At 40.3% G+C, this 144,179-nt stretch overlaps 1 protein-coding gene across 1 annotated transcript; it reads right to left on the bottom strand.

The window, feature by feature from the left end:
* Positions 1–56,115: 56,115 nt before the first annotated feature.
* FGF13 (fibroblast growth factor 13) lies at positions 56,116–131,545 on the bottom strand. Its single transcript, NM_001098892.2, is given in 10 exon segments — positions 56,116–57,419; positions 57,421–57,429; positions 57,432–57,517; positions 58,823–58,860; positions 58,862–58,867; positions 58,870–58,908; positions 58,910–59,022; positions 123,540–123,643; positions 129,015–129,125; positions 131,009–131,545. Coding segments are annotated over 10 exon segments (732 nt in total). The 5' UTR covers positions 131,196–131,545; the 3' UTR covers positions 56,116–57,380.
* Between the last annotated feature and the right edge of the window lie 12,634 nt (positions 131,546–144,179).

Raw genomic sequence — 144,179 nt, 5'->3', positions numbered from 1 at the left:
GAGGAAGTAAGGGTTTGAGACCAGAAAGTTGGCTGGGGGCATTCTGGGCATGTTGACTTCCCAGAGTGATGGTGGTAGCTGAGGTGGAGCTGAACATGATGACTGGGGAGGGGTACAGAAAGTGTTGGTTGCTCATTCATGTGTGACTTTGGAACCCCATAGACTGTAGCCCTCCAGGTTCCTCTGTCCATGGAATTCTCCAGGCAAGAATACTGGAGTGGGTAGCCATATTCTTCTCCAGGGGATCTTCCTGACCCAGGGATGGAACCCAGGTCTCCCGCCTTGCAGGCAGATTCTTTGCCATCTGAGCCACCAGGGAAGCTTCATTCAAAAAGGGGAAGTCTACAGGTCAGAAGGAGATTTCAGTGGGGATGGGAAGGAGAGGGCTGAACAGCAATTGGCATGAACTTAATGGAGCAGAGACTTTTACAGGAAGAGTGAGGTGGGATGGAAGAAAGATTAAACAGGTATACAGAGGAAATTATGGTCATATTGATTTCATTTATTATCTATACCCGACTTCATTCCCAAAAATAGACTTGAAGCAGCAATTATTAGTTACATAGTGGCATGATGCTTCCTACAGAATGTATCCTTTTATCCTCTCTTACAAAAACATAAATAGGAATATTACATATAAGCCACTCTCTGGCCTTAAGGCAGGCAATTCAAGCAGCTCCTAATGATTATTAAATATTAATGAAACGATTTATTTCTTTTTTCAAACTTTTTGTGTGCTGCACGACTTATGGGATCTTAGTTCCCAACCATAGATTGAACTCAAGCCCTGGCAGTGAAAGTGCTGCGTCCTAACCACTGGATCACCAGGGAATTCCCCATGAATTGATTTGTTAATGTGTTTCATTTTAAATACGATTATCAATCTCATTTTCGATGAAACACCAATGAATCTAATGATCATATATTTTATAGGACACCATAAAGTTTTAAGTAGCTGAATAAAGTTTTTAAAAGTATAAATATATTCCATGCATAAATTCTGTTCCAAGTAATGAGCTAAAAAAAAAAATGCATAGGGAGATGGAGAGGGGAAGGATTGGGAGTTTGGGGTAAGCAGATACAAATTATTAAATAGTGAATGGATAAGCAACAAGGTCCTATTCTATAGCACAGGGAACTGTGTTCAATATCCTGTGATAAACCATAATGGGATGCTCAGGGCTGGTGCACTGGGATGACCCAGAGGGATGGTACAGGGAGGGAGGTGGGAGGGGGGTTCAGGATGGGGAACATGTGTACACCCGTGGTGGATGCATGTTGATGTATGGCAAAACCAATACAATATTGTAAAGTAAAAAAAAAAAAAAAAGAATAACAAAAAAAATATTTATTTGAGCACACAATAAAGAATATAAAAAAAAAAAAAGAATATATACATATGTATATGATCCAAGTCATGCTTATGGAGAAATTTTGCAACCACTTCTGCACCAAATGTGAAGAACACTCCTCTGTCATTTTCACCCCAGCCTAAGACAACTTTATCGGGGTCAGACCACAAAAGATCACAAAGAAAACCTTGATCTGGTATATCAGTTGTTCACATAATTTGCTGAATCCGCTCCGTAGATTGACAATCTGGTGATAAACCTCCATGACAGCAGAATATTTTCTCATCCACGATGGCTGCTATCAGTAAACAGTTAAAACAGTCTGTGAAAGTTTTCCATAGTTTAATGTTATATCTTTTTTTACATTCATCATAAAATTCATAAATTCTATTGATGCTGGCACATTCATGGTTTCCTCTAAGAAGAAACAATTCCTGGGATATTTGATTTTGTAAGCCAACAAGAGGCAGATAGTCTCCAGTGATTGCTTTCATATATATATACACACACACACACACACACACACACAACTGAATCGCTTTGTTGTGCAGCAGAAATTAACACATTATAAATCAGCTATATTGAAATTTAAAAAGGAAAAGAAAATACAGTTCTTATAGACACATTCATGCACTGTATTAAGTTCAAAACAGTTGTCATGGTGTCATAGTGGAAATCTGAGATTAATTTTTATGAATTATAATTATTCACCCTCCTTTGTGAGTGTCAACATTTGAGGTTTTTGCTTGTCCTTTGGATGCTCAAAGACCACCCTTTGCTCTTTTCATAGAGGGGTGGTAAGAGGCCATCCAGATAACCAGAACAACAGAAAGATGGACTGAGTTCAAGACAGCAGTTCACCACTGACAGGCCGTGTGATCTCAGACATTCATTTATTTCCTCTGAACATCAGTTTCTCATCTGTAAAATGGGAATAATGAGTTCTTCCATCTGTGGGTTTTCACAAGAATTAAGACAATTTTTGCCTGTAAACTGCAGTTTAGCACAGTGCCCAGCACAGAGTACCTTTCATGAGTACATTCAACTTCTTCCATAAATACCACGTGTTTAGGCCTGCTTCCCTAAGACGCAGCTAGATCTGGTCCTTACATGATACCTGGCTGGATGCTGCGGCCACTGGCTCTGAAAACCATACCCTGCTAAACCTTGTAGAGAGATGAAAGAGTGCCTTGAAGATGTCAGAGTTAGAACAGAGAACTAGACAGTCCAGACACAGATTTCCTCTTGGTTACCCACTGCCTGGTGACCTACTTTCTCTCTGCTTTCCACCATTTGTACAGCAGAAGGCCCCACCTTGGCCTTTGCCTGTTACATAGTAGTACCCTGAGAATAAGAGTATTGGGGCTGACTTCACAGCTCTTTGCAGTATGTGCTTGTTATAGATCCAAGAAATCTTTCTTGCCACATGATTTCATTGTCCAAATGTTCATGCTACAAACTTGTGATTTGTTACAGAGACCCATGAAGCTCTCCTAGCATCAGCCAAAGCCAACTCTTCCTCTGCTCTTCGTTGCAATTGACAAACAGCCCTGTCCCCAATAACTGCCTATGGAGATTCACCTTTAAGATTACTACCACCACCCCACCCCAAAATGAAGTATCTGTTTGTCTAGGGCATTGGTTTCTCATATTACATTGTCCTTCAGCCTACAGAGAGTGCCTCTATGGTGGGTTATGCCAGGGAATTAATTACTATACTAAGATCATAGCATGTTGGCTAGATAGCTGTTCTGTGCTGTGCTGTGCTGTGCTTAGTCGCTCAGTCGTGTCCAAAGTTTTAGAAACTGCTTTTTGAACCTATAGTTGTTGCTTGTAGCACAAAACATAATCTCCTGGATGCTTCACTGAGCAGCACAACAAAGGATATTAATAGTCTCAAGAAGCCATAGTAGGTGGGTAAACCATGCCAGGGTTAGCAACTCCCTGTGGCCGGGTCATCAGGCCTTCCAGTCCATGCAATGGCCCAGAAGTAGGGGTTGGTTATGACTCTTGGAAGGAGGCAGGCTTCTGAGGTCTTTCGAACACGCTTTGATTTCTGCAGTAAAGTTTGGAGGCTGAGCATGTAGGAGCTCAGGTTAGAAAGCCCTTTGGGGAGTCACATAGGTGAGAGAGAATCAGAGAAATACTCCAATGCCTTTAAGGAATTATTCTTCAGCTATGCTTGCAGTTTTTACAGGAAACCTGGGGACTATGACAGACATAGTACCCAGCTTATCTTTTGCCTCTTCATTTCCTTAATGGTATCTTGTGAAGAGGAGACATTTTTAATTTTTATGAAATATAATTTTTCAACATTTAATCTTATTTTCTGTTATTACATGTAAATTACATGGACTATTTTTACCTTCTAGGCTAGGATAATCACACTCAGTCAAAATGTATTTTCTATTTTACGTATTAGATACAATTGCTAGTATTTGATACAAATTTTTGGATTTGTCCTCCTGGTGGAATACCTTTAACAAGTTTTGGTATCAGGGTTATTCTATTTTCTGAAAGACTTTGTATAAAATTGTTCTTATTTCTTTTTGATATGTTCAATAGAATTTACCAGTGAGATAATCTGAGATGGGTTTTGTTTGTGTAGATGTTTCTAATAAGTTCAATTGCTTTGACAGGTATAAGGCATTCAGATTTTCTATTTCATCTTGTATCAGTTTTGATTGTCTTATTTTTCAAGTGCATTTTTTTCTCACTTGTCTAATGTACTGGCATAACATTTCCCTTTTGACATCTGTAGAACCGATGGGGATATCTGCTCCTTCATTCCTAGTACTAATTATTTGCTTTAATTCTGTTTTTTTTTTTAAGTCAGTCTTCCTAGGGTTTCATCAATTTTATTAACCTCTTCAAAAACTAACATTTGACTTAGTAAGCTTTTTGTGTTGTTTTTACATTTTTTATTTCATTGATGTCTGCTCTTTATAATTTTTTTTCATTCTACTAACTGGATTCAGTTTGGTATTATTTTTCTAGGATCATAAGATAGAAATGTAACAATTATTTTACTCATTCTTTCTCTGTTATATAAACATTTATTATAAATTTCCTTCCAAGCATGCTTTAGCTGCCAATCACAAACTTTGTTGTTTTGTATTTTCATTTTCTTTCCATTTGAACTACCTTTATCTACCTTTTGATTTCTTATTTGTACTGTGAACTACCTTATCTACCTTTTGATTTCTTATTTGTACTGTGAACTACCTTATCTATTTTCTTATTTGTACTGTGAACTACCTTATCTACCTTTTGATTTCTTATTTGTACTGTGAACTACCTTATCTACCTTTTGATTTCTTATTTGTACTGTGAATTATTTAGAAATATGTTGCTTTATTTCCAAATAATTAGGGCTCTTCTAGTTTTATTATTGCAACGGATACCTAATTTCACTGTAATCAGAAAAATAAACTTACAAAAAAAACTTCTGAAATTTATTGAAACTTGATTGATATCCTTGTATATGTGTATCTTAGTACACATTTCATGTTATTTAAAAAGGATGCATACTCTGCAGTTGTTTGATGTTACATTTTATAAATGCCAATTAGGTTGAAGTGGTTGATAGCATTCTACAAATCTTCTATATGTTTAGTTATTTTTCATTTAGCTCTATCAATTATTGAGACAGGGTATTTATCTCTGATTATGTTTTGGGGTTTATCTTCTTCTCTAATATAGTCAAATTTGTTTTAATGACATTTTGGCTGTATTTTAGGCATATACAGAGTTAGAATTCTTATTTTCTCCTAAGATATTGTCTATTATCATTAAGAAATGCCCATCTTTCTCACTAATAAAACTGTCTTGAATTTTATTGGTATAATCAATCCCGATTTCTTATAGTATTATTTATATATTGTTTTCCATCTTTTAACTTTCAGCCTATTTGTGAATATTCATTTAAAATTCATCTTTTGTAGACAGCATATGTTGTTTTGTTTGTCTGTTTAAACTATATTTTTTACATTCCCCCCCACAGCTTTATTGAGATATTATTGACACATAACATATGTGAGTTCAAGGTTTACAATGTGATGACTTGATACACATATATATTGCAAGATATCACAATAAGGTTAACACTTCCATCCCCTCATATAATTACACACTTATTTTCTGTGGGGAGAATATTTACAATCTAGTCTCAGCAATTCTCAAGTATATAATACAGTATTGCTAATTATAGTCACCATTCTGTATATCAGATCACCAGAGCTATTCATATTTTATTTAGTTGAGAGTTTGTACCCTTCGACCAACATCTTCCCATTTCCCCTACCCTCTAGCTCCTGCAACCACCACTCTATTCTCTATAAGTTCAGCGTTTTAGATTCTGCATATTAGTAAGACTACACAGTATTTGTCCTTCTTTGTCTTATTTCTCTTGGCAAAATGCCCTCAAGGTCCATCATGTTGTCACAAATAGCAGGATTTCCTTCTGTTTCATGGTTGAATAATATTCTTGTGTGTATGTGTGTGTCTCACATTTTGTATATCTCACATTCTACTTATCCATTCATCCATCAGGGGACATTTAGGTTGTTTGTAAGTTTTGGCCATTGTGAATAATGCTGCAATGAACATGGGGGTATGGATATCTCTTTCAGATAGTGGTTTCATATCCTTAAGATGTACACCTGGAATTGGGATTGCTGGATCATATGGTATATTTATTTTTAGTTTTTTTGAGGAATCTCCATACTGTTTCCCATAGTGGCTGTGCAAATTTACATTTCCACCAACAGTGTTGAAGGGTTCCCTTTTCTTCACATCCACAGCTTCATCAGCACTTACATTTTGCCTTTTGACAATAGCCACTCAAATGGGTATAAGGTCATACCTCATTGTGTTGATTTGCATTTCCCTGAATATTAGTGATGTTGAACAACTTTTCACATACTCGTCAGCCATTTGTACATCTTCTTTAGAAAAACATTTATTTGAGTCCTTTGCCCATTTAAAATCAGATTCATTGGGGTTTTTTTGTTTTTGTTGTTGAGTTGTATGAGTTCCTTCCATATTTTGGATATTAACCCCTTATCAAATAGATGGTTTGCAAATATTTTTCTCCCATTCCATAGGTTGCCTTTTCATTTTGCTGATTGTTTCTTTTTTTTTTTCCAGAAGCTCTTTAGTTTTATGTCATCCCACTTGTTCATTTTTGCATTTGTTGCTTGCACTTTTGCTGTCATATAAAAAAAAATAATTGCCAAGACCAATGTCAAGGAGCCTTTAAGCCTTCTTGGAGTGTCCCTGACTCAAGAGCTAATATATCTCCTCTACCATGGTACTATCTTCCTGACAACTCTAACCTATGTCCTTTGTGTGATAAAGTTTTTCACTCTGGCTGGTGAGAGCACAGAATATTCCCATCCCTACGGGAGCTTTGGAAATTGTTCAGCCTAGTGCTTTACGTGATTCTATTTCCTGTGCCTGGTAGTTTCCTCTCATGCATGCACAGGAATAATAAGCTGAGAACTCAAGGGAACACCTTTACAGATCTCTGGAGTTTTCTTTCTGCAGCTTTCTCCTCTCTGCTACTCTATCCCATGATTACCAGCTGCACTGGCCTCCCTGAATCTTGTTCTTTAGCGTTTCAATTCAGCAACACCACAAGGCTGTGTTTGGCTCCCACTTCCCTCTGCATTGTAGCTTAGAAAAACCTCCCAGCCATACGTTGGAGCAATTTGAGGGATCGCCTCATTTATTTCTTTTCTCCTTGTGATAATAGTCCTATGCTTCCTGTTGTCCAGCCTGAAAAGCTGATTCGTTTATTTTATCCAGTTTTCTAGTTGCTTAAGCCAGAAGAGTAAATCCCATCTTGATCACTCTACCATGGATGACTGTAGAACTCTGTGACAAATTTCATGGCTTCATGTTTCGTGCTGATCTTTTAAAGCTTTTCTTTTATTTCTTTAAATACAGCAAGCATAGCTCTTTTATAGTTGATTACAGATTGTTCCAATTTCTCAGGTCTTTCTTGATTATGATTTTCCTATTGTTGCATAACAAATTACTGCAAATTTAGTCACTTAAATCCACAACCAATTACTAGCCCACAGTTCTGCCTGTCAGAAATTCAGGCAGAATTCTTTGCTTGGTGTTTCACAAAGCTAAAATCAAGGATCTGGGCAGGCTGCATTCTCATCTGCAGCTGAGAGTCTCTTCCAAGTTGACGTTGTTGCGGCAGAATTACATTTCTTGCTGTTGTATAGGATTGAGTTGGCTCTTTTAGTGTTTACTGTCAGCTGGGGGGCACACTTGTTCCCAGATACTGTGCATTCCTGGCCATGTGGCTTTCTTCACCTTCAAAGCCAGCAACAGAGATTTTCCCTGTGCCAAATCCCGCTCATGCATGCTTCAAATCCCTTCAACAGAAAGAGTCCTATAAATTGTCCTCTGTGGGTCTGATTAATTCAGGCCCACAGAGGATAATCTCCCTATCTTAAAGTCAACTGATTTAAGACCTTAATTATATCTGCAAAATCCCTCTACAGCAGCACCTAGATTAATGTTTGATTGAATAGCTGGGGACAGAATTTGGGGGACCTCTAAGGGGCTGTGTTCATAGAATTTTGCCTATCACATGTGATATGTTTCTATTGCTTGTGGTTTCTGTTGATTCCTGTTCTTAGTGTCCTGTTTCCTTATGTATCTAGTTACAGTTGCCTGTTTTCTCAATATTTGATAAGAAATGTTGTTAGCAGGAATTACATGAAGCCTAGAATGATAGCTTTCTCCTATGGAAGACTTTTTGTTTGCTTACAGCAGGAGCCTGTGGGCACTGCTTTTCCAGGAATACCTTAATAGATATTTAAGGTTTGTGCAGACCACCCAGGACCATTTATGGTCCAATTTACTTCTAATTCACCTTTAACCCAAGAATTAGAGTGGGTGGTAATTTATTCAATCTTTCCCCCTAGGAGGATCCTGGGATTTGATCATCCTCCTCCTCATCCCATAGGCCTTGGGTGGCTCAGATGGTAAAGAATCTGCCTGCAATGCAGGAGACCCAAGTTCAATCCCTGGGTCAGGAAGATCCCTTGGAGAAGGAAATGGCAGCCTGCTCCAGCACTCTTGCCTGAAGAATCACATGTATAGAGGAACCTGGTGGACTACTGTCCACGGGGTTGCAAAGAGTCTGACATGACTCTTTCACTTTCTTTCTCTTCATCCCAGGGTATTACCCAAAATGCAGATCAATTTTATGGCTGTTTCTTTCAGAGTAGAAAATACGCTCAGAACCAAAGTCACTCTGAATGTTGGGATTCCCTCTTCATTCTCCTCTTCTCCTAGAATATGGATTTTTCTCTAGTTCTTTTGTGCTTCATTAATATGACTTTTATATTGCATCCGACTTTTTAGATGTACTCTATAGATTATTCTGATTGTCTAGCTGCCAATTTTAAAAGTGGATGCCATCTCCATTGTTTCCTAGTTCTACTGTTATTTTTAAGGAGCTCAATGCCATTTTGATTCCTGTTCTCTTATATGTGACCAATTTTTTTTCTCCGTGGAACATTTAGCATTCAATCTTTAGCTCTGGTTTTGTATACTTTCATGATGATGTACCTAGTATGGATAATTTTTCCAATTTATTGTGCTGAACACTTAGTGGGTTCTTTGATCTAGAAACTCATATCCTTCAGTTCCAGGAAGTTGTGTCATACACTTTATAATTTCCTTGTCTATGACTTCACTGTTCTTTATTTCTAAAACTTTAGTTAGTAGGATGTTTGGCTTCTTGTAATGATTGTCTAATTTTTTTGTCTTTATTCCCTTGTATTCCCTTTATTCCCTTTTCCCCTTTTTCTTCTATTTCACTGAGATTTGCTCAAATTTATCTTCCAATCTTTCATTAAATTTTCACATCAGCAATTACATATTTAATTTCCAAGAGCTCTACCTTGTTTTCAGAATATTCCTTTAAAATAGCATCCTGTTCATGTTCAGTGATGGGATTTTCTCTGATTCTCAGAGGATATAAATTACAGTGTCATTTAAAGTTTCATTTTTATTCCTTGCATCATCTCTATTTCCTCCAAGTTCTTTACTTTTGTTCATTTTGAACTCTATTGTTAATATTAGTGCTTAGTCATTCAGTTGTGTCCGACTCTTTGCAACCCCATGGACTGTAGCTCGCAAGGCTCCTCTGTCTATGGGGATTCTCCAGGCAAGAATACTGGAAAGGTTTGCCATGCCCTCCTCCAGGGGATCTTCCCAATGACCCAGGGATCAAACCCAGTTCTCCCACACTGCAGGTGGATTCTTTACCATCTGAGCCACCAAGTGGCCCAAGAATACTGAAATGGGTAGCCTATTCCTTCTCCAGGGGAACTTCCCAACCCAGGAATCACTTAATATTGCAGTCTTTGCTTAAATATGTGTGATTATTTGCTATCCATTCATATTTATTATTGAGTTACTAAAAATCTCACTGGAATTTCTATGTTTGGGAAATAAGATTTTCTGTATGTGAAATACATCATAAATCAGGAACTTCTTTCAGTGGGAGACACCTAAATGTACGTGCTTGCATGTGTGTGTGTGTGTGTGTGTGTGCAGCATTTTGTTTAGGGCCAGTTTTCACAGAGAAGATTTCTCTCATCTCTAATCTTTAGGGCCCCTGTTTTGGGAGCCAACAGAGAAAATAGGGTTGTGGGCTCTCAGTGTTCAATATGAAAACTTGCAACCAATTCCTTTATTTTCAGTATAGAACCTTACTTCAGACCTCAGTTCAGTCTGAGGTCTGGTATCCTCCAGTCCAAAATCGCTCCTGTCATTTCACTCTTTTGTCTTTTCTCTATACATATGTTTCATTCTTATAGTGACAAAGTGGCCTTCTCTGAAATCCTTTAGATTTCCCTCTTCCATATCAGTTACTTTCGTGAGGCTGTGGAAATATCATGGTGGCAACTCCATGCCAGCATTCTATTCTAAGTGCCTTCTTCAATCATGTAAGTGACCCAGTGTCTCAGTGTTTCAAAGTCAAGTTCTTGGGGGAAAAAGTCAAATTAACCCAACTTAGATCAAGGATTCCATTTTGGTCATATCAGGTTCAAGGGAGGAAAGCAAGTCATACACAGCTTATAGGAACATTTTAAAACTTCTAAATAGCAGAAAAACATCATAAACAAAATTAAAAGGTGAATTATAAACTGGAAAAAAATTTGCAATCCATATAACAGACAAAAGATTAATAGACACACAGATGAAGAGACAATACATACTAAGAGAACTAAAATAAACACCTGGTAGCAGAAAAATGGGCAAAAGGTATGCAAATACTGTTCACACTAATGACTAATAAATGTATGTCAAACAGTCAACACCAAACAGTAATGAAACGAACAAAATTTAAACAGAAAAGTTTTCACCTAGGAGATAAAAAGAGATAATGATATTCAGGATTAGTGGTAACCCATGAACCCAGGCACTCTCAGACACTGCTAATAAATGGTATCATCTTTCTTGTGGCTGTTTGGCATTATACCTCAAAGGGATTAAAAATAAGCATTCCTGGGGGAATGAAGAACTTGGTGTCCTGGGCTCTTAGGCAGAGCCTGGGGTTTGGCCACGGGGTGCTGGGGGGCGTGGGATGCTAACAATACGCAGCTGAGGCCCAGTGTGGGATGAGGTCCCCAGTCAACCAAAATGGAGCACCATCTCAGTGGGCCTTAGATCACCTTTTCTTTGGCTAAGAGTACTCCTGGGGAGTCTGAGGACCCCACAACCAAGGACCCCACAATTCTTGCCCTTAGGATCTGCAAAGCCAAAGGTCCCTTTGACTGCATTGATCATCAAGATGGGCACTTCACCTGGATTATTACATTTAATCTTCACAGATTCATGGAGTGAGTGCTACTAGTTCACTGGACCTTACAAAAGATGTCACTATTACTTTTGAAGATCAACAAGAGATAATACATTTGCGCAGACTGACTAAAGCCCAGAACTAAAGGAAGAAAAAGAAGGGGTAAAGAAACAATTCCAAAATGTAGAAGATGCTTGTGATGACATCAGGCTGGTGGATGACGGCCTAATGACACCTTATCCCATTGGTGATGCTTTCACCATTTTCAAGAAGAAACATCATAAATGTTAGAAGAAGCAAAGAAAAATTTGCAAGAGGAAAATGACATCTTAGAGTTCATAGTGGAATCAATTCAGCAAGTGTGAGCAGATTGGAAAGTTCAATTACATGCCAAAATCAGGAGCAACATAAACCTTAAAGCTGAAGAAGATTAAACGTTCTATACATTTTTTTTTTGGCCATACCCATGGCTTGCAGGATCTTAATTCCCCAACCAGGGATGGAACCCCAGCCCTTTGTAGTGGAAGCATGGAGTCCTAACCACTGAATTGCCAGGGAAGTCCCAGTATACTTTTAAAAATTTGTTTAATACATCTGAATATTGTTTAAAATGAAAAACTAAACATTTCTTTTGACCCAGAAATTCCACTTCTAAAAACCGCATCCTAAGAAAATATACATGGATATATATTAAAACCTACACGTGTTCAACAGAATATTATTAACAATAGAGAAAAACAGTAAACATCCTTAATGTCCAACAGTGGAAGACTGGTTAAAAATATGTGGGGCGCATGCATTGAAGGGAATAATGGAATATAATGTATACAATATTACATATAATAATGGGGTATATTTATTCAGTATGTATATACATATTTATTAACATTCAGGTTCTAAACATATTTAACTACATGAATTATGTCATTTTAAATTTAAAAACAAGTTACAAAATCTTATTTATCTACCATCTTCTTATTTTTGTAAAAATAAAGTAATACATAAAAATGAAAGGCTATCCATGGTTGGATGGCATCACTGACTCAATGGACATGAGTTTGAACAAGCTCCATGAGCTGGTGATGGACAGGGAAGCCTGGCGTGCTGTAGTCCATGGGATTGCAAAGAGTCGGACACAACTGAGTGACTAAACTGAACTGTTCCATTCTCAGTGGAGAAGGAAATGTCAACCCACTCCAGTATTCTTGCCTGGAAAATCCCATGGGCAGAGGAGCCTGGCAGGCTACAGTCCATGGGGTAACAAAGAGTCAGACATGACTTAGGCACTGAACCATCCAGTCTCAAGCAAATAATAGTTATCTCTGGACAGTGACATTCAGTTCAGTTCAGTCGCTCAGTCGTGTCTGACTCTTTGCGACCCCATGAACCGCAGCATTCCAGGCCTCCCTGTCCATCACCAACTTCTGGAGTTTACCCAAATTCATGTCCATTGAGTCGGTGATGCCATCCAACCATATTATCCTGTTGTCCCCTTCTCTTCCTGCCTTCAATCTTTCCCAGCATCAGGGTCTTTTCAAATGACTCAGCTCTCCACATCAAGTGGCCAAAATATTAGAGTTTCAGCTTCAACATCAGTCCTTCCAATGAACACTCAGGACTGATCTCCTTTAGGATGGACTGGTTGGATCTCCTTGCAATCCAAGGGACTCTCAAGAGTCTTCTCCAACACCATTGTTTAAAAACTTCAATTCTTTGGCACTCAGCTTTCTTTATAGTCCAACTCTCACATCCGTACATGACTACTGGAAAAACCATAGCCTTGACTAGACGAACCTTTGTTGACAAAGTAATGTTTCTGCTTTTTAATATGCTGGATAGCGACATTAGGAATCACTTTACTCTTTTTTTAAAAAATTCCACTGAGAACACATATCTCTTTTGTAAATATAAATCCAAGTAAATATTATTTTATTTATTAAGTAAAGAGGTCTGGTATTGTGGAATAGTTTATTGGTCACTTCAAAGCACAGGGGTCTTACAATAGACAAACACTTGCTTGTCCCAATTTTCAGGTCTGTACAGACCTGGAATTTCTGTGCTGAGCGCCAAGTAGTAAATGAGAGACCAGGCTGCTCTGCTACATGGGGAGACAGGGAGAAGTGGGCACTAATGGGGAAGTGATCTTATTTTCTGAGCTCAATCAGTCTTTTTGTTTGTTTGTTTGTTTGTTTGGCTATGCCATTTGAAGGACTTAGTCCCCCAACCAGGGATGGAACCCAGACCCCCTGCCTTGAGAGTGTCGAGTCTTAACCACTGGACCACCAGGGAAGTCACTCAGTCAGTCTTATAATCATAAAAATTCTTCCCAGAGTCTGTCAGTCAGTTGTCTCTCAATCTGACTTTTCACTGCTGCCGAGCTTTCATTTTTATGTGCCTTCATCGGCATTTTAGAGGGAAACTATGCGGCTGCAACAGACATGCTCTCCTGAAACCCTTTTAAAACTGAATGTATCAGAAAAATTCTCTATTTTGAGCTACCATTCTCTTATCATGTATGGTATGATGGTATCTCACCTGGGCCTTTTTTTTCTTTTATGTTATTGCTTCATAGAGATCAGTAATTCCTCCCACTTCATTGTCACTCTAGGGAGGTGGGCATGGATTCCTGACATACAAGGGAAAATGGTCTCATTTTTGTGTGTTTATCCCAGATCTCTGAAACAGAGGATCGGCAGCTTGCCCCAGAAGCAGAAGGAAGGAGTGTGACAGGCAGGGAATTGGCTCTGTGTTGAGTCCTGCCTCCAAGGCCACAGGTGCAAGCCTTGCGCCAAGACCACAGAAGTGGAGCCCAAAACCAAGGTCACCTCAAAAGCTGACTGACCCGCTTTGTACCCATTGCCAAAAGCCCCCTGATAATTACTAACAAGCTTCCTGATTCCCAATTAGGCAAAAACGTGCACTCCAGTAAACACCTTATAGCGCCCCAACCAGTCACCTAACGCAAACTTTCCAGCAGGAATTGTCCCTGTCTTGAGGTTATAAAGATTGGTTACTGACCCATGAACGCTTTCAGCTTTCCCTGCTCTGTCAGGAGGTTGGCCCACTGCCTTCTCAGAGCCCATTTTATCTCTGCTATTTGTTCTTAATAAACTCACACCTTTCTGAAATGCCCTTGTCTGGAAATTCTTTTCCAACCTGTGCTCAACCTTTTCCAACCTGCCTCAACATTCTGGGAGCAACAGAGTCTGGTCATTTCCGAAGATCGTCTCTGGAGGCTAAGGTTGCTTTGGCTCTGGATTTCTGAATCGTGACTCTGAGGTCTTTTCTGAAATATTGTTAGGAGCCCAAATGTTATAGAATATATAAGGCCGTAGAATCAGTTCTGGGGCTTCCCAGGTGGCTCACTGGTAAGAATCCACCTGCCAATGCAGGATACACAGGAGACATGGGTTCAATCCCTGGGTCAGGAAGATCTCCTGGAGAAGGGAATGGCAACCCACTCCTGGATTCTTGCCTGGAGAATCCCATGGACAGAGGAGCCTGGCGGGCTACAGTCCATGGGGTCACACAGACTGAAGTGACTGAAGTGACTTAGCAAGCACACACAGAATCAGTTCTGCCCTCTTGGTCTATGGGAATCACCTTGTAGTTGTTACTATATTTTGGGTAAAATCACCCTGAAAGTTAGATTACACCTATAGGGAAATTAAGGCAACTGCATGAAAAAAATAACTGTACAGAGATCCCACGTTTGACATAGCATGTGTTAATAAAATCACTCTGACCATTGTTCCTTCATAATGAAACTACAAAGTCTTTTCACTTTGCAATGAAAATATTTGCTTTCAAGCTTTATAATGTATGGAAAAGTGTATCCCCACTGTAGATTTTATATTGTGTTTATCTTTATGCTGCTGCTGCTGCTGCTGCTAAGTCACTTCAGTCGTGTCCAACTCTGTGCGACCCCATAGACGGCAGCCCACCAGGCTCCCCCGTCCTTGGGATTCTCCAGGCAAGAACACTGGGGTGGGTTGCCATCTCTTGATGCTAGTGTGTTTTATTTCTTGTTTTTAAAATTATATGAAGATTTCTTTTTGCAGGGTTGTATAAAGACTGGCAATGGCACCCCACTTCAGTACTCTTGCCTGGAAAATCCCATGGATGCAGGAGCCTGGTAGGCTGCAATCCATGGGGTCGCTAAGAGTCGGACACGACTGAGCGACTTCACTTTCACTTTTCACTTTCATGCATTGGAGAAGGAAATGGCAACTCACTCCAGTGTTCTTGCCTGGAGAATCCCAGGGATGGGGGAGCCTGGTGGGCTGCCATCTATGGGGTCGCACAGAGTCGGACACGACTGAAGCGACTTAGCAGCAGCAGCAGCATAAAGACTGAAGATTCAAATAAATGTAAAATAAAATTTGAAAATTTTTTTCACAGAATATGATTTTTAAAATCCTGAATGAGTGTTAAAATGTTTTGGCTATTTAAAATTACTTATAATAAATTAAAACACCACTCCTTGTAAAGAACAAACATATGGACACCAAGGGGGGAAGGAGGGCGTGGGATGAATTGGGAGATTGAGATTGACATATGTACACTATCAGTACTGTGTATAAAATAGATAACTAATGAGAACCTATTGTATAGCACAAGGAACTCTACTCAGTACTCTGTGGTGACCTAAATGGAAAGGAAATCCGAAAAACAGGGGATATATGTATATATACAGCTGATTCACTTTGCTGTACAGAAGAAATCAACACAACATTGTAAAGCAACTACACTCCAGTAAAATTAATTTAAAAATAAAATTTAAGAAAACACCACTCTAAAATGTTTGGCTAAAGTGGTAGTAAAATGGATGGATAGGATGTCTGGTTACATGTGGCTCTTATAGAGATTGGGAAGTGAATCATTCTTAGAAGGTCACTGAAAGTTTCTCTTAATATAATTTTCTTGAACATGTCAAAATTTGGGGTTCACCAAAAAGTTAGCTCGGGTTTTTCCAAAAGATGCTATGGGAAAACCTGAATCATTTTTGGGGCCAACCCAAATAAACTTCTTTTGATTTACATATTTGCTTTTAATTCCAATACCTTATGTGTGTTATGTATGTATCGTTCAAATGTATCGTTAAGTTATGCGGTTTTATGTTTGAAATGGAGCAAATGGAAAAATGTAAAAACTATCATTCAAAAATAATGATGTCACTCTAGAGAGGAGTTGTGATTCAGTTTTCTGTGTGTCTCTGAATTATTCTTACCCAACTTCACAAACCTGAACAATCCTGAAAGCCAGTATCACATTCTTTTTTTTAGCTTGGAGAATGTCTGGATATTATCTAAACCTAATTCCAAATTTTACAGAAGAGAAAACTAAGATTTTCTAAGACTAAATATGTAACCTAGGATCATACACCAGAGTCTTAAAATCACTCTTTCCAGCATTTTTATAAGACAATGAAATGTACAATACCCAGCCTACAGAGGACACCATTGCAAAATCCCATGATGGTAAAATCCTGTGCTCATTTGTGGAGCAACTATTTTCTCTCTGTGAAGAAAGAAGAATCAGAGCATCTACTGCTTCTACTATCCCTTAGCTCTAAATTGGGCTCAGAAATTTTCTCAAATGCCTATTTGGTAATTGCATAAAATCACAACCATTAGGAGTGAGTCACTCTACAGTTAAGCAAATTTTTATTGAGATTCCTTTATGCTAATCAAGGCTAATGGGCTGACCATGAGCAAAGGTATCAGCTAATGTAAATACATGGTCAAGTTATAAGAGTGGTGGTGCTTTTACTAATAAGCCAGTTTTTAATGAAACAGACTCCCTGAACCCCTGCACTGCCGCTATAGACCTGTCAATCCTCCACACTCCCTAAGGCCTATTCTGCCTAAGCTTTGACGTTAGCTAGCAGAAACTAAAAACGATTTCGTAATTCTTTCACAAAAATCTTTCTGGCATTTAGTGTCTTGTTAGGCACCTAAGCAGCAGATAAATCTCAGCTTCATGGAATCCGACTGTCTCTGTCTCTAATGGAGATGAAACTAAAGAAAAAGATCATCTCTTTCTGACACCATCATGATTTTCTGCAAAATTATGTGAATACATTATTGTCATTCTGATACACACCCTTCTAGGGTTTCCTTGTGGGCTTTTAGAGAATAGTTACTAATAGACTTCCCCGGGAATGCACTAGTTGTCTAATGATGACTCATTTTTCCATATAGTCTCTCCTATTCAGAAGGTATTTATTGCCTCCAATTCTATAAGCACTGCCACCCCCATTTCCTTCCCCATCTCTCAGCCTAAAAATGCAGCTGAAAGAAAGCTAAAAGTGAAAGTTCACTGTAAAATTCTCAGGCCAGAATACTGGAGTGGGTAGCCTTTCCCTTCTCCAGGGGATCTTCCCAACTCAGGGATCGAACCCAGGTCTTCCGCACTGCAGGCCGATTCTTTACCAGCTTAGTCACAAGGGAAGCCCAGGAATACTGGAGTGGGTAGCCTATCTCTTCTTCCTGTATCTTCCTGATACAGGAATGGAACCAGGGTCTCCTGCATTGCAAGCAGGCAGATTCTTTACCAACTGAGCTATCAGTGAAGCCCCCTCCCCCCGCCAAAAAAAAATGCAGCTGTGACTTCAAAGCAATACACAGTTCCGTTCGATTTCATCTTGAATACACACATACCTGAAATATTTAAGAGGCCAGTTTGGATTAATGAAAATTTGATATTTCTGAATGTTTAGATGAATAGCAATAAAAAAATACTATGTATAGAATGCCTTTATGCTTTCAAAAGAATTTCAAATCTATGGCTTCTCATGATCTTAGAACAGTACCGAAAAGTTCATAATAGCACATGTATTAGCACCCTCATTTTCCATGTGAGGATCCAGAGGCTCAGAGAGGCTGTGTTATTTTTCCCAACTTATTCACTGAGTTAAGTTTGGTAGCAGAGACTAGTATGGCCTTCCCCCATATCCTCTGCTTTAGCTCCTATCTGAAATACCTATAATAGAATTTGATGCACCTTTCCTGAGTTGCTTTGAAGATGTAAAAACCTCCCCATCTCCAACAAATGGAAGATGTTTAACTACTTGATGGCAATGAGCACATAGCCCCAAGCCTCCTGGACCCTAAGGACTGATAATGTTAACCCCTGTGACCTCACCATCAGCCGTTCAGAGACTGGCGCACAAGCTGATAGCAGACCCTGCAACCCCACTCTCTCATGGGGCTTTTAACAGTGCTTTGCCAAAACCCTTCAGTGAGTTGGGGCTTTTTAGGGCATGAGTCACCTGTCTCCTTGCATGGCTCTGCAGTAAACCTTTCTCTGCTCCAAACTCTGAATTTTCAGTTTGGCCTCACTGTCCATCGGGCACATGAAAATGCATTAACCCTAGCACCTACACACCTTCACTCCTACCTACAACCTACCTAAATGGCTTTTCTTCTACATGCAAGTAAAATGTTTCACTTTCTAGGCAATATCATTGATATTGGTGTTAGGCAATTTGCACCAAGGAATTGAATGGTATTCTTTAAATGAACTTTACCATAACCCATAACTAAATGAGTATTTCTAAAATGTTCTGTTGTAGCTATGCGTTCCCGGAAACAAACTCACTCAGAAGGACAAAGCAGATAGTGGAGTGCAGTTTGTTACACCGGTGGGGCCAAGGCAGAGTCTCCTCTTAGCCAAGGACCCCAACCAGTTTTTGTGAAAACCTTATAAACCCTAAGTGTACTTGCTCAAACCCACCTCCCCAGATTCCTTGAAACTAGTCTGGACAAGGTAAAAGAGAGATACGATCAAAGTTAACCCATGATTCATGTGTCACGAGATGAGATAAACAGTGGATATTTATCAGTAGGCCTGTGGTCATATCCTGATAAACATAATGGAATTTACCACTTTGTTCTGTTACAGAGGTAATTAGCATATTCTTTTAGGCAACGGAGAGTCCAAGTACAAGTCCTGAGGCTCTTTTATCCTGGGGTCTGGTTTTCCATTGGTATGCCATTTCTATAGACACTGGGTACAAAGTTCAGCGTCCACTGGGAGGATGACCATGCATGTAGCCTAATGTTTACAGCCTGGCCTAAGATGGAGTCCAGCTCTGTTTCCTCCTTCAGTTCAAAAAGAGTTCGCAAAAAATTGTTATTGCAAAACTATTCCTGAAATATTTGGAATTCTAAATAGAAAAGGCAAGAAGTCAGAGGATTCTAGGGAGAAGGAGAAAAAACAGTCCATCATTTTCTCATCAAAAGTTGGCTTTTTAAATATGACAGAGTGAGAGGAACCAGGTTACTACTCCCATTTAGCACACTGAAACAACTGTTTCTAGTGATGAGTAGAAATCCATGAAAGTTGAAGAAAAAGGCATTTTCACTCTTTCATAAGACATTGTGTTTCCTTGTTATCAAGTCCAAGCTCACTCTGCTCACCGCACAATAGGCCAATGAATCCGAGAGACAAGGTGTTGAGGCAAGGAAGAGCCAGCAGACTGAGAAGATGGCAAGCTAGTGCCTCAAAATACCATCTTATTGGGGTCTGGATGCCAGGTTGTTATCTCTGATCTGAGAGAGAGAAGCAATGAGGAACTAAAGTCAAAAAGCAGAATAGAGAGGGAGATGCAGTGGGGAAGTAAAGTGAAAGAGTCTTCAGTTTTGCAAAACATCTCCAAGGGAATGGCCAGCCTTCAGAAGGTGTGTGTTAATCTCTTTTATTCACAGGTGGGCAGGGACAAACTATCTCTCCAGGAGCTGAACAAAGGCACTTTACAGTCAAGCAAGGGAGCAGGTCTGTCTAGTCATAGCAGGGACAAAAGTCCATCTAGTTAAAGCTATGGTTTTTCCAGTAGTCATGTATGAGTGTGAGAGTCGGACTATAAAGAAGCTGAGCACCGAAGAATTGATGCTTTTGAACAGTGGTGTTGGAGAAGACTCTTGAGAGTCCCTTGGACTGCAAGGAGATCCAACCAGTCCATCCTAAAGGAAATCAGTCCTGAATATTCATTGGAAGGACTGATGCTGAAACTCCAATACTTTGGTCACCTAATGTGCAGAGCTGACTCATTTGAAAAGACCCTGATGTTGGGAAAGATTGAAGGCAGGAGGAGAAGGGGACGACAGAAGACGAGATGGTTGGATGGCATCACTGACTCAATCAATGGACATGCGTTTGAGTAAACTCCGGGAGTTGGTGATGGACAGGGAGGCCTGGTGTGTTGCGATTCATGGGGTTGCAAAGAGTCAGACACGACTGAGCGACTGAACTGAACTGACTGAGGGGAGCAGGGTCCTCCAGACCAACCATTGAGTATGATTATAATAATAAAAGCAAGTCATAGAAACAGTTTCCAACATAGAGTCAGAGTTGGCTTCCTCCCTGCAACATCCTCTTTACTGCTCTCTCACTTAATTGCAAGTCTTGGACCTAGTGTGTTGGCTCTATTTAGAAGCTTTGCTTTTCTGATACTTGGAACTCCAGGGAAACCCATTTTAATCACTGCCACTGGTTCTACCAAGCTTAGAACATCCTCCTTGTCTCATATTTATTGATCATATCTCTCATTCCTTACCTTTATCATGCTACCTTTCAGTATGGGGGATAGTATGGTGTCCTTATTAGAAACAAGGGTTTAGGGATCAGATCCCATGAGGTTTGATTTTATCCCTTGCTGCCCTCACCAGTTTCTAGCCACACGGCCTTGGATTTCTTACTCAAGGTCAGTGATTCCTCCTCTTGTAACATAGTGTTCATGTATTGGGTTGGCTAAACTGTTCAGGTTTTTCTGTAATTACTATTGGCCAATGCAATTTTAACTCGCAGGTGATTGGATGAAGATCACACAGCAGGTTTATGGCTGAGACAATCAGGGATGAGTGCTAAAAATGACTCAAATTGATCATTAAGCCAGACTGTTTACACTGAGAAAGGCTGTTTCTCTTAACTTTGTTGCTATAGCTACCAAATTATAGATAGGTAGATAGATGATAGAAAAATAGATAAATAGACATAGATATTGACAGACAAAATCTACATTCCACTATGGCTAATTAATTATGCTACCATCCAAGTATAGAAGTTTCTCCCATATGTATATGTGTGTGTGTGTGTGTGTTTGTCACATAGTTTCTGCAGTTCATTCAACTTGAATTCTTCTGGGACCCTAACTAGGATATGTAGGTTGCAAGTAACCTGACTAAAAATGACTTAAAACAATAGGGATTTATTGTCTCACTTGATAGAGCTCCATAGTTAGCCTTCTGCTGGGGTCTATAATGCAGGAGTCTCCGTTGATTTCTCTGCAATTATTTTGGCTTCCCCCTCATGGTTGCAAGATAGCTATCACAGCTCAAAGGATCACATTGTCAGAGGACCTGTCAAAAAGTGGGAAGAAGATACTTTCTCTTTTTGCATCCTCTGTTCTTCTTCAGAGAGGAAACCTTTCACAGAAGCACAGAATTCTCCCCTTGGAAGAATTCCTCTTACTTTTTTTTAAGACAAAATTGGGTCACATGTTCAACTGGAAACCAATCACTGGCAAGAGAGCAATGGGGTTACCATGCTTGGTTTAGATTGGAGCAGCTTTGGCATGTTGCTACTATCCTGAACAAAGTCAGAGTTCTGTTAGCAAGGTGGCAGAGGAGCACGGCTGTTGGACAGGTAATAACCAGCAGTGCCATGGAGATGCAGAGACTGGTATCTGGCAACATATTTCTGCCTGATGTAAACTTACACAAAGATAAACCTTCCCTGTGACTTAATACTGAAAAGGAAAGCCCAACAGATTTACTAAAAAGTGATGTTGAACTATGGACCACTATTTTGTGTTTTTTTCTTTTTGATATAGAAGTGAAATTTAATATACAAAAACCACATAGGCTGAAGCTTAAGTTGGGAAGGAGGGTAATTTGGAGTATTAACAATTCATAGAACTTTTCAAGTTTGAAAGGAACATTAGAAAATATTTATATTTACATTTCAGAATCCTCTGTATAGTGTGTGTTTTCAATAGAACATCCATGTTGAATAATTGTTTCCTTCTTTTTGAAAGTGAAAGTGTTAGTCATTCAGTTGTCTCCGACTCTTTGTGACCTCATGGACAGCAGCCCACCAGGCTCCTCTGTCCATGGGATTTTCCAGGGAAGAATGCTGGAGTGAGTTGCCATTCCTTTCTCCAGGGCATTGTCATGATCCAGGGATCGAACCCGGGTCTCCAGCATTGCAGGCAGATTCTTTATGGTCTGAGCCACTGGGGCATCTTCAGCCCTCTTCTTGAACCCTTTCAATGATGGGTGTCTCACAGTTTCCTGAAGCAGTCCAGTGCTCTTTTAAACAAGCCTATTAAATAGTTCAAGTCTGTGCTGAGCCCCAAATCTATCTTCAACCATTCATCCTAGTATTTGAATGTAGGACCATATGGAACTAATCTAATCTCTAAGTTCCAGACATCCAGACATTGCTCAGTCTGTCTTCCATGTAACAACCCTGCAAGTATTTGAAGAAAGCTATTGGGTACTTTTTTATTGTGTACTTTTGTGTCTTTTCTTCTTGAAATCATTCATCCCCAGATCTTGCATAGTTTCATAGTCCATCACAATCCTGGCCCCTTGCTTGTAGCTTTTGCTCATCTTTTTTAAATTTTTAGTATTTATTTATTTATTTTACTTTTTGCTGCACTGGGTCTTAGTTGTGGGAGGCAGGACTCTCGAGTTGAGGTGCTCAGGCTCAGTAGTTGCAGTGCTCAGGCTTAGTTGCCCCACGGAATATGGGATCTTAATTCCCCAACCAGGGATTGAATCCGCCTGCGTTGGAAAGTGTATTCTTAACCACTGGACCACCAGGAAGTCCCAGCCTTTGGTCATCTAAAGAGGGCAGCCAAAGAAGAATGACAAGTGCAGATACCAAATATCTATTAAGGGAGTCCAAGCAGGCACTACTTCTACATTTAAACTGTGGACTTAAATAGGCTTTTAGTATGTGTACATGCTCAGTCATTTCAGAAATGTCTGATCTGACTCTTTGCGACCCTGTGGACTATAGCCAGCCAGGCTCCTCTGTCCATGGGATTCTCCAAGCAAGAATACTGGAGTGGGTTGCCATGCCCTCCTACAGGGGATATTCCCAATCCAGGGATTGGACACCTGTCTCTTATGTCTCTTGCATTGGCAGGCGGATTCTGTACCACTAAGCCACTGGGGAAGCTCAGGTTTTTAGTATACCTAAGTCTTTTTTTTTTTTTAATGTGCAAATATTCAGTCTATCACCTATATCCTGTAAAGTGAAAGTCACTCAGTCATGTCCAACTCTTTGTGACCCCATGGATTTTATAGTCCATGGAATTCTCCAGGCCAGAATACTGGAGTGGGTAGCTTTTCCCTCCTCCAGGGGATCTTCCCAACCCAGGGATCGAACCCAGGTCTCCTGCACTGTAGGCGAATTCTTTTACCAGCTGAGCCACAAAGGAAGCCCATATCCTGTAAAGGCACTGTTTTTATTATTTATGAGATTTTTAAGGGAGGAGTGTAATTTGAAGAAAGGATGTTAAATTGGTTCACTTAAATTCACATCAGATTGAGATTTTTCTTCTTAAAAATCTTATGCCTTTTGGGACTTCCCTGGTGGCACAGTGGATAAGAACCCACCTGCCAATGCAGGGGACATGAGTTCGATGCCTGGTCCAGGAAGATTCCACAGGCTGCTGAGCAAATAAAGCCCGTGTGTCACGACTACCGAGCCTGCACACTAAAACCTGTGAGCCGCAACTACTGAAGCCCACACGCCTAGATTCCGTACTCCACAAGAGAAGCCACTGCAATGAGGAGCCCTGCACTGTGACGAAGAGTAGCCCCCACTCTCTGTAACTAGAGAAGGTCCGGGAGCAGCAAGGAAGACCTAGCACAGCCAAACATAAACATTAATTAACTAATTAAAAGAAAAAATCTTATGCCTTTTTAAGTGCAGCTGAGATGTGGTAACTGTTGAAACTCTGTAAGAAAAGGGGCTTTCAGAATTTGAGACTGGGGATCTCGATCCCGGCTATATAGTATCATCTAGAAAGTGGAAAGCAAAACAAATATCACAAACAAAACCCTTGATATTTCAGGTCCACTCTAGACCAATTTAATCAGAACCTCTGGAGGTGGGCCTGGGCATCAGCATTTTTGGGAAAACTCCCCAGATCATTCTTATGAATAGCCAGGATTGAAAATAATTGCTCTGTAATGACACAAGCCCAGAAGTTCTGGATACATTAAGAAATGGTCCTCTAATTTTAAAATTATAGCCTAGTATCTTAGAAACAAGAAAGTCTTCTCAGATTCAGATGTGTTTCCAAATTTTGTATATATTTTGGACCAAGGTTAGAAACTCCTTACATTTATTCATGTACAGTTGTTCTCCCTTATCCATGAGGGATACATTCCAAGATCCCCAGGGGATGCCTGAAACTGGACATTGTGCTGAACTCTCTATATGTTAACACTATGATTTTCCTATACTAACAGGGTGGGGAGCATACACAGGCAGGTAAGCCACACAAAGGGATGAATCACCGGCCAGGAGTGAGTGGACCACAGGAAGTTTCATCACACTGCTAGATGGCACTCAATTTAAAAGTCATGAATTGCTTACTTCTGGGATTTTCCATTTAATCTTTTTGGACCATGGTTGACTGTGAGTAACTGAAACCATGAAAAGAGAAGCCAAAGATAGGGGGGAGGGTGGGATTTTGTAAATACATAATCTCCTTTCCCCTCTAATATAACTACTAACATTTTTGTATTTTTTCTTACAGTTTTCCATGAATCTCTTTTTTATAGCTTGAATCATATTGATTTTAAGCCAAAATATTTTCAAGTACTAGTATCTATCCTTTATACTTATCATTTTAATGAATGCATAATATCCTAATAGAAGGATGCATCATACTTTCTTTACCCATTTCCCTGTTGCCAGGCATTTAGGATGGCTGTTTTAGGTATTGCTATATGGAGTACTTTCATCCATATAACATTTACTATATTTCGAAAAATTTCCTAAGCATAACTCCCAGAAGTGGAATTAATTAGTCAAAAGGTATAAATATTTTATTGCATATTTTATAATTGCTTTCCAAGAGAGCTCTAAAATTTTCAGTTAAATTTTCTACATATGATAATACTGGTTCTGCCACACTGAAGCCAACATTAGGACTCACTGAATTTTTTACAACTTCTTTCTCAAATTGCCTTTCCTTGATCATTCTTATGATTAAATGTGTACTTATAAATATTTTCCCACTCTATTTTCTTTTTTATATTGGAGTAAAGGGATAGGACTGAGGGGGAAATAATAATAATAATGTTTTGAAAGTGAAAGTTGCTCAGTTGTGTCCGACTCTTTGTGACCCAATGGACTGTATAGTCCAGAATCCTCCAGGCCAGAATACTGGAGTGGGTAGCCTTTCCATTCTCCCAGGGGATCTTCCCAACCCAGGGATCAAGCCCAGGTCTCCCACATTGCAGGCAGATTCTTTACCAACTGAGCCACCAGGGAAGCTCAAGTATACTGGAATGGGTAACCATTCCCTTCTCCAGGGGATCTTCCCAACCTAGGAATCGAACCCAGGTCTCCTGTATTGCAAGCTGATTCTTTACCAGCTGAGCTACCATGGAAGCCCAAGTGCCCATGAATAGCCCAATAGTAATGATCTGAAGATTATTACCACTACAGTTCTGTGCTCCTAAGATTTATATTAGTATATGTGTGTGTCTGCATGTGTATGTTAGTTAGTCAGTTGTGTCTAACTCTGCAACTCCATGGACTATACCCCACCAGGTTCCTTTGTCCACGGAATTCTCCAGGCAAGAATACTGGAATGGGTTGCCATTCTCTTCTCCAGGGGATCTTCCCAACCCAGGAATCTAACTCGTGTCTCCTGCATAACAGGCAGATTCTTTACCGTCTGAGCCACCAGGGAAGCCCTTATATTAGTATACACAAAACTAACTAATTAAATGAAGACTTACCTGGGCCAAGGGAACCAGACTTGCAGGACCAAAAGCCCTCACTACCCTGGGGTAAGGGTGAGGAGGGGGAGGGAAGGGGAGTAGGGAATTACCTTTCATTCTCTGTTTTGAAAATATCAGCAAAATAAAAAAATATGACATGACAAATTTTGCAATCAGATTATATACACTATCCCACACAGAAAAAAAACCCCTGAATATTAAAAGAATATCATTAATAGGATTTTAATAGAATATTATTCTAATATTAATAGAATAATAATAAATTCTAGGAACATACTGTTTTCTATTTTATGTGGATCTTTTTGATCTATCTTGCAGACCTTTATGTACATAAGTATTCACAATATTTAAAAAATATATTTATTTATTTGGCCACACCGGGTCTTAGTGCGACACACAGGATCTTTAATCTTCGTTGCGGCAAGCAGGGACTTTTACTTAATGGCAGGCAAACTTTTAGCTGTGGTATGTGGGATCTAGTTACAGACCAGATGAACAGGTAATCAGGTACTCCTTTTACTTCTACTTTGGGGGACCAAAATCATGTTTTTGGGAATCATGTCCACTATTTAGATGTGGACTTCAGATACCTCATGCTATATATAAGTGCAAAGATTTCCCAATGCACCATGTAGAAAAGGGTAAAAATAAATGTCAGATGGAGTCAGAAGATCCTTCCGTCATTGGGCTTGATCTATGATTTAGCTTAGGAGAGAAAATAAATTTTTGGTTCATGTGTGAAAGTCAGCTCAAGTATGAAACTGCTGTTATTATGATTATCCACTTCAAACTTTCTTCCAAATATGCAGACATATCTGAAATGTTTCCCATCAGCACCTGCAAAGTTAAAGTGAATCTCATAGTCAACTTTTCAGGGATGGTAGTTAGACCTTGGACACTGAAACTGATTACACTTGGAAGCTTTCTATTTGCAGTACAGGTTCACTGTATTACTGCTCAATTATTTTAAATCATGCTCTGAGCACTTCTCAGTGGATTGGAATGGAGGCATGTTTTATTTATTCATTTAGCAATGATGGGACTATCAGAATGCCAATTCCAAGCCTCACTATATATGTACCTTCTTAGACGGTTTTGTTTTGGTATCTGTGGATTTCTAATTCTTTCATTATTTTGTAACCCCTGATAATTCTTAGCTGACTACCCAGCCAATTCCTGTTCTCTAGTTCTGATTGATGCCAGATTACTTAGCTCAAATTACCCTGACCAGACATAAGTGGACCTAAATTTCATAGCTCATGGGATCCTAGTCCCAGTCCCAGAGTTTGCCTCAATAGTGTGATCTCTGAATGACAAAGTTCCTCTCTGACATCCTCAAATGCGTCTTCTCCTTATTGTCTATGTATATAGTCCTCACTGATAGATGTTGCAAAGAAAACTTCCTGGGAATTTCTGTGGCCATTCTATTTGACTGTGGTAAAAGTTATATTTATTAGATCTTTATGCAGTTTAGGGAGAGGGATGCACAATCTAAAAGCTTGAAGGAAGGAGCATTTTGACAACAGCTGAAGGAAATCATAGTTACTCTGTACTGGCAATGGTTTTATTGTTCACAAATTCTATGAACTGCCTTTCCACCATAGGTTAATTGTTATGCTGCTGCTGCTGCTAAGTCGCTTCAGTCATGTCTGACTCTGTGAGACCCCATAGATGGCAGCCCAACAGGCTCCTCTGTCCCTGGGATTCTCCAGGCAAGAACACTGGAGTGGGTTGCTATTTCCTTCTCCAATGCGTGAAAGTGAAGTCCCTCAGTCTGCATATCACTAATTTAGTTTCACTGTCTCTCTTCATTCTGAGGTGGTGACCTTCCTTCTTTTACCGAGAAAAGAGAAGCAATCAGAAGAGAATTTACACATCCTCCCACTGCCAAACCCACTAACCCCACTACATTATACACAAACACAGTGCCTCATCCTTTTTTTCCTATGTAACAGCAACCTTTCTGCCTTAGTCCAGGATCCCTACCCAAGGATTTTAATTAGCATCCCTCTCTACTGCATCACTGTATGCTGATGAGAATGATCTGTGACAAACAGAAAAAAGAAACATGCTATAAAAGGTCTCCGTTAAAAAGGAAACCCTTCTTACACTGGGAAACATACATTCATCCTCCCCAGTCCTCCACCCCCAAAGTTGTTATCTGTTGCCATGTAACAAAGTCCCCAAACGTGGCAGCTGAAAACAATAGGGATTATCTCACAGTTCCTGTGGATCAGGAAATTGGGAGCAAATAAGTTGGTGGCTTTAGATCAGGTTCTCTCAGGAGGCTGTCATCAAGCTGTCGGCCAAGGCTATAGTCCCAAGTCTCCTGGAGCTGAAAGGTTCTCCTTCATGCTTAGTCACTAAGTTGCTGGTCGGCTTCATTTTCTCGTGGGCGCTTGGACTGAGGTCCTCAGTTCCTGACCATACCACCTGGTCCTCTCCATCGAGTTGGAATGGCAGCTTGCCTCCCCAGGCACCAGTGTTCAGAGAGAAAGAGAGAGAAGCTACAGCCTTGATGTAAATTAATCTCCCAGAAGTGACACCCCATAAGTTCTGCCGCATTCTATTCTTAGAAGTGAGTCACTAAATTCAGCCAGAACTCCAGAGGAGTTCTGGTACTCACACAGGGAATCATGGGAAAGCAGTTTAGATCTGATTACCATACTCCCCTAGATATTCCCATAGTCCTCTGCTTCCCTTTCTAGCTCAACTCTTCAAAAGAGTAGCCTACACTTACTATCTTCATTTTCTCACCTCCCATACCAGTTCGGTTTTTACCCCCATCCACCCCATTGAAACAACTTTCACCTTGTCAAATTTAGTGATCCGTTTTCATTCCTTTTATTAAGGATTCATCAACAATATTTGGCCCAGTTCATCACTGTCTTCTTCTTGAAACAGTCTCTTCACTTAACTTTTAGGATTCTCTAGTCCCTTGGTTCTCCTGATACCCTACTGGCTTTTCCATGTCAACCTCCTTTGTTAGTTTTCCCTCATCTTTTATCCAATCTCTAAATCCTATCTCATCTTGGGAAGGAAATCCAAAAAAAGAGGGTATAAATGTATATGTATAGCTGATGCATTTTGCTATACAGTAAAAACTAACACAACATTGCAAAGCAACTATACTCCAATAAAAATTAATTTTAAAAATTCTCGTATCTTAGAGCTTCCCAAGTGGCGCTAATGATAAAGAACCCACGTGCCAATGCAGGAGACACAAAAGATGCAGGTTTGATCCCCGGGTCAGGAAGATCCCCTGGAGGAGGACATGTCAACCCACTCCAGTATTCTTGCCTAGAGAATTTCATGGACAGAGAAGCCTGGTGGGCTACAGCCCATAGGGTCACAAAGAGTTGGACACGACTTAAGCAACTTAGCACACACACATGCATCACATCTAGATTTCATCCAGATTTATATCTCATAAGCATCTAAATCTTAAAATGTCCCAAACAAGACCCTTGATTTCTACCCACAAAATTAATATCCCCAGTGTTTCCCATCTTATTGAAGAGCATGTCCATCAGCCAGATTGCATAAGTAAAGATCTTAAGTGCTTTCATGGCTTATCTCCTTCTCTTCAGACCCAGAATCAATGTTTCAGCAAGTTCAGTGTACTCCACCTTCAAATACATCCCAAACTCAACCCCTGCTCTTACTATTAGCATTTTGGTGCAACTCACCAAAACTCGAGATGAACCTAAAGAAGTATTTAAAGGGACGTTTACAGCTGTACATTTCGAATGCCTATCTCTTTATGGATGTTTTCTATCTGGTGATACATAGGTCTCCTGGTGTCCTTTGTTCTTTGTCCACACTTTCCTTTAGATCTTGAGCATACTGAAGACAGTTGATTTAAACTCTACCTAAGTGCAACAACTATGTTTCTTCAGGGACATTTTCTATTGACGACTTCTCTTGCCATTTGTGGGCTATACCTTTTGCTTCTTTGCATGGCTCACATTTCTTTTGTTCAAAATTGGGCATTTTACATAATATAACGTGTCAAAGCTGGAAATCAAAGCCCTCCTCCTTTTCCTTAGGGGTTGCTCTTTCTGCTACTGTTGTTTGCTGGTTTAGTCACCTTCTGAAACTAATTCTCTAAAGTCTGTGTGTACTGTAAGGAAATCATTTATTGTGTGTGATCACTCTGCTCAGTTAGAGAGTCTGATGGTTGGACTAATGGTTAGACAAAGATTTCCTAAATGCTTGGAACAAAAAGTTTCCCAGTGTTTGCTGAAGGGCTCTGTTCTCAAGCTTGGGCATGCCATCCACACTTCAATACATACTGGGTTGGCCCAAAAGTTCATTTGTGTTTTTCCTTAAAATGCGACAGAAAATCTGAACCAACTTTCTGGCCAACTTGATCGTTTCCAACTCTAGTCTTTATTTTCTTCTTGCAAAGACTTTAAGTTCAGCTCAAGGTGAGAGCTCAGGACCTTCTCAGATCTTCCTTGAACATTCACAAAGCCCTGGGGATGCACACACCCCTATACCTGTGCTTAGTCTTCCAGATTTCCAGAAATCAGAGCTTTCTGAAGCATTCTATGTACAACACATGTCCAAGACTTCCTTTTAAGCATTTTGGTTAGCCTCTGGTTTGCCCCAGCTATTTATCTACCCCCTCAAACAGCTGTAATTTTAAACAACTGCTGCAATTGTTTTTGTCAAAGACCTTCAAGAAAAAGGTAGTTAGCACTGGGTTCATTTTGAGTCAGGTTGGATAAAGATAAGCTTTGGGAATGTTATCTACTAAGGAGCCACCAGGTAAAGTACTGTGAATGACCTTTCACAGGGGTCCAATGCCATTCTGTCCCCTCCAATGGCTGCCAGGCTTGTCCAGCTTCTGTAGAGCAGGGAAAAGGAGCTTGGGAAAAGGGGAAATTAAAATGCTGTAAAGCTCCCTTTCCTTACCAAGACTCAACTATTTTTCTTGAATAGATGCTCCCAGATTGTTCTGAGCCTTTGGTTAATTTCAGAGTTCCAAAACAGTTGATTCTGTCAACGACAATCTTTTCATTGATTTTATGGAGGATAGGGTTTACGAAGTTTCTTATTCCATCATTCCCACTGATGTCACTTAATTGCTATTATTTTGACTAGAACGTTAGAACGTTCCTTCTCCGAAACTTTGCATTGTTGGCTACCTCAGTCTAGTCAGGTCTTATTCTAGATTGTGTTATTCGTGATGTCTATTTAAGGAAAGCTAAGAAAATGTGAAAGTACTTACTCATATGGAAAAGTAAGCAGCAAAACCTAGCCCATTATTCATTTATTTATGTTTGGTTATGCTTGGTCTTTGCTGCTGCCTGCAGGCTTTCTCTAGTTGCGGCGAGCAGGAGCTACTTTCTAATTGTGGTGTGCAGGCCTCTCTTGTTGAAGCACCCGCTCTAGGGGTGTGGGCTTCAGTAGTTGCAGCACACAGGCTTAGTTGCTCCATGGTATTATAGCCAAACGCTCTACGAAAAAAACTCACTCAGAAGGACAACGTGGATAGTGGAGTGCAGTTTATTTCACTGGCAGGTGCGAGGCAGAGTTTCCTCTTTAGCCAGGGACCCCGACCAACTTTTGTGGAAACCTTATATACTTTAAGTGTACTGCTCAAACCCACATCCTCAAATTCCTTAAACCTAGCCTGGAAAGTGTTAAAGGGAGATACAATCAGGTTACAGCCATGATTCATAATCAGAAGGGTCAGTTGGTTATATATTGTAGCCTACACCAATGGGTGCCATAAAGATTACAAATGTGATTGACTACATAGGGGATTATTACATTCTTTTTGGTGATGGGAAATCTTGGTATGGAATCTAGTGTTTATCAGTCCGGGAGGCCAGTTCGGCCGTAGGTATGTTATCCCCATGGTTACCGGGCACATGGTCCAAAGTTCACTGAAAGTGCAAGATGGAGTTTCCTTCTTCTTAAAGATGGAGTCAGCTCAGCCTGTTCCTTTCCTCCCTCAATGGAATCTTCCCAGATCGGGGATTGAACCTGTGTCCCCTGCATTGGCAGGTGGATTCTGAACTACTAGGCCACCAGGGAAGCCCCTAGCCCATTATTCATGGCTCAATTTCCTAGGAAAATTTTCAAGCTATAATACTTAGGGTGAAAACAAGCATGTGGTTAAAATGTAACACAGAGAGTATTTATCCACTGTCCATGTGCTTTCTGAAGATTGCAAGTTCTTCTTGCTCCAAAATTAAACAGAACCGACTGCAATAGCCCTGGATTGAATATACACACCTGTAAAGTCTGTAGCTCCCCAGCCACTGGCCAAAACAATAAAGCTCACATTCTTATCTTGCAAAAATACAATCACTATAGCCTCTCACTAATGATTTGCCCATTGCAGTTCCTCTCCTTTCTAATATTTTATTCCTATTCATTTTTCTGCCTCATTCCTCTCTATCTTTCATTAACTTTCATTTCTTTCAAGTCCTTCTTCATTTTCCTCTGTTACTCAAAACAGATCACCTTTTATTTTTTCTTAACAATTTATCAGTTTTTTTTCTCTCTTTTATTTCCATGTTAATTATAATGTCACTTGAAAATAATGATTTACTCATCCCTCCTTTCAACACATATTTATTCAGTACCTACTCTGGGCTAGACATTGTTCTTCACACTGGGGATATGTCTCCAGCTACAAAATAAGACAGACGATGACTCTACCCTCATAGCAGAAAAAAGATAATGATCGAACCAAACCTTCTATAATATATCAGGTGGTGATAAGTGTTATGAAGAAAAATCAGCAGGGAAAGAGGATATTGAATACTGACGGTAAAAAGAGAGGTTGCAATTTTAAGTAGGGTGGTTCAGAAAGGATGCTCTGATAAAGTGACTTTGAGAAGAGATTTGAAAGAAGGTAGAGAGTCAGCCATGCAGATCCTGATCTGGGTAAACAATGTTCCAGATAGGACAGCATGTGAAAAGTACAGCTCTAAATCAGAAATGAGTCTGAAAAGTAAGGAGGCCAGTGTACCTGGAGCAGAGTGAGCAAGAGGGAGAGAATTAGGAGATGAGGTCAGAGAAGTAAAAAGGATGGCAGAATGTATAGAACCTTGTAGACCTTTGGCTTTTACCAAAGTATTTAACGGATTTCAGAAGTCATACATTCCATTCTGGGGGCTATTCATTTACTTTTAAGTATTTATTTGTTTGGAAAATGCCCTGATGCTGGGAAAGATTCAGGGCAGGAGGAGAAAGGGGCGACAGAGGAAGAGATGGTTGGATGGCATCACTGACTCAATGGACATAAGTTTGACCAAGCTCCTGGAGATGGAGGAGGACAGAGAAGCCTGGAGTCCATGGGATCACAAAGTGTCAGACACGACTGAGCAACTGAACAACAGCAACAGTTTATTTATTTGACTGTGCTGTGCCACAGTTGTGGCACACAGGATCTTCTAGGTGCAGCACTAGGGCTTCCCTGGTGGCTCAGATGGTAAAGTGTCTGCCTGCAATACAGGAGACCTGGGTTTGATTCCTGGGTCGGAAAGATTCCCCTGGAGAAGAAAATGGCAACCCACTCCAGTATTCTTGCACGGAAAATCCCATGGACAGAGGAGCCTGATAAGGCTACAGTCCATGGGATCGCAAAGATCAGACACAACTGAGTGACTTCACTTTCTATCTTTCTTTTCTATGGGGTCTAGTTTCCTTACCAAGGATGGAACTCTGGCCCCTTACTTTGGGAGTCTGGAGTCTTAGCCACTGGACTACCAGGGATGCCCAGGGGCTATTGATTTTGATGTGTATTACTTTGGCTGATGAACAGAAAGGCTATTTTTGTTTTTTAAAATTTATGCCAAAGCTCAGAAATTTTATCTGTAATATGCTAAGTCACGTCCAACTCTTTGCAACACTATGGACCGTAGCCTGCCACGCTCTTCTGTCCATGAGCTTCTCCAGGCAAGAATACTGGAGTGGATTGCCATTCCCTTCTCCAGAGGATCTTCCCGGCCCAGAGATCAAACCCACATCTCCTGCTCTGCAGGCAGATTCTTTACCATTTGAACTACAGGGAAGATGACAATAATAACTTACCTGACTTGATAATATTTGACTTAAAACATTACCTTCAAAACAAGGTCTGAAATTTCCCCAAACCCATTCTATAAATGTGGAATATCATCATTATTACATGAAAAAGGGTCAAATAAATTTGAGGAGGTATGGAGTTAAAATTTTGTCACACAAATTCTCAAAATTTAAAAATATATCAAATGTGCTTTACTGAACCACCCAAGCAGACACATACCTGCAGCATTTTGTAAAATTCTTTGATTAAACAAACATAAACCCAAAACAAAACCTTTTCTTGGAACTTGGAGAATTTCTTGGAACTTGCTGAAGCAAAAAATATTTTGGAAAGTTTTCTTCCAACCATGCTCTGTTATCTTCCATTAACCTCAGATGTCTGAGGCCAATCTGATTTTCCTCCTCTGCAAATTTACTTTTTTTTTTTCCTACGTTTGTTTTCTCGATCATAAAAATGAAAAGTTTTGCCCAATTTTTCTCCATATCTGTATTAATTTTTCTTAGAAAATTTTCTTGGTGTGCAGATCCAGATCTTTACTTCTTCAGAAATATTTTCCTTCTTATATCTTGCTTATTTTGGTTTCTCATCTTGTTCTGGTTCCTTGTACAAGAGCATGAATGGTCTGCATTTGCCTGATCCCTCATACCCATCCTTCCTTTCCTTTTATAATCATCTTTTTAACTGGCAGAACCTTAATATCATTGTAGTGTTTCTGATCTTCGTCACTTCTTCTAAAGATTTTAATTTCTTTTGGTGAATTATAATTTTCCTTATATGTTACCATTATTCCAAATTCTTTGATTTTTTCATTCTCTTAGCCAAAGACTTTCTGTAACTTTCCTTTTTCATACTTTCAGATTTAATTTCTTATTTTATACTCTCCATTTCTAATAATACCCATTAAAATGTTACCTAAAATTTATTTTTCTTCCCTTCCATAAATTATTTTTAAAAGTATGTCCTTTCTCTTGAAAGAGGAGAAGTCGTCCATGATCACTATTTCCCCATTTCCAAAGTGTGACCAACACAGTGACATGACATTCCAAAAGAAATTTATAATACCCTTTACCTTGCCTTCCTTCCCAGACTTCCTTGCAGCTGAGTAAGGTCATGTGACACAATCCCCAGCCAATGGAAATACAAGCAAATGTGGGGAGGGAGAGGAATAAGGGCCTGCTGAAACTTTTTATATGGAGCCTACTAAGTTGGCATGACCCATTGACACTTGTATCTTCCTGCCTGAAATTTGGATGTGAGGCTTGGAGATCAAATAGCCACCTTGCAGCCAGAAGGGGGAAAGTCCCACACTAAGTCCCACACTAAGAAGATAGAAAAAGCTCAGATTTTGATGACATCCCTGAGTACATCACTGAAATATACTCATCTTTTTAGACACTGCTTGTCTGTTTTCTCATACACACAGACAAATGTGAGTAGATTTTCCTTTAGCACATTTACTTTTTACCAGTTTGCTATTCAAGAAGACAGACTGATATATGTTTAAAAAACTCTGTGGAAAAAACAAAAACAAAACAAAACAAAACTCTGTGGTGGAGGAGTGTGGAGAAGGAGTTGGTGGCTTTGGCAAGTCCCAGAAAGAGATTTCATCTCTCTGTGATATCTTCCTTCTCTTTGGTAAAGCCATTGCGCAGTGGGACAGCTTTATATACTTAGATATCTTTTAACCTAGCCTCCATTTCAGTTCTTTGATGGCTTTGTCTGGCCTTCTTCCCAGGGCTGTTGTCAGAAATGTAGCCATCTGTACAGCTGGCTATCTATCTGTTCCTGGTAGCTCTGTGCCTTCCCGGAGCTTTCCGCGGGTATTTGTCTGTTGATATTCTAGCTCTTTGTTGGCAAAGGGAGCTCAAGGAGGCTTGTTTCTCATCTGCCCTAAGTTTCTTTCTGCCTGCAGCCCTTGCCTTTCCAAATGAGGTGGTTGTTGTGATACAGAGGAGGATCCTGTGGGGCTCCTGGGCCCAAAAGCCTTTCTGTCCAACCCGTGCACCACTCCTCCCCTCCCATTTCTTGATTATAGGAAATAGGTTTTCATTCAGCTTCTACAGCTCTCCCTGAGAGTTCCCATAGGCAGTTCAAATAGTTGCTAATTAGGGAAAATCCACTCACATTTGTCTATGTGTATGAGAAAACAGGACTAACAGTGTCTAAAAAGACGAGTTTATTTCAGTGATGTACTCAGGGGTATCATCAAAATCTGAGCTTTTTCTATCTTCGTATTGTGACTTTCCCTCTCCTGGTTGCAAGGTGGCTATTTGACCTCCAACCCTCATATCCATATTTCAGGCAGAAAGATACAAAGTGTAAATGGGTCATGAAAAATGTGGTCCACTGGAGAAGGGAATGGCAAACCACTTCAGTATTCTTATAGCCTTGAGAACCCCATGAAACAGTATGAAAAGGCAAAAAGATAGGACACTGAAAGAGGAACTCCCCAGGTCGGTAGGTGCCCAATATGCTACTGAAGATCAGTGGAGAAATAACTCCAGAAAGAATGAAGAGACAGAGACAAAGCAAAAACAACACCCAGTTGTGGATGTGACTGGTGATGGAAGCAAGTTCCGATGCTGTAAAGAGCAATATTGCATAGGAACCTGGAATGTTAGGTCCATGAATCAAGGCAAACTGGAAGTGGTCAAACAAGAGATGGCAAGAGTGAACATTGACATTTTAGGAATCAGCAAATTAAAATGGACTGCAATGGGTAAATTTAACTCAGATGACTATTATATTTATTACTTTGGGCGAGAATCCCTTAGAAGAAATGGAGTAGCCATCATAGTAAACAAAAGAGTCCAAAATGCAGTACTTGGATGCAATCTCAAAAATGACAGAATGATCTCTGTTTGTTTCCAAGGCAAAACACTCAATATCACAGTAATCCAACTCTATGACCCAAACAGTGATGCTGAAGAAGCTGAAGTTGAATGGTGCTATGAAGACCTACAAGACCTTCCAGAATTAACACCCAAAAAAGATTTCCTTTTCATTATAGGGGACTGGACTGCAAAAGTAGGAAGCCAAGAAAACCCTGGAGTGACAGGCAAACTTGGCCTTGGAGTACAGAACAAAGCAGGTCAAAGGCTAGTGGAGTTTTGCCAAGACAATGCACTGGTCATAGCAAACAACCTCTTCCAACTACACAAGAGAAGACTCTACACATGGACATCACCAGATGGTCAACACCGAAATCAGATTGATTATATTCTTTGCAGCCAAAATTGGAGAAGCTCTATACAGTCAGTAAATACAAGACCAGGAGCTGACTGTGGCTCAGATCATGAAATCCTTATTGCCAAATTCAGACTTAAATTGAAGAAAGTAGGGAAAACCACTAGACCATTCAGGTATGACCTAAATCAAATCCCTTATGATTATACAGTGGAAGTGAGAAATAGATTTAAGGGACTAGATCTGATAGACAGAGTGCCTGATGAACTATGGACAGAGGTTTGTGACATTGTACAGGAGACAGGGATCAAGACCATCCCCATGGAAAGAAATGCAAAAAAGCAAAATGGCTGTCTGGGGAGGCCTTACAAATAGCTGTGAAAAGAAGAGAAGTGAAAAGCAAAGGAGAAAAGGAAAAGATATACCCATTTGAATGGAGAGTTCCAAAGAATAGCAAGGAGAGATAAGAAAGCCTTCCTCAGTGATCAATGCAAAGAAATAGAGGAAAACAATAGAATGGGAAAGACTAGAGATCTCTTCAAGAAAATTAGAGATACCAAGGGAACGTTTCATGCAAAGATGGGCTCAATAAAACAGAAATGGTATGGACCTAACAGAAGCAGAAGATATTTAGAAGAGGTGGCAAGAATACACAGAAGAACTATACAAAAAAGATCTTCATGACCCAGATAATCACGATGGTGTGATCACTGACCTAGAGCCAGACATCCTGGAATGTGAAGTCAAGTGGGCCTTAGGAAGCATCACTACAAACAAAGCTAGTGGAGGTGATGGAATTCCAGTTGAGCTATTTCAAATCCTAAAAGATGATGCTGTGAAAGTGCTGCACTCAATATGCCAACAAACTTGGAAAACTCAGCAGTGGCCACAGGGCTGGAAAAGGTCAGTTTTCATTCCACTCCCAAAGAAAGGCAATGCCAAAGAATGCTCAAACTACCGCACAATTGCACTCATCTCACACACTAGTGAAGTAATGCTCAAAATTCTCCAAGCCAGGCTTCAACCAATATGCAAACTGTGAACTTCCTGATGTTCAAGCTGGTTTTAGAAAAGGCAGAGGAACCAGAGATCAAATTGCCAACATCCACTGGATCATCAAAAAAGTAAAAGAGTTCCAGAAAAACATCTATTTCTGCTTTATTGACTATTCCAAAGCTTTGACTATGTGCATTACCACAAACTGGAAAATTCTTAAAGAGATGGGATAGCAGATGACCTGACCTGCCCCTTGAGAAATCTGTATGCAGGTCAGGAAGCAACAGTTAGAACTGGACAGGGAACAACAGACTGGTTCCAAATAGGAAAAGGAATATGTCAAGGCTGTATATTGTCATCCTGTTTATTTAACTTCTATGCAGAGTACATCATGAGAAACGCTGGACTGGATGCAGCACAGGCTGGAATCAAGATCGCTGGGAGAAATATCAATAACCCCAGATATGCAGATGACACCACCCTATGGCAGAAAGCAAAGAAGAACTAAAGAGCCTCTTGATGAAAGTGAAAGAGGAGAGTGAAAAAGTTGGCTTAAAACTCAACATTCAGAAAACTAAGATCATGGCATCTGGTCCCATCACCTCATGGCAAATAGATGGAAAAACAGTGGGAACAGTGTCAGACTTTATTTTTTTGGGCTCCAAAATCACTGCAGATGGTGAGTGCAGCCATGAAATTAAAAGATGGTTACTCCTTGGAAGAAAAGTTATGACCAAATTAGACAGCATATTAAAAAGCAGAGACATTACTTTGCCAGCAAAGGTCCATCTTGTCAAGGCTGTGGTTTTTCCAGTAGTCATGTATGGATGTGAGAGTTGGACTATAAAGAAAGCTGAGTGGCGAAGAATTGATGCTTTTGAACTGTGGTGTTGGAGAAGACTCTTGAGAGTCACTTGTAATACAAGGAGCCCAAACCAGTCAATCCTAAGGGAAATCGGCCCCGAAAATTCATTGGAAGGACTGATGTTGAAGTTGAAACTCCAATACTTTGGCCACCTGATGCATAGAGCTGACTCATTTGAAAAGACCATGATGCTGGGAAAGATTAAAGGTGGGAGGAGAAGGGGAACGACAGAGGATGAGATGACTGGATGTCATCATCGACTCAATGGACATGAGTTTGAGTAAACTCCGGGAGTTGTTGATGGACAGGGAAGCCTGGAGTGCTGCAGTCCATGGGTTGCAAAGAGTCTGACATGACTGGGCGACTGAAACCGAACTGAACTGAGGTAAGGGAGAGGATGCAGAGATAAGGGAGGAATAGTCAAGAAACAATAGTGCAGCCTCGGGGCAGTGTCCTGGTTCCCCTTCAAGCTGTTTTGCAGATACTGAAATCCTCACCACGTGGGAAAAGTTAATAATATGATGCCCAGGAGCATGTAGACCCCAGACTGGTTGGAACTAGAAGTTGATGATGCTAATGTTCACTTATCTCACCACCAACAAATCAGAATAATGTCCATGAGCGATCATGTGCTCTTTGAATGATTACTATAAAACTACCCCCTCCAGGTTGGGACACACAGTTTTGAGGGCATTAGCCTGCTGTGTTCCCTTTTGCCTTGCAAAGCAATAAAGCTATTCTTTCCTACTTCATCCAAAACTCTTGTCTCAGGGATTTAACTTGGTGCCGGGGTACAGAGGCCAGGTTAGCTTCAGTTGTTGCCTTTTTGATGCCCTCTCCATGTGACCATAATTCTCTGATGCTGTTTCCAAAAAGAGGTAAGACTGGCATTGGCACTTTTCTTCAATATTTAGAAGAAAATTTGTTCTTAATATTTAGAAAATATTTCTTAAAAGTTGACAGGTAAATAACACTCTTACCTGGTTTCCAAAGAGGAAATAGATCCCCTGCCATCCTTTCAATTCTTTTGCTTATTCCATAGGTGGATATTTGGATTTTAGTCAAGTCCCATGTTACACAGGGTTTCCCAGGTGGTGCCAGTGGTAAAGAACCCACCTGCCAATGCAGCAGATGCAAGAGACGTGGGTTTGATCCCTGGGTTGGGGGAAGATCCCCTGAAAAAGGAAACAACAACCCACTCCAGTATTCTCGCCTGGGAAATTCCATGGACAGAGGAGCCTGGCAAGCTACGCTTCACAGGGTCACAAAGAGTCAGACACAACTGAGCATGCGTACACAGATCTTACACAGAGTTCCTGAAGTTCACCTGGAACTTATGAACACACATAAACATTCAGAAAGGAAATTAAATTTCTCAGTTCCAAATACAGATGTACTGCAACATGACTTTTGCCACTGAATCTAATGTGCCCAAGTCCAATCAGTGAGGTACAGTCTGAAGTGCACTAGTCTGGGACCAGGAGGGTCACTTATGAAGTCTGTGACCAAGGTCGAGGGATTTAAATTTTCAATTTCTCCATTTCCTCATCTGTAAAAATAAATGTTTGGATTAGGGTGAAGTGCTCAACCAAATTATACATTAGAATAGTAAACTATCCAATATCTGTACTGTGAACCTCAGGAATAAGCACATAAGAGACAGGACAGAAGATGGCATGTTTTTAAAATATGAAACAGCAGATACTAAACTGAGGTTCCTGCTGTCTCTGACATTCTGCTACATCTGTTTTATATATGTATACATATACATATACACACACAAGTACATGTATTTTTACACACAGGTACATGTATTTTTACACACAGGTATATAGTGGTTATTTATTTTTAATTTGGTGATTTTTATAGTTTCAGAAAGTTTATGCCTTTCTATAGGTCTCAAATTTTCTACCATATATTACATATTTTATAATTAAAGAAAGAAAATGATCATTCTTTTCTCATAATGACATACTCATTTGTGTAGGAAGTTGTTCAACAGAGACCAATAGACAATATAATATGCCCCTCAGTGTCCAAAAGGGGTGATGTAGCAGCAGCAGCAATAATAATGACAAAAACATTAAGCTGTTATTTGAGCCCTACTTTTTGTTTTATACCTCTATTTTCATGTTACGTAATATAGTGAACATTTCTTATTTACCATGTACCAGGCCCTGTTCTACGCTCTTTAATTTAAATTTCGTAAGAAATCTATAAGAAAGGCACTATTATGATCCTTATTTAATATATAAAGAAATCCAGGGATAAGGAGTTCTACATCATCAGAATGACACCCCAGCACATGAAATAGCAGAGAGGAACCAAAGAACTCTGCAAAGGTGAAGTCCATTTTTCTGGCAGAGCCTTTAGGAAGTGCTGTCTTTCTGTGTTCTTTAGAGGTGTGGGTCTCAATTGCATTGACCTGACATATGCTTTGAAACATATGAAACATATTTTGTTACTAATACTAGTTCAATGACCAAAGTTTGCTAATTATGTTCTTTTTATTTTATTTTTATTTTTTGTCACTCCATGTGGCTTGTGGGATCTTAGTTCCCCAACCGTGGATTGAACCCGGGCCCTTGGCAGTGAAAGCACAGAGTCCTAGCAACTGGACCACCAGGAAATTCCCAATTATGTACTTTTTAAAGTTAAAAAAAGTGTACAATTTAGTGGTTTTCATTATATTCACAAATTATACGAACAGCTCCATGGATTCCAGAATATTTCAACACTTCAGAAGGAAACCCCATACTGATTATAATTCTTTCCTTAATCTTCCTTTTCCCCAGCAAATGGCAACTACTAATTGACTTTCTGTCTCTATCAATTTGCCTACTCTGGACATTTCATATAAATGAAGTCATACAAATATGTGTCCTTTTGTGTCTTCCTTCTTTCACTTAGCATAATGTTTCAAGGTTCATTCATGTTGTAGATATGTCTGTACTTAGCTCCTTTTATGGAGAAGGCAGTGGCATCCCACTCCAGTACTTTTGCCTGGAAAATCCCATGTCGGAGGAGCCTGGTGGGCTATAGTCCATGGGGTCGCTAGAGTCGGACAAGACTGAGCGACTTCACTTTCACTTTTCACTTTCATGCATTGGAGAAGGAAATGGCAACCCACTCCAGTGTTCTTGCCTGGAGAATCCCAGGGATGGGGGAGCCTGGTGGGCTGCCGTCTCTGGGGTCGCACAGAGTCGGACACGACTGAAGTGACTTAGCAGCAGCAGCAGCAGCTCCTTTTGTGGCTGGATAATATTCCATTGTATAGATATACCACATTTTGTTTATCCAATCATCAGTTGGTGGAACATTTGGGTTATTTCCATTTTTTAGTTATGTGAATAATGCTACTGTGAATACTCATGTATAAGTTTTTGTGAGCTACTATGTATAAAATAGATAACCAATAAGGACCTACTGTATAGCACAAGGAACTATATTCAATATCTTATAATAACCTATAATGGGAAAAAAATCTGAAAAAGAATATATATATATATATATATATATATATATGTATATGTATAAAACTGAATCACTCTACTGTACTCCTGAAACATAAATCCACTATACTTCAATAAAAAGTTCTTATATCTATACCTAGGAATGGAATTGCTGTGTCATATGGTAACTTTATGTTTAGTTTTCTGAGGAATTGTCAGACTTTTTTCCAAAGTGGCTGCACCACTTTACATTTCCACCACTGGTGTATGAAGATTCCAGTTTCATCATATTCTCACTAATGTGTTTTTTTTAAAAAATTCCCATTTTACTGGGTGTGTTTACAGCAATTTCACTGTGGTTGTGATTTGAATTATCTAAATGACTAACAATGTTGAGCATCATTTTATGTACTTATTGGCTATTTTTATGTAGTCTTCAGAGAAATGACTATTCAAATCATGAAACCATTTTCAAGTGGGTTATTGTCTTTTTATTGTCAAGTTGTGAGAGTTATTTATGTGGTCTGGTTAATTTCTAGGGTTCTCAAAAGGCTGATTTAAAATTTTTGCCAGTGTTCTCATGGCTTTTATGAAGGAAACTATTTTCATAGGTCCTGACTACCATTCCCAAAGGTCTTCCCTAATTATATACTTTTAATACTCAATCACTGGAAGATAATTTGGAAACTGTATTTCTGCCAAGGGATTCATACTTAGGGTACATAACAAACTCATAAAACTGTGTGGAAAATTTTTAAAAATTTAAAAGAAAATAGATAAAAGCTATGAACAGAAAATTTCACAAAAGAGGAAAATTAAAACATGAAAAAATGTTCAATATCATTAGCCACTTGGAAAATGCAATTAAAATCATGGTGATACATGACATGCATCTATCAGAATTGACTAAAATAAAACAGCAATGTTGACAATTGCTGGTGAAGTTGTAGAGAGCTTGGAATCACTATATGTTCATGGTGGAATCTATAATGATACAGCCATGTGGAAAGCAATTTGTCAGTTTCTTACAAAACCAATTATTATATGATCCAGCAATTATACTCTTGTGCATTTATCCCAGAGAAATAAAAACTAATTTCCATAAAAAGTCTTGTATATGAATGTTCATAACAACTTTATTTGTAATAGCTGAAAACTGGAAGCAATACAAATGTAGTTCAACAAGTTGATAATTAGATCAACTGTGGCACATCCATACCAAGGAATACTATGCAACAATAAAAAGGATACACTATTGATACATGTAAGAACATGGATGAATCTCAGGGGAATTTGCTTGAGTGGGAAAAACAAATCTCAAAGTGTTGTATTATGTATGATGACATTTTATAACGTTCTTGAAATAACAAAATTGTAGACATGGAGAACAGATTAGTGGTTTACTAGCTTTTATGGATGGGAAGATGAGAGGGAAATGGATGTGACTATAAAAGAACAATAATGTGGGATCTTAGCAGTGATGAAACAGCTCCATATCATGATCATTGTGGTAGTTACATAAATCCATAAATGTGATAAATATACAGGGACCCTCACACACATTGTAAAAACTGATGAAATCTGAATAAGCTCCGTAGATTGTACCAGTGTCCAATTTCCTTGTTTGGATATCCTAGGATAGTTCCCTTTAGGAGAAGTAGGTAAGAGAACACAAAGTTCTCTGTACTCTTTGCATCTTCCAATGAATCTATCATAATTTCAAGACAAAAATATAAAGAAGCTAGTCAGGAAGACTTGTGCTTAGTCCTACAGTTGTTATGTTGCACTCACCTACATTTTGATAGCTTTCCTCAAGTGAAGAGAAGAGGTGAGGAGTCAAAGCCAGTAATCTAGAAATTGAAACGAATCACAATAGGTCCCATTTGCGTGAATGTCATGGCAAAAAAGAAAGGCTCAGAAACACCACCTTCTGGGGATCAGAGAGTAAAGTACAAGGATAATGCATAATGGAGGAGAGTTATGAGAATATAGGTTTGCTTATTAATGTTTGTTTGTTGTTTAAAATTTTACCCTGTGAATCTTTTCATAGTGGATTTCAAAATGACAGTCTCTCAACCTCACTAAGGTTAGTTTTAGGTTTAGGGCATTTTCTCACTATATTTATATTTTATACTGCAAGAGACAATTCTGGTTCTTAGAAAATGTAAATCCTTGATATGTTCTCACACTAGCAATGCCAGGGAAGAAAAGGCAATGAGTTTTCCTTAAAAACCCCTACAGTCCAAGGGGACTGAACTGACTCTAGTTTCATAATTGGTGGCAGAAACTCTATTGCTATGATGTTGCTAACTTAGCAGAATGTGGTCCTTGGACACTTTGTAAAGATTATACCTAGCATTCCAGTCAATAGGGGTAGTTTATTTGTAGATGTCCTATCTTCCCTCTTTAGACTATATTCTTTCCCAGGACAAGGATCGAATTTATTTCATCCTTATATTCTAAGTGCATACACAAGGCCTGGACCTTAGTAAGAACCTAATACACTTATGATAAATGAATAAGTGTGATAGATGAGGTCATCATACTTGGAAAATGTGTGTTTTGGGGTCCCCAGACTTGGTAGTAAGGGTAGCATATTTCATTCTCTTGACCATTTCTGTAAAGTTTTACTTTCAAGTTTTGGGTCCAAATATGGTCCAGTTGATACAATAGTTCTAGAATCCAGGGCCCAACTTAATGTTTGAATAGACTGGAAATTTCCTACGTTCTATATTTTGAGGGAAGGACTTCACACCCAGGCACCCAGAAGGCCTTTATCTTAGTCCATTCTGGCTGCTATAACAAAAATACCACAGACTAGGTGGTTTATAAACACAGAAATTTATTTCTGGGGGCTGAAAGTCCAAGAGTCAGGGTGCCAGCACTGACGGTGAGGGCCCTCTACCAGGGTGCAGACTTCTTGTTGTGTCCTCCTGTGGGGGAGGGGGTGATGGGTCCCTGTCACTTCTATAAAACACTAACTTTACTCAATAGGCATCCACCTTCAGGACCTAAGCCCCTTCCAAAGGCCTCACCTCCTAATACCATTACATTGGGTATTAAGATTTCAATGTATGAAATTTGGAGGGACACATTCAGACCTTAAATATGATCTTAGATGGGGGTAACTGAAATAACCTTCAACATTGATTCTGAACCCCACGTTTTCCAAATGAAAAACCAGAGAGAGGAGAAGTGACTCATCCTAACTCATCAAGCAGGTGAGTGAGATGGCTAGAATTGGAGTGCCTATCTCCCAAATTCTAACAAAATGAAAACCACACTCGGCTTCTTTCTACAATGATAGGCATTTCTTTAGGAAACAATGAGTTGGAATGATCTGGAGCCTAGACTGAGGGATGTAGTGGGAGATTAGTCATGTATTAAATACGAAAAGAAGTGTCAGTATTTCCTAATGTACATTCTGAAAATACCTGCCTTGTCATTAGAGCAAAAGAACAAATGCCTAAATTGTGCTCCCTACAGAAGTGTCTAGAACACAAATTCAAAAGCATTCCTGTTTAGCATCGTTGGTCAGGTTGCAGAGGACCTGAGGTTTTGATGAACTACATAGCCAATGCTGAGTAGCAAGTGCTAGAACAATGAAGCAATCTAAGGTGGCTCTCAGAGCTTTATTCATCAATAGATGCAAGAATATTTTAAAAGGTGAGATAGGTAAATAATTGAAGTTTATGCCAAAATGACTATTGAAAAGTGAAAACATTTAATATGGCATGGTGACTAAGTAATTTTTTTTTGCTTCTGACCTGAGAAAAATTTTTACAGCTACACTGGAAAGGCTGGATTTTATGTAGTTAGAAAAATATTGTTGAAAGGCTCAAAGAGACTGATTCATGTCAATGTATGGCAAAAAACCACTACAATATTGTAATTAGCCTCCAATTAAAATAAATTAATTAATTAAAAAAAGAAAGGCTCAAATAGACTACCAGATAGCACATTTATTTATAAAGTCTGCTAGGAGAGGAAGTGAGAGAGTTGGAGGAAACCCCCTGGAGGAGGCATGGCAACCCACTCCAGTATTCTTGCCTGGAGAATCCTATGGACACAGGAGCCTGGTGAGGAGGTGGAGGGGGGGTGGCAACAGTCCATGGGGTTACAAAGAGTCAGACACGACTGAGGTGACTGAGCATGCATACACATGTGAAGAGCCTCCAAGGACCAAATGCAGAGGTTTGAAATTGATCAGACATTATCAAATAAGGAAACAATATGGTCCAAAGGATTTTTAGGAAGTTTATCTAACTGGGATATGAAGTGGAGGTAGTGGGAGACAATAGCATTAATTCAGGTGGAATGTTCCAGAGAAGGTGGTTCTGAGAATGGTTTAAAAAAAATAGAAAATAAAAACAAATAAATATTTGTAACTGTCAGTGATTAGCCATGGAGATGAAGAGACAATTCAAAGACTTGTATTTTCTGAGCTTGAAGCTGGTAAGAGTGATCTTACTTCTCATTTGGGCCAGCTGGGGGAAAGCCTAGTGAGTTCAATTCGTTGCTGATGTGGAGAAATAGCTAAGCTTTAGGGGAATGTCCTACATGGGCTTGGAGCATGAATTGGACTTAGCCAGAGAATTACGATTTGATTTGGAGATTCATTAGTTAGCAATGATGAATGAAAACATGAGATCAGGTGAGCACCTTGGAGGGGATGGAAAAGTAGAAGGGCAGATTAAAGAGGAAGCCTTGTGGGACATATCCATGCTCCCCAGAGAAGGACCTAGGATGTTCAAAAGCTATCCAGAAAAGAAGAAAGTGGAAGGAATTCTTACCAGACTTCAGACCTATGAGAGAGTTAAAGTAATTTAGACTGTGTAGTTGGAGAAGGCAGTGGCACTCCACTCCAGTACTCTTGCCTGGAAAATCCCATGGATGGAGGAGCCTGGTAGGCTGCAGTCCATGGGGTCGCTAAGAGTTGGACACAACTGAGCAACTTCCCTTTCACTTTTCACTTTCATGCATTGGAGAAGGAAATGGCAACCCACTCCAATGTTCTTGCCTGGAGAATCCCAGGGACAGGGGAGCCTGGTGGGCTGCCGTCTATGGGGTCGCACAGAGTCGGACACGACTGAAGCGACTTAAGCAGCTGTAGCAGCAGACTGTGTAGTAATGACATAAGAATCAATAAATATACCAGTAGGACAGAATAGAGAGTCTGGAAATAGACTCACACATATACGTGTTTATTTGATTTCTTGTCAAAAACACCAAGCAACCTAATGTGGAAATAAAAGTCTTTTCAACCAGCAGGGCTGGATATTCGCATTTTAAAATTAACCTCAACTAGGACCTTATACTGTACACAAAAGTTAGTTCGAGCTGGATCATATATATAAAACATAAAAGCTAACGATAAGACATAAAAATCAATAATAATGCAAGAAAATAATTTATAAATTAGATTGTATCAAAATTAAAATGTCTGCTCACTAAAAGACATCATTAAAACAATCAATAAAAAGGCCATAAAGTGGAAGAGAATATTCACAAATCACGTATCTGACAAAGAACTAGTATCTGGGTTATATAAAGAACTCCTACAGATCAATAATAAAAAGACAGTGTGATATAAATGGGCAAATCATGGGAGCAGACATGTCGCAAAGGAAGATACACGAATGGCCAATAAGCACATGAAAATGTGGTAGACATCACTAATCATCAGGGAAATGCAGATTAAAGCCAAATGAGATAACCACTACACACATACCAGAATGGTTAAAATGAAAAAGAATGAAGACACAAATGCTGACAAGGATTTGGAGCAACTGGAGATTTTATACTCTGCTGGTAGGAGTGTAAAAAAAGTACTACTTTGGAGAAAGTTCTGACAGATGCATAAAATGAACCATACACCTACTCCAGGAGAACAGAAGATCTACACCTTGGTATTTACTTATGTGCCTGTTTCCACAAAAACCTGCATATGAAGCTGTTTATAGCAGCTCTCTTCCAACAGCCCAAATTTGGAAACAGCCCAGGTGTTGCCAACTGGAAATGGGTAAGCCAACTGTGGGTATAGCCAAATTATGTTCCTGGGTGGTTCAGTGGTAAAGAATCTGCCTGACAATACAGGAGACCTGGGTTCGATCCCTGGGTCAGGAAGATCCCCTGGAGAAGGAAATGGCAACCCCCTCCAGTATTCTTGCCTGAAGAATCCCACACACAGAGGTGCCTACCGGGCTACAGTTCATGGGGTCACAAAGTGACTTAGCGACTAAACAACAACACTCTGCAATAAACAGGATGAAATACAGATAACACACAACAACATGTATGGATCTCAGAAACATTATCCTGCGCAAAACAAATCTTACACAAAGACCACATATGTATGATAATATTTATAATAAGTTCTAAAACGGGAACAAGTGATCTAAGGTGAAAAAAATCAGACTGCTGGTTGCCTTTGGGTGGTGGGTGGGAATTGACTGGGAAGGGGCATAAGAAAACTGGTTGTGGTGCTGGAAACACTCTATATTACAAGAGTTTGGGTTCCATGGTGATTATGTTTGTCAAGCCAAATTAATTTTATTCTTAAGAACTTTTTATGTTACATTATATGAAAACTTTAGCTCTCCTTCCCAAAGAAGTATACAAATATTGTGTGTGTGTTTGTGTGTGCAAGCTCACCCATGGCATGTGTGGGGGCCTGTATGTGATGGAGTATACAGATGGAGGCAGAGATGTTATTTTAACTTTGGAAACCTGAAAACTCCAAATAAACTTTATTCGAAGGAAAAATATCTTTAAAATGTACATTTAGATGGAAGGAATTTGCTGGAAGAAAGTTTTCCTTTCATTATCTTGCTGCGGCTTTTCTTTCTCTATGTGATTGTACTGGTCAAACAACCCATATTGCTTGACAAATTCTTTTGAAAGCTGGCCAAAGAACAGATTGTTCAATAGATGAGAAGGGAAAATTAGTAAGACCCATCCACCTCCAGTCTAATAGGCAAGATTGTGATTCATACTTTGCTCTAGATCATTATCTTTCATCTTTGTCTACTGAAGAGAGCCATTTACTCACTGGGATTTTACAAAAACATATAGAACAACTAGGGCTTCAAAAACTTATATTATACATGCCAATAATCCAGACCTAGGTGGCTCACAGTCTCTCTTCCGGCAATGAGACATAATGGAATGAAAGCATGGTGGGGAGGTTATTCTCTTCCCAAAGCATCTCTTGCATGCATAGCAGGGCTCTGCCTCCTCTTGTCCAGCTACACTAGTCTAATTAATGTTTTCTGGACATTCAATGCTTTTTAATGACTCTATGTTTTGCTTATATTGGTTTTTGGTCCTAGAGTCACTATATTACCTTTCTAACTGTTGAAGTCCTATTTGTCTTTTAAGACTCCCACTCAGATGAACTCCTCTTTGAAACTTTTTCAATTTCTCTAATCAATTTTCTTCCACCGCTGTGTTTCCTGACACCTTGATTATATGTATTACAGTGTTTGTCCTAATCTGACTAAAGTTGATAGTTGCACGTCTGTTGACTATTTTAGACTGAGAGTTTCTGGAAAGCAGAACCTGTGTATTTGGTTTCTAGCATGGTTTAGTCACATGATATTCTACTTGATATGGGTGACTTCAAGGATATTTGGATATCTCCTCACTGAACTTCCATAAGAGTAGGTAGCAGGACTCTATTTAGTGCCCTACGCACTACATACACACACCATAGGGAAGTGTTTTGTGTGGATTTGGCATACAGCACATTGGTGAATGTAATGATGATGTACTTTGAAATGTCCCTAAGACCCAGGAAACTCAAATGTTGTGTAAGCTGTTTTGTTCAGCTGTTTTATATTAAAGGGAAACTGTAGTACAGCCAGTCTTTGAGAACTAATTGATCCTAGTTTTTGCAAACTTTTAAAGAAGAAAAGAACACTTGGGTTGGAACCATCCGGTTTGTATTATACGAGGGTATTAGTTGATGCGGAGGTTTACATATATGAAGAATGTAAAAACTGCATAGTTATTTCCAGTTGGAGTTCCACTTTACTAATCCCAATAAGGAAGGAAAATGTCCCCACTGCTCAAACCCTAAAATATCTTTTTTTCTGCAAGATTCACTCAGTGTCAATCCATTTATCCTTGCCTGCATGCTTTCTCCAGACCTCAGTCATGTGCTGCGGTGCACTGAAGGCTTATAAGGTAAAAAATATCCACTGAGCCAACAAGCTGAGAAATTGACTCCAAGGAGCTGAGTTTTTACTCAGTCATTACCCTTGTACATTTCTCTTACTCTAAGTGTTAACTTTGCAGAATTGAAAACAAATTGAGAGCACACAATTATTTAGAGTACAGAATGTACAGACATGCTAACATGTTGTGGGGACAAATCTGAACAATTCTCCTTAGTGAAAAGAAGTGTCATAGCTGGCAGGACAGCTTCAGAAGCCAGGGGGCACTATTTTTTAAAATCTGATTTTATTCTTCCTAGTATTTTTTTGAAGTATAGTTGACTTATAATATTATGTTAGCTTCAGATGTACAATATAGTGACTTGAAATTTTTACACATTATGATCACTATGATCATAATGAATTTAGTTACTATCTGTCCCCACACGCAATTATTAAAGTATTATTAGCTCTATTCATTGTGCTGGACATTACATCCCCATGACTTGTTTATTTTACAACTGAAAGTTTGTACCTCTAATCCCTGGCATCTATTTTGGCACAACCCCCACCTCCTTCCCCTCTGGTAACCACCAGTGTGCTGTCTGTACCTATGAGTCTATTTTTGTTTTGTTTGCTTTTTCCATGTTGTCACAAATGCAAGATTTCATTTTTTTCATGGCGAGTACTATTGCACTGTATATTTATATGCCACATCCTCTCTACCCATTCATCTACCAATAGGCACTTAGGTTGCTTCCATATTTTGGCTACTGTAAATAGTGCTGCCAATAAACTTAAGGGTGCACATATCTTTTTTTAGGTTATCTTATTTACATTCTTTTTTTAATTTATCTGTTGTTGATTTACAATGTTGTGTGTGTTTGATATTTTACAAAAGTGTTTCAGATATATATATATATCTCTATATATATATGTGTGTATATATATATATATATTCTTTTTCAGATTCTTTAAAATGAGTGTTTTTGTTTCCTTTAAGCAATATGGAGAAATGGAATTGTTGGATCATATGGTAGTTCTATATCTTGAGGAGTCTCCATATTGTTTTCCATAGAGGCTGCACCAATTTACATTCCCACCAACAGTGTAGGAGGGCTCCTGCTTCTCCAGTCTCACCAATGCTTATTATTTCATGTCCTTTTTTGTAACAACTGTTTCTGACAGGTGTGCGGTTAGGTATCTCACTGTGATTTTGGATTTGTATTTCCCTCATGACTAGTGATGTGGAGCATCTTTCAGGGTACCTGTTGGCCATCTCTGTCTTGAGTCCTGGTTTTTTAAACTTGGCTGTCCCAGTGTCCCTATGGAATAGACCATATGTTATCCTCCCAGAGAAACAGAGCATTTCTGGAGAATCTTTGGGGTCACATCTCTGTATGTGTGTTGTGTGTGAGTGTGTGTGTGAAGTGACTGATGAGAGACAGAGAGGCAGAGTGTGTGAAACAAAATTAATAGAAAAGAAGAGATTGCATTGATATTTGGTAAATTCGTTTGGAATCCTCATATTGAAAACCAGCCATATTGGGTGTTCTAGAAAGACTGCATGCATAATGACAGAATTGCAGCTGTTACAAACCTCTTCAAGAATGCCCACGTAGAAGTGGAAACATCCCCGGAAGATGCCCTGTACTTTCCTTTATTTTTTTTATTAGAGTAAGTGTGATGAAGAAATACCAGACATTGTATTCATGTGTATTAGCAAAAGGGCTGACTTATTTGGCATAGAATATTGCTCTCTGTGTAGCAGATTCAAACTACCCTCTAAAAAGTAGCACAATGTTTAGAGATTAAAAAGGTCCAGGATGTGATGATTCATAAAAGATCAGATCAGATCAGTCGCTCAGTCGTGTCCGACTCTTTGCGACCCCATGAATCGCAGCATGCCAGGCCTCCCTGTCCATCACCAACTCCCGGAGTTCACTGAGACTCATGTCCATCGAGTCAGTGATGCCATCCAGCCATCTCATTCTCTGTCGTCCCCTTTCTCAAAGTGTGGATTCCCCCCCCCCTTTTTTTTCTCATTTAGAGCTAAATAGGAATCCAGAATTTAAGGCACACTCTGTTGCATGTACCTGCTTGTAGCATTCCCATTCATTAGGGGTAAAGGGCACACCCAAGGTGTCAGAAAAAGTTAGCAATGGTTGCCAGGTGGCTTCATTCCAGGATAGCTAAATGCATCAAGCCAAAACCCTGGACCACATGTTTTGGCATATAGCGTGATGAAAGGTATGATAAGTTGTCATTGTCAATAAAGTTAATAATTTGGGGCACAAATGCCTACCCTAGTTACAGCTCTCCACTTGGTTTTGATTGGAAATGGTCATTCCATTTTGCACTACCACATTCCTGTACAGATTCTGGTACTATAATAGGGTGCTGCTATAATCAAGATCTAAAATGTGGAAATGGCTTTAACTAGAGGTTGGAAGAGTTTGAGAAGCATGATAGTAGAAGTCTAGATTGCCTTGGAAAGACTGTTGGTAGGAATATGATGTGCCAGTGAGGGCACATTTCAATTTATCTCATGAATAACACACCTCAACTAAATGAGATTTCTAAGGCACCTGATGAATTTATTCAAAATGGTCATCAGCCCCTGGATTCCGCCATGCCTTCTCCACAGACTGGTTATTAATAATAATCAGTCAGTGTAGATGAAGAGATACCTATTGGATATTCATTTCCTCCACTGTGTTCACTTGGATTATGGCTGTTTGGAAAATTTGGATACATGTGCTGGCTCCTTTGACAAGTTCTCAGTGAACTTGGAAGAAGGAAATGACAACCCACTCCTGTATTCTTGCCTGGAGAATTCCATGGACAGAGGAGCCTGGCGGGCTACAGTCCATGGGGTCACAAAGAGTCTGACAAGACTGAGTGACTATCACTCCCTCACTCAGTGAACTTGATTGGCTTAGGACCAGGCCAGTGAGGAAGGTGAGGATAAGGGGCTACAGGATCACTTCCTGCTCTCAGGTCCCTTTAAGGATCTCGTGTTCCCTCCAGCGTACAAGGGGCAAACTCTTCGATCGGAAAACTTTAGCATTTAGTTTTTTTCAAGAAGCATTCGAAAGAAGGGTAATTGGTTGTTGTTTTCCATATTGTTCCTAGAATCATTTGACAAGAAGATATACACTTCTCTGTATATACTCTGTGGATATACACTAACAGAGAGTGTGACTACCTGAGACTGAGTGCAAGCCACAGAGCAGTGGTCTCAGACTGTGGTGGGCGCCCAATTTAGGACATTCCTAGGCCTGGCCTAAAACTGTGGAAGTAGGCCAAATACCTGGGTGGTTCTGGTATCCCCAAAGGCCTGAGTACCATTGCTCTACTGCAGGGTTACTATGGGCTCTGTGAAACTGCCTCCATGGTCAAAGAAGCAGCAGTTCACCCTAGCAGTTCTCAGTTAAGCAGGCTTCCTTAACACAGAACTTTCTAGAATTCAATGTTCTAATACACAGTTTCAATCCTGAAGGATACTGTGTGTGCCAGTGGTTCTCAAAGTATGGTTCCCCAGGAGCAGCAGCCTTACCTGGGAACTTAAAGATCCGAAGGCTTGAGTCCACTCCAGACCTACTCAATCAGAAACACTGGAGGTGGGGTCCAGCCATCTGTATCTTACAAGCCCTCTAGGTGTCTACAATGTGGACACATATCTGCGAGCCAATAGTCCTTGTGGTGTTTTTCCAAAACTTATTTCATCAAACATTTGGCACAGCTAATGTTTCCAACCACGAGAAACGTTTCTGGTGTTTATGTGTGTGTGTGTGAATGTGTATGTAATGAAGGTATGTGAAAGTATGGCTGTTTGTGGTGAGGTATTTTTGGAGGTCAGTTTAATTATTGACTTATTTAAAGATCACCTTCGGTTAAAAACAACGTGAGTCAGCTCATAGAGAATGCTGGGAAAAAAGGATTATTCCTGGGCATTTTGGCCACTTCTAATTTATGCCAGGCTTCCCTAAGACTCCAAGGTACTGACTTGTTTGTTACCAACAGACCTATGCTATTCTTGAGCAATGAAAAAGGAAAAGCTGCAAGGAAACTCGTCAATAATCAAATTTTAAAGTCCTTGGAGCAAGACTGAGACAATGCAGTACTTTTCTCTATGGATTGAAAATTAGGAAGACTGAATAGAGGGGGGCAAGGCTGAGTGAGTCTGGTTATGGCATAGGGTACCCAGGCTCCTGTCCAAACTGGGCAGGCAGCATCTTTCATGTAGCTGGACCCAAGAGCTCTGGCACGATGAGGGCTTAAGACAGGATCACAAGGTGACTGAACTGGGCTGGGTTGGCCTAGGCTAGGAGCTCCTGCTGAATCCGGCCCTGATGTCTTAGGAATCAGCAGCCTTCCTTTGTGCAAAAGCATGCTGCTTGGGGCCCCAGGAACTTTATTTGATGGATGCCAATTATGTTTCACCTGTTCCTCCACTCTCACCTTCCTACATGGTCGACTCCTGAAGCATCATGACCAGGCGATGGCAGCTTTGGGGAGATAGTGAAAAGTCATCAACACTGACAATGTTTATGGTGACCCAAATGTATGCATCTGTCAACTCAACAAAGACACTCTATGTGCACTTTATTGTAAGTTGTATATGATGCAAAATACTGCAAATGGACACCAAACTCTAGTTACTGAAATGCATACCAAATTATGAGGAAGTGTACAGATATCTGTAGTTGATTTTGAAACGTATCACAAATAAGATGGAGTGATGGATGGATAGATGTACAGTATAGTAGTATGTGAATATTTGAACACAGGTGTAGGTTTACCAGCATTCACTGTAACATTCTATTTTTAACTTATGGTTTGAAATTTTAATAAAAAAAGAAAATAGCTATGTTCAGTTCTCAGAGATGGAAAAGACTTGAGATATTTAGTCCCGTGCCTTTCCTCTATGGAAAGAAATGAGCATCAGAGAGGGGGAGATGACAGTGTGAACAGCAGGGTACTAGAATATAGATCCTTTTTTACAGTTCATCACTGAATGGGAATGAAAATTCTTCTGTTCCAGCCTGCAGTTCAAGTATAACAATTACACTTTTAAGAGTATTCATGCGAATATAAATCTCTAGACTGTAGATTATCTGAAGGTGGTGATCAGATGTACATAATTCAGTGTGTAACTCCAGTTTCTACCACAATTCACGGCACATAATGGACACAGTAAATACACGTTAAGGGATTTTTCTTTGAATGAATATAAAGAGTTTATTCGGTGCGTATCTGGGTATACAACAACAAATATTAAACAACTTTTTTTTAAACTGTTTTGTGCACAGGACAGAAAACTGCCTGTACATGCTATGTCCACTTTTGGAACACAGATTTTAACAATTATTAATGCACAAAATCTTACATATCATGCAACTCTATGCCAAGATTCCAACTTTCTTCCATGCAACAGATATGAAGATCTAAATGGAAACCTAGCTAAGTCTTAAACACTTTTCCAGAAGCAGGTATAAGTATATGTTGTTTAGGGGTAACCAGTCTTAACATTTCCTTGTACACAATATTCACGTGCCAAATACAATGACAGAGGGACTCATACGTATACAGATAAGACATTTCTTATTTTAACAACACAAAAGACAACATCACAGTTCCACAGTTACTGTCTTTACATAAGAAGCCACAATAATAGTTTAACATGATAACACAAATGGAATTAAGAGAAAACTACACTTGAGGATAATCTTTATTTTTAAGTAATCTTTACTGACTGGGGTTGACAACACAACACAACACAACACAATTTCTACGCACAAAGTACAGCACAAGAACTTGACCAGAATACTATGAATCTAAAGGGGAAAAAATGGTAAAATCATAAGAACCTTGAGCCTGAGATGCCAATTCAGCTTCAACCCTGAATTTGGTTGAATTGGATTAAGTGACAGAGAGTCAATAGAACCATTGAATTTCAGAAATCATAAAACTGCAACGTAAAGAATACATATGAATCAAGCATAGATAGAAAACATTAAGCCAAGAAAACAACACAGTTCACAGAATTTTGTTTGCCCCTACAAAACACGGAAGCAGTTAATTTTGTTCTGTTTTCTTTTTTGTTTGTTTTTGAAGAACAATGATGGTCTTTTCAATTGTCTTGGTTGGAGAGCAAATTTTTCTTAATCAGCATTAGTGCTGTGAAATGTTTTTGGTTTGTCTTCCCCTAAGCAGAGGTGAGATCATGAGAAAATTGGGCAGTCCTTCTCCCAGATTTAGTTCACTGATCAGGCTCGGCACTGTTTTTTTGCACAAGCTTGATCTAAATTATGGGGCTTTTGGATGGATGAGAAGGTTTGATGGCAGATTAGAATAGTGAACTCTGCCTTGTTTGTTTGGTAAACGTCATTGACAAATCTCAACTTTCGGGTGCAAGGACTGCTAGAATTCAACAGCACCTGGAGGTAAGGTTCTGTTACAGAGCCCTTGTTTTGCCCTCACTGGCTACGTTGATTCATTGTGGCTCATAGACTTGCCTCCGTTCCAGCACACCGAGACACTTCTGCTCTTGGTCGGGGTCCCACTTCCAGATCGGGAGAACTCCGTGAGGTCATGCAGAGACGGCTCCTTGTACATGGCCACTACAAAGCATAGAGACACGGCGTCAGAGGCCATTGCACTGGCCCTCAGCTTTCCTTCTACCCCCTGGGCCTCTCTGCTGGAGGCCAAACCTGAGAAATGCTGCTTTCAAAGACTCAGTAGAGTCTTTGGACCAGATGAAGCAAAAGCCAGTCTTGGTACAGAGGTGTGTAGAGAATTCTAATGCCTTATTTCCATCACTGATGGTTTTATATGAAAAGTGAAAGTGAAAGTCACTCAGTCCGTGTCTGGCCCTTTGCAACCCCATGGACTTACACAGTCCATGGAATCATCTAGGCAGAATACTGGAGCAGGTAGCCTTTCCCTTCTCCAGAGGACCTTCCCAACCTAGAGATTGAACCAGGTCTCCTGCATTGCAGGAGGATTCAAGTAATCTGGCTCTAGAAAATTGTGCTGTCAAAGGGCGCTGTGGTGACTTGACTGGCAGACTGCCCCTCTGGTAAACTGCTCTTCTAACCTCGAGCCAGTAAACCTCTTGAAGGGCTTGCTCTCCTTTGTCCTGGATTTTCTATCCCCTTCCCACTGTGTCTCACTCCTTCTGTCATCCCTACTTCCTGTAGCCCATTCCTATCCTCAAACTTTCTCACTTGCTCTGTGTGTGTGTGTGTGTGTGTGTGTGTGTGTGTTAGTTTTCTCATTCGTGTCCAACTCTTTGTGACCCCATGGACTGCAGCCCACCAGGCTCCTCTGTCCATAGATTCTCCAGGCCAAGAATACTGGAGTAGGTGACCATGCACTCCTCCAGGGGAATCTTCCCAATCCAGGGATCAAACCCACATCTCCCTGCATTGGAGGCAAATTCCTTTACCAAATTGAGCCACGATGGAAGCCCTCTCACTTGCCACCAGGCTTCTAATAATGACCGCAAAACAAAAACCGTGAGGAAACTGTTGGGGACAACATTGTTGGGCCCAAGGAGGTTTCCAATAAGTGTTAAGTGTGCACGCATTTGAGCATCTGTATTTCTAACTATTTGGCCTATCTTGAGGTTCTTGCTGTCCGGGAGTTAGCAATTAAGCTATTTCCACGTAAGTAAGGTGTTACACATGTAGATATATTGGGTGGCCAAAAGTTCATTTGGATTTGGCCAAAATAAACTTTTTGGTCAACTCCAATCAGGAGATTAGATGTTCCCATCTACGCTTTAATGTTCTTTTTAAGTGTAAAAATTTTACCAATTTTTGTATAAATGCCTCAGGATGGAAGGATTAGGTTCCACTTCAAAATAAAGGATAATTCCATACCGATACTCATTTCATCCACAGCTGGTATACTCTCGAGTTTACCTTTCAGTGGTTTGGGCAGAAAGTGAGCTGCAGGCTTGTTTCTTCTTACATGGTTTCCTTTCATGATCTCTCCTTCTTTGTTCAGACCCCAGATACCACCCTCGGCCTGACTGCTGCTGACGGTATATCATCGATGAATATGTCACGTAATAATTTTCAAACACTGATTCTTTGAATTTGCACTCAGGTGTGAAATGTTCCTACAAGAAAAGTAAATAAACAAAAGCTCAATATTTACAGCTATGAATTTCATGGAGAACCATATGGTATTGCCCTTCAGGAGTTTAGGACATACTTTGTTAAAGCTTGTTAAGACTGGCATTCTATTTTAACAGCAGAAACTATTATCATTGGAAACTGAGACTATATATAACATTTCATGTGATGCTTTATAAAAAGCCCTAACTGCAAGGGCTACTGATCAATAATTAGCTCTCTTTGTAATAAGGTAATGGAAAACTGAGAACCAGTCACATAAGTGTAATGTATTGGACAAATAGAGGAGCCAAAGATTGAAGAGACAAGCATAACACTGTCACATGGAGTTTTGTTCCTTTCAAGATTAAATTTGAGAAATAAACATCTCATCCTTATACTTAATTTTCATAGATTGTCCAGTTACTATATGCTATAATTTTCAATCACCCCAGGCTGAAATCTGTGTTACAGTGTTACAATGCTGAATGCCTAGATTTTTAAAGAGATGCTACTAAGAAAGACTAACTTTCACTTTTAGATAAACTAAACTGAAATTTTCAGATCATTGGACCTTGACTTAAAAACAGAAAAAAAAAAGTCCCTCATCACCCCATCCTTGCCTTACAGTAACATTTCACACAAATCAATATAGAAGCAAGGAATTTACTTGCAGACATGAGAGAGCAGACATGAGAGAGCACCCCAGGGGATTTTGAACCTGACAATGTGATTTTCTGCCATGTACGTGACCATGTTTTCTTTGGACTTCCCCATACAAATGAAAGGTTCCTGACCCAACAGACTGTTTCTGAAAACAAACAAAACCAGAAAACCTTCTTTTAAGCTTTGCAATATGTGCATTATACAATAAATAGCTAGGTAAAATATCCATTTGTAGACAATGAAATGAACAGCATATTTTAACCTCTAAATAATCTGCAGGGTGGCAGTGGGTCCACTTGGAGTCCAAGATAATGAGGAAAATGCTAAGTGAGTTTCCTATGACAGTGACACCAAGGATGCCCTTTGATTCTTGCTATTTTGCTGGGATCTTATCAGGAATAAGTTTTGATAAAACCTGAAAAAAAAAAAACCCACCTTGCAACAAAATATTGCAATCTCTCCGGACACCTGTCCTTTGGGAACGATACTTACCTTCATTTTCATGTTAGGTAGCATTCCAAGCAAAGTATACTATCTGAGCAACAGTATCAGAGAATCACTTCAGCGAAGAGAGACAGATTCCTCAAATGAGGCAGCTTTTTTTCTTAATGTTAAATAATTGAACACTTTTCTTTTTTCTGGAAATCCACAAAATCTGTTTCACTCAGTAATTTCACTGGTTCTTCCATCTGGCTTCCAGAGCGCCTGGAACAGAGTCATCTTTTGGGATAATTTCAGCCTAGGGGCATACTTAGTAGAGACTCAGAAGACTCACACAAATTCAACCTACTCAAGAAGCAATGTACTTTGAAGGCAACTATCACAGGGTAGGAACCAAAGCGTTCTATTTATGGGCTGTGAACACTCCTCTTTGTAGAATTCTCAACATAGGGAAAGCCAAGGTATGCCTACAAAGAAATATGACTAAAATAGTCTCCACGTGTTCTCCAGGGATGAGCACGATTGCATAGAATGTTGGTTTAGCCTTGCCTAGAGTAAAATGACAACTCCATGTGGCATTTAAAATTCTCCACAATGTAGTCATTACCATGCCTTCAGTCTGTGCCTTTGTGCCTTTATAGACCCCATTCATGTCATTTCCTGGATCTCTCTACCAACTGGCTTTCCTGTCATTCCTCAAGGTTGAGCTCAAATATGACTGCCCCTGAAATCATATATGACCTCTCCTAAACAAAGCTAGAGGAGGTGATGCAATTCCAGTTGAGCTATTTCAAATCCTGAAAGATGATGCTGTGAAAGTGCTGCACTCAATATGCCAGCACATTTGGAAAACTCAGCAGTGGCCACAGGACTGGAAAAGGTCAGTTTTCATTCCAATCCCAAAGAAAGGCAATGCCAAAGAATGCTCAAACTACCGCACAATTGCACTCATCTCACATGCTAGTAAAGTAATGCTCAAAATTCTCCAAGCCAGGCTTCAGCAATACATGAACTGTGAACTTCCAGATGTTCAAGCTGGTTTTAGAAAAGGCAGAGGAACCGGAGATCAAATTGCCAACATCCGCTGGATCATGGAAAAAGCAAGAGAGTTCCAGAAAAACATCTATTTCTGCTTTATTGACTATGCCAAAGCCTTTGACTGTGTGGATCACAATAAACTGTGGAAAATTCTGAAAGAGATGGGAATACCAGACCACTTGACCTGCCTCTTGAGAAATCTGTATGCAGGTCAGGAAGCAACAGTTAGAACTGGACATGGAACAACAGACTGGTTCCAAATAGGAAAAGGAGTATGTCAAGGCTGTATATTGTCACCCTGCTTATTTAACTTCTATGCAGAGTACATCATGAGAAACGCTGGGCTGGAAGAAGCACAAGCTGGAATCAAGATTGCTGGGAGAAATATCAATAACCTCAGATATGCAGATGACACCACCCTTATGGCAGAAAGTGAAGAGGAACTAAAAAGCCTCTTGATGAAGGTGAAAGAGGAGAGTGAAAAAGTTGGCTTAAAGCTCAACATTCAGAAAACGAAGATCATGGCATCTGGTCCCATCGCTTCATGGGAAATAGATGGAAACAGTGGAAACAGTGTCAGACTTTATTTTTCTGGGGCTCCAAAATCACTGCAGATGGTGACTGCAGCCATGAAATTAAAAGACGATTACTTCCTTGGAAGGAAAGTTATGACCAACCTAGATAGCATATTCAAAAGCAGAGACATTACTTTGCCAACAAAGGTCCGTCTAGTCAAGGCTGTGGTTTTCCCAGTGGTCATGTATGGATGTGAGAGTTGGACTGTGAAGAAAGCTGAGTGCTGAAGAATTGATGCTTTTGAACTGTGGTGTTGGAGAAGACTCTTGAGAGTCCCTTGGACTGCAAGGAGATCCAACCAGTCCATTCTAAAAGAAATCAGTCCTGGGTGTTTCATTGGAAGGAATCATGCTAAAGCTGAAAACTTCAGTACTTTGGCCACCTCATGTGAAGAGTTAACTCATTGGAAAAGAACTCTGATGCTGAGAGGGATTGGGGCAGAGGAAAAGGGGACGACAGAGGATGAGATGACTGGATGGCATCAACTGACTCGATGGACATGAGTCTGAGTGAACTCCGGGAGTTGGTGATGGACAGGGAGGCCTGGTGTGCTGCAAATTTCATGGGATTGCAAAGAGTCAGACACAACTGACGAGTGAACTGAACTGACTGAAATCAGAACCGATGACACATATATTTGTGTTCCCAGGAACTCTTATCTCCATCTCTGGCATGGCCCCGTGACTCGGACATGTGCATGCTTGGCTCTGGAAGACAAGGAACTTGTCTTTTATTTCTGAATCTGCCTTTCAGCCATCAGTGACTGATCATATTGCCTAGTTTACTGAACACAGTAAACCATCCAGTTATTGTTTACAGCAGGGGTCCCCAACACCTGGGCCACAGACCAGCACTACTCCGTGGTCTGTTAGGAATTGGGCTGCAGAGAAGGAGGTGAGCAAGCGAAGCTTCATCTGTATTTACAGCCACTCCCCATTACTCACATTACTGCCTGAGCTCTGCCTCCTGTCAGATCAGCAGTGACATTAGATTGTCATAGGGGGGCGAAGACTACTGTGAACTGCGCATGCAAAGGACCGAGGTTGTGCACTTCTTAAGAGAATCATCCTGAAACCATGCCCCGCTCCCTCCCCAGCCCTGTCTTTGGAAAAAACTCTCTTCCACGAAACCAGTCCCTGGTGCCAAAAAGATTGGGGACCGATGGTTTACAGGATTTGCATTGCAGAGGTTCAGATTGACGTATTGGAAACACCGGGATTCAAAAGTATCAACCCAGTAAGAAGTCTGCAGGGAATTTCCTGAATACCACAGAATGAAATCAGCTGTATGTAGATGGAGGCTGTCATTTCAGGGACAAATCCTGTTTGTGTGACTTCAAATCTGTTCAGAATAACAGATACTACACAGATACTGGCACCTCCAACATGCGGAGGAAAAAAAAAAAAAACTTGGCAATTGTTACAACTATTGGAAAATGGCAAGGAAGGACTCAATGAACTGAATGCTCTGTCACATCCTGGCAATTTCTTAGTCATCACCACTAAATCTGGACTCAAGAACTCAGTAGAGAGGGAGGAAAATGAGGCCAAAAAAAGAATGTTGAAGCAACCAAAGCAGTGTTCTGTTCTCGGTGTGTGACACTGTCATTTTATCCAGTGCTGAAATGAGTAGGCAGAAGAGGCTTGATTTTTATCAAATGTGGAAAGATGTGAACATCCCACCCAACACAGGAAGGGCCACCAAAGGGAAGAGGGGTAGAGCTACATCTCTGTGTCTCAGCAGCGGTTCACAGAAATAATAGAAATCGGATTGAACCCTAACCAGAGAAGCCTTATTCACAGAATACCAAGTAGACCTCTGGCAAGCAATCAGTCTTTGATTGATCTGGAGATGATTATTCTTGGTCTGGGAAAAAAGGTACCACAGTGGCCTTGACACTTAGTAGGCATGAAATAGAGGCAGCACTCACTGTACTCTGTATTGAATAGGCATTAGATAAATACTGGCTATCATAATAAATGAATTAAAAAGATGTCAAGCATTCCCTGCACAGCCACGAAGAAATTACTTGACATGAGTACAAAAGAAAAGGTGCTTTATGTCTTCTAACCTTTCATGCATTGATTTCTCTTAAAAGTTGTTTACCTCTCTTGCATATCTATACTTATTTCAGAGGAATAATGTTAGTAAGGTTCAGAGGAATAACTCTCAAAAAAAAATTCAATCTTTCTCAACTCTTTTCTGTAATCATCCTCTCTATTCCCCTTAAAGTCCAAGGTTAGTTTTTTCCGCAGTGATTACCTAACTTTTTTATCCACAGAATCCATACCAGTTAATGACAGTGATTATATTTTGAGTAAAGAATGAAAAATCTACATTTGCAGAATGAACAGATCCAGGAGCAAAACCTAACAGTACAATTATTTTTAACCAATTAATTCACTATTAAGGGCAATATAGGTCTTTGAAGGTTTACCACTAACAAGATGAAAACATCTGAAACCCTCAACATCAGGTCAATAGAGCATATTAGAGAATACTTAGAGCTACAGATGGTGATGGTCAGCTGCCCTCAGTGGGGCATATTAGACTTCCACACAGACTTTAACAATCAAGTGAATAAGGCATTCATGCAATCAATAATGCAGGATATACGCAAAGAGCCCCCCAGATCCAATGGTGTGCTAGAAAGCAACTTTGTCCCAGAAGAAAGGCTCTGGACCTGGGATAGCAATTTACCCTGGTGCCTTGAGTTGCCTCTGGCACCAAGGGCACAGGATGGAGGGGATAAAATAGCTCTCTGGCCTCTTGGAGCTGGGGCCAGGTCAGAAGAAGCATGGGCTGTGATGGTAGCTTCCCGGAAGGGAGCCTACTAAGGGCCTCATCACTCCGCAGGGGATGTGAAGCTATATCCTCAAGAAAGTCAAAGTGTTAGTCATTCGGTCATGTCCGACTCTTAGCAATCCCATGGACTGTAGCCTGCCAGGCTCCACTATCCGTGGAATTCTCCAGGCAAGAATACTGGAGTGGGTTGCCATGCCCTCCTCCAGTAGAGCCATAACCCAAATGGCAAGAGCTCAAAACCATCTGTATATCATGTACATCATCTCCACATGCTAAACACGTCCACAATACCACAGTGCACACACCCATGGCTAAGTTTCTTCTTGATTAAAAGAAGTCATTGTGGGGGTGGGGGGTGGGCTTCTGTGGTGGTCCAGTGGTTAAGGCTTCACTTTCCAATCTGACAGGTATGCATTCGATCCCTGGTTGGGGAGCTAAGATCCCACCAGCCAAATAACCAAAACATAAAACAGAAGCAATATTCTAACAAATTCAATAAAGACTTTAAAAATGGTCCACATTAAAAAAAAAAAGTCATTTGGCAAACACACACCGTAATAGCAGCGTTTTCATACTTTTGCCCCCAGCTTTTGTACTTGCAGCTATGCTACCAACCGACAGGGTGGCAGTGTTCTACTTGAGTTTGTACCTCACTAGGCTTTGAGGGGGAGAAGGCAATGGCACCCACTCCAGTACTCTTGCCTGGAAAATCCCATGGGTGGAGGAGCCTGGTGGGCTGCAGTCCATGAGGTCTCGAGGAGACGGACACGACTGAGTGACTTCACTTTCACTTTTCACTTTCATGCACTGGAGAAGGAAATGGCAACGCACTCCAGTGTTCTTGCCTGGAGAATCCCAGGGATGGGGGAGCCTGGTGGGCTTCCGTCTATCGGGTCGCACAGAGTCGGACATGACTGAAGTGATGTCCTTAGCAGGCTTTGAGGATTTAGGAATATCGTGAATGCTTTGAACACATTTCTCTCAAAGAAATCTTTTTAAAAGGGCAGTGCTGATTTCCTTGGATCTCAAGAGACCAGCAGAGTCTCCTTAGGTTGTCCATATATAAAAGCAACACAGAGGTCCTAGGGCTGTTGAACAAGCATGAACACTGAATATAAGTTTTCGCACATGTGACACTATGTGAACTGCACAAATCCTGGTAGAGATGAATGTGTCTCCATACATTTTGCTCTATTCACATGTCACATTTTTTATTGGCATCATAGAACACAGAAAAACAGTGTGTAAGTCGATGAGTGAGCATTAAAGAAACTTTTAAAAATGAACTCAATAAAACATAATTTTCTTCTTTTCAGCAAGTTCTAGAAACATAACTAATCTATCTCGCCCTTTACTTCTCTCACTTCCTTCTCTCTTCTGGCCACATTTTTCAGTAGCCTGACGATCCAAATTAATTTAACAATTACTGCCAAGAGCAAGGGTCACTCTTCTGATTCTCAGCCATGTTCTGATGACAATTATTTTCTAGATTTAAAGTTAGCAGCTTATACAAACAGGTCTGACTTGTGTGTGTCAATTATTCCCCAGCCTAATGAAAATAATATGCAGATTAACATTAGATTTTCAACTGTTTAAAAAAATAAAACAAAATAGAATCTAAAATATAATCATACCCATAGCGGGTGACCCCATAACTACCTATATTCTCTATATAAGCTTCCCCTTCTATCGGTGATTTCAAAATCCAGGATTAATTATTATATCAGGACTTTGATGTTCTCTCTCAGGGTATATTTGATGTGAATGAACTTCATTATTACTAAGATTCAAAGCACGGGAAGGGAGAGGTTGGGAGAAGAAGGAATCAATACTTAGCCAGTTTCACTGTAGCTAAACAAAATTATTAATTCATGATAAACAGAGTTTGGTTTGTTCACTCAAATATTCCCTGGACTGTGGAATACTTGAGGGCAGCTCTGAGCATGGGGCCTGGCTTAGAGTCAATGATCAATATATATCTAATGAAATAACAAAGAAAAGAATGGGATTTCATAGGGAAGAGGACTTGGGAGATAGCTTATACAGGTCCAAAAAAGGGTTAAACGTGGTGGGGATATGAATAGAGGGCTGTTTGAGAGGAGAGACTGACAAGTCAGAACTTGCCTGCCAGGGCAGAAAGAGTAGGTGATAAAAGGAGGAAAGCAGCCTACAGATAAATTCAATTTAAAAAACTGCAGAGGGAGGAGAGAAAGGGAAGGACCGGAGGGAGGGAGACAGAGAGGAAGGAAGAGAAGAGGGACTAATAAAGACAAAACCGAAGCTGAAGCTCCAAGAATAAAGAGATTTTCTGGTAACCAAGATATAGGCATTAAACTCATACTCTTGGTCTTTGGCTCTGCAAACAGCTAAAGACTGCAAACTAAATTCTGTTCACTTGATTTCTGTAAAAAGGGTGAGGAGGGTGGGGTGGGGACCAGTCCTGGTGATCGTACTGGATGGTTGGACAAGGAGGCAATGAGATGATGTATGTGAAAGAAGCTCTTGAGAATTGTAAAGCCCCATAAACATGAAATGGTGTGTGATTACTTCTGATAATACATGCCCAGAAAACCAAGGTAAAATAAATACATTCTCTCTTCTTTTCAAGGTTCTTCTGCCACTCTGGAATCAATTTCTAAAGAAAGGATCTGCCTATATTTGTTTATTGCCATGAAGGAGATAAATTCTGCCCCAAAATGAGGACTGCACGTGAATGACACTCGGTGTTTAGCGTTCTCCTCCAAGCTTGGCTCCCCCAAACTGTTTTGCTTCCTTCCATTTTGTTCATTTTGGTCTGCAGTCGCTGAAAAGGCTGCAGTGCTTCAAGCCAACAGCACTAAAGAGATGGAAGTTACTGAAAAATAGGCTTCATGAAATACCACGTCACAAAATGACTTCAAAAGTACACGTGCTAACTGGCAACTGTTTGCAATGCAACAAATCATAATTAAGAATATGTACATGGGACTATTTCTCCTCATATGGTTATAGTGAAACTTCTCAAGTAGCATTTTTGTATTCCAAGGTATCTAATAGACATTTTCATTGACCTTATGTTGAGTCCACAAAATAGGGCACCCCGGTATTGCCTTTCTTCAACTCTTAACAAACAAAAATGAAAAAAAAAAAAAAAAAAAAAGGAAATTTTAACGAGATTGTCAAGCAATGGCTTGTATAAACAGAATTAGGATGCAGATATGACCACATTTTGGCCCTGGGGTTCACTGAGTCCTTTGTATTGGCTTGTTCTAGATTTTCATCTATTTCTGTAGAGCAGTCTCATGAAATATTGAATTTTACAATTCGTTTTATAAAATACACAGAAATAAGCTAGAATAAAGCAGGAATCAAAACAAAAACACTGCATCCCTTACAGAGCCTAAGAAGGGTGATTTTTGTTGTGGTTAAAAATAAATGATTCTTTTAAAAAAAAAGAAAAGAAAAAAAAGACCCTAAGGCCTCACTCAGCTCCAAACCTGGTCAGCAGATACATTCTGAAATGGAAGTAACTTGCTGACGTTTGTGATGAAGAAGTGGGATAGGCCACACATCTCCAGGGCTGTGTGATTTGGTCCAAGACAGTTCAGTCTGGTCCAAGCCTTGCAGAAGAATACAGATTGGCTAGGAATCCAATTAGGGAGCAGAAGAGAGATTTCCATTTTACATAAGATATTACAGAGACTATGTGGCCATCATACTTTCTTTTAAAAATCTTACTAGATTAAATCTTACTGCTGAACACAAATTCTGTGCATGGAAAAGCATTTTTTTTCAAGTGAAGAACACTTCTTAAAGTATCTTCTCCAACTTTTTTTTGTCTATGATGTGTATTAATGCGCAGTGTTGGTTTTTCTTATAAGCAGGGCTGAACTATGTGCTTTGAAAGGGAATCAAATATCAGATATGATCTCTAAAAAGAAACTTTCCTGTCTTGTTGGCTGGTTACTGAATTAATCTGTGGACTATTAGCTAGCTATTCTCCATTTACTGTGATGCTTTCTAATTTGTGGCAGGATTCTTCTGTAGAAGAACTTCAGAAAGAAAAGTGAAAAGTGCTAGTCACTCAGTCATGTCTGACTCTTTGTGACCCCTATGGGACTGCTGGCCCACCAGGCTCCTCTGTCCATGGGATTCTCCAGGCAGGAAATACTGGAGTGGCTTGCCGTTTCCCTTCTCCTGGGGATCTTCCTGACCCAGGGATCAAACCCAGGTCTCCAGCATTGCAGGCAGATTCTTTACCATTTGAGCCACTGGGGAGTCTTCAGAGCAGGATCTAAACCCATCAGCAAGAGAATGACTTGGAAGAATTTGTAGTCACCAAGTGAATAAACTTTTAGGTTGTATTTTAGATAGGCTCTTCCAAGCTTCTGCCCAAATGTTCAAAGCCTGGGAACTGTGAAAACTTTCCCTAGACCATCCAACAAACTGTCATGCAAAGAAGAAGGTTCTTTCTGCATAGATCAACCTGAAAAACTCTGGCAAAGTAGGTGCCTATTAAAAACTAAAATTGTACCCAGGTGGGTGCATCTGGCCACTGTGAGGGTGGTAATTCTGATTTGTGTTGGATAGTGGTTGAGTTAGATTTGATAGGGTCTATCTCTGCAGAACAGAGTCATTTACAATAGCTAGAAGTCTACTTTCTTCAAAGACTTTCAGAGAAGACTTCTTATCTTTTCTCTTGCACAGGTAGCAAAGCAATGCCTCTGCTCAGAAGGAAGTCACTAATATGTGCTTTCCACTGCAAACCAGAAAACCTGGAGTCACAGGGCAAGGTGCAAAGGCCTCATCTATAAACCAAGGATGAGAAAGATGTCATAGAAGGCTATGGGACAAACCACATCGCATAACACCTGCAAACGACTTCTGGGGATAGGAAATTGTACAGAGTCCTGTTTCCACGTAGAGAACGCATTTCCACTAACATTTACCCCTTGAAAGGAGATAATGAAAGGATGCCTGTGACAGTCACTTACCACGAGTCTGAGTGGTATGAATTATTCACTAACCGAAGACTCAGATGAAGAATCCATTCTCACCTTATTCCTTACTGAGAGCCTACGGTGCACCGAGCACTGTGGGAAGTCCCTTTGCCTATATAATGATTCTAATTTAATCTCAAAAGCAGGTCTCTGTATTGAGCTCAGAATGGAATGACCTCCCTTGTGCTGAGAGAGGAGTTCTCCCACCTCACAAGGGAGAAAAACACAGGAAAGAAGCCCTTACTAAGCCACTCCCTTATGAACTCCACTGCAAGTGCACCCTTTCCACCCAACCAGTCACTGTGTAGACAAGTGCTGTGATGTCAGTTCTCCTCTAAATGAATAGTTCCAATGTTGGCTGGAAGGGTCAGTCTTTCCTCCGATTCGTGTGTCCTGGCTCTCTGAACACCACAGAGCTTCGAACCTGCCACATCAAACTTTCCAGATTTCTGACTTCGGGCAGCTGACCTGGGCTCTGATCCTGAATCGCTAAGAGGAGAATAGCAACACGTGCCTCCCAGGGAGGACTGCAGAGAGCACGGAAAGCAGCCAGCACACATGGGGGTGCTCACAGGACTATAGGGTCCTTGGCCTTGCCTTACTTTCCTGTTCGTGTGATAGACAGGTCAATGCAGTCTCCTCCCCACGACCATCCCAACTTCAAACTGATCAGGGAGTAGAGAAGTGCCTTGCCAGTTCACAGAGCTTCAAGTTACACATGAACTATATGGGTGAGAACTCCTTTCGTTAGTGATTCCTTTGCAAGCGGTGGCAATGCCACTCATCTTTCATTTGGGGCTTAAAATATCCTAAGATTCCAAAATTTGAATTACTGTAATGTGTATCAGTGAACCTGCATGACATTAAAGAGATTTGTGAAATAATCCAGTATTAATGGGCCAAGTGATATTTACACATCTCATTTTAATTTACCATGCCATAAAAGTGCAAACATGACTATTCCATTTCTTTTGTTCTAAACCACTGTTTTTGCTAGTTCTACTTTCATCATGTAAGTTACTAATAACAAACAATCCTGAAAAACTCTAATAGCTCCTTATGTTTAAGCAGCAACTACTTAACAGTTTCCTACAAATGCTTCAATAGTTAATGACATTCGAGTGACAGATAAGGGACATTTTATAATGATGACAATAAGAAAGGTAATGATTACAATGGATTTGGTAGACTTTTTTTTTTTTTTTTACAGTTTGAAGAAATGAAACCAGAGATATTAATGCATTGGAATCTGGCTTTCACACTTTCATTTAGAGAATGAATCCAGAGCAGGGAGGCAACTCCTTCTAGAGGAAGCAGGAATCTGTTTAAGGTAGCCGGTGTTGACATGCGTGTGTGTATGTGTGTGCTCAGTCACTCAGTCCTGTCTCTCTGCAACTGGTAGCCCACCAGGCTCCTCCGTCCATTGGAATTCTTCAGGCAAAAATACTGGAGCCATTTCCTTCTCCAGGGATCTTCCCGAACCAGGGATTGAACCCACATTTCTTGCATTGACAGATGGATCCTTACCACTGAAGCCACCTGGGAAGCCATGTTGACGTGCGAGAGACCCTTATTTTCAGGCAACTTGATCTCTAAGATGTTTCCAGAGCTGAAAAACACCGAGGACCCAGCAGTGCTAACTGGCCCTGGGCTGCAGAGGAAAGGAATAGCTTACCACAGAGCACAAGTCAATCCTGCCAGGCAACATTCCATGAATCTTAAGTAATGTGTCCATGGAACATTCTCTTAGTTTATGCCATGAAAACTTGATTCTTCTATGGCAAAATATTCATGTCTGAATTTCAGTACATTTTGAGTGCTGCTTTCTTTCTTTTCAGGGACCTCTCTACACTCAAGAGTTCTTAGGGATGACCCCAGAGAACTTTTACTGACATTAGCCTTCTGCCTCTTTAGATGCTACTGCTGCTTGCTGCTGCTTAAGAGGTGGGTAACTGATATAGCAAAATAGAATCAGCCTGATCGGAGTCCTGTGTCTGTATGTCTTTGCGACCCCATGGACTGTAGCCTATCAGACTGCTCTGTCCACGGATTTTCCAGGCAAGAGTGCTGGAGTGGATTGCCATTTCCCTTCTCCAGGGATCTTCCCTGACCCAGGAATCGAACCCTGGTCTCCTGCATTTGCAGCAGACGCTTTACCATCTGAGCCACCAGGGAAACCCTCTCAAGAGACAGACAGACATAAAAAGAGAAGCGGGAGTGGGGCAGACAAAGAGACAGAGGAAAGACAAGAAGAAGTGAGAAGAGAAAAAGTCAACGGTGGCAAGTTCTTCTTTTTCCCAGTTCTATAATCCTGAGGCCTTTCAGAAATGCCTGCCGTTCCCCATCCGGACTCCACCCACCCCCACCGTACATGGAGAGGGTGAGAAAGTGAGCCATCTCTCTTGTTGGAGAAAATCTGTCTCCTGTCCAAATTCCAGGTTGTGCTCAGACCTCAGGTAAATCTGAGAAGCCACCCAGGGCAGGTTGTTCTTCTGTAAAGTCAGCATCTATAGAGGAGCCTGATAAACAAATAAAACCTATTTCTTCCTAGAGATTTTCCTCTTGTGGAAAGCACATCCATCTCTGAAGGAAAAGAAAAAGGAAGTCCAGGGTCTTTGGAGAAACTCAGGATTAGTATAAAGTTCATTAAAATAAGACACTTTGATATATGAATGTTGTTATCATAAAGTGAATTATATTTCATAAGAGGGACGTAATGTTCAGATGTGTAACTATGGCGCAGTAAACAAGACAACGGTTCCCTATTTATGACCAAACTCTTTTCACCTGTGATGCTGTTTATGCTCCTCATCACCTGGATACTTATTGTTTGAGAGAAACCACGGTGGAAAACGCAACGCTTTACAACAGTGTTTAGACCCGAGTAATCCAGCTACAATTTATAAAATGAGCTTTCAGTTAGGCTTAGATTAAATTAAATTTTGGTCTGTTCTGGATTTCCTGAAATACTGCAAGCATTTTTAGATTCATTTTTTTAAAAGGGTTTTGGATGTCATTCAATTTTGAAATAAATACAGTTCTTTATCAAAATATGAAATTTCAATTTTCAAATATTTGTTACCTAAGTATTACCAGAGTTGAAAACACAAGCAAGGATACATATAAACTATGAGAATATATTCAAGATGATTAATATTTGGCATAAGCTTTGCACAACCATCATCTATTGGAATAATTTTCAGCTTTCATTTTCAACAGTGTAGATTGTTAAAGCATTTGCATGATATGCAAAATACATAAATTATCCCTGCAGGGAACACTTAAAACTTAAGGTAATTATATAGCATAGAAGTGATTTCAAAGAACTCCAACAAAATAACAAATAATTCTACAGTCACCCTTTACAATGCTTATTTATCTGTTATCAGTGATCTGACCACTAAAGTCCCTTTCTTTACAATGTGTATTCACATTATCAATTCTTACTTTGTTCTTTTACCATCAAGCTCTTACAGCTGGCCCTGAAATTTGCATGCTGTAAAAGCTGAACTAGACAGCTAGTAGAGATGAATTCCCCAGTTATATTCATGCTGTGAACAGAACCATAACACTCCCTAATATATCTTATCATTGCACTTTTATACTAACACGAATCCAAATCAAGTCCTATTTTTTACATTCCTTCCTGTTAAATCTTTTAATGGGCTCCCTGCTGCCTACAGGATAAAACCAAAACTCCCTGGCCTGGCGTTCAAGGCCCTCCATAATCTCACACATGTGTTCCTACAATTCTAGCATAAGATTCCTCAACTCCAGCCAGATTGGAGAAATAAGGCCAGGACCAAAAGGAGCAGACATTTTTCTTATGAATTGGAAAAATATCTCCTCCAAACCAATAGTATGCTTTAGAGGCTGGGGATATTCACTGTGATTAGAGAGAAATTACTGCGTCACAGGAATATATAACTAATCTCTCCTGGGTTTCTTAGGCTCTGCATTATTCTTATTTTTGTAAATTCAAGAAAATGTCTTGCACTTCTGGAACATCCCAGCTACCTTGTGTCTCGGTTCTGCACCCTGTGACTTAGGCAGGGGGCTGCCCCAGGTATGAAATTTTCTGGAGGCCACTTGGTAATAACCGGTAGCTCTTCCTTTCACGGCACAAAGAGAAAGAGAGTCAAATGTCAGCATGTCAGGAACCTCCAGGCTCAGCTTCAGCCAGAATGCAAAAGCACTTTACAACTGACTATTTCTGAAGACTTTTCACAGTATCGAGGAAAAGGGTAATGAAATTGTATCTGAACAGAAGGAAGCTAAAATTATTATCTCATACTAATTTTTACCAGATGGCTGTGATGAAAAATCTATACTGAGCAAATCTGCTTGTATATATTAAAGATAATCAAGGGGGCTAAAACTTTAAATGGTCACAATATATTGGATTTAATTTTATGGCTCCTATTGATTCCATACATAGGTTCTTTCTAAGTGCATGCGAATGGGACACAATAAATCATATCATCAAATCATTAGGAGCTGCATCTTCTATTCATGATCACCATCAGCACTTGGATTATGTCTCTTTTTTTCTTAACCTGTAGAGAGAATACATTTGGGATGTAGCCACACAATGTTACCTACCATATCCCTCTGCATCAGGAGGTTGCAAATGACACTCCTTCCCCAAGAGAAAGAGGAGATCACAGTCCTCAGAAGGAAATTCCCTCACCAAGCTTCCAGTAGAACCAGTTAAATGCTGACTTCTGATGACAATAAACCGTTGAGGACTGGAAGGGAGATAGGGTATACCAGATGTACATCCTTTTCTGCTCAAGTGATGTCTCTAGGGAGCGGGTTGTGTGGGTTCAACATTCAATTTGGGCCTGTCATGGATCCATTTCCTCTCTGTTCTGAAGCCCACTACTGGAAAAAGCCCACCCTTGTTCTTTGGTTGACTCTCAAACGCCAATTGTTCAGGAAAGGCTAGAATACATTCAATAACATGTGCTGGTTCATATCAAACAAAGCATGTTCACATGTGCCAAGCCATTTGTTACTATTCTCCAGGTAAAGCAGGTAAAAGTGCTGGCCCTGGCAAGGAATTGATGTGTATACCAAATCCCAATGTATGATTCACCTAGTGAGTCAGAGCTCTGAGCAACATCTTTATACAATGTATGAAGATGAATTGTCTTACATATCATTTTATGGGAGTTACATGCCTTCAAGTCAATGAAGACTGTTTGAGTGCCTACCATGTGCACTGTTTTTCCTAAACTAGATGCCGATACTCATGGTGCTTTAGCACTTTTGGCAGAGCAGCTGCTGTCCCCCAACAGTTGTCCAAAGAGGACTTTTGAAGCTGCAATCAGAACTCATACAGTGCCCCAAGGTGTGTTCTTATGGTGAGAGACAACAGGTCAAAATTGAGTTCTGTAGTCTACAGTGGTCAAGCAAGATACAGACCTACTGTGCATTCTTCCCACTATGACAACCTGATTCAGCATTTATTTCATTTGCAAAAGATTCATTTAGTCATTTAATCTGTTATAGTTAAATGTTCTACTGTCAGCAGCAGCAGCAGCTAAGGAGTTACCAATTGCTCAAAAATTGTGGCGATCCGGGGTCAAGGTACAGATTAGAATGGCAATAGCTGATCAGATCAGATCAGTCGCTCAGTCGTGTCCGACTCTTTGCGACCCCATGAATCGCAGCACGCCAGGCCTCCCTGTCCATCACCAACTCCCGGAGTTCACTCAGACTCACGTCCATCGAGTCAGTGATGCCATCCAGCCATCTCATCCTCTGTCGTCCTCTTCTCCTCCTGCTCCCAATCCCTCCCAGCATCAGAGTCTTTTCCAATGAGTCAACTCTTCACATGAGGTGGCCAAAGTACTGGAGTTTCAGCTTTAGCATCATTCCTTCCAAAGAAATTCCAGGGTTGATCTCCTTCAGAATGGACTGGTTGGATCTCCTTGCAGTCCAAGGGACTCTCAAGAGTCTTCTCCAACACCACAGTTCAAAAGCATCAATTCTTCAGCGCTCAGCCTTCTTCACAGTCCAACTCTCACATCCATACATGACCACAGGAAAAACCATAGCCTTGACTAGACAGACCTTTGCTGGCAAAGTGATTTCTCTGCTTTTGAAACATGCTTCTAGGTTGGGTCATAACTTTCCTTCCAAGGAGTAAGCGTCTTTTAATTCATGCTGCAGTCACCATCTGCAGTGATTGGAGCCCAGAAAAATAAAGTCTGACACTGTTTCCACTGTTTCCCCATCTATTTCCCATGAAGTGTGGGACCGGATGCCATATGTAAAAACAAATCTTCAGAATCACACCAGAACGATCAAAGTTGCCACTGTGATATTACCTCAAGGAACATAGAACCCCTACATTCTATGATTAGCCAAACTCGAGTCAATTTAACCTAGTAACCAACTGCAAGTGATATTATATGGCATATATAAGTTATCTTATATTGGCATCATATGCCAATATAAGATAACAAGGTTCCGTCGTTAAAACACCTTCCTGCAGGGCGAGGTTACTAGTACTCTAACCACCAGCAACAATATGCTGTAAAACACATTTTGGTGTCGCTGAAGTTATACTTTCTGCAATTCTGATCTATTGAAAGAATGGTTTCAGAACAAGGTATTTGTGGAAAAATCATAAGGAAAAGGCACGAACAGGTAGGCTGTAAGCTAAGTGACCAGAATAAAGGACAGTACAGGGACTTCCCCTGGAGGTAGAGTAGCTAGGACTCTGAGCTCCCAATGTAGGAGACCTAGGGTTCCATCCCTGGTCAGGCAACTAGATCCCACATGCCACAACTATGACCCAGCATAGCAAAAAAAAAAAAAAAGACAGTACAAATACTCCTTTGAGTAAACACTAGCAGAGTTTCAAGTCTCAGAGCTTTGGGGGTGACTCCATAGCCTTGCCCAGTTGTCACCAATCTTTTGCAATTGTTCCTAGGCATTAGAAAGAAACAGGGCGGTGACAGATCAAACAGATGTGAAACCACAGCACTTTGGTGTTTACCTTTGCACCAACACCTCAAATCACGCATGTGGCTCCAATGAGAAAGCAGAATGAGAGATGGGGTGCACAGAGCAACCCGTCAAGGAAGGACAGATGTACACACCAAGTCCGTGTGAGAACAGCAGATTAACATTTTGTCTTTTTTAGCAACATTTAACTCTCTGTTCTTCTAAATAGTCTCAATGAGTATCCAAGTTGCTTATTGTATTTTGAATGAGCAATAATAGGATTGATTTTTCCCTGAGCCTGAGTCACAGCCTGGTAGTAAATTAGGTGCTCAGGAAGGTGTGTTACTTCCTTGAGGCCACTGAGCCATCATTTAAGGCATAATACACTTGCTTTTGTTTGTGAAGATGCACTGACTCACTTCAGTAGGAGTTGTTTTTCCTGCACTGCTGACGGCTGAGTTAAAGGAATGTACTCTTTTTTTTTTTTCCCTCCTCACAGTATGGAGAGATTGCATGGCTAAGAACCATTCTTGCCACCTGTATTTTGACCCTCGGAGCAAATGCCCATGATTTTGGTTAAAGTTTGAGTTCAATCTGTAGCTGCAGAACAGAGTCTGTGAGCACCGGGGGGAGATCATAGATTCCTCCAGAGCATCCTCTAATTGTCTTAGCTGGTCACTAATGCCAGAAAAGCCATCCTTGTGGTAAAACATTAATTTACAGCATAAGGCAAATCGTGTCACTCCACTACTCAACACGCTCCAATGACTTCCCTTCTCACTTAGAGTCAAAAGCAAAGTCCTTACCTTGGACAATAAAATCATCCGTTATCTGATCCTGGCTACTTATCCATTCTCATCTCTCACTTGCCCATTTTTTGTTTGTTTGTTTCTTTGTTTCCACTTTATGTCAGTCACACTGGCTTCCTAGCTTGTCCCATGAATATGCCAACCATATTCTCACCTACTTTGCGACCCCGTAGACTATAGCCCTCCAGGCTTCTCTGCCCATGGGGATTCTCCAGGCAAGAATACTGGAATGGGTCGTCATGCCCTTCTCCAGGGGATCTTCCTGACCCAGCGATGGAACCCAGGTCTCCTGCATTGCAGGCTGATTCCCTTACCATCTGAACCACCAGGGAAGCCCTATTTTCACCTAAGGGCCTTGAATTTGCTGATACCTCTATATTAAAAAATTTTTTTCCTTTAGACACTCATCTGAACCCTTCCTTCCGTCCATCAAATCACCGTTAACAGAAAGGCTTTGCCCTGATGACTCTGCATGAAAGTTGTCCCTATCTCTCAGCACACCCTTGTCCCTCAAACCCTGCTTGTTCATTCTCCAAAGCAAATTATATATGGATTTGTTTATATTTGCTGTCTGTCTAACCCCTCTAGAACATAAGCTCCATGAGGGACAGGGACTAATGTTTTGTTCATTGTTGTATTCTAGAACCTGGAACAGTGCATCAAGCTCTGTATTCATGCCATAGAAATGTGCTGAGTGAATAGATGGATGAATTCTGGTGGCCTGAAAAGTTGAAAGGAAGGTCTCTGCATAAGTATTAAGGAATTAGATTTGTCATAAAATGATGTTTCAGCTCCTTTGAGGTACAGTTATCAGGGCTTTCATTTTCACTGTGGTTACGAGCTGCATTATAATTATAAACCAGCATCTCTACGTAGATAAACAGAATAAACCTTTGCTAACACTCTTTTGAGCTATACATGAAAGGCTATTCATAAAAAAAGGGTAGGTCAAGATGAAAGGAAATAGCTAAAAAGAATAATACCTTTGAAAAGTATGCCAATAGGTAATTAATCATTAAAAGCAGCAAATCCTGATGGCTAGTAAATTTCAAGGGCTTATCTCAGTAATATATGAAAATGCAATCTTCTCAACATATTAGAAATGTCAGTTCATTGTACTGAACAAAAGAATAAATGAAGAATATGTCTTTCAAGAAGATGCTATTATTTTTGATGATTTCATCAAAAATTTCAAAAAAATTTAATGTATTTAAAATACATCAAATAAAGATTAAAACAGTAAAATATCAAGAGGAGTTTAGTCAGGGACCCAGTGCTTCACTCTGATGTGTTTTTCATGGGGGTTTAACACCTGGTGTGACTTGTGCTTCCATTGCTCTGCACAGAGCCCAGGCGTCTTGGGCTGAACAGGTGCAGTGTAGAAGGGACCACATCTCATGTCCTTGCCGTGGACCACATTTTGTCTGCCACTTACCAAAACAAAGATAAGAATTTCTGAAGAAAGAGGAATGTTGAAGGAGAAAGAAATGCCACAACTTGCTAATTAAGTACAAGGGAACAGGAAAACCACTTTGGCGTGCCATACTTTAGATGTTGTTTAGAGACAGGAAGAATTTGAAAGGAAGCATTAGGTGAAGGAGAAGGAAAAAAGAATGGTTTCTATTTGGACCCACTTTGCACAAATAAACCTCAAAATCTGTCAACAGCAATAAATGCAAATCATGCCACTGTTTCACTCACTGGACGAGCGTGACTATGTGAAGCAAGTGTGAACATCAGGACGCCGCTGCAATGTGCCTGGTTTAACATGGACTCAGAAGGAACTTTATCTAACCAAATGCCTGGGATGGTTCTGCCAGTAGCAGAAGTTCAGGGCCGTGATCCAGGTGTAATGAAGAGGTTTGGCTGTATTCCCTGGGAGATAGTCTCTTTTGGATATAAACTAATGGACTAGATACTGGAACCTTATAAAATAAAGCAACATACATATTAAGCCTCTAGCAGTTCTTTTTATGGAAATTGGTTTTTAAGATATGCTGACTTCAGTCAAACGTCTTGGCTTGTTGATTTTGACACACTGGGAAAAGGAAAAGTGGATAAACAATCTTAACTAAAGGCTGATGGCAAAGACCAGCCCAGAACTGTTGTCCTTTCCAGTCTTTTCTTCTTCATTGAATGTTCTATATTAAGGCAACTTTGTGCCCTGGTTGAGAAACTAGGTTTTCAAGTCAAACAGTGGCAGAGCACAAATTAGAACCCAGCTCTGTCTAATTAGGTAAATTTGGGTAAACTACTATGACCTCTGGCCTTAGTTTCTTCATCTTTAAATGGGGGAAAATAAGTTTCTTCATAGGGTTGTTGGGAGGATTAAATAGGTTAAGATTTTCACAGGACTCCCTTAATAAGGAAGAGAATTTTCTAAAGCGAGTGTTTTAAATTCAGGAATGAAAGGCACTATTGTGGGACACTGGCATTCATATAAAGCACAATTACTTTGTGCTTGAATAAAACATCGGGGCAGTGAAAGCTGCTAACCAAGTCATGTCACTTCTCTGCACAAGTCACAGTGGGACTGACAATCAACTGGCGTCTGTAGTCTGCATCAATTCTGCTTCCGGGGTTGGGGGCGGAGGGGTTGGTTTAGGTGTTTGGCTCAGAAAATAGGGTGGTGGCAGGTACTAAAATTCAGTAAAGTCATTTCTGGGGTAAAGTCTGTTTTTCTTTCTATCCTTAATCAGTCATCCTTCGAGCAGAGGTTAGGATTGTCTTCCTCCCAGAACTGAAACAATGAGTTGTTAAACATCTGGCTAAGAAATCCCTGGGGGGTTTCTCTGGCATGCTCTGCCACTCCTCTGCTCTTTCTCAGCTTTTCAGGAGTGAAGCCACTTCTCCTGTTGCCAGGCAATGAATTCCAAGAGCTTAATTTGGATGGTGACTACTAAAAATGCATCTAAGTGCACCTTCTTGCTTACATCCTAGTTCCTAGGCCTTTCTTGTTTTGTTAACATCCACATTTAAAAATACCGTTCAATGCTGCACTGCAATGGTGATCTATCATGATAGTCTTCATCTGCTAGTGCTCAGGTATTTGTGAAAAAGGGACCGGTTAACAGTTTAAAGTCTGTTTCTTCCAATTAACTCTAAGCTCAGAGAAAGCAGGGACTGTGTTTGCCAAGTATCAGGAAATCACTGGATTACTGCTTGGATGGATGGATAATGGATGGATGGAAATATGTATACTACAGGAAGCTATTATGAGAGAAGCAGAAGGACTAAAGATCTAAAAAGAGCAAGAAATATATCCTTACTAACTAGCTAAAGGAAAACAAAAAGGAGCTCAGATTAGGTGTATAATTTGGTGAGACAATCAATAGCAGGTGGAAAAAGTGAAAAAAAGAGGGTTAAGATAGCCTAAGAAGGGGCTACCAGGGTTGATCTGCAAGTGTGAGGGTTACCCGAGAGGGGAAATGCCTTTTAGAGGCTGCTCCTTTAACCAGATTGTAGCCAATCAGTATCAATATTACTTAATGACGGTGAAAGGATAATTACTTAGTTCAGTTCAGTCGTTCAGTCATGTCCGACTCTTTGCGACCCCATGAACTGCAGCACGCCAGGCCTCCCTGTCCATCACCATTACTTAGTATCCAATGAGAATAACTATAATTAATATGCATTCATTCAGCAAACATTTACCGAACATGTACAATGTGCATGAAAAGTTGAGGCACTAAGCTAAGCACTAGGGCTGCAGCAGTGGATGAGACATGGTTGTTTATGGAGTTTACAGTCCAGTTAAAGAAACAAGAGAGAGAAATGCTCAAGTACTGCTGGCAAGGTGAGTACTGAAGTAGGAATAACCATAGCGCCCTATGGGATCTTGGAGGACACACTGTCAGCTATCCAGTCAGGGAAGGAGCTGCGGTTCGGCAAAAGCCTCTCAGACCCAGGTTCAACAGCCATTTTATCCTAAGGGCCACTAGAGAGGCTCAGTCACAACCCTGAATATTTGATAACATGTATAGGGCTCCTCCAACTCAACAGGAGGGAATCTCATTTGGAAACCCCATAGATGTTGGGAGGGAAAAGAGCTGAGTTGCCTTGGGAAGTTTTCTAAGAAGGCTTTCTCTAGCCTGCAGTGGCTTCTCACAGCTAACAGCAATAGAGAATAAGAACCATCCTGCAGCACGATTTCTTGGTTACCAAGGAGTTCACCTGAGCTTGTTGGAGGGATTGAGCATCATACCTTGGGATTCTCATGACAGCCGGTGAATGACCACACTTGGAATAGTGATTCCACATTGCCAGTGGGGTCTAACACTAGTACCTCTTCTGGCAGATGCCAGCAGGTCACTAGCTGAATGCTGGAGGGTAAAAATGGTTTTTAAAAATGACGGGGGTATAGGAAACACAGCCTTCTCTGCCATCCTCCATGGAGGCACTACTAAAGTGTAAGAAAAATGACAGGTGGAGAAAAAACAGATACAATGTCCAGGAAAACAGAGACGGCTGGGCAAGCCTAATTTGGGAACATGGCAGGGCATCTTAACCATGGACATGCCATACATAGAAAGGAAGAAAGTGCCAGCTATGGGCATTGCTAAGGCCTAACCTGACTGACAATGGAGTATTTAATGACCCCTGTTGAAGCTTTTCAGAAATGATGGCATTTATAGATCACCCGTGTGCACTGTGAGCTCCATTCCCAATTATTGGTAAAATGACTTATTTCTATTGTTCCCCCTGAAAGAAGCCTTGTTCTTAAGGAATTATAGGAAACCAGTCTTAACAAAAACAAAGCTAATTAACTGGCTTAGGTTAATGGATGGCCAATGGGCAGGGTACTGTACTAGATTCTTAGGAATGAATGAAAAGACTTAGTTGAATCTTTGCTTTTAACTTTGACCCCCTAGGGTCACATTTATTATGAATAAACACAACCCATTAAAAATCACTAACTGACAGATTAGGCATCTATATGACTCCATCTACTATTACAATATTATTACCACGCCATATTCTTCAATGATCTTACTAGAACCTAACACAGATTTATCTCTGCTGCTGCTGCTGCTAAGTCGCTTCAGTCGTGTCCGACTCTGTGCAACCCCATAGAAGGCAGCCCACCAGGCTCCCCCGTCCCTGGGATTCTCCAGGCAAGAACACTGGAGTGGGTTGCCATTTCCTTCTCCAATGCATGAAAGTGAAAAGTGAAAGTGAAGTCACTCAAGTCATTTCCGACTCTTAGCGACCCCATGGACTGCAGCCTACCAGGCTCCTCTGTCCATGGGATTTTCCAGGCAAGAGTACTGGAGTGGGGTGCCATTGGCTTCTCCGAGATTTATCTCTAGCAGGCACCAGAAAGAGCTGATTTAAAGATGGACATTTGCCTTAACCCCTAAAAAGCCGGTAGTAGGCTTTCACTCAAGCCACATGTGTATGCACAATCTATTTGAAAACATTTCAAAACTTGGACCCAGTGTTATATTGATACAATTGTATTACATGTGATGCTAGAGTGACATGAGCTACTTTTTATCTTAAGTTTTCACTTTATGGCTGTGGCTATATGCTTAAAGAAGTCAAATCTTTAATGACTGGGCTTTATGAAGGTTTACTCTGGGAATTCACAACAGAAATTCAGTTTATTTCCTAGTATTTCACCTGCTGAAAGAAATCACCAACCCCCACTATGATTACCACTCTGATGCCACTAATCACAGCCTGAACTATTTGATGTCTCTAGCTTTTTGATGATCTTGTTTCTTCTTCAATTTCTAGAGAAGAGAGCAGAAGAATTTAATGAAGACCTCACCTTATTGATTTGCTTCAGGTTTTTAAAATGAGCTGAGAGTAAAATATTTATTATGCCTAACTGGTTGGTTTATTTTCTCGAGGATCAGCATGATGCAGACTGTGTAATAAGTTCCACTTGTGACTACAAAACCTCACTGAGACAAAGCCACCTAGGGAAGCTGAAGAGTTAGATTTCACCAGGCTACAGTATTTGTGTTCAGAAGGGAGGGATGTTTTTTTCTAAGAAGGAAAAATAAATTTTCTGCACTCAAGCAATTTTCCCAAGTCATTTTCAGAATGAGCAAAAAATGGGAGCCTGCCAAAACAGACAAGTTTCCTTTAAAGAAAGGTGTGAGCAAATACAACCAGCAATTATGAACAGAAATTGCCTTCACTACAACAGCTATCAGCTAGGATACACAGCACATGCGGGAAACTAATCCTTAAAAAGCTCATTTCCTTTTGTATGGCTACTTAGATGAAAGCACCGAGCTAATCCAATTATTCTAACTGTGTTTTTAAAATTAATTTTTTGATTTATTTTGGCTAGGTAGATGATTCAAAAGTTAACAATTATGACAGATTTGAAATTCAATTGACATACTATAGAAGAATCATCATTCTTAGAAAGTATTACAGAAAAGAACTTTCCAGTTTGTCTGAAAAATGTCTGTGCATTCAAGTGTATGGAGTAGCTTATGCAACTCCAGTTACATTCTTTTAGATCAAGGAGTTCTGTTGGGAAAAGACCCTGGGCTCTGTCACTTGATTTCACTTACTTAAGTCTGACAAGTATTTCGAACCTTGGGTTTCCTAGTTTATATAATGGAAAGAATGATACTGATCTTTGTAATTTACACGTTAAAGGGATGATGTATAGTATTTCTACAAGGCCACATAAACAGCTTGGTGTTTTTCACATAACTATCCTTAAAGAGGAAGTCAGGTTTAAAAGTGGAAGCCCTCATCTCCTGCATATTCTGACAAATACCTCACATTGAAAGTAGTTTCAACGACATCACACTTCAATGCTAAGTAAAAATATAGGATCTTAATTCAGACTGATGATGAAATGCCAGCTTGCTTTTTCTATCCATCTTAAATAATCCAGAAAATTGGTCTTATCTTTCTAATCCTTCTGACACGTGAAGGACATGTGTACTGACTTGAAAAGAAAAGATGAGAGACTGATCTTCACCATTGCATTAATACCTTCTAAATCAGTGACCTAAAAATGTTTCATAGGGTGATTTTAAAAAAATAAATGTAAAACTAACATTATAGACTTAACAATTCTTCTTGTTTCCATTGGCCATATACTTTTGTTAATTTGATCCATGCTTGGAGTAGTCATTAGTAGATGACCATTATATCTACTACTGCGGGCAGGAATCCCTTAGAAGAAATGGAGTAGCCATCATGGTCAACAAAAGAGTCCAAAATGCAGTACTTGGATGCAATCTCAAAAACAACAGAATGATCTCTGTTCGTTTCCAAGGCAAACCATTCAATATCACAGTAATCCAAGTCTATGCCCCAACCAGTAACGCTGAAGAAGCTGAAGTTGAACGGTTCTATGAAGACCTACAAGACCTTTTAGAACTAACACCCCCAAAAGATGTCCTTTTCATTATAGGGGACTGGAATGCAAAAGTAGGAAGTCAAGAAACACCTGGGGGAACAGACAAATTTGGCCTTGGAATATGGAATGAAGCAGGGCAAAGACTAATAGAGTTTTTCCAAAAAAATGCACTGGTCATAGCAAACACCCTCTTCCAACAACACAAGAGAAGACTCTACACATGGACATCACCAGATGGTCAATACCGAAATCATATTGATTATATTTTTTGCAGCCAAAGATGGAGAAGCTCTATACAGTCAGCAAAAACAAGACCAGGAGCTGACTGTGGCTCAGATCATGAACTCCTTATTACCAAATTCAGACTTAAATAGAAGAAAGTAGGGAAAACCACTAGACCATTCAGGTATGACCTGAATCAAATCCCTGATGATTATACAGTGGGAGTGAGAAATAGATTTAAGGGACTAGATCTGATAGATAAGAGTGCCTGATGAACTATGGATGGAAGTTCATGACACTGTACAGGAGACAGGGATCAAGACCATCCCCACGGAAAAGAAATGCAAAAAAGCAAGATGGCTGTCTGGGGAGGCCTTACAAATAGCTGTGCAAAGAAGAGAAGCGAAAAGCAAAGGAGAAAAGGAAAGATATAAGCATCTGAATGCAGAGTTGCAAAGAATAGCAAGGAGAGATAAGAAAGCCTTCCTCAGCGATCAATGCAAAGAAATAGAGGAAAACAACAGAATGGGAAAGTCTTCAAGAAAATTAGGGATACCAAGGGAACATTTCATGCAAAGATGGGCTCGATAAAGGACAGAAATGGTATGGACCGAACAGAAGCAGAAGATATCAAGAAGAGGTGGCAAGAATACATAGAAGAACTATACAAAAAAGATCTTCAAGACTCAAATAATCATGATGGTGTGATCACTCACCTAGAGCCAGACATCCTGGAATGTGAAGTCAAGTGGGCCTTAGAAAGCATCACTACGAACAAAGCTAGTGGAGGTGATGCAATTCCAGTTGAGCTCTTTCAAATCCTGAAAGATGATGCTGTGAAAGTGCTGCACTCAATATGCCAGCAAATTTGGAAAACTCAGCAGTGGCCACAGGACTGGAAAAGGTCAGTTTTCATTCCAATCTCAAAGAAAGGCAATGCCAAAGAATGCTCAAACTACCGCACAATTGCACTCATCTCACATGCTAGTAAAGTAATGCTCAAAATTCTCCAAGCCAGGCTTCAGCAATATGTGAACTGTGAACATGCAGATGTTCAAGCTGGTTTTAGAAAAGGCAGAGGAACCAGAGATCAAATTGCCAACATCTGCTGGATCATGGAAAAAGCAAGAGAGTTCCAGAAAAGCATCTATTTCTGCTTTATTGACTATGCCAAAGCCTTTGACTGTGTGGATCACAATAAACTGTGGAAAATTCTGAAAGAGATGGGAATACCAGACCACCTGACCTGCCTCTTGAGAAATCTGTATGCAGGTCAGGAAGCAACAGTTAGAACTGGACGTGGAACAACAGACTGGTTCCAAATAGGAAAAGGAGTATGTCAAGGCTGTATATTGTCACCCTGCTTATTTAACTTATATGCAGAGTACATCATGAGAAATGCTGGACTGGAAGAAACACAAGCTGGAATCAAGATTGCCGGGAGAAATATCAATAACCTCAGATATGCAGATGACACCACCCTTATGGCAGAAAGTGAAAAGGAACTAAAAAGCCTCTTGATGAAGGTGAAAGAGGAGAGTGAAAAAGTTGGCTTAAAGCTCAACATTCAGAAAATGAAGATCATGGCATCCGGTCCCATCACTTTATGGCAAATAGATGGGGAAACAGTGGAAACAGTGTCAGACTTTATTTTTGGGGGCTCCAAAATCACTGCAGATGGTGACTGCAGCCATGAAATTAAAAGATGCTTACTCCTTGGAAGGAAAGTTATGACCAACCTAGATAGCATATTCAAAAGCAGAGAAATCACTTTGCCAGCAAAGGTCTGTCTAGTCAAGGCTATGGTTTTTCCTGTGGTCATGTATGGATGTGAGAGTTGGACTGTGAAGAAGGCTGAGCGGGGAAGAATTGATGCTTTTGAACTGTGGTGTTGGAGAAGACTCTTGAGAGTCCCTTGGACTGCAAGGAGATCCAACCAGTCCATTCTGAAGGAGATCAGCCCTGGGATTTCTTTGGAGGGAATGATGCTAAAGCTGAAACTCCAGTACTTTGGCCACCTCATGCAAAGAGTTGACTCATTGGAAAGAACCCTGATGCTGGGAGGGATTGGGGGCAGGAGGAGAAGGGGACGACAGAGGATGAGATGGCTGGGTGGCATCACTGACTCGATAGACGTGAGTCTGGGTGAACTCTGGGAGTTGGTGATGGACAGGGAGGCCTGGCGTGCTGCAATTCATGGGGTCGCAAAGAGTTGTACGTGACTGAGTGACTGAACTGAACTGGAGTAGTCATGTCTAAACAAAGGCATCACATAGGTTATTAACTAAACGTTGGTCAGGGGAAACAAAATTTAACTGGATTTCCAATTTAATTTGTTAAAGGAGATCACTGTTTAAACCCACTCCTTTAAAAGTGAAATCAGTAGCCTTCCCTGAAAATCCTGTGGGTTGCAAGTAAATGATGGCAGCCTCATAGTCTTTTTTTAATCCACTTGGATATTTTGTTTAAATAATTTATACCTTTTCTAGCAAGGCAAGCCAATGATTTGAAGCACCCTTCCTAGAAGTACTCTATGGAATACATTTGATTTGAATACTGCTCTATCTATGTAAGATAGTCTTCATTTTTAGAATATGTGATTTGAAATGTATTACATTTGGGGGAGTTACATAGGGAATACATGCTCACTTTAGTATCTATCTGCCCAATAAAATGTAACTGAGAAGAACAATTTCTGCAACAAATGCCATCACGTACAGTCCCAGGATCCAACAGAAACACATTTGAGGAGTTCTGTTCCTTTTGAAAATCTGCACTGTGCTGTCTTTCCAGAAGCCTATTACTACTACTACCCATTCTTTGGAGGAGTTAGAGCTGATCAATGGATGACCAATCACTCAAACTACAAGGCTGCTTGGCTAGTATAAGTCATTGTTCTTCCTTGTCCCAGTCCCTATCATAGCTGTCTTACTCAGCCTTCTCTTTCTATTGCACACTGAATAAATAAGAGCTTGGGAAAGTTTGTTAGAAGCAGTATAACCCTCAAATCTCGCCTTTTCAGACACTTGGTGCTCCTCTACAACTGGCATTTGTGGATATGAAATAATTTTGCTTTGTACCTCTTGCCTAAATCTAAACTTTGAGTCTCTTTCTTGACTGAGAAATCTACAACAGAGGTTCTAGACTTCTAAGCTCTAATGCTGAGTCCACTTGGCACTCTGGCGTTCCAATGGGGATGAATGAAAATATTTCACTGTGAACTCTGGTGATGTTGCTGCTGCCGCATTACTGAGCTATATTTGACGCTTTCCATAACCAGGACTCCAGGAGGCAGCACGATCAAGTCAGAAGGTTTTCCTTCTTCCTCATGTAGCCTTCTGTTTTCAGCAATAATATTAGATAGTAATTTAATTTATTAGCCTGAGATTACTTCAGTTAAAAAAAATGAGATGGAAAGAATTGCTAGATTAGGTGAGATAAAAATATAGGAACAGTTGAAGATGGATATTTCTTTATTCATATTCATGGGTAGTTTGCCATCTTCATGTGTTTCATTCTATAGGAATGGCTTCATTTGATTTGATTTGATAATTGAGATATAATGAGAAATAGAATCAAGCTGTGAAAATGTTCATGACAAAATCTCTCTTGCTAAACGCTCTTTCTTTAAATGTGATGCAAATTTCATCAGGCAGTTTGAACTTTCTTTATCACCCTAGTCTTTGGAAAGAAGAAAACACAAGCCTCAATAAAAATTCTAACTTGCATATTAACCAAGTTTTCCTTCTCTTTGGAGGAGGTAGGATAAAAATGCAAATAAACAAAGTCTTCAATATAAGAAATTAGGGAATTTGCATTTATATAAAGCCTCATCCATGTCCAAGTAAGAAATACAAAAAAAATTCCACATTAGCAAAGTTGAAATTCATGAAGCTCTAATGATGTTGCCTGATTTCTACAGGCCTGGCACTGAATGATTCACTTCCTGAGCACTGACAAAAATTAGATCCATTGTTCCTTTAATTTTATTATTTTCCCCTATAAAACAGTTTCTTTTTATACAAGAGTACCATGATAGGCAATGACAACTACAATAAAATTGAAAATGTTCCCAGTTAACAATGAATGATTAAACTGTCTTAGCAGTTATCAATACGGTTCCATATCCTTGCTGAATGAAAAGAGACCTTTGGAATATGCTGTAACTATGATTTTAATATATACATTGTTCAGCATGAAAAAATTAGCTTACTAAATAATGCTTTCTGAAAAGCATTATCCAAAAATAAATTGCAGCAATCAGCAATACACAGATTGAATCCACGTCCAGGAAAATTCCATTTTTAGATAGAAAAAAGCATGTATCCATGACAGAGGAATAAAATGTAATCCAGGTAAAATGATACATCTGACTCTGAAAAGAACATTTTGATTCCATTCAAAAGTTGCTTCTGAAGGCTAAAAGCAGCAAAGGCCTCTTCAGTTTTTCATTTGGTAATTGTTTCTAATCTATTCTGCAATTAAAAAACATGGTGTATTAATGGATAATCATTAAGAAGGAGGGAATGGCTTTCAGCTTGCTTCCATCCTCTCGAAGTCCAGAGAATGTGTGGGCTGTGGGGCAGAGATACTGATGGCCACTGAGTAGTTACTGGGTGGTTGTCACCTGACAGACGTGGTCCCTTTGCTCCAGAAGGCTCTGGGTGTTCACATTTTCTTTTTTTTTTTTAATTTTATTTTATTTTTAAACTTTACATAATTGTATTAGTTTTGCCAAATATCAAAATGAATCCGCCACAGGTATACATGTGTTCCCCCTCCTGAACCCTCCTCCCTCCTCCCTCCCCATACCATCCCTCTGGGTTGTCCCAGTGCACTAGCTCCAAGCATCCAGTATTGTGCATCGAACCTGGACTGGCATCTCGTTTCATACATGATATTTTACATGTTTCAATGCCATTCTCCCAAATCTTCCCACCCTCTCTCTCTCCCATAGAGTCCATAAGACTGTTCTATACATCAGTGTCTCTTTTGCTGTTTTGTACACAGGGTTATTGTTACCAACTTTCTAAATTCCATATATATGCGTTATTATACTGTATTGGTGTTCTTCTTTCTGGCTTACTTCACTCTGTATAATAGGCTCCAGTTTCATCCACCTCATTAGAACTGATGCAAATGTTTTCTTTTTAATGGCTGAGTAATACTCCATTGTGTATATGTACCATAGCTTTCTTATCCATTCATCTGCTGATGGACATCTAGGTTGCTTCCATGTCCTGGCTATTATAAACAGTGCTGCGATGAACATTCTTTTTTCATTGTCTGCTGCAAAAGTCTTATTTAGGGTTTCTACACTACCTGTAGAAAGGAGCTCCAGTTTGGAGAGCACCAACGCCTCTACCACTTCCCAAAGCTAGATACTCGACTAATGGAAAGGAAAAAAAATCAGCATAAGTTATCCAAGAAAACAGATTGACCTCAAACGTGTTCCTCCTGGAATTCTGTATTGGGCAACGTGATGTTCGGGGCAGAAGTTTGTCTTCCTGATTATATTTTGCTTGTGCTGTGCTTAGTCACTTAGTCATGTCTGACTCTTTGCGACCCCATGAACTATAGCCTGCCAGGTTTATCTGTCCATGGGGATTCTCCAGGCAAGAATACTGGAGTGGGTTGCCATGCCCTCCTCCAGGGGATCTTCCCAATCCACGGATCAAACCCAGGTCTCCCACATTGCAGGTGGATTCTTTACAGTCTCAGCCACCAAGGAAGCCCAAGAATACTGGAGTGGGTAGCTTACCCCCTTCTCCAAGGGATCTTCCTGACCCGGAAATTGAACAGGGGTCTCCTGCATTACAGACAGATTCTTTACCAGCTGAGCTACCAGGGAAGCTTATGTGAATATTAAAATGGTTGTATATTCTCTGAACCTCCTGAGATATGGAGGAAGAACTGGGAAGTTGAAGGCTGAGATGGCCTGGAATTTAAAATCTTCTACATGTACAAACCACAGTTTTCCACATCCTAACTGGTTCTAATCAATTCTGAACCGAACTGCTCTACAAAATCCATAGAGCAGTTAACATTGCCTTGATTATTTCTACCCAGATAGTTGAAAGTTCAGTAAAGAATCTTTTTTTGTTGTTGTTATTTTTATGTTCTTTTTTTTAAATTTAAATTTATTTATTTTAATTAGAGGCTAATTATTTTACAATATTGTATTGGTTTTGCCATACATCAACATGAATCCTCCACGGGTGTACACATGTTCCCAATCCTGAACTCCCCTCCCGGAACAAAATCTACAGAGCATTGATGTCCTTTATGAACGATTCTTTCACAACCCCGAGGACTGTATCCCGCCAGGTTCCTCTGTCCATGGGATTTTCCAGGCAAGAATACTGGGCGTGGGTTGCCATGCCCTCCTTTAAGGGATCTTCCTGACCCAGGGGTTGAACCCTAGTCTCCTGCATTGCAGGCAGATTCTTTACCACTGAGCCACCAGAGAAGCTCCTTTATGAACGAGTACACAGTAAATCCACACCAGAAACCAGCAGAGCCATTTTCAAGCTCAAGCCTTAGGTAGAGACATCCATTAAAATCTTGAGAATGGCAATATTTGAGTTACATCCGAATTCTGTATCTAGTCCCAAATGAGTCATTCTCAACTACTCTCCCTTACTCTCCAATATGTAAGCATATAGTAAACGAATGGACATATGGTCGTGGATAACCTTAGCCACAGACATGCAAATAAACCAGCACATGTTTCACTTATTAGAAAGCAAACTGGCAAACTACTTAAAATCCAAATTTATATCAGAAATAAGATAGAGCTGGTGTGTGTGTAGTGGGGTGGGGGGAGGCGCACGCACATTCCGTTTCTATATTTTCAGTGCTTTGTACTTCACCAAATCGTTGCTGCTGAAACTTCAGTTATTTCAGAGTCACTGTGGGGAAGCCCTACAGAGAGTACCACAGTTATCTTCTGTGAGTCACCTGTCTCTTTGGTATTCTTTGTCATTTGATGTCTACTAGTCCCATTTAGGTCTCTTAAATTTAGCACCACTCCCCGCTCCCCCCAAGGCTGCTCTTACAAACGAGCAGCTGTTGCAAGAGTGTTGTCTTAAATGGCTCCATAAATGAATAAGTAAAGACTATGGCCCATTCCAGTGGCCTGTTTTGGCTCAATGGTACAAACTCCCAGCTGGCGAATTCCCTGGGAAGTACCACTATAAGAACAATCTGTTTGATTGATGCAGTGAAGTCTGAAAATTATTATGACATGAAGCTCCCTACACAGATTGCAAGGAAACTTTGGTTAGCACATTCTTTTGAGGACAATAATGTGAAAGCCCACCTTACATACTTTATTTTTTTGGCCAGGGCTGTTATGAAGCTCAGTTATTCCAAATTACAAGTCAGTTTTGAAATGTTATACTCGATACCTGTACAGGCTATGAAAAGACACATCACTCCTTTGTTTCTGTGAGATGACCTCATTTAAGATGTTTTAGGAGAAATTATTCAGAAAAGTCAAGCAAAAAAGTTCAGCTGTAAAAAGGAAATTGTTCCAAGAGGTTAGTTGCTCATTAATCCTCAACACTAGTCTGAGTATGTGTGTAAGAGTGAGAGAGAAAAGGAACTAATTAAAAAATTAACTTAAGAAAAAAAATTTCCACAGATGGCTGGTTCTAGAACACTAGGCAGTTTAGAGAATGCCAGAGGGTTTCCCACATAGGGCCAAGAAAAATTCTCTTTTTAAAAGCAGGGGCAGGAGGACCAAGAAACAGGGAAAGAGAGAAAGAGATGAAAACCCTGAGCCTCTCCAGGAAGCCCGGCAATATACAGCAACTAGTTTGCTAGTGAGAAGTTCAAAGAAATTTAAGTATATGAAAGAGGTTCTCTTCTCACCCTTTTCTACCTTCCTCACTACTGCCCTATCGGTTTACTTCCTTGTTGTTCTTAAATTTAGCTGTTCATTGACCACCACACTCAAGGACATGCTGGGTCCACTGAGCTCCCTGAAAATGAGGGGGTACAACCAAGATCTCTGTTTGTACGAAAGGGGGTTTTCAGTGCCCTGGAGTGTGCTCTTCTAGTCCCTTCCCTCCTGGAGAATATTCTTTAGGTCAGAGTTGTCAGAGGTCACTCTGAGTCAAGATCCAGGCTTTAATAAGTCTAAAATTCCTTCGTTGATAGCTAATTCATTCTTTCAAAGCCAAGCTGTCTGCTTCTCCTTGGTCCGATGAGGTCTGGGAACGTGTGTTAATTCTCCTTCAAGCATCACATTGATTGTGGGGTTCAGTTCAAGCCAGGGCTCCTGTGGTTTCAAGTTATTTTTGATCCAACTGTGCAATTAAGATCATTTCATCCCTGTGCGCCGAACAGCCATTATACTTACTGCAATTGTTCCTGCTTGGTTTGAGGGAATAGTGAGTGAGTGATACCCGTGCATTTTAAGGAGACACAGGGAACATAATTTTGGCAGATTTCATAAACTCTTAGAATCTATGTATCTACAATGCGCCCTTCTGGCTGGGCCTTTGGGAAAAGTATTTTAAGCACCTAGCATACTACAGCTAATCAGACATTAATTCTGAGCAAAGGGACATTGTGAAAAGCATCTCGTTCCTGTTTATGAAGAATATGCAGATTATTTTGCGGTAGATTGTTTTCAGTATTCTGTAAGTGCTCATTACGTGCAGGGAGTTGGCTGAGATGTAAATGACACTTAATTCTTGAAAGAAAAGCAAGTCTTTACCTTCATATAAAACAGATGGCCAAAGTGTGTGCCTGACCACTTTCTTAATAGGCACCAGGATAAAGCAGAGCATCAAAAGGTGCTACTTTTAAATTAAAAAAAAAAAAAAAAGCAATCTGCTGAAAAGAAAAGAAAAAAAAGCAAGGAACAGTAATCTCATCAACTAAATTAGGGCAGACAAGGGACTGGAGGTACTTTGTCATCAGTTTCCCAGGTAATCAGGTGAGGAGGGGCCCCATCCCGGGTATAAGCACATGGAACCTCACTCTCATTCTCGGTCTCTGAGAAACACACACACACATACTTCTTACTCCTGCTCCACTGTGTCCTGGGAGCCTAACTAAATGAGAAGACTAGATGAAACATATCAACTTCAAGGCTGGCTACAGGGTGGGCTATTCTGACCCACACCCCTTAGCCAGTGTCTTTATTTTAACATGTTTCCTATCTCATATCATGATAGGGAGTTTTTATCCTATGCTTTAATTCCCCAGCATTTACACTGTATTTCTTAACCTGACCATCTGCATTTTCAAATCAAGATGTTCCAACTCTGAATGACTGCAGGCCAGCCTGCCTAAACTGTTAAGGGAAAAGAAAGGATTTCCCTCTTTCTGAGAAGAGCCCAAGTTGCTATATAAGGTACTTCATAAACATCATCAGTAAAAGTCCAACATCTAAGAGTTTTTTCACCAAGTATAATTAATACACAGCACATTGGCATTTCTGAAAGGAAAAAAATGTGTTTTTATTGTTAGGATCTAGCCATATTCATTTTTTGCTAATGAGGAAATTGGTGGGAAAACTACATGTACCTAAGTCATGACCAAAAAAATGGATAAGAAAGCTGTGGTACATGTACACAATGGAGTATTACTCAGCCATTAAAAAGAATACATTTGAATCAGTTCTAATGAGGTGGATGAAACTGAAGCCTATTATACAGAGTGAAGTAAGCCAGAAAGAAAAACACCAATACAGTATACTAACGCATATATGTGGAATTTAGAAAGATGGTAATGATAACCCTGTAAGCAAAACAGCAAAAGAGACACTGATGTATAGAACAGTCTTTTGGACTCTGTGGGAGAGGGAGAGGGTGGGATGATTTGGGAGAATGGCATTGAAACATGTATAATATCATATATGAAACAAATCGCCAGTCCAGGTTCGATGCATGATACTGGATGCTTGGGGCTGGTGCACTGGGATGACCCAGAGGGATGGTACGGGGAGGGAGGATGGAGGGGGAACATGTGTATACTTGTGGCGGATTCATGTTGATGTATGGCAAAACCAGTACAATATTGTAAAGTAATTAACCTCCAATTAAAATAAATAAATTTATATTAAAAAAAAACACACAGAAAAATGTGTAAGAAGAGAACATTTGAATAAGAAATGTGAGTAAGAAGCCCTGAACTTAAGTGGAGAAGTTGGAACAGGGCAAAATGGACTGGAAAGAGACTGGCTTGTAATGAAAAGACTTGAGTTCAACTTCAATTCTGCCACTTATTTCTGAACTGCGTGTCCTTTGTCAAATCAGTTCATCTCTCTGAACATGAGTGTCCTTATCTGTGAAGACATAATAATAACCCTTGGGATCGCACAAGGTGGTTGCAGGGATCAAACAAAGAAATGAACACAAAAACACTATACACTTGAAAATGTTAGACATAGGTCAATTACCCGTATTATACATGACCAGGATACACAACAATACACAATTTGTAAGTCAAAGACCATTATTAACTATTCTGTTTCCTCCCACTTTTTCAAGGATTCAAATGCCCTGATCTAGACACAGAGGTTGCACACATTTAGGCATTTCAAAAAACAAAACTGAAGAAACAGAAAATAATCTAAGTACACTATTAGTGTTCAGCCATTCAAATAATGATGTGGAATATCTTAATATAGGAGGGAATATTTATGATAATAATAAAAGGTTTCAAACATATTATGTATGTTGTTGTAGTTTAGTCACTAAGTTGTGTTTGACTCTTTTGCGACCCCATGGACTCTAGCCCACTAGGCTCCTCTGTCCATGGGATTTCCCAGGCAAGAATACTAGAGTGGGATGCCATTTCCTTCTCCAGGGGATCTTCACGACCCAGGGATTGAACCCTCATCTCCTGCATTGGCAGGCAGGTTTTTCACTACTGAGCTACCTGGGAAGCCCATGTTCTGTGTGTGTGTGTGTGTGTGTGTGTGTGTGTGTGTATCAAATGTGTATCAAACATGATTTTATATATATATATGTGTGTGTGTGTGTGTGTGTGTGTGTGTTGCTGCTGCTGCTAAGTCACTTCAGTCGTATCCAACTCTGTGCAACCCCATAGACGGCAGCCCACCAGGCTCCCCCGTCCCTGGGATTCTCCAGGCAAGAACACTGGAGTGGGTTGCCATTTCCTGCTCCAATGCATGAAAGTGAGAAGTGAAAGTGAAGTCGCTCAGTTGTGTCCGACTCTTCGTGACCCCATGGACTGCAGCCTACCAGGCTCCTCCGTCCATGGGATTTTCCAGGCAAGAGTACTGGACTGGGGTGCCATCACCTTCTCCAATATATGTGTTTATATATATATATATATATATATATATATATATATATATATATAAAACATTAGAGAGAGAAACAGACAGTCACTGGCCACTGTAAGGATCTATAACAGAATATTAATATTGGTTGTCACTGCTTAGGGGGGCCTTAAAATGGATAGTTCTTTGTATTTTCCAATTTTTCTACAAGCACAAATTACCCCGTTAAACAGGAAATTAATATCCTCAAAATCAGTATTCCTTTAGAGAGAGGGAGAAGGAGAAAGGGAGAGAGAGATGAACAAAGAGAGAGGGAAAGGGAAGACTCAATTAGAAAGTTAAAAGTCTTGTTCCACGTAAGACTATAAGAGACTTACAAGGACATTTCAACAATTACTAAAGAGACTTATCAGGTGGCACTTCTTACGAGCAGACCAGCTGGATTTTCATGAAGCATTGGAGCAGTGGAGGTAGATTCCGGTGAATTGGCTTTAAAATTGAGTTCTGATCCACTTTTGCCATGCAGTGGTTGCCTGTGCCCTCTGTATGGGAAACCCTGCCCTGCGCTCCCTTCAGTAAGCATACAGACAGAGTGCAGACCAGGGTCTCCCAACAGCAGCCTCGTCAACGTTCCACTTCAGATTTTCTCTCTTCAGCTGTGATTTTAGGTGGGAATGGATGGCTCGTTGAGTTACCCTTTCCTGTGGAACCGTCCCGCTGCAGTGATGAGCACTGGCTGAGGAGGGTAGCGTGACCTTGCGGAACAGTTTGTCCCCTGGGAATAACCATACTTTTGGATTTTCCATGAATCTTATTAATTCAGTCTTAGAAAAAAGGCACAATCTGACAATATAATAGATAAGATCCTCAGTCTTCCGAGAATTATAGGCTGAAGTCAGCATGTCACTGTATAGACCATAACAGCAAATAATAAGATCAAATATTTATGAACTCTTGTGCTTTTAACACTGTAAAACACTGTGTGTGTGTCACCGCATTTAATCCTCTTAAGGACTCCATGAAATCTATACTACTATTACCCCCATTTGAGAAATGGGGGGTAGAGGGACAGAAAGATTAACTCCTTTATCCCAAATCACAAACCTTATAAGCAGCTGAGCTGGGTTTCCAATCCACGTCTGACAGAGCCCTCCCTCTTAACCTCTGTAAGCATCCTGAAGGCAAATATTAAGTGTCATTTATTAATGATGCTGCAGCCTCCTTAAACCTAGGACATCAAAAAGCTGTTGCCAGAGAGTGAGAAGTAGGATTATTCTATTTTGGAGACAGAGAACCATGATTCCACTATTTGCTATCTTGAGTCTGAAGATTCATTAGTAGTAGACAGATGTTGAGATGTAGTAGCCAGTCCCTTGTCAAGAGGGAAGCGGTTTCTGCATAGGAATGGTAACTGTAGCCTGTGAGGAGATTTAATAATCTGAGAATATGTGTAGAAAAGAAGACAGCCACTGAGGTGGAAACCTGGGGGTTAGGAAAGGTATCAACATTTAAGAGACAAAAGAAAGGGAAGAATCAAAAGAAAAATAGAGAGAAAGCAGTGTTGGGAAAGCCAAAGAGAAGAGTTTGTGCCAGTGAGGAGGAGGTGATGAACCTAGTCCACTGCTACAGGAAGAAGTCAGGTGAGGTCTGAAGAGAACAGTGGATTTAGTTTGGTGGTCACTGGTGACGTCAGCAGTAGGAGTTTAAGGACAGTAATAAGCGCAGAAGAGAAAGTAAAAACGATCGAGGAATTAATGAGTAGTTGAGAAAATAGACCAATCAAAGATAGATTAGGTTGGCTCTTGGCTATCAAGGAAAAGAAGCAGTTTGAGAGGGGAAAAGAGTCCCAGGAGGGACTTTTGAGAATGGGAGTCCTGACAATTATCTGTATGCTAATGGTAAAAAGCTGATAGTCAAGGAGACAGTTAAAATACAGTATGGGAAACAAAATACTGATCTAGGTCTCCATGGCTTTGGGAAATGATACAATCATCCTAACCCTAACCCTAACCCCAATACAATATTGTAAAGTTAAATATATATATATATATATATATATATATACACACACACATACATATATACACACGCACACACAAATATTTTTTAAAAAAGGGGAAAGACAGAGGTCTTAGCCCTAAAATGGAAGAAAAGGCCGTCTTTTGGGAGAGGGAGGTTGAACGGAAGGACCTGTAAGATCCTTCACAGTATTAAGACTTTTTGATGAAGGGCAAAAAAAATCCTGTCACTATTGCAGTGTGTTTGGATGGTGAGGAAGGAAAGGTACACCTATGGACTCAGGTTTGTTCTATATGGCACAGGAAAAAAGTAATGTTAAAAGGATCTAGTCTACTTCAGAAAACCACCAATAACCCCTTCACCTGATGCTAAACCTAGACATTTTTTCAACAAAGAGGTCTCTCCCTTTTCTTGTCGTATCAGGCTTCTAAAAGCTGAGAATGATACTTTTGCATGAAAGTGACATGCAACATGCAATCTACTTGCACACTGACAAGAATATATGGAAACCATGTCACTTTAATAATGTGGCTTGGGGCTCCCTCCCCAACCTTGGGCCCCATGCTGTCCTTACTATCTCTAGACTCAGCCTCCTACTTCTGCCTAAAATACCTTTAGGATTTCTCCTGTGTGCATAACAAATAACAGCATGATGTACATTTCAGCACTTATTCAAAGAGGTTTCCAGGTGCTAGATACAAGTGGTGGAAGATCTTGTGTTTTTTCCTTTAGATCTAAATAGTCTGAATCTCAGTATTGCTCATGGGAACTGTTTCAAAGGCTGAAGTGTCAGAATCAGAAAGGAAAAGAACTGTGTGGGTGGCAAGTTGCTACATGCAAACCTGTCATATTCTTCTTTCATTTTCAGACCTGAATATGCATGGATGCAGAAATTATAGCTTATCCCAAAGTTTTTATTGTCAGCATCAAATATAACAAAAAATGTCAAGAAGATAAGATTGGTATATTTAAGTGAAAATGTTCAACAAATTTGATCTTTAACTCAAATAGCTCTGTCTGTTAATGAGCCCTTTCACTCCCTTTGAATATACTCTGAGAGAAGGTTGTGGGGCAAAGTACAGAGTCAAATCTCATTTATTCAAATTTCACTACTTTGAAATTTACAATAATTAAAAACAGAATGGAGAGAAACTTATTTTTGTTTAGCGATCCATTTAGACATGGGTACAAAATAATGGGACTGAGGAAGAAACTTAAAAATATTTATTAAAAATGTAGGCATAAAAATGTCTACCACAGCATTGTTTTATAACAACAATAAAAAAGAAAACACTCTAAACATTCATCAACAGAGAATTGGATAAGCAAGTTATGGTACATATATACAATAGAATATTACCAGCCTTTTAAAATGATGATGTGGATGCACATTTATTGACAAAGTATGTGCACAAGATGTAAGTGAAAAAAATGCAAGTTACAGAGTAGCACATACAGAATTATCACATTTATGTACAACAAAGTACATATATGTGTATATACATAGAGAAGCATATGGGTGACGGACACTGAAATCTCTGGTTGGTGAATTCGGGGTAATGTTTAACTTCTCTTTACTTTCATATAAAATGAAAAATAGAAGAAACAAAGTATGTATGAACAAACTTTTCTAGAGTCCTCAAATTACTTTAATTCACATGTGAACAACTGAGACATTAATTATACATAATTTCCTTAAATCAGGTCATCTCAGGACCTTTACCAAAAAAGGAATAAGCATAGTTTGAATTAATCTAGGGAACAGGTGTTATTGCATCTCTTTAAAAAATACTTTATAAGACTGACCCACTTCGTAATTCTTTTTTAGTAGTGAGTGGGTTTTATGTGTGTGTGTGTGTGAACTGAACAGCAAGTCTCAAAGTTGTTCCTTAGCTGTGGCGTGCACACACACACATACCACCACCACCATCATTTCCATTATTAATCTACATCGTTATAAAGGATACTAAAAGATATTAAAACTGATTACATAATTCTTAGTGGAAATAAATATATACTTAAAATACCCATAGTGCTTCCTAGCAACAAATCTGTAACAAATGAGAAAGGAGTCAATGGTTGGACTATAGAAGTTCAATTTAAATTAGGCTGAATGACATCTCTACTTCATATGGTGGTATACTCTTAGCCAGAAAAACCTATGGTTTTCAAATTTATACTTAATAGTTTTTAAAAATAAATCATCATTTCTATATAATGGAGTAGGATAAAATTATGAATCTTACAAACACAGTCAATTTTTATTAATATGTTTTCCTCATACAGAACTTGGATATGTATCAACTACACCAATATGAGTTTAAGCATTATTCCCAGAACTTATTTTAAGCCTGTCCTAATGAATCAACTAAATATTTCAACAGCTATTTATTGAGCACCCACTGCACTGTTCCAGGCACCAAGAAGAGGTTACTGAACAAAATAAAGACCCTGCCCTCAAGGAGCTGACATTCTAGTAGAGAGACAAAATAAATAAACATGTACATATCTATTCATTCAACAGAAACAGTGAACAAAACAAAATTCTTGCCTGCAGATAATTTATGTTCTAGGATATAGATACAAACATCATACCAATAAACATTTTATTCAACAAACATACATTCAACGTATTTGTTCTGATTGGATCAATTTATATCTGTATATATTATGGACAGTGGGAGATGGAGAATCAGGAGGACAAAGTACTAGTTTAAATTATGGAAGCTTCTTTGGTAAGGTGATATCTGAACAGGGACCTGAAAGCAGAGACGAGCAGTGGGGCTATCTGGGGAAGAGGAGTCCAGTCAGAAGGAACGGCCACTGAGAAGGCGCTGAAGCAGAGCAGGCTTCTCATGATGTGCGAAAGGAACAGCATGAAACCCAATGTGACTTGAGCTAGCGAGTGGTGAGTGAGAAGCCAGTGAAAATGCGGAGGGTGCAGTCAGAGAGCTGGGGGACCATGTCACAGAGGGTCTGACCATCCATAGTAAGGACTTTGAAGCATGCTCTGAGGAAGCCGTTGGAAGAATCTGGGCAAAGGAGCTATTACACGATCTGACTTATATGTAAAAAGGATGATGGTAAAATAGAGCAGGGAGGCATGGAATGTAAGAAGGAAGATTACCTAGGAGGTTGTTGCCAAAATCCAGGTATGAGAGGGGGAACCAAGAAGGTAGAAATGGAAGTGATGAGAACTGGTTTGGTTCTCAAGTTGCATATATTTTGAAGGAAAAGTCAAGCTTTGCTGCTGCACTGGGTGTGTAATGTTAGAGAAGAAAAGATGCAAGACAACCCCAAGGACATTGACCCAAGCAACTGGAAGGATGAGGTTGCCATTTATGGAAATGGAGAAGCTTGTAGGGTAAAGCAAATCTGGGGAAGGGTTATAAATATTTCTATTTGGACAAGGGTGCTGATTAGGCCCCAAAATGGAGATGTCAAAGAAGCAATTGGAAATACAGTTCTGGATTTTAGATAAGAGGTCCAGGCTGGAGGATTTGGGGAGTCACCCATATACAGATGGGCTTCCCTGGTGGCTCAGAGGGTAAAGAATCTGCCTGCAATGTGGGAGATCTGGGTTCGATCCCTGGGTTGGGAAGATTCCCTGGAGGAGGGCATGGCAACCCACTCCAGTATTCTTGTCTGGAGAATCCCCATGGACAGAGGAGACTGGTGGGCTACAGTCCATGGGGTTGCAAAGAGTCGGACGTGACTGAACGATTAACACATTCATATACAGATAGTATTTTCAAGTCATGAGAGTGGTTCTCAAGAGAATAAACATAGATAAAGAACACATCCAAGAGCCAAGTCCCTGGGCCCACCAAAATCTAAACTTGAAGAAGTTAAGAAGGAACCAGCACAGGAAACAGAAGGATTGGCCAGTGAGAGAGGAGAAAAACCAAGAGAGCGTGGTGTTCTGGAGGCCCAGTGAGATGTGGAGGTAATTGGTGATTTTGAAAAGAGTAATTGGGTGGAATACTATGATGGGTGGGGTGCGGGGGTGTGTAGAGGGCAAAAGCCAGACTGGTTAGGTTTAAGGAAGAATGAGAGAAGATGAGGGGAGATGAGCATACAATTCTTTGAGGGGTTGTGCTGTAACAAGAAACTAATAAATGGACTGGTACCTAGTGAGGGATGTATAATCAAGGGAGATTTTTCTTATTTAAATGGGAAAAATAGGAGCATGTTTGTATGCTGATGGGGATTATATGTTACAGAGGAAAATATGATGACATAGGAGGGACGGGTGATCATTTCTGAACTGATCATCTTGAAAGATGTGGGTTGAATCCAGTGGAAAACTGTAAGGGCTGGCTTTCTATAGGAGCAAGGAAAAGTGACATAATAACAGGGGGGAAAGGCAGAGTAGGTAGGCATAGATATAAGCGGGTAAGAGATAAACTGGTGGAAGTACAAGGGAAATTTTATTTTCTATTTTCTTTGTAAAACAAGAATCTTAGCCTGAAGAGCGGGAGGAAAACATTCAGGATTTCAGGAGAAAGAAGTATGAAACAATCAAGTACGTTGGTATAAAAGTAATTCAACTAGGAAAATTCTAATAATATTAATACTAATAAGGAGAATGAGGTAGAGGAAGATGGCTTTATATATGCCAACATATTTAAATCTCTCAACCCTATGGCTTAGTTTCCTACTACTATCCCCATATTACAGATGAGAAAACAAAGTCAAGTCAGCAATTCATCTGTGTAGCAGGCTTACCGGGAAGCATTGATGGTCCACCAATGATCAGTGAAATCATTAAAGTGAAATCAGATAGCAGCACTGTGTTTTCCTCCAGCCACACTTGTGCAGGTGTCAAATTGGCAAAGATGTGAATTTAACTAGGGTGGGGATGTTGCCAGTTGATGAACAACGAGTGGGAGGAATTGAATTCAATAGATAGTGTAACCAAGAGTGATTAGCATGATGGATTGTTGTCACCTAAGTAGGGGAAGAAGCTAAGTGAGGAAATGGACACTCTGAATCCGGGGACTAGAAGGAATGAACTGTACAGGCAGAAAGTGATAGTCAAAGAACACGATGCTGGAAATTACAATGGGGATAAAGGTTACTTTGAATGACCATCTACTGTTTTCCTTCAGAGTGGATGGCTGAGGTAGGATGGATAAGATCACTGGAAAAGAAAAATTCAAAGAACTGAGAGGTCAGAGCACCTGAAAGCCATCTACATGGATACTGAAATCATCAAGATTTACAAGAGTAATGTTGGAGAGTGTCTGTCAAGGGGCAATGGACAGTAGTGTTGAAAAGAATGATAATGAAACACAAGAAAGATGCCTCTTAGCTCCTCTTCAATTAAGGGAAAACTAAAAAGTGGTGCACAGTCCAAGATAAACTAATAATAGAGAACAACATTTGGGAGTTCCCATGGTTATAGTTCCGAAGACTGCCCCAAACCCTTGTCATTTTCACAAATAATCAGTTTCATATCAATTTGTGACTTGCTGACTTCTGATCATCTAATATGCACCTTAGTGACAATGTCACATATTAAATCAAACACACAGACAAAAGGGACTGAAAAGTTGAGGTAAGTTAGACACTGTCCAAAGAACACTGTTTCACTTTCTTATCTTTTATACAGGTAATATAATTAATTTTAGAAGCTTTGATAAAAGTATAAAAATAAGAATCATGTATGATTGTACCATGCAGTAATAACTACTTTTGAATCTTTGGAGGTATGTGCCTCTTTTATAGGGAACGAGAGCCCAAGAGTTGAGGCCTGAGTCCTCAAAGAGATTTTGTTTTTTGTTCTTGAACCTTTTTAATCTTAGCAGTTTGCAATAATTCAGGTTCCTGTTAAATTATGGAGAAAATACATGCCAGTTACTAAAGCATCATTACTATTAATGAAAGGTTTTGCTCTAAATGAGAAATACTTGTTTTGAATGAATAGAAATATCTTCAATCTGTAGCAGAATGGCTTAGTATAGAGGTACTGGGGGGTGATCAAAGATTACAGACAGCAGAAAAAAACATAAGAAAGAGAAAGCTGAAAAACTCATACTTCAGTGAACCTGCAGCTGTTTGGTCCTTATAAGATTTGTTAGCCCGGGAGCCTAATAAGCCAGGGTGAGCTGAAACCGGCAAAGGTGAGGTTGATGGGGCTATTCCAGTCCCAAAAGCATGTTAAAACATGGATGGGATTAATGCACTTAGAAAACGCCAGTTAAATGTCTAGTAATGATTTATTTTTATGAATACATGTTTTCTTCCCCAGTACGTATCAATGAATTCAGAAAGGCTAACTGGACCCTCAGTCTCCCTGTCTATAAAAAAAACGTAGGCTGCAAAGGGAAAATGGTATATTAACTGAATTTGAGTAGACCACCTTTGTAGAGACGGTCGTGATTTCCTTACACGGAATTCAGAAAATTATGAACTCCTACTCATACATCAGCCAATCAGAAATTTAAAAGGTTGGGGAATATGATTAACATTTCAAATAGCTCTTCCTTCAGATTTAGTTGATTCTTTCCCAGAGAGCTTCTCATATGTCACTACACCATGCACGGTCTGTTAGATTCATGCACTGATAGAACATCTCTGCAAAACAAGAGCAGAGCTGCTGATGAACTATGGGATGGTATCTTAGGAAGTAAAGCAGCGTTCCAAATACATTATCCTGTGAAGTGGGTAACGAAGCTGTGAGATTCCAACATGTCAACTTTTCTCTTAGTATCTTTCATGTGCTCTTTGCTCCTTTTGATAAATGGCATATACCTTTCACATCATCAAACCTAGAAAGAGGAAAGCTCTGACTGCAAGCCTATCACCATGCCCTATTCATGCACATTTATGACTGGACCCTATGTTTTTCTTGATAGATAGGTGAGCCACGGAAATTCTGAGCTCAGAAGTGATCCCAGACTTAAACAAACATGAACTTGCATGAGTGTAGTGTTTCACCCCCACCCCCGGCCCACTGATATTCTTCAGTTCATTTAACTTAGAAGAGCTTTCAGCTCATAATGAGCAAAGAAATACACTCAACCAAGTAAAACAGGATAACAATGCACCCATAAGAGATGGTTTTCTTCATAAAAGTGTTTCAGAAAATACTCAAAAAATGGATTGCTCCTTCATAAGCTGCACTTGTAAGCTAAAATTTAATTTTAGATTCTACAGTTGCATGAGCCTCATGAAAAGTCTCTGAAACTTTTGTTACATAGAAGGATGCCTTAAGTTCAATGTTCAATCAACCACAGTGATGGGGATGCAAAGATTCATTGAGCATCTATATATGTCAAACAATTCACAGAAGTAATCTTCATGAAGCCCAGAAATATGTAATACTCCATGTTTTAGATGAGGAATCTGCAATAGATCACAAAGTGGGCAAGTGACAGTGAAGGGTGGACATGCTATGATGTAGGTATTGTGTCTCAGTTGAGGGTTCTCCTAGTCCACTACTTTCTGCAATCCTACAAACATGGGGAATAAGGATAATTCTTTCCCCTATATTCCTACGAATGTATTATGAGATGGAGAACCTGAAGAATTGCCGTGCCTAAGGAATATTTGCTATGCTAAGTCACTTCAGTCGTGTCCGACTCTGTGTGACCCCAGAGATGGCAGCACACCAGGCTCCCCCGTCCCTGGGATTCTCTAGGCAAGAACACCGGAGTGGGTTGCCATTTCCTTCTCCAATGCATGAAAGTGAAAAGAGAAAGTGAAGTCGCTCAGTCGTGGCTGACTCCTAGCGACCCCATGGACTGCAGCCCACCAGGCTCCTCCATCCATGGGATTTTCCAGGCAAGTGTACTGGAGTGGGGTGCCATTGCCTTCTCCGAAGGAATATTTACACTACCCCTAAAGACTGTACCACTCTGGTGGCTGTCTCTCTAAGATACGAAAAAGCTCACAAGAGTAGAAAGCTATTGGGTTGGCCAAAAAGTTCATTTGGGGTTTTCCACAAGTTGTTTTGGGAAAGCTCAAACTTTTTGGCCAACCCTACATCACGAACTCCTCAGCATAGTTCTACAGGTTAAATGTGCTCAGAATCCTCCTAGTTCCTGACAGAATCCTATACATCTCAATCCTCAAATCTATTTACAAAGAAACAATGTGGGAAAATTAATCTTACTGTTTCTCTATAATGAAATGATTTGTGCAGAAACAGGAATTTTATGACAGATTCTGTGTCCTCTAAAAGTTATCTTTAATTTCACTGTCATGTAGAGATTGATGAAAGAAAGGAGATAAACTATGCAACAGCTTTTCCTGGCTCATTGATGAGGAAATACAACAGAACTCCTTGGGTTTAATTTCAGAAATACCAAAGGCCAGCATTTTTGATTCTCTATGAAATTCGATATAAAGGAATAGATAAACAAAACTTAAGTCAAATCTGGTACACTAGACATTTCTCTCCCTTCAGATCAACAAAGCTTGAATGGGTTATCTGCTATCAATTCCTCCAAAGAAATCTCAAACATGTTTTCTTGCCAGAAAAAGCAATATATATTCTAGGGAATCATGCTTTGATAAATTCATAGAAGAGAGAAAATTCCCATTAATATATCAGACGTTTGCTGATATTCTGGAAGTAACACTAACAAAATCTGTTAACATAATACATAAGCAACTAGGGTAACTCTGTGGGTAAATTTGGTTTAATTTAACCTCTGATTATATATTTGTTAAACTGTGCATATTCAGTTATGCCCAGAGATCCCTTTTGATAAATATCAAGTTTTCAAATACTGTTCTACTGGGTTTGGAATGAAACTATAGAATGGATAATTACCATCTGAGAGAGGAAAGCCTCTAACTACCACAATTACCCACATTAATTCAAATTGCATGAAAAGAGAAAATAACAAATGTTTGGAAGACTGCACTATGGGGGAAACTAAGCAAACTAGCACAAAGAAAAACCTGATATTAACAGAAGAAGGAAATCATGTATTTTCTCCCATTGTATGCGGTAATGAGAGTCCAAGCTATGGAGTCCACTTGATTTGTTTCCTGGTCAGGAAAACAAACCAAGTTCTACCAGTGGGCAGGAATACAGACAAGGCAAGGTGAGCCCTTCATTAGGTGATAGTGATAACTGAGTGCAGCAAAAAAGCCTATTTCTAAGCCCAAATGAGAAATGTTCTCAGTCAAGAAATATCTAGTTATGTACCTTACCATTTTCAAAAGCTGTCTACCTCCCTTTACATACAGCAAACTGCCATATTTTGACACCATTCACACGTTCATTTATGAGTCACAGACCATGGAAATGTGACATTTTCCACAGTTGAGCTGGTGAAGAGCAGGACATTAAGCAGAGGCAATTAGAAGACACAAACAGTCATCCTTTATTGGTCAAGTCCAATCGTATCCCGAGTGGAATCCTAATGGTACTTTATATAAATAAACCAGATCATCAAAAGCAGAGACAAAGAAGATAAGTTATCATGAAAGATTCATTAGAAACCAGTAACAATTTTTTGATCATGAGTAGAAAGTTAATTGGTTCTTTTCCCCAGATACAAACCCAGCTATTTCAAAGATGGTCCTTGGTCAACCAGTACCAAGGAGCTCTCATTAGATCTGCATGCTATTCAACTTTTATGCTGGAGATTTTATGAAAAAACTTCATGGACGGATACAAAGTTCAGGTATTTAGGACTTGCAAAATAGATTCTAGGGGTCAGAGGGATCAGAGGTAATTATCTCATTAGTATAAGGAAGGGAGCTGCCGTGCGTGTGTGCTAAGTCACTTCAGTTGGTATCCAACTCTTTGCAACCCCATGGACTGCAGCCCGCCAGGCTCCTCTGTCCATGGGATTCTCCAGGCAAGAATACTGGAGTGGGTTGCCATTTCCTTCTCTAGGAGATCTTCCCGATCCAAGGATCGAATCCGAGTCCCTTGCATCATCTGCATTGGCAAGTGGGTTCTTTACCACTAGAGCCATCTGGGAAGCCCAAGGAAGGGAGCTACGCTGAGTTTATACTTTTATCTAAACTGGACTTAGAAGCTGCATTCTCAGCTTTCTAGCTCAGGGTGCCCACCTTGGGATTCCCTGGACATTGTGACATTACTACCTATTCAACAGTGTTTCTCATGTATAGAGAGGACATGATTTATCAAGTGGCATTTTATTCATCACTATCTTGCAATGGTGACAGAGACTTGGTAAACACTCAAGCCTCCATGAGGAAGGGGGGAAGCCCACGTGTAGTCTGCTCTCCAAATGGTTCCTTTCTAAACTGTGGTGTTCTTGATTCAGCCATCTCTTATTATGGAAATGAAAGAAATAATTTCATTTCTCTCATTCGTTGGCCTCTAACACAGCAAAATGGTTCTATCATCTTCTATTCATTTTATTAAATATTAGTAGAGTATGTATGAGATATTTAATAACGAATTTGGTATGGAGGGGGGATATAAAAGGAGGGCACGCCATTCTTACCCACAAATAGCTTAAAATAAGGTTTGAGGATGCTCGATTTACACACAAGAAACACCTGGGGAATAAAAGAGGTACATGAAAATATGACATACAGTCTGCTCTGAAACATAAAGTGAGGCCCTGTGATGTTTATGCAGGCCGTTTCTAAGGTTGTAATGCTGCAGGGTAATTGTCTGATACTGTCACATACTTCTTTAATCTGCTGTATTTACAATTGGCTTAAATGAAGCCAAACAGAGTAGGGCCTTAAGGACATGTAATCCAGCTTCTATCAAGGGACTTTTGCTAAATAAAAAATTTGAAGACTGGAAGTTCTTCCATGAGAACTATTCAGGAGAGGAGGGAAATGACTGTAGACAAAGCAAATGATAAAGCAAAACAAACAAGAGTGTCTATCTCATTTGAATTCAGAATGTCATACCTGAAGGCAAAATGAACTACTGGGTATCCTTATAAAAGAAATTTTCAATTGAAAGCAGGAATTAAAATTGAGTTGGTAAGGAAGTCTTCTTTGAGCAACCACAGAGACAATGAAAACTGTCTGGAGGAACAATTTGCCGTTGAATTAAGTGGGGATGACCACAGAAGTTACATGATTGCTTTGGGGACTACAGTTAGTATCATAGTAGCAAAAAAAAACGTTCTAAGACCTCTGGAAGATATGTGAATCTGCCATGAGATCACATCAGAGGTGGTGATGCTGAAATTCCACAGAAGATCAAGATGCATGAAACAACTAGAGAAAAGTTCATGTATGTTGCAAGAAAGGCACTGAATTTTTCTTGGCCAACACTGCCTCACATATAAACATTAGGTACATACCTGCAACTTCTGGAATAATGAAGAATTCTTTCAGTGTGACTCTAGGCCATAATGATCAAACAGATTTTATTGGACAAAAGGATGAATTTCACATTACTAATTTTGGGTTTATTGTCACAAAATATACTTATTTTGACTTTGCGTTTAATTCAGCAGTACAACATGGTGATCCAAAAGCAGTACTTTTTTTTTGGATCATTTGTTACACACACATACTATGATGTAAGCAATAGGGCTAAGAAAGAGGAAATCACCATATTTGATATTATGTGTTTTTGATATTATTACTACATTGGGTTCTCTCTATAAATCTAACCTTAGAATCCTAGAGATAGGAAAAACTTAGAATAAAAACTTCTTTTACAGCAAACTTTCTTTCGCATGACACAAGCTAAACTCTCTCAACAGGATCATCCTTTACAGAAAGAGTACATTTATATCAAGGGTCTCCCATGAACTTTGACTCATCATGGATTCTGGCAAGTGGCTCTGTATATGGCTTCCTGAATGGATTAATTTCCTCAATATATCAAATGAAACATGGGTCCCATGACAAAATGGAAATGGATTTGGTGGCAAGAATAACAACAAATAAAGGTTTAATAAAATCTCATACAAAAGAACAAATTTCCTCTATTACTGCTGTATTTAGATAAACTCCCCATGAAAATGTTATTGTTTTTAATGTCTTGCTGCTAACTTTTAAGAACAAAGTTTTCCCTTAAATTCTAAGAGAAAAATACATTAATTATGCAAAAGTGACCCTGGTTGGCTTAGATTTCCCCTTTAATGCTCCAACAAATGTTTGAAAATGCACTGTAGCCACTCGACTGGGGTGATACCATATGCTAATACATAACTTATGAAATAGTCATTGATTCCAAGAAATTAAAAGTTGGTAACACTCAGAAAGTGTGCTTACAAATGTGAAATGGGAACACGATGAACAATTTGTGAAGTAATTAACTAATGTGCCATAAATGAGCAACTTGCTGATGAGACTTTCCAGGTTTTTTCAGTGGGTCCTACTTTCATTTCCCTGAACTGGGAACCAGATGAAGTTTGACATCCCTCAGGTTAAGGGAGTACCGAGCCATTTAAAAATCAGGATTTAACTACTAATAGACGCTAGAAGTGAAAGTTGCTCAATCGTGTCCGACTCTTTGTGACCCCATGGACTGCAGCCTGTCAGGCTCTTCTGTCCATGGGATTCTCCAGGCAAAAATACTGGAATGGGTTTCCATTTCCTTCTCCAGGGGATCATCCCAACGCAGGGATTTGAACCTGAGTCTCCTGCATTGCAGGCAAATTCTTTACCGTTTGAGCTACGAGGGAAGCCCCAATAGATGCTATGTACTCAATAAATCAGTGGGTCTCAATCTCATACTCTTATGACACATTTCATACAGAGGGATCTCTATACAAATGACAGTGAGGTCTTGGGAGAACTTTTCAGATTACTGAATTCTAGATTTGATGACTCTATATACTGCTAGCTAAGAAAATTATATCATATTAAAGAAATGATTAAGGAAATTATGCAAATGACACCTAGACTTGAGTATTAGGCAGGTATGCATAGAAACAGGCTAGAATTGTATGTTTGTAAAACTCTCAACAGAGAAGGCAATGGCACCCCCACTCCCAGTACTCTTGCCCTGGAAAATACCATGGACGGAGGAGCCTGGTAGGCTGCAGTCCATGGGGTCGCTAGGAGTCAGACACGACTGAGAGACTTCACTTTCAGTTTTCACTTTCATGCATTGGAGAAGGAAATGGCAACCCACTCCAGTGTTCTTGCCTGGAGAATCCCAGGGATGGGGGAGGCTGGTGGAGCTGCTGTCTCTAGGGGTCGCACAGAGTCAGACACGACTGAAGTGACTTAGCAGCAGCAGCAAAGCCTCTCAAAGGATGACTCAAGTCACCATTCAATGACGGCAATAACAATACTCCAGGAAATAACAATAATAATAAACACTCAATTAGGCACCGGTGGTTAAAGCAAAGCAAAACTCCAAACCAACTAATTGTCCATCTTCTTTCAGCAGGCTTTTTTATATCAGCATTTAGTCAGTTACAATAACCACCCTATCACAGCACCAATCAACTCTCATTATGGTTCCAATTTTTAAACTCAGGCAGCTCACAATTATCCTGACAAAAATGCCAAGTATTTCCCTCTTCCAAAAAAGAAGATCGACCATATAAAAAGACTATTGTATAAATGCTTCTATATTTGCCATAAAAAACACAGTGTCAAATATTCTGACAGAAAATTCTAAGCAAAATAACAAGAGAGTCTGAGCTTTAGGTGAGTGATAGAACCATTTAAAACCTGTTTGCAGAGCTACCTGAATGAATTATTAGCACAAATGGGGGAAAAAAGGCAATGATGGCAAACGTATTTGAAAAAGATCTGCCATCATATAATCTCCTCTACTGACTCACTGAATTCCTGTCATTTCATGGCATATCTTTACCACTATGGTGGCAACAGGGGGTTATGGGGCCTGGGCCAGGTCACCCGGACTGTTGAACCCAGAAGGTGGAGCGTCACCCTTATAGCCTAGTTGGAATTTCAGACCACTTATAATCTTGTGGAAGAAAGAGTGAAGTTTCCTTTTTCATTTTGGGTCCCTGAAACTGACAAGACTGAGGTGTCTCGACTGACAGAAAGTTCTGAAACAAATCTAGTCCAGAATTGTTTCAAAACCATCTGGAATTCTTCTACTTCTTTAATACTATCACTCCTCACCAGTTTGCTTCCATCTTTTGATATTATGATGGTACACAATTACAAAAACAGTACTACCATCCGCCCAGCTGGTTGTCAAACTTCCTCTCTGCATCCACACGAAGGTGACAGCTAGGAGACCAGAGCCCTTACCTCTTTGACAGCAAGAACCATGCAAATAGATGAATATCTCCACAGACAGTAAAAGACAAACAAAACACACCCTACCCCTCAACCTTGAGGTCAAAATCCACTAGTCTCACCAAGGCTTGAGAGGTTCAAGAAAGCTGCTGTTTGAGGGATGGTGAAAGACGAATTATGGAGATAAAAAAGCACCCACCCACCCCCGCACCCCGACTCTGGAGAGAGGGCATACCAAAAAAAGCTTCCAAACCATGGAAAATAAAACGCTGCTCTGTGTGCCCCAAGTGTGAACAAAAATCAGGCCATGGTCCAGAGCAAAGAAAAGCACTGAGCAAAACCAGCCATCACGGTCCCCTTGACCTCTTTTCTCTAGGTTAATTATTGGTTTGAATAAAGGCTCATGCCTAGATCAAAGACACTGGCACTTAAAGTGTTTCCTGAGCCTATTATCTTATGCGAAATTTAAGAATTGTTAGATTCAAATACCCTTGTGACATGCAAATGCTTTGTTTCATGGACTGCCCTACTGGAATCAGAACTTTTTTGGGTCTGAGCAAATGACTCTCTGGAATAGAAGAGAAGAAAGAAACAAAGTCAGTGGGTTAGGTGACTTCCCTTGCTGGTGAGGATATTACGAATGTAAATATAACAAACAGCTTCAATAAATGTGCTTTTTATCCATTTGCTGTCTCTAGTGGTTAAATACCTATCTAACCACCCACCTAGTCAGAAACAAGTGGTCATTTCCCTACCAGTGATCTTCCATGGCAAATGAGGAAATGGAGCCAGATTTTGACCCTACAATTTCCTCTTGCTCTGAGACCCCTCTTACTCAGTGACCACATCAATATATATTTAACGCAACTGGGTAAATTTCCACAATGATGCACCCTCCCCCACCCCCATCCCCAAGGACATTCAAATTGTTTCCCTATATGGAATTTCTTACAGTGAATTCTAGATTAAAAATATCATTGCCAGGAAATGGCAACCCACTCCAGTATTCTTGCCTGGAGAATCCCATGGACAAAGGAGCCTGGTGGGCTACAGTCCATGGGGTTGCAAAGAGTCGGACACGACTGAGCGACTAACACACACACACACACACACACACACACACACACACACGAGGCTGCCCAACTAGGGGAGAAACAGGTTATGTTGATCCCTCCAGCAGTAGATCAACTGTTTAACGATTAGGGCTCGGAACTTAGGACAAATCTCCTTATGTGCACTATAAACTCCAGCCATCGTCAGTAGAAATCAACGTGATCACAGGGCTGCCTAGTATCTGAGGATGTTGACAGATATCTGTCGTTGATTGGTTGATAAAGCTCTTGGGCCTATTTCAGGCCCAGATGTGTGACTGGGCTTTCTGAGACTGGAGGGAATGGAGGGAGGTTTCAGCACATTTGTATGTTAAAGGTTATGAATTAACTATTAATAATAGCTAATCTAGAAAGTATATAAATTAAACTATACTCTAATATAAAATAAAAATTTAAAAATTAAATAAGATATATGACACAGTATAAAATACTCAGCTTCTGATCTCTCCTAGGCTTTGCCTATAACTTCTTCAGTGGAAAGAGTCTGCAAAGTATTAACACTTGTATTAATGGTAAATCATCCTTATGATTGATGTGGGCAGGGGACCAGGGAATACTGTATATAATACTTTTGAGAATTTTTTAATCAAACCAACAAGCAAACACTTTTGTTGTTGTAGCCTTGCTGATTTGGGGGCCAGATTATAGCAATGGGTTTGTTATGCACAGGATTTTCTGTTATGCTATTTGCTATACACAAAGGAGTATACCTGTTGACATCTCATTTCTGAAAGCTATCACTGTCATTTTCTAGTGTCTCTTTGTCAATTATGACAGTGTCATGGGATGATTCATACCCTCCCTCTGTTAGGCATCTTTTCATCCTTTGGTATTTTTACAATCTATGTCCTAACACCTTGGGGTGGTTACTTACATTTGACTTTTCCAAATCTCTACAACAATTTTTTTTCTCACGTAAAAAATGGACATCATCTCTCATTCTAGCTACTTGTTTTATGCTGAGCCAGAATTCCTATAACATCTGAGGCCCTTATGGAAGGAGATGTAACATGGCTACTGGCTATATGTTAAATCTTTTTAAGAAATCAATTGAGGCTTTTCCAGTACTTTCACTTCCAAGACTGTCAAAAGCAGTTAGCATCAGAGAATCTGATGAATAACTTAATCAGAATTTTAGTACAGACGTGTTATCTATTCACACATTCAGCCTGGGCAAAACATATTAAATGTATTAGTCAGGGGCTTGCCAGTTATTAACCTTGGTTACAGCTATTATAATGATCAGAGAAACGCTTTCATTTAAAGTTTCCCTGTTCAGAAGTCACAATTCCCTTTAAGCAGTGTAACCATTTGAAACCAGTGCTGTTGCCTTCAATTTTTTTTTCTCATGTCTCAGTAATTCACTTTCTTATATAATCTTGAAATGTTAACACTTGCAAGGAAGGATGGAAGGTTAAAATTGGCCCTTTTAACTTATTTTAAATATTTCAAAGGCTTGACAGAAATAATGTGCTTTGTCCTTATTCTTTATTATATACATCTTTACTAATTTTAATAAATATTTATTTAAAAGGTAATTTTTGCTGGGCATTGCCTCTCTGACTAAGAGGGAGGTGGAGAAAAATAAAACCAGTTATTCCTTAATGAGCATAGGATTTATTAGGCAAACTATTCTTAAATATAGCTTTCATGGAAAAAAGGATAATAAGAAAAAGGGTCTTGATAAGCTCTGTGTTTTCCTATCACACTGTAGATTAACATTATACTAAAAAAACTATACAAACAAGAAACAGGGACTAAAAACAATGCCTATACCAAGCCATGAGATTCACTGAATGATTACATAAATATTAGCTAAAAAGTCTTTTTGCTCTGTTTTATAAAGCTATCAAGCGTTATCAAATATGTTGCTAGAGCAATCTCTAAAGGTATTACACATTTGGTGGCAGGGTATGTATTTAAAACTGAATTATTTTAGGAATTCCATAATAATTCATCCTGTAATAGCAACAGAGCTATGAACATAAAATTGGTTTCTTTCATTATCTTTCATGTGTTGTGGGTGTATGCATATGTGTACATGTGTGTGTATTACCTCCTTACATCTAGTTTTACTTGCTAAAATTCTTCTTTGTTATTCTTGCCAGTTATTTTATTTATTAGCTCCAACAGACTGGCTTTTTTTCCTAAAAATATGAATTTAGCTTCTGAGTTAAAGCCATGAGACACTCTTTTAAATATGTATCCCAATGACCTTTCATTTGGATTATTTTTTCAACTTGGCCTCAAAAACAGAATTGAGAGCCAATCTTATTCTATTTAGCTACAACTACTATTGTTTCCTTGATTTCTGAGAAAGTACTATCCTCAGTCATTTTCTCCACCTAAGAAATGAAAGAGCTTCACCCTGAATAATTTACCAGTTTGGTTATTTCTTTTTTTAGGGAGAAAAGAGAGAAGGCCCTTGACTTTGAAGGCACAACCAACCCAGAATCATCTTAATTTCACATTCAAATAATGCCAAGCTAGATTTTCTTTTCACATTTGAATGAAATTTCCATTAACTGCAAAGAGAACTAAACATGTGAAATAATCTGTGACTTAGGAAAATGTGTTTTGGGTTTTGAAAATTATGCTGAATTCACCGGTATTCTGAAGGAATACCTAAGATGAATACAGATACTTTGGTATATTTTTCACTACAATAATTATAATGACCTCTAGTTCAATAGTACCAATATAATAACTGCAAGCCTCTTCAAAACATAAAATTTGCTCTCCTTGAGCTAGCAGAGTCATTTCATTAACAAATAAAATGTGCTTGTTTTCTTTGCCTTTCTTCCTGTAAATAATCCCATTGGTTTACATTCCCATTTTATTGATACCACTCAGAAATAGGGATGTATGCGTATAATTACCCTTTACAACCATTAGTCTGAACTGAAAAATGTCAATCAAAAATGTTTAATCCCACAGCCCGTGGAAACAAAAAAGTTTTCCTAGATGTGAGTGAGTGAAAGTCGCTCAGTTGTGTCCAACTCTTTGTGACTCCATAAACTATACAGTCCATGGAATTCTCCAGGCCAAAAATACTGGAGTGGGTAGCCCTTTCCCTTCTTCCAGGGGATCTTCCCAAACCAGGGATCGAACCCAGGTCTCCCACGTTGCAGGAGGATTCTTTACCACCTGAGCCACCAGAGAAGCCTTTTCTAGAGGTAGGTACCAAAATTTGGAATCTAAGTTTTTGAGTCATAAACACTAAACATAAACTAATGTTTTAATTAGAAGGTAAAATTTGTGTCTACTTGTTTTGTAGGGAGCGCTATACATGATGGCTACTGGCTATATGCAAAATCCATAATGATCATTTTCTTCTGCATTGGATATGATAGTGCTCATGTTCATTTGAAATGTATTTTCTTTTATAACCGAGTTAATCCCACTTCCCTAAAGAGCAGTAATGTTTAAACCAGTGCCCTTTCACTAATTCTATTAAATTGAAAAAGTCTGTCATAATAACCCCAGAAATTAAATTATACAAACTTGCTGATATACAGATTTGACATAACTCAAACATTTTACATGCTACAAATGTTTTGCTGGGATACCTTCATCACTGTGAATTGATCGATGAATTCATCTAAACTTTAACATCCTTTCTGTATTAGAATATGGGCTTGAGCTGTGAAGCCATATCACTGAAAATTAGATCTTAAATGTCACATACTAAAATCAGAGAAACTAAACAAATCTGTAAAAAGAGTAAAGTTCTCAGATGACAGCTAAATGTCCTGAACATCTGAGGCCTCTTAATATAAACAATCCCCCTACATACAGTATGAAATCAAAACATGTATCAGAATGCATTTTAATTTACCTGGACAATTTAAATTTCCATTAAATAATGGAATTTAAGCTTAGTGACTAGAATGCTGAACCCAGGAAATTTTTGTTGTTGAATTGCATTTTTTATGACACTTGTTCATTTTGGGGAAAATTATTAAATTTTCTCAACCTCAAATTAGCTTATAGTAAAATTGTATGGTCTATCTAAAAAAAAAAACAAAAACAATGGTCATTTCTCAGTTTATGACTAATTATCCTAATTTTTCTAAAGAGATTTGGGATACCTGAAAATATTCATGTTAAAAACTGCATTCCTTGAGCAAGTATTTACTCAAAGTGGTCTCCCCAATGGATTGTTTGCCTAGTTGCCACAAAATAAATTTAAAAAGCAAAGAAACTATACCAAGTGGAAAGTCAGTCAACATCTTGATGGATCATCAAAATTAACATCTGTGATGGGAAAGAAGAAACTTGCTAAGTTTAAACTAGGTAAAAAATAATTCGATAGAGAAGGAAAATGTCCCCTTAATTCAGATCCCAAGTCTGCCTGGGCCCACGGGATCAGTAACACACACTGCTTCATTCCCATTGCATCAAGCTAACACTCAGGGAGACCTGCTTTCTGGTCTTGCATCTAGTTTGCCCAGGAACCATAAACAGCAGTTAAAATCACTCTTAAAAGTCCTCTCTAGAAATACATGAATAGAAAAGTTTTTGCCTGTCAAAGGATTTCTACTTATCTACACATTTTAGCTACCCCTACAGTAACCCAAGCAACACTGTGTACTTTGGAAATGGAAAACAAGTGTTGATGAATGAATAATAATTAGGCAGGGAAAAATGCTGTTACTAAGTTCTGGAACATTTCAAAATCAAAAGATAATGCTTTGGGCTTCGGCTTTGAAATCTTTACTATCTTGTCTCTAATACCTGTTATTATTCCTCTATTAAATAGATACTAGGACATTAATAAACACTTTTACATTTAAGACTTGATTTCCTTTAGTTAATGTTTATTTCAAGCAACTTTGAAATATGTATAACAAATAGCTTTATATGAGTAAGTTTTGAAGAACTCTCAAAAGCTTCTGTACAACTCATTATTCTTTTTTTTTCAATTATTCTTGGTAAAGGAAAAATCAAAGGTATGAACAAAGTTCTCTATACACAATGAATAATAATTTCCTTACAGTTCTAGAAAGACTTAGTTATATTCAAGGACAAAAGTAAATATGTTATGAAATAATGGCTAATTATGATTCTCTGTGCCACAGATGGTTTCTCACTGCCACTTGAGCCTACATCAAGTCTGCCCCCATGGCAACAAGGAAAAAAGGGAGGGAGGGGGAAAAGGTGCAAAAATCCTGAGATTAATCATGGAAAGCAAATTGCTCTCTGTAGCAATAACAACATGGAGGTATTGTTTTCTTTGTTTAATGGCCAAAGGGGAGTAAGAAAGGGCAAAAGTGTAAAATTGAATTTGAAAGAAATCAAGGGATGTAGAAGCAGAAATGCAAAAGAAGACAGGAAACAGAAAAGAAAATAAAATAAGAAAGCTCTTCCAAGGATCAGCATTTTCTTTCATCTCAAGAAATAGTCCTTCAGAAATGTAAAAGCAATTTGTTTGCAAGAACAGAAAAAGATCAGTTTCAGAAATTTCAGATATGGGACAGAGTGTCTATAAATGCATGGTTTCCAACTTCACTGGGGGTGGAGGTGGTTCTCAGTGCTACTCAGCAATCATTTCCTTACTTGTGTTATTAGTGGTTTTCCAACCCAGGCTACACATTAGAATCAGCTGGGGAGCCTTAGAAACTATTCCTACACAGACTCCCCCCTCAGATATTTTGATATTATTGGTTCCTATTTAGCACACAGAATGGAATTTTCTTAAATGTCCTCAGGTGATCCTAATAGGTAACTAAGATTGTGAACTATCATCCAACCAGGGGTCAAAAACCATTTTTTTAAATAAAGGACTGCTGCTGCTGCTGCTGCTGCTAAGTCGCTTCAGTCGTGTCAGACTCTGTGCGACCCCGTAGATGGCAGCCCACCAGGCTCCCCTGTCCCTGGGATTCTCCAGGCAAGAACACTGGAGTGGGTTGCCATTTCCTTCTCCAATGCATGAAAGTGAAAAGTGAAAGTGAAGTCGCGCAGTCGTGTTCGACTCTAGTGACCCCCTGGACTGCAGCCCACCAGGCTCCTCCGTCCACAGGATTTTCCAGGCAAAAGTACTGGAGTGGGGTGCCATTGCCTTCTCCGTTATAAAGGACAAGATAATAAATAATTAAGGCTTTGTGGGGCAACTATTCAACTCTGCCTTTGTATTGCAAAACTTTTGAATGGGTGTGACTGTGTCCCAGTAAAAACTTTATTTACAAAAATAGTGGTAGGCCTGATTTGGCCTGTGGGCCAGTTTATCCACCCTGGTCATTAGACTGTCTCTTTCCTCTCCCTTTTTCTAAAACCACTGTTGCAAACCTTCACCCTGTGTCATCCTTATGCCTGATTTTAGCTGATTACTCTTTATCTTGCTTCAATCATCCAGCTGGGAAATTCTTCAACTTCCTTGTCCATCACCTGCAGATTCAGTGCACCTATGTTGACACCTGTCCTCATCGATTTACTGTAGAAGCAGCATCTCAAGGTGAATCTGATCTTCCTCACATATTCAATTCCATCACTCTCTCTCTGACTCCTTTGAGACCCTAAGGATCCCATCTCCTATGTCTTCAACATCTCCATCTCTACTGGCTCTTGACCTTCAGCTAACAAATATATTTAAGAGTCTTAGGCAAAGAACCCTCAAAGCCTTCTTCAATTCCGTGTCCTCCTCTAAATACTCACTCGTGTCTCCCCTTCCCTTAGACATTCTACAGCTACTGCCTGTCCTGTCTCTTCCCATTCACTCTTCAAGTCACTGCAGTCTAGCTTCTGTCTCTACTACTCCACTCAAGGTGCTCTTATCAAGAATGCTCAAGACCTTCATATGGTAAATTTCTAGTTCTTGTTTTATTTGTTTTCTTTGAAGCATCTGACATTGTTGACTCTTCCAAAAACCCTCTCCCCACTTGTTTTTTACAATGCTATGGCATCTGTCACAATTTGTTCTTCTGTTGCAGGGCTTCCATGCTATTATTGCCTAATATTATTTGACAAACTCTTTTTTTGCTTCTCATGCTATGTATTCCTCAGCTATTCTCATGGCAACAGCCACCACCTACATGTGATAACTCTCACATTTTATCCCTAGCTCACACCTCTTTCTCAAGCTCTAGGGTCATATATTCAAATACCTATGCAACCTGTACTTGGGTATCCTTTTTTTCCTACTATTGTTTTTCTTTATTCTCCATCTTGGTTAATCGCTCACCATCAACTCAACTGCCAAAGATATAATTCTCACTCTCTTTCAGGGACCCTAATAATACTGTGCACATTTTAAACAACGTCTACCTGAAGATATTTCACTTCTATCTGTGCAGTGGATGGCAACTATATATGTTCAACCATACATGGTGCTCCTGTTTTCCCTCCAAATCCAAACAGCCACCAAATGCTCATGATTCTACCTCTGAAATACCTCCTGAATCCATCTCCTTTAGCCCCTGCCACTGCAAATGTTTTAAGGCAGACTTTACTCAGCCCTCACCAAGATATTTTTGATAACTTCCTAACAGATTTTTTCCTTGCTATAGCAGTAGCCTCTGTTTCCTGTTCCTTCTTTTCGCTTCCTCCTCGGGTCACTGTCCAATCCTATTTTCTCTAACAAAACTGCCTGCCATATTTCAGGAGTAAAAGTGCCATGATTTTACGTAAGGGACTAGTGATCCTTTCTCTTTAGTTACCCATTCTTCTTGACGAGATAAGATGTCATTTGGGCTTTTTGGTCTTGTGGTGCTAAAATCACTAAGACAGGCCAATATCCTCAGAGTCGGAGTGCTACACTTTAAATAAGATGATAATAAATGAATCACCCACTAAGGATGGTGATCAATGTGGTGATGGGACTCCAAGTCACAATCAGTAAGAAGTAATGGGAAGAATCAGAAGATTTATCCTGGAGAAGATTCCAATTCTTTCCTGGAGGAGATGAATTTGGATATCTTTTCCTCTGAACTCCAGGATTATCAATCAGACATCTCTCCTCCTTAACCAAAATATAGCTTCTTTTCTTTAATAGGAAATATTTAAGATTTCTTTTCCTTAATGGGATATGTGTACAAAGAGACCCATATTTGCTATAGATTAGCCTGCCTACCAAAGAAAGGAAGCCCATCCATCTACAATGCTGAGTCCCCTGGAAGGCCTTCCTTAGAAATGAGCTCACATTGACATTTACCATTTGCTAGAATAATGGTCAACTTGAATGGTAGGGTATGAGTTTTGACATCAATTCCTTCCATGTAATACTCTTGCCCTAATTTTCTTAAGTAGGAGCATGTGTCATACTAACTAACTTACATGACATTTCTCATTCTAACTTAAGTATTATTTCCAAACTGTTTAAAAACATTTACTATTGCCAGATTAAAAAAAAAAAAAAATCCAATCCTCTCATCAGGGCACCTCAATGGTGACCACAACTCAGGGAAATTCTGGATGCGTTACCAGTAATGACTTCCTATGTCATCTGCTATTTACCTTCTCAAAGTATGCCCCATGTATTCCATTTAGTTCCCATGCCTGCACAGGAGTTGCAGAAAGCAATCATTTCTTTTATGAAAAACCTACCTTTGCATCTGGTCCTGGTGAGGTAGTCTGTTGATCTAAATAAAGTTAATTAAAATACTTCATTGTTAAATTACCTTACCTCAATGCACAAATCTGAAAACAAATCCCTTTTCCTATTGTTTTTAATAACGTGTGTGTATGTGAGTGTTAGTCACTCAGTCACATCTGACTCTTTGCTACTCCATTGACTATAGCCCGCCAGGCTCCTCTGTCCATGGAATTCTCCAGGCAAGAATACTGGAGTGGGTTGCCATTCCCTTCTCCAGGGCATCTTCCCGACCCAGGGATAGAACCTGGGTCTTTTGTACTGCAGGCAGATTCTTTACCATCTGTGCCACCAGGGAAGCCCTGCTTAGCCATGTATTTAATAAACTGAAAGATCTCATTTAGTTTGAGATACATTCAAATCTTGCATTTGTAAAAAGGATAAAACCCCTGCATTTATTTAACAATAAGACAGTAGAAATGGCCTGATGGGAATGCTGATAGGGACTGATATTTGAAGATTATGCTGCTAATCTTTTATTGTAAAATCTGAAATGTTCTACCCCAGTTTACCAAATGAATGAGCCCTTTGGTTCTACTCTTTCTCCTCCCCTCTTTCTCATCCTAGCCTCTGAAAAACAGAGTTATGCTTTGCTTTCATCATTTCTAAGAATCTTTCTACATACCTGGCTTTGAAATAAATTTAAGGGACAGGCCAGAGCAAGAGTGTTTAAAGGTAACCACTTTTGCACTTTGAGGAATAGATATCTTTAGTTATGGTAATAGACTGCTTCAAGGCTATCTAGAAGAAAGTCTGACAAGCAATTTTCTCCATTTTTAACATCTTATCCTTTTCTTAGACTGTATGAAATTCAAAACAAAGATTTGAAAAATCCATATATTAAGTGGTTTCCTCTAATCAGTAACTAGATCTACTGCTAACAGTAAAATCCTAACCCTGGCACTGTACCATTTTTGCCTATATTTAAATATAAAATTTTAAAAAGCTTAATGTGGCCCCAGGTTCCTAGCTGAACTGTTGTCTACATTGCTTATAAATTTCTTGAGAAAAGTTTCACTTTTTACTCCATTCATCACAAACTTCTAAGAAAAAGCCAAGCTGGAATTTGTATGTAAGAAGAGTGTACTTGATGGAAAAATAGTACTTAGAGATAGCAAACATGACCTAATAGAACTGAAAGGTAAGATAAAGAAACACTTCTGAAACTGTTCTTTGTGTCCTAGAGTTGATTTGAGGAAGTGGTCTTATTAATTTCCTTAGGAGTAAACATGGATAGATATATGTTGAACTGAGTTGTACAAATGGCTTTGCTTTCCACAGTTGCAAAGCAAGTCTGCAAGATAGACATTTGGGTTGAAAATAACAACCCAAATGCCAATGTATGCAAAAATGCTTAGTGAGTCTTTGAATTTTCTATCAAAAATGTTAGCTTCAAATGATTAATTAGTAATACATATACTTTCATTGGAAATTAATTTGTCTTTTTTAATATTTCCATCCAGAACACTCCTCCTTGAATTACACAAACCTGCAGTGATAACACATATGTAGCAATTTCCCTTCATATCAGATGAAAACTAGAATAATCAAAACATGAGCACAGTGAAAGACTTACCGAGGTGTACAGGTATCCCTCGCTGTTCATTGCCAAATACAGCTTGGTTTGAACTCCTTGAATAGCCACCACTCGAAGACCCACAGGGATGAGGTTAAACAGAGCTGCAGCCAAAAACAATGTGAAAACAAGGTTACAATATCAAATTCCATAGCTTTTCAATGTTTCCAGCAGGGCTCTCTGGTCTTTCAAAAGTAAAGTCTGCTTGGTAAGAACATTCATATATGTACATATGGATAGATAGATATGGATGATAAAGCCTCTTCTACCTTTCAGTACCCTCAATTCATGGTTGTAGTCACATAATGGGGATGTAATTTTCAAACACCCTGGAGAAAATGGAAGGTAATTCCATGGTTTGTACAGTGTTGGAGGTGGGGAATCTTGATGCTTCTGAAGTGATCCAGTTCCAGGAATTAGTTTACATATTAAATAACTTTATCTTCAACAAACCAAGGTTTTAAACTGCTCTCTTAGACAACTGCTGAGATTCACAGACACAGATATGATCTACCAGTTGGGGAGAGATTCCTAGAATCTTAGAAAAGACAGTAGTCCAACTCTTTCACCTAAATTATCTGTATTATTTCTGACACAGTAAAAAAAAAAAAGAAATCCAGGACTTGAAAAAAAAAAAAAAGTCACATTTTGGAATCTCATGTTCCCAGAGTAGTATTTCTTAAAGAACATTTTTTTAAGATGGGGTTCAGAGGGGTCTTAGCTTTTAGTCTCTGGGAGCAAAGGTTATAGGAATAAAAACAACAAACTTGAGAGTTTTATTTAATTTTTTTTCCTAAATAGTTGTAAGTGGGCAGCTGGCTGGTGCCAAAGAGGACTTCATTTCTCCATTTGAAGGTCTGATTGCGTGAAACTTACATCCCGGCTGTCCTCACAATCACACACCACTCACTGGAGAAAACCAGTGGGTGTCTTCCCCCTACCAGCTGTCTACTCCCTCCTACACCAGGAATAAAAATAAAACAGTACATTTTTAAAACATAGTGCTTGCCACACACATCTTTTGAAAATAGCCTGTGCACCTTTCTCTCAAGAGTCCTAGACCAATGTTGACGATTTTTGCTTTGGTGTGTAAGTTTATGGAGGATGATAAATCGGTCTGCTATCATTTCTGTGAGCAAGAACGTAGTCACCCCGTGGGCAGGAATATTTTTTCTCAGATCTCTTATCTTGATGTATATATATTCTACTGCAGTAGGTGGAGTTATAGAGATGAGAAATATTAATGAAGAACTCAATATTCCTTGGTGAGCCTACAATGTACCTTTCCCTTAAAATCAGGGTGTTACCACAGAGGAGCTAGGACAGATTGTATGGTGCAAAATGCAAGTGTTCCTGCCACATGCTGCTGATGGCACTTCATTCAATACTCATCATATTAAAAGCTGTGCCCTTCTGTTATGTGAGGTGAAGGAAAGGAATTGCACAGATTGCAAACTAGGATCTCATGCTATATTTGACCATGCAGTGCCCAGGAATGAAGTCTGATCTTGTTCAGCATGTCATGTATTTGTTCCATCTCTTTCTGTGATGGCACCTTGCTCACGGCAGGTGCTCAACACACATTTGTGGACTGCTAGCAATCTGTATGGTGAAATCATGATATTATATTTTTGAAATGTAATAGATCACGGTCCCATTACATAACAGTTCAGAGGTTTAAAATTCTGATATCTAAGAAATCAAATGAAATCAAACAAAAACCTCCTTATGGGTTTGGCTTAAAAGGCATAGCACTAGACAACTATAACACCAGCGTATGCTGGAGTCCTAGTTTAATCAAACTAATAGATGATGATCGATGACAGGTAATAAAGGATATTTAGAATTGTTTCTAGAACTCCATTGTTTACAATATTCTGAACCTTCTTAGTTCCCTGAATACAGGTGGTAACAAGCAAAAAAAAAAAAAAGAGAAAGAAAGAGAGAAATATTTGATTTTCACCATGTGCCCCAACTACTCTGACGTGTGTTTTAATGGGCAATAAAATGTTTAATTCTCAAACATCAGATAGCAGTAGAAGGAAGAGAAGCAAAGAATATGAGTAACCCATGCCCAGGATTATCTATCCCTGAATAATGGTATGAACTATACAGTGGCACACGGATTTTTCACTATGTACCATAGATATCTGTGATGCCCGATTCAAAAATAAAAAATACCACGCTAAAATAAAAAAATGAAGAAAACAGCAAAAGTGGAGAGTGACTGGTGATACCAGTCCAACTGTTTTTCTTTAGACATTTAATATCATAAACATTTAAGATCATTAAGATGAATTTATGATCAATTAAGATCATAAACAGGCTTGTCTGTCTAAAGGGACAGTCTTTCTAGATAAAAATGCAAAGAAATTATTACATCAAGGGTGATCTTGCACAGATTAAGTATTCTCCAATATGCCTCTGTTTCTCTAAATCTGGAGTACTTCTTCATGGACTTAGGATATTATTTTGATTAGGATGAAAATATGCTAAGCATGAGAAGAAAACAATGGATTTTATGTGTGTATCTAAAACACATTCATTAAACATCTGATCTCTCTTCTTCCATTTCTGTCAAAATTTTGAGGAAGAAATAAAAGGGCCCCATTTCTTGTCTCCTGTTGTATCTACATAAAAACAAACTCCTTGTACATTGAAAGACCCATTTTTCTTAGAGATGTGCACAGAGTTGGCACTCAGTGTTTGCTTAATACAAAAAGGAGGCCATCTTTTTGTTTATCAGTTGGGTTAAGATCAACTTCTCAAAGGGAGCAATTTAAAAAGTATATATTAATGTTGATCAGAAAGACTTGACCCATTAAATTGGTAACACTACTGGAGGTTTGAAAGGAAAGTTGCCTATTCTAACATGGCCCTCACTGAGTCCAAGGCAGATATAATAAAACTGCTCTCATGAAATGTCTATCATCTTTTCCTTTTCAGGGGGCAATACATAATTTACAATGGCTGATTTGTTCATGGTGAGATTTTACTGGACTGATATTTACCATTGTAATAAAGCTACCTAAGGTTAGCTTAAATGCATAATACCAAATATATGTTTTCAGAAATAGATGTATCTTGGTAAGTGTGAATTGATTTGTTTTATCATGATCTGGCTTATCATGTCAGAATTAAAATATCATAAAATCAACCAAGGTGAACCAAGTGAGAAAAAAATATGATGAAAAACCCTAAAAATTAAGAAAAATATAAACATAAATAACAAGGATGCATATTAAGGAAATAGTATATTAACAAAATAAATAATGAATGCCAAGAAAATTGCTTGGCTTTAGGGGGGAAAAAAGAATACATCTACATAGTTAGACTTCCATTTTAATGATGATCATTTTAATGATCACTTTAACCATTAAGTATTCTTGTTTCCTGATGACTTACACCCTACAATATACTCAAGTGGGAAGACAAGCTAGCCCGCCGGCCTCTGATCATACTTGGCAGCTGGGGCAGAGTCAAGCCCCAAAGGCTTGCTATTTCTTTTGAGACACTTTTCATTTGTGTGCTTCATCTTATGGTAACACTCACCCTTGGCTGACTCACCTCTCATTATTTCATTCTGCCTAAACACAGATTCTGGCTCTTTTAAGGCCCAACAATATCATTAGTATGCAGAAATGCCATGCATATCAGTCAGTTATAAGACAACCAGGAGCTATGCATATGCAGGAACTGAAAAGTAAAACTGACTACCTGAGTCCACAGTTAAGAAATGGAGCTTTATTTACATACACACGTGTGTGTGTGTATACGTATGTGTCTATGTGTAGATATATGTGTGTGTGTATAGTACTCTACAATGACTACATACACTGTGATCTTGAGGTGTGTGCCGTATCACTGCTTATACAATAAATGAATCATCCGGGTTTTTTTTCCTTTTCGGGAAAGGCATGTGAACATTGGACCCAAAATAAACTTTTCCACTGATTTCTGCACTAATCTGCAGAAAATGTTAAAAGTAACTGAGGGAAAACCTGACTGGGTGGGGGTCATTAGCAGCTGATCATCAACTTCCTCTCAGTAATGCCCAACGAATCCGTTTTGCTGAGGCACTTTGGAAAGAGGAGCAGCTTTGTTGTTGTTCAGTCGTGAAGTTGGGTCCAACTCTTTGCGACCCCATGGACTGTAGCAATTCATGGGAATGTTTTATGATGGACTCACGTCTGTTACAGGGGAACAGTAAAACCCTCTAATTAGCCTTGACTCATTTTTTCAAATAGAAGACTATACCTGAAAGAACATCTAGCATACTCATTGTAGAACTGCAACAGTAACAGCATTTTGCAAAACAGTGAAGAACGATAAAATCGTTTATATATGGAACTTTTTCATCCTAGGTACCCACAGAGCTTTCTTTAAAGGTAATTAAAGGTGACTTCCTCTTGAGGTCTTGCCTTGGTCATCAATCAGCCCAGGAAGCTTTCTTAAAAGATGTGAAACTCTTTTAACATTCAACATTGGAACCCTTGTCTATGGCTTTGCTCTCTCTAGCCCTGTACCTCTGAAAATGCTGCAGAGAACTTGTTAGCTTTCAGATGGGCTTTTCTTGGCAATGGCACAATTTCTGGGAGATTAATGAAGTCTGAGGGAAATGAAATATAAATTATGGAAAATTGGGAAGGAATTGTGAGAACTAGGTGATTTAGCCTCATGAAATATTGAATATGTCTACAGCAATCTTCTAATTGCAAAAAAAAAAAAAACAAAAAACCACCAATTATCATCATTGAAGAGGGTGTCACTATTAAGGAGTTCATGCATTTATGACTCCAAATAAATAAAGCCTATCACAAAAGGTTATATAACATCTTGGAATCATTATCCTTCAGTAACTGGAAATAAAACTAACTTTCTTTTTGATGTGTTTCTCTTTTAGGTTCACCATGATGGTCTCCAATTTGGTCTTGACTTAAACCATGACTAAAAATAGAATGCTCAAAGAAATCTCTTTACCCACCTGTGGAAGTATCTCAATGTTAAAATCCCAATTAGTCTGAGAATTATCAGTGTGTGTAGGGCAGGGGGAACAGAAGTGAAAGCTTGTAATGATGAATTCTCCTGACATGAAACCACTCTTCTCTCTTGGGATGAGACCGGTGCTTAAGAGTAGAGATAACTGTGCTATTTCAGGATCAGTGTGGGGGTGAGTAAATTTTCTGTGGGAAAAAAGTAATAAAATCCAAAGGACAGCCATAAATCTATCCAGATTACCATGGAGATGACATTTGGATTGTTCTTCAGATGGTGTCAACATTATTTGCTACCGTTCACTATTTTAGATATTTTTATGTTCCCCTTCCTTTAGGCTAACCTGCTGAAATGGGATTATATAGTGCTGACTCTATTTTGGATTCACTTCGGGATTAAGCAGGGTTGTTTACATAAAGAAAGAAAGAAAGTGTCAACAATATGTTGGGATATACTATTATTTATTTTGCAGTCACTTACTGTAAGTGCTGTCCTCATCTTTGGTGCCATCAATAGTTCCATCTGCCTGCAGCTGCAAGTGGTAACCTTGTCGACTGTATAGTTTGGTAACTATACCCTTAAGCTGAGGCTCTGCAAAGAGAAAGATGGTTGGGGTCAATTGATAAGTTGTGCACATATGGTTGAAAAGACTTAGAATTCGAATTCCATTTACAAATTTTAGTGGAAAAAGGTCAAACGACACTTTTTATAAAGAGTCCTCTGAAAAAAGGAAAACAAGCAAACAAACTGCAAGTTTCAGAACCAACCTTCAGACTGAAGAAACATTTGACTGCCACCTGGTAACATTGGTAAAGCCCTAAAGCTACTGACAGCAGAGACAGTTTCTGATGGCGTGTCCTTTGGCTTACAGAGTGGCACTTCATCTCATTGAGCATTCAAAATGGCTTGGCAAGTGGCATATTCTGCCTTTTAACAATGTGCCACTTCTCATGCGGAAGGAAAAAGAGAAACACTAAGATGAGATTTAGAGTGGTTTTCCAAGCAGGGACCAAAAACACACCAGCAAAAGTTTCCCTCAGAATTACCACAATTGGAATAAAGCATCCCCTCCATTCTAAGAAGGTTAAAAATGCATAAACAACCTGGAACCCCATCAAAGGATTTCTATTTAGAAAATTGAGCCGCCATACAAAAAAGGAGGGGAGAGAGGGAGAATAAAACAAACATATTAATTCTCCTTAGGGGAAAATGCGTGCAAAGAGCCGGGGTTTTGTTGGTGGGGAGGAAAGAAAATTAGTTCATATTTATTTTCAAATTTAGTATCAGAAATGTAATTATCCAAAATATGTGCTCTCAAGATAATTTTCAATTATGAATCACCATAGATTAATGAAGCACCTCATTTATCAATAACCGCCATGCTATCCAAAATTTGCTTTTATTGAATACAGACACCTGCACTGAAATGATATTTATGTCATTATTCAGACCACATAATCATGCTGTGCCACCGCTTAAACCTGTTTCAAAGCAAGCCTAATTTACAGCCCATTCCTTAAAAACTTCGAGCAAGCAGAAAATTTATGTCTGCATGTTCATTCCAGGATGTGTAGAACGCACAAATAGCGAAATAACAGACTGATACGTCAGAAATTCTGTAATATGTATTTAGTACAAGTAAGAAAATTGAGTAAAGGATCCATTTGGTTAAGAAGAGCCCAAGAAGCTGCTTCTTCGCCTGAAGGTAAACCTTGACGCAACCCGACACCTCGAGCTGTGTGAATTTCCCCTGGCGCCGGAACACCGCGCTGCTCTTCTCACTGAATTGGTTCAAAAGGACCCACGATCTGGTTAAATTCTCTCTTCAATCCTGCATTTTAGGAGCAAGTAACCAACCAATTTGACTAGTCGAACCAGATCACTAAGCTCTCGGCCACAGGTTCTAGGAATCCACCCCCTCCTCTCCAGCAAATATTTCAAAGCTACACCACAAGTCTGTCCCAGTAAGCTTAAAAGTGACCAAAGAAACAGAATGCCTAGACAGCGGAAGCCCAGGGTCCTTGGGGGTAGAAGCTGGGAGGGGAAGGGTCAGCGCTTCGGGGATGAAGGCCAGGGAGGGATTCCCCTCCCTGGAGGGAGGGGTGGGCAGGGGTCTGCCCAGCTCCGCGCCTGCAAAACACGCCATACACACGGCTGCCCAGAGCGCCCGAGCTTGCACACATGTGGCCTGTCTGGAAGCTGATGGCGCGCCCGCTGGGCAGGGTATGCCCCCCAGCTCTGCGCCTGTCCCACGGCAGTTGCAATGCAGCAAGTCTGTTACTGTTACGAAGGAGGCGAGAGAGGGATCGCTTCCCACGCACGCAGACCAGCTAGGTGGCCACATCCGCACTAGATGGGCCACCGACAAACTCACCTCCGCTTCCATCCACGCCCCCCAGCCCCCTCCACACTCGTAAAGTACGGAGAGAGGGAAAAAAAAAAAAAAAAGAGCCAGCCAAGAGCCCCCTTCCAACCTGGTCTCCTTCTGCGCCTCTTCTTGGAGCCGAAGAGTTTGACCCGGGAAAAGACGTTTAACTTGTTTTTGTCGCAGCTGGTCTTGCCTTTGCTGGGGCTGCTGACACACTTGCAGGCGTTCGATTTCTCGCGCTCGCGGGCTTGTCGCTTCTGCCGGATGAGCGAGCTGGCGATAGCCGCCGCCATGGCCACGACGCCCACCACCACCACTTCTTTCGCGGCTCCTCTCCGGGTTCGCCTCCTCCTCCCGCGCCTCCGCCGCTCGCCCGGTCGGACTCGCGCCTCCGCCGCCTTAGTCTCCGGAGCCGGCGCTTGCCCGGGCTTCTCGGCGCTCGGGCTTCAGCCGAGGAGGGGGCTCAGCATCCCGGCCGAGCTCCTCCGGCGGTGGTCCGGCTCCCGCGCGGGCGGCCGCCTTGCCTGGGTCCGAGCCGACGCCACAGCCCAGGGCCGGGATCGCGGGCGAGACTGGCTGGCAGGCGGTGGCGGCAGAGCGGCGCTAGTGCGTGCGCTCGGCCCCTGCGCCCGGAGGACACTGTGCGAGTCCAAGTGGCTCGGGTCGGAGTTTGGCGGCACCCCCCGCCCGGTGCCGCGCGGAGGGGGCCGGAGGAGGGAGGCGGGCGGAGGGAGGGAGCGCGGGCGGGAGAGAGAGGCCGGGAGCGCGGGCGGCGGCAGGGAGGGGGGGATGGAGGAACCGTGCGGGGTAGGGGGGGGTGGGGTTGGGGGGGCGCGCCCTCGCCCTGGCCCCTCCGAGCCTCCCACTAGTCCTTGCAACTTCTTGGCCCGCCGATCGGGAAAAGTTGGCCCGTGCCAGCTTTCCGACGCGGCTCAAACAGGTAATGGCCTCGCATCTTCGCTGCCGCCGCTGCCGCCGCTGCTGCTCTGGGCGCGGCACCGACTCAGTATAGGAATTCTGTCGCCGCAGGCACCCTCCGGAAGAGCGCGACGGCCTCCCGCGGCCCCCTCCCCCGGTGGCCCCTCCCTCCCGGAGCCCAGCCCGCTGGCGCCCCGCCGCCGGCCGCCCCCACCCGCCCCATCCCCCCAAGTCCCCGGCGGGCCGCTCGGGCTAACACCTGTCGGGGCTCCGGCACTGCCCCATCTCCCAAACCCTCCTCCCCAGAGGAGCCTCGGGCGGAAACAGTGATGGAGGAGACACCGGGATGAGGCACTTGGGTTGGAGGAGCGGGGAGGGAGGTGGGGGTTGCTTGGAGATGGGGGATGGCGGAGTGGGATGTTCTGTTACTGGGTAATTCTGAGTTGGCCCCATGACGCCCGGGCTGGAGCCCAGTGGAAGTTCGCCAGCCCCTTGCCCCAGGCTGGGACTCACAACACGCACTCCCCTCCTAACACACTCGCTGAGGTTTTTCGCATGGCGACACTTGTAGCCATTCAGGAGCGAGGCCGGGGCTCGCAGACTGGTTCAGCCTCCCCCCGCGGCAGCAGCAGAAGCAGCAGGCACTGCAGAGCTGCGCCCGCACACCACGCTGCCACCCAGTGGTTTTTGCTGACTTTTCATTTCAGGCCAGTTTGTGCCTTCCGAACCCCGTTTTCCCTCTGCGCCCCCTCACTGTTCAGTTCGGCTTTGGGATCCACGCAAAGAAGTCGTGTACAGAAGCAGTATCTGAGAAATGCAGAGCTGAGCCTTTCTTTAAGCTCTGGCGCGTCTCCAGTATCCTAACTTCTTCTTCTTCTTTTTTTTTTTTAATTTCCCCTGCTCCTCAAGCTCAGGCAGCCTGCCTCCCTCCAATTCAGGAATCAAGTGTGGCTTTTTGCTCGCCTCACTCAATTCACAAGTTCTGCCCCATCTCTTACTTGATTTCTATGCCAGAAAGGAAGCCCCTCAACAGTAGGTCGGCTCTGACATGGAGCTATCACTACTGCTCTGTCGACTAGACCTCCAGCTCTTTTCAGAACTGCTGTAGATGCAAAACCAAACGCCCAGGCTCTGGTCCTTTCCTGAGCTCTTGGGCCTGAGCCTCAACTAAGAAACTGAAATTTTCAGGCTCCTTACTTTTAGCCCGTCAGAGTTAAAGCTCTTGAACCTTCTGTACATTTCACTGCTCCACCGGGTAAGCTGCTGCCACCTCCCTTCCACCTTTCCCCAATCTTGAAGTGTCTCTTGCTCTACGGTAAGCACAACTGTGTCTGCTGAAGTGCACTGGCCTGAAGGTTGCAGTGACTGAAATGGATAGACACGGGACAATGATGCCCAACAGTCTGAAATTTCTTGCAGGTTAGTCTACTGCTCTTTTGTGCTTTGCATTTTCCCAAGAGAAAAGGGAGGACAAGGTAGAAGAATTTTAGCATCTCAAGTCCACTGAAGTATCTTTAGACTTTAATTCATGGGGAAAAAATCCTGGGACTCTGAACGCCTTAAAAATTGGGACTGGGTTTTGGTCACCACTATATTCCCATCCCCTGGCATGTTTCCTGTCACATAGTTTAAGCTCAAGAAAAGTTTATTAAAAATAATTGACAAGTGACTGACTGATACTGATTCTGAAGGGTACAAAGATGTTTCCTGGCTCAGAAGGTATTTGATTTAAATCCCAACTACAATGAAGGGAAATAATCTCCCCAAAAGAGGGGTTGAAAGCAGCTCTGACCAGGACCAAATATTTGGGGTGTGGGATGGACAGTTAAGAGGTTCCTACTCAGTGTGCATGCTTTTACCTTCTGCTGTATACTGCCTTCAAGAATCCACCCCCCCCCCACTACCACCACAAACCCACCTTTTTTCCCTCTTGTTTCTTTCTTGGGACCTTGCACCAAAGCAGGCATGACAAAGCTAAAGAAAAACAGAGTCCTGATTCAGACAAGGGACAGAACTTGGGAAGAATAAGGGAATGGTACTGAGAAAATAATGAAGGCTTTCCCAGGCTCTTCCCACTGCTTCTCCACCAGGTCAGCACTCACTGTTTGCTTGTCTGAATGTCACTCACAAGGTATTTGCAGGCGGGATTTGAGGTAAACAGATGTAGAGAAGACTTCAGGGATATATAATGAAGAGAAGCAGCGCACCATTACAAAGACTCAAACACAAACAGGTAAATATATCAACTCTTTTCCTGACTCGTACCCACCACCCCAGGCTTTTTTAAAACATATTAATTAGAGAATTAAACTCTATGCTATGAACACATGAAACCACTGGGTCAAAGCTGACAACCGGATGATTCTCTGGGTATTTATATATATCTTTCTTGCTCTGACCTCTCTTGAAAAATGAGAGGTATAAGGGGAACCAGAGTCTCTCCCTGTCCCATGTCCCTGTCAGCCCATAAAATGTACTTCTGCTGATTTTTATCCTCCCTTTATCCTTTCAACTCCATGGACAGGAAAACAAATGACATGTGATGGGTAAGACCAGACATAGGGGTCTCTAACTCTTTGTGATCTGTCTACAGACCACATGCGTGCTCTCTCTTCCATAAGAGAATCTGAGGGCTGTCACTGGAGAGGGATCATGGCAAGGGAGGAGGGTGTTGGGGGAAGTGGTCGGGGTGAGGGACTGAAGGAAACCTGTTTGCACTTTGGGTCCAAATTGTGTTGTACAATCACTTTAACCATTAATGGAACAGAGCTTTTCATTCTTTCCTGACTCTCCTGTGTCTTTCTCAGGTGCTCTCAGAGAAGTGTGTTAACACAACAATGAAACCCTCAGAGGAGACCTGTGCTAAAAACTCATTCATCTTGAGAAGGCAATAATGAAAGAAAGACTTGCAGGTCACCCTAGAGAAGCATATTTTGCCTTTCCTTTCTGTCTCACTGCCACCCCAGACCAGCAGTGTGGCATTTCAGTGGAAGGATGAATCAAGGACTTTCCTTTAGTGTACATGCATGCTCAGTTGCTCAGTCGTGTCTGACTTTCTGTGACCCCATGGACTGTAGCCTGCCAGGCTCCTCTGTCCATGGGGTTCTCCAGGCAAGAATACTGGAGTGGGTTGCCATTTCCTCTTCCAGGGGATCTTCCCAACCCAGGGATCAAATCCACATCTCTTGAATCTCCTGCATTAGTAGGTGGATTCTTTACCACTGAGCCACCTGGGAAGCCCTTTCCTTTGACACTCACTTCCAATGTGCCCTTTTCTCCTGTCTTGCTCTGTTCCTACCGGTTCACCCTGCACCCTTGTTGGGGAACTTCCCAGATCTCCTACAGATCTAGAGTTTCAACTCTTCCTGCTTAACTCCAAGGCTCACAACTCCTCTATGCTAGGTGGCCCTATTCACCGCAACTCCTCCCAGACCTTTGATACTCACTGCACTTTCCACCAGGCTCTCTCCTTCATCTGACTCAGGAAGAAAAAATTCTTGGCTCCTTTCTCCAAGTCAACTCACAAAGAGTTCTAGCCTGAGTGACAGGGGGCACAGGTCTGAATCTCTACCACTGTGTGACCTTTATCATGTCAATGCCCCTGTTGGGGCTTCAGTTTTCCCATCTTTAAAAGCATCCTTGAAACATGATAGATGGCTTTCCAGTTGTATCCTGCAGAACCCAAAGAGTAGAAGGATGTAAGTTCCCTCACCTGTGTTTCAATCGTAGCACTTCCACTTTCCTCACTTTTATATACTGGAACTTGTACATATGATTACTTACAAAAAAATAAAAATAAAAATGATGACACTGCTGACAACAAAGCATTTGAAAACCTTGGGATGAGATGTTCTAGAAAGTCTTCTTGACTCTGGGAGCCTATGATTTTTGCACCTGTGCCCCTATTCCTCCCACCTTTTCATCATGCCCTCCTCATACTTGCCCTCTGCCCTTTCTCTCCCCATCCCATTAGAATATAAACTCTACATGGGAATCTCAAAGAAAAATCTGAAAGTCTCTTTGGCTCCATTCCTCCTGGGTTCACTTGAGAAGCAGGCTTTGGTATTCTTTTCAGGGAGAGGTATGTGAACTACTGGAGCAGGGAAGTCTGATCGTGGTCTGCCAGTCTCTTTTGGCAGGACTCAGAGGAGCTGGAAAGAAGCTGAGGGGACCTGCTCTCAAGAGGCACCTCCAGGAGAGAGACAGAAACCCGAACAGATGTGACTGTGATGAGTAAAAACGAGAGAATTGAGACAGCCTAATCAGAAGCAGCCTCAGTACTTTCTGAGCAGGAAGGAATTGGCTGTCTTTCTGAAACTCAGAAAAGATTTCAAACACCCTTCCTCCGTGAAGATAAACATAATCAGAGCCTCTTGCTGGTTGGCTCTGCACCTTCGCTAACAGTCCATCAAAACATCTAAGTGACAAGTTACCAGGTCAAGGACTGATGATGAACTCAAAGGGAGGGCGCTGGGAGTGGGAGGTGGATTCAAGTGTACCAGGGCCAAGCAACACTGGAATCTTGCCAGTAGCTGACTAGGGCAGCAGAGGGGATATTGAAGAGACTGGGTAGCAAGTACCACTTTTTGTGGTTTATTTAATTATATCCAAAAGCCCAGAGAAACGACTGGATAGAAATACAAATGAGGAGATTAGAGAAAAGCCATTAGCAAAAGCTCTTGCCACATAACTCCAAGCAGAAAGAAAAATATGATTTAAGGGAATCTCGTCAATGTCACATTGGAATTCTAGAGACAGAAAGAGTGACTACTGTATTCTGTAACATAACCTGACACATTTACTAGCTGGCATAGAGTCTCTCCTAGTCAGATCATTTGGGGGAATTCTGTTTTGGAAACAAAAGGTCTACAAAATCAATTTTTTGGCAACTGATTGGCTCTCCTTATCCCCATTCAGAATGAAAAGCCAGGGAACCCTAGGCTTCTGCTGCTCTAGACTAGTTGGGTTGGTCTTCATTGCGTCCTATTTCTGAGATCATTCTCTAAATGCTTAAGCTGTAGAACGTACTGAATCTACCTCTGGTTTATATTTAAATCAAAAAATAGATAAATAAAATCTGTGGGGAACACACTAATTGATTCTGATCCTTATGAAGAAAAATCCTATAACCCATAAAAATTTCATTGTTTCATAATTTATGAACTTTAAAATCATAAAGTATCCTGATGGAATTAATCATACCTATGAATTCCACTCTTTCACATTTAATTAGCCATAACAGCAGCAACATCAAGGGTTCAATGCCTCTGAATATCTGCTTCAGTTCAGTCGCTCAGTCGAGTCTGACTCTTTGGGATCCCATGAATCGCAACACGCCAGGCCTCCCTGTCCATCACCAACTCCCAGAGTTCACTCAAACTCATGTCCATCGAGTTGATGATGCCATCCAGCCATCTTATCCTCTGTCGTCTCCTTCTCCTCCTGCCCCCAATCCCTCCCAGCATCAGAGTCCTTTCCAATGAGTCAACTCTTCGCATGAGGTGGCCAAAGCGTATTGGAGTTTCAGCTTCAGCATCAGTCCTTCCAATGAACACCCAGGACTGATTTCCTTTAGGATGGACTGGTTAGATCTCCTTGCAGTCCAAGGGACTCTCAAGAGTCTTCTCCAACACCACAGTTCAAAAGCATCAATTCTTCGGTGCTCAGCTTTCTTCACAGTCCACCTCTCACATCCATACATGACCACTGGAAAAATCATAGCCTTGACTAGAAGGACCTTTGTTGGCAAAGTAATGTCTCTGCTTTTGAATATGCTTTCTAGGTTGGTCATAACTTTCCTTCCAAGGAGTAAGTGTCTTTTAATTTCATGGCTGAAATCACCATCTGCAGTGATTTTGGAGCCCCCCAAAATAAAGTCTGACACTGCTTCCACTGTTTCCCCATCTATTTCATATGAAGTGATGGGACCAGATGCCATGATCTTCGTTTTCTGAATGTTGAGCTTTAAGCCAACTTTTTCACTCTCCTCTTTCACTTTCATCAAGAGGCTTTTGAGTTCCTCTTCACTTTCTGCCATAAGGGTGGTGTCATCTACATATCTGAGTTTATTAATATTTCTCCCAGCAATCTTGATTCCCGCTTGTGCTTCTTCCAGCCCAGTGTTTCTCATGATGTACTCTGCATATAAGTTAAATAATCAGGGTGACAATATACAGCCTTGATGTACTCCTTTTCCTATTTGGAACCAGTCTGTTGTTCCATGTCCAGTTCTAACTGTTGTTTCATGACTTGCATATAGGTTTCTCAAGAGGCAGGTCAGGTGGTCTGGTATTTCCATCTCCTTCAGAATTTTCCACGGTTTATTGTGATCCACACAGTCAAAGGCTTTGGCATAGTCCATAAAGTAGAAATAGATGTTTTTCTGGAACTCTCTTGCTTTTTCCATGATCCAGCGGATGTTGGCAATTTGATCTCTGGTTCCTCTGCCTTTTCTAAAACCAGCTTGAGCATCTACATGTTCATGGTTCACGTATTGCTGAAGCCTGGCTTGGAGAATTTTGAGCATTACTTTACTAGCATGTGAGATGAGTGCAATTGTGCGGTAGTTTGAGCATTCTTTGGCATTGCCTTTCTTTGGGATTGGAATGAAAACTGACCTTTTCCAGTCCTGTGGCCACTGCTGAGTTTTCCAAATTTGCTGGCATATTGAGTGCAGCACTTTCACAGCATCATCTTTCAGGATTTGAAATAGCTCAACTGGAATTCCACCACCTCCACTAGCTTTGTTCATAGTGATGCTTCCTAAGGCCCACTTGACTTCACATTCCAGGATGTCTGGCTCTAGGTGAGTGATCACACCATTGTGATTATCTTGGTCATAAAAATCGTTTTTGTACAGTTCTTCTGTGTATTCTTGCCACCTCTTCTTAATATCTTCTGCTTCTGTTAGGTCCATACCATTCTGTCCTTTATTGAATATCTGCTTAGTCATTTTTAATTAAGAAGACCTGGAGAAAAATACCGGATGACTGAAATGGACCTTTCTTCCCTGAGGATTATGAGAGAGGAAGGATCACAAGAAAATGAGCTTAAGCTTCAATATGTGGGGATTGAAGTTTTGTACAAGGAAAACACTCTTTTCAGCAAGGGTGTCCAATAACATAGTTAAAAATTGGCAGATTTTTTGATAGAAGATTTTGTGACTCCAATAGAAACCTTTTCTACCTTAGTGGATATGTGGGCTCAAGGCTCTCATTCTGTGATTTAAAACTATACTCTATTCACATGGTCTTCCCAGTTGGCACAGCGGTAAAGAATACACTTGCCAAGCAGTAGATGTGGGTTCCTTCTCTGAGTCAAGAAGATCCCCTGGAGAAGGAAATGACAACCTATTCCAGTATTCCTGCCAGGGAAATCCCATGGACAGAGAAGCCTGGTGGGCTACAGTCAAGGAGATCACAAGAAGTTGGACGTGACTTAGTGACTGAACATGAACGCACACACTATTCACATACTCATGACCTGCAACCAAGAAGGAGTCATGAGGAAAAGGGTAGCAACACCGTTACTGAGAAAGTGTATGGTCCTGTCTGATGGAGCCTGGAGACTCCTAGTAGCTTTGCCTTTGGAAGACTATATTGAGTGAACTTGGAGCACTCGGGTCAAGGCAGTCACATTCATTTTCTAAAGTTTCTCTCATGCAACGTGTGGTTAATACTTGGCAGATACAATACATCTATTCTCAACCAAATGGTTTGCCCCAGTGGTGATACAGTGTCCCCAGCCAGCAACGACACCAGCTTCTCTGAAATCAATTTAGTTTTGTTCAACCATATTTGAAGATCTTGAAGGAATAGTTGCTATTTTATGAACTGACTGGTGACTAACAAATATAAATGATATGTTTCTATGATGAAACACTTAGGGCAGACAAGAAATGCACAAAACTCAGAGGCAAAATATCTGTAGCAGAGGGTTCATTTCTTGCACAGTGAACTAAGTAATCTAAATGAAAAGCTAGGGGGAAAAATAATGGGAGGATTTGAGCCAGAAGCCGACCATCAGTCATTTTTCTGGATCTAAGCTGTTTCAGGAAATAGGATTTCTGGAGCAAAGTGATCTAAACTCCAGATGCAAGGAAGGGAATTCAGTGTTTGCAAAAGATCTAACTTTCCCTGTTAGGGAAAGTTGGGGTTGGGGTGGGGTGGGAGGGTGGGGCAGGATTCACAACCAACATAAGGAACTCTAGTCTAGTTAAAGCTATGGTTTTGTCTAGTCTAGTCAAAGCTATGGTTAGGGTGGGTTGGGAGGGTGGGGCAGGATTCACAACCAACATAAGGAACTCTAGTCTAGTTAAAGCTATGGTTTTGTCTAGTCTAGTCAAAGCTATGGTTTTTCCAGTAGTCAGTATGGATGTGAGAGTTGGACTATAAAGAAAGCTGATCTCTGAAGAATGGATGCTTTCGAACTGTGGTGTTGGAGAAGACTCTTGAGAGTCCCTTGGACTGCAGGGAGATCAAACCAGTCAATCCTAAAGGAAATCAGTTCTGAATATTCATTGGGAGGACAGATGCTGAAGCTGAAACTCCAATACTTTGGCCACCTGATGCAAAGAACTGACTCATTGGAAAAGACCCTGATGCTGGGAAAGATTGAAGGCGGGAGGAGAAGGGGACGACAGAGGATGAGATGGTTGGATGGCATCACCGACTCGATGGACATGAGTTTGAGTAAGCTCTGAGAGTTGGTGATGGACAGAGAAGCCTGGTGTGCTGCACTCCATGGGGTCACAAAGAGTCAGACATAACTGAGGGACTGAACTGAATTGATAAGGAACTCTGGATGGATTTCCTATTTGCCAATGATATTGTTTCCATCAAGTTCCTATCAAGAGTTGCCATCTTTTACAGGAGCAGAGAGGTAATGAGAAACTACTTTAGTGCTCTCTCACGATTAAGTCTTAACACATCTCTTTGTAGATAGCAGCCAGAACGTGGGCAGGAGAACCGACTGAATTTGGGGGAGATGGTATCCATCAGATTCTAAGAAGGGGACAAAAGCCAGGTCAGTGATCCACCTGAGAACCATTCAGATGCCTTAGAGGATTTTTAAACCCTCCACACTGCTTTAGTTGTTGTTCATTCGTTTTTTGGTTTTGGGTTGTTTTTTTCCCCCTAAATTGGGGTTTAAAATGGTGATAACAATAAATACTGTTGTTATAATTGGATAAACAACTTGTTAAGTGGATGACAAACAGATGGGCAAAAAGTGGAAACAGTGTCAGATTTCATTTTCTTGGCCTCCAAAATCACTGCAGATGGTGACTGCAGCCACAAAATTAAAAGACACTTGCTCCTTGGAAGAAAAGCTATGACAAATCTAGACAGTGTATTAAAAAGCAGAGACATCACTTTGCTTACAAAGGTCCATATAGTCAAAGCTATGGTTTTTTCAGTAATCATGTATGGGTGTGAGAGTTGGACCATAAAGAAGGCTGGCTGAGTGCCGAAGAACTGATGCTTTCGAAGTGTGGTGCTACAGAAGACTCTTGAGAGTCCCTTGGACAACAAGGAAATGAAACCTGTCAATCCTAAAGGAAATCAACCCTGAATTAGAAGGGCTGATGCTGAAGCTGAAGCTTCAATACTGTGGCCACCTGATGCGAAGAGCCGACTCACTGGAAAAGACCCTAATGCTGGGACAGATTGAAAGCAAGAGGAGAAGGGGACAACAGTGGGTGAGATGGTTAGATGGCATCACTGACTCAATGGACATGAGACTGAGCAGACTCAGGGAGATAGTGAAGGACAGGAAAGCCTGGCGTGCTGCAGTTCATGTGGTCTCAGAGAGTTGAACATGACTGAGCAACTGAATAACAACAACAAGTGATGTGACATCAGCATTTTTCTTAATCCCTACAAGAACTTGTAAAGTGTTATCAAAACTGCCACTTACAGATGAGAAAGCAAAGTCTAGTGAGACTTGTATCTATGGTTTCCCGGCCTGTACATAGGTGGCAGAGCTTATATTTAAACTAAGGATTCTCAGACAATACAACGTTATGTTTACAAGGCCAGACCTTTTCTTCTTGGCATTGGGTTTGAAATTTAGGTTGCTGAACAGTGGTGCTTGATATGACTATCTTCTGGCTTGGGTAACAGGAAAAGATGAAATATAGCATGATTTTCAACTCACATGTTTTTTTCTTTTTTAAACAAAAGTGAATTATGAAACAAACAAGAATAGATATGACCTATGCACAATTATTAGCATAGTCCATACACTTTGAATAATAGTTTCTTAGAGTGATATTTAGAGAAGGCAATGGCACCCCACTCCAGTACTCTTGCCTGGAAAATCCCATGGATGGAGGAGCCTGGTAGGCTGCAGTCCATGGGGTCGCTAAGGGTCGGACACAACTGAGCGACTTCACTTTCACTTTTCACTTTCCTGCATTGGAGAAGGAAATGGCAACCCACTCCAGTGTTCTTGCCTGGAGAATCCCATGGACGGAGAAGCCTGGTGGGCTGCAGTCCATGGGGTCGCACAGAGTCGTACACGACTAAAGCGACTTAGCAGCAGTAGCAGCAGCAGAGTGATATTTAAAGAAAACTTCACTACCTTTCTCACTAAAATTCAATGATTAGGACTTCCCTGGTGGTCCAGTGGTTAAAGAATCCACCTGCAAATGCAGGGGACACAGGTTCAATCCCTGGTCTCGCTCATGAGCCCACAAGCTGCAACTACTGAGCATGCGCTCTGCACCAAGAGAAGCCACCACAACCAGGAGCCCATGCACCACAGTGACAAAGTAGCCCCCTCTCTCCACAACTAGAGAAAGCCCACCACAGCAACAAAGACCCAGCTCAGCCAAAAATAAATAAATTAAATGATTACAAATCACTGCTTGATGTTATTCTGCGTTTCTCAGCTCAGGGAGTACTTTGAGCACAGGACCTGGTCTGACTCACATCATCTGAGGTTTGGAATGCTATGATACATAACATATCCTGAACTTGATCTTCACCCCTTCGTAGCAGTGATGAGAAGTTAAAGTGACTCCCAATTCGCTCAGTTCTTTTTTACAGGGAAAACTGGAACTGGCTTTGCACACTGTAAGCTTTTTTGTGCCATCTGCTTTCAGCTACAGGAAGCTTGAGTTCAGCCAAAAGAGAGAAAAATATTACACACAATGTATTCACTTCCATGCTCTGACGCCCATGACTATTCTTTTGCAATCAGGGGTTCCTCTAGATCCATTCTAACTAATTTGCTCTAACATTTCCCTTCTGACAAACAATCAAGAGATTGAAATTATTTACTAATTTCTCCTGTAACCACTGAAGACCTCAAGTAACTTTAGAACCTCATTTCATAACAGGGGCCTTGATGCTCAATTAACCATCTCATTTTACAGAAGTGATCTGAGATAAGTGAAATTAATTTGTCCTGGACCAAATTGTTCATTCCTTGGTTTAAAATTTACTGAGAACCATTTGCCATGTACCGAGCTACACCCTGAAGGGATGCAAAGGTACCTGAAAGATGCAAAGGTAAAAACAGCTACATCCCTGGGTCAGGAAGATCCCCTGGAGGAGGAAATGGCAACCTACTCCAGTATTCTTGTCTGGGAAATCCCATGGACAGAGAAGTCTGGTAGGCTACATGGGGTTGCAAAAGAGTGAGACATGGACTTAGCCACTAAATGACAACAATTTACTGAGCACCAACTATATCAAACCAGTCCATCCTAAAGGAAATCAATCCTGAATATTCATTGGAAGGACTGATGATGGAGCTGAAGCTCCAATACTTTGGCCACCTGATGCGAAGAGCTGACTCATTAGAGAAGACCCTGATGCTGGGAAAGATTGAAGGCAGGAGGAGAAGGGGACGACAGAGGATGAGATGGTTGGATGGCATCACCGACTCGATGGGCATGAGTTTGTGTAAACTCCAGGAGATAGCGAAGGACAGGGAAGCCTGGTGTGCTGCAGTCCATGGGGTCACAAAAAGTCAGACACGAGTGAGCAACTGAACTGAACTGAACTATATCCCTGGCATTATCTAAGTACCTTGTACTTATTTACTCACTTAATACTTACAGCAACCTTCTGAGCTTATCCTCATTCTACAGATGAAAAAACTGAGGAAAAGAGAGGTTACTGAGTTCATTCAGGTAGGAAGTGATGGATTCAAATCCATGCATTCTGACTTATATCCCATGATCTTAAAAGGGCTCTATTGTCTCTCCAGAGACTGTCCTTGGCCTCAAGTGGAGGAGAAAGAGAAATAAATAGACTAAAACCAAATGTTATTAAGCACAGTAAGAGTAGGACCAAATGTCCAAAGTGTTGGGAGTACACAAAAGAAGGCACAGCTGACTCTGGGCAGTAGAG

Source organism: Bos taurus, unplaced genomic scaffold, assembly GCF_002263795.3.
Source record: "Bos taurus isolate L1 Dominette 01449 registration number 42190680 breed Hereford unplaced genomic scaffold, ARS-UCD2.0 Super-Scaffold_1723_ScbfJmS_2085, whole genome shotgun sequence".
NCBI lineage: Eukaryota > Metazoa > Chordata > Mammalia > Artiodactyla > Bovidae > Bos > Bos taurus.
The sequence above is the reverse complement of the archived record's forward strand: the minus strand, read 5'-3'. Positions and strand labels throughout refer to the sequence as shown.